Source organism: Anabrus simplex, chromosome 11 (genome assembly GCF_040414725.1).
Source record: "Anabrus simplex isolate iqAnaSimp1 chromosome 11, ASM4041472v1, whole genome shotgun sequence".
NCBI classification, from domain to species: domain Eukaryota; kingdom Metazoa; phylum Arthropoda; class Insecta; order Orthoptera; family Tettigoniidae; genus Anabrus; species Anabrus simplex.
Genome location: NC_090275.1, coordinates 74,603,097 through 74,747,275, shown reverse-complemented (window position 1 = coordinate 74,747,275; position 144,179 = coordinate 74,603,097). Strand labels below are relative to the sequence as shown.

The window sequence follows — 144,179 nt, the reverse complement described above, 5'->3', positions numbered from 1 at the left end:
ATTGGACGTTATATGTCGTACTAAGCGATTATTTTTAAATAGTCTTCATATAGGATTTAGACGGGACCGTCATATTTCGCCGTTATATCCAATATGTCGTTAAAAGCGATGTCGCTATAAACGGTTTCGACTCTAGAGGTCTACTGTAGTGGTAAGCAGCCCGCTCAAGGAAATTAAAAAATCTCCATATTTCTACAGTCCTGACGGGCCTTGGCTTACCAAGCGACCACTGCTCATCCCGAAGACCTGAAGATTACCAGGTGATGCGTGGTCAGCGTAACGAATCCTCTCGGCTTTCTAAACAGGGGTCGCTATCTTACCACCAAATAGTTTCTCCATTCTTCTAACGCAGGATGAGTAAACCTCCAATCATCCCTCGCATCCAGGTAAAAATCCATGACCGAGCGAGTGATTGCGCGGTTTGAGCAACGTAGCTGTCAGTTTGCATTCAGGAGATAGTGGGTTCGATCCCCACTGCCGGCAGCCCTGAAGATGGTTTCTGTAGTTTCCCACTTTCACACCAGGTAAATTCTGCCTTGGGCTGTACCTTCATTAAGTCCACGGTCGCTTCTTACTCACTTCTAGGACTATGGTATTACATCGTCGCAGTGAGAACTATCTGTGTCACTGCGTTGTAAAAAATAATTCGGCGAGTTCTAAAGATGGTCAGATAACTTCTCGCTGCCTCACCCTGTATTTGACAGGTAAGCTTACTGTTAACCTTACGGGTATTACTGCGCCTCGCCAATCCCATACTGTAAAAAAAAATGGAACAGAAATGTTTTTAAAATACGTACGAAGTGGATCGAAAATGTATGCACAACATTTATTTCATGAAATTCGTCATACAAAATGAAAGGGGATGTTACTCTGCGGTCATATGGGATAGCAAAGGATCGTATTCTGAAGACGCACTTGAAAACTATTTTTACTTTTTGGACATACTGTAGATACAGTGGTGATACGCTGTAACACACAGCAGTACTTTCATGTAAGGTAATACAACAGTTAATAACACGCCCCGCTGTACAGTGGCTTGCTTCTGTAAGCTGCGAGTCACTCCAGTAGCAAGGTCAAGCGACCTGTTGTGACAAACACAACACAGTAGTAGAATGAGTCACAACAAGCTCACGAATTGGTTAACAAGCACTCGCCACACGTACGACGTAAAGCAAAATGGAAAACACTGAGAGGACGTTGAGATCTGTACCATATTGTAGCAAATAGACTTCTTAAACAACCATCACGCTTTCGCTATAGCATTCCATTACACTCTGTATTTAATGACTAGGATTATAAAAATACGCACGTAAAGCTACATATGTGTGCCATTCTTTTTCAACATAAGAACCAAATACCTCGAGACATATATCTCCCATCGTGATACCCAGTTGAATATGTTTCATTCAAAGCACTATTTCCCCGGGAGAAAAACCACGAAATTCTTCAATGGTACGAAGAGGTAAAATACAGACCATCCAAGGTCCGAACTTTATGGTGGGTGATTGAGTGATACTCTCAACTTTTACAAGTTCTCTCTATTTTTGTTTTATTTTCACGTCTTCGGGCCACTGAATACATTCTTAGGGGGGCAAAGTTTCGGTCCAGATGAAGTGAGATCTGCCGTGTGCAGGTGACTCTACTACCAGGGAACGAAGTTCCACGAACGAGGCACATCTAGCCTGGGAGAAATCCCTCGATAGACTTAAATCAATATGCTTAAACGTAGGCAAAACGTATAGTTCTCTGTGTATATATTTTTGCATTTCCTATAGTCTAAGTATATTTCATATTTCGTAAAAAAGTATGAGTTCCTTTTTGACTCTCCCGCGTATTATTTTCAAAGAAAGGACAAAGAGTTCTTTTCTTGGTACTTTCCGCAACTTGATATGGTTTTGCCTCTATCTGACTGCCGCATGCCCTTCCTGACGCTGCCCCCATGCGGAGGTATATATTTACTATTATGTGTAACTATCTGTGGAAGAATATCAGTACGAATATGACTACCAGAAGAATGAATTACATGCAATTAAAATCTCCATCCCAGACAGGAATAGAACCCGAGACACCCTGAAACGAAAGCCTGTACGCTGAAAATTCAGCGAAGGAGCCGGACCCTGCTAACAAAGAGTTTAACATTAAAAACATGACGAAATTTGCAAACGATTCAAATTTTGAACACATATGCCTTAACTTTAGAATATTTTATCTGAATTTTGTCTCCCCTATTCGCAACTTTCAACAATCGATGAACGCACGGAATGATGGGGAATGGTGAGAGTAAAATTATTTCTTTGTCTGCTCAGCGACCGTGTGGACATGTATAGCCTGTGAATTATGCAACCCCTTGAAAGCTTTTGCTTGCCTGGTAGCATAGCACTCTCAGGATATCACACACACGTCACATCGGCTATTCTTGACGTACACAACGCAGTGTCGCCTCTTAAATGTCGATTTCCACTTCACGACTTTCACCCGTCAACCTCACCAAGAACTCTTCCTCAGTCATGTGACCTTTTTTACCCTGTTAGTCGTCAAAACTGTAGATTTATTTATTCACTTAGCGTATGGCATTGTACATGAAAAACTGTAGAACTGGTGACGTAAGTGACGTAAGATGCCTACTTAGAAACTAGTATTAGTGCCAACATTCCAAGAAAAGAACTTTTGGAAAGTAATAAGTTGATTTCCTCCTTCACTCAGCTCTTTGCTTATGCATCCTTCTTACTATCTTTTCATTCATTCGTTTTTATCCACTTATTCATAAGTTGTTGTTCTTTCTACCATTCTAGCATGCTATCTCCAGTCTATTATTCTGTTCTTCATTTATATACTCCTTGTTCCTTTCTATTTCTTTCTTCCTTCCTTCCTTCCTTCCTTCCTTCCTTCCTTCCTTCCTTCCTTCCTTGTTACTGTTACGATCTTTCAACATGTCTTCTTTTCTTCTCTTTCTTCCTCTCTGCCAGTGATAGAATACTGTATAAGGAGACACGCTAACAGTACCAGAGAGGCCGTTCCATTTTTCTTCGGAAACTTCAGCAAATGGTTTGGATTATGGAAGGATTTCCGAATACTCTAAGACAGTGGTATTCAAACGATTTCGTTGGCGTACCCACAAAATCCAATTGTTTCACATTCGTACCTCCGATGTACAAGTATATTGCGATTATACCAGAAATAACAAATGATTTCTTTCTGGATGCAAAATAATATTAACTATAATCAACATCAAACCACGGTCGCTGTAGAAAGGAAACCTCATAACTTCTTCGAAGTAAAGTTTACAGAATAAGTCCAAAAAATGAGCGGTCAGCAATGGCCGGGGTAACTGTTCCTGGCATTTTCATTGCTTAATGATAGCCTGATTATTCGACCATTGGATTCTTCTGTGCCCTTCTCAGGCAACGCGGCAAGCCTTCACAAGACACATTGAGATACGTGCTTTCCTCGTATGTGGAATTACTAGGTTATCATTGCCTACCAACGATATATATATAGGAGTATAATTATTAATGCAACAATTATTATTGTACTATACCAGGCGGCTCGCGAGTGCCGTACTTTCTACTCATAAATGCCCCGCATGCATAAATGATGAGTGGGATGTCTACCAACTGATTTTCACAGGGGCACTACTGCCAGAGAGCAGGTTACGTCAGAATATGAAGAGATAACAACCGGACGGTCGCTCGCAGCATATTACTCAGCGCTACCGGTCTAATGCACTCCTTGCATTAGTAAACCTCGTTTTCCACAGCATAGTTCTATTCTGGTGTATGGTACAGTAGCACTACATTTGCTGTCTGCATATCGGCAATGGCTAGTGTGTTCGGCAACGACGAATACACAGACATCATTTTAATCTGGACAACCTGGTCGGAATGCAGCCGAAGCTCCAAAAAGACGTCTGCCTTCTACACACGTGTTTCGCAGAACAGTATTAGTTTTTGTTTCATACAAACAACTCTTTTATAGAGTGGAATGCCTACACGTGTATAAATTAATACGTTACTAAATGTTCTTTTCTGCATCTTTGGCGTATTTACAAACAGTAGCGGCGATTAGCTATTTGTACAAGCCTTGTTGACTTATCTGCTAATTCTTTCCTTTATTTTCTTTAATTATTAACATAATTATTAGCGGACATACGTATAAAATGCCGTTCGTCGCGGCTAACCAGTAGCGCTGAGTAACATGCTGCGAGCGACCGTCCGGTTGTTATCTCTTCGTATTCTGACGTAACCTGCCTGATGGCAGAAGTGTCCCTGTTAAAATTAGTTGGTAGACATCCCACTCATCATTTGTGCATGCGGTACATTTATAAGTAAAAAGCACGGCGCTCGCGAGCAACCTGGTATATATAGGAGTATAATTGTTAATGCAACAATTACTATTGTACTATATACTGCACCCTTGCAATGGCATATGGGTGCAATACACTGCCATTGAAGAAAATAAAGTGATGGATTTCAAAAAAATGAGAAAAGAGGAATACAGCATGAGTAAGCATTTTTTACTTACATAGTCAATGGAATGTACAAACTGACACATATTTTAGAAAGAATAGTTCGGAAAGTGGACTCTGTGTGGTGGTAGACAAAAACACTAAATCAAAACAAGATTATATTGAAAATGAGCAGACTCAACTCTTTTCTGAACTGCTCACTGAAAACAGTTAGACAGATAGATAGATAGATAGATAGATAGATAGATAGATAGATAGATAGATAGATAAATAGATAGATAGATAGATAGATACAATACAATAGATTTATTTTGTCTGGCAAGATTAAGGCCATTAGGCCCCCTCTTCCATCTAACCAGAAAATACAGTTTTTATATGTGCAAAATTGAAATAAGTACACTTACAACTGAACCATCTTGCAACTACTAAACAATACAATATTATGATAAAAAAGGAAAAAATAGGAGAATGATGATGATGATGATGATGATGATGAAGATGATTATTTACACAATTATGACATGATTAGCTAATTTATATTATCCTTGGTAATAACAGTGGGATTATGTAAAGTCTATAGTTTGAGGAAGGCTAAATCTACAATATCTCCATAGCATTACTTAGTAGGTAGCGGTGACAAAGTTGCCTAAAACTAGCAGGTGAGGCTCCTCTGACAGAGACGGGTAATGCATTCCATTGTCGTACCGAAGAAATAACAAATGAGTTTGTGTATCGTGTGGCGCGGTGAGGTGGAATAGATAAGAGTGTATCAGATTTTGACCGTGTTCCAAAACTGTGATTGGATGAGAGGTGGTGAAATTGACTGTACAACTAGGGAGGTGAGCATGAGGAGAGTATTCGACGAAGAAGGCATAAAGCATGAAGATTACGGCGCTGTTTGAATTTTAGCCAACCGAGTTCATCGTAGGCAGGTGTAACATGGTCAAAGTAACGTAGGTCACATATACAGCGAACACAGGCGTTTTGCGCGCGTTGTAGTTTGTCGTTAAGAGTAGTAGTCAGGTCGTTGTACACGGCGTCACAGTAGTCGAAGTGAGGCAATACCAGAGTGCAAATAAGGCGTTCTTTTAATATTCGAGAAAATATGTTGCGGAATCTTCTAAGTGAGTTAAGTGTCGCAAATACTTTCCTGGAGATGATGGTAACCTGCTGCTTCCAAGAAAGATGTTCGTCTATCATAACGCCGAGATCTTTGACAGATTCACTGAAATCAATGGGTGAATTTTGTAGGTAGAGTTTTGGTAAAGTGAATTTGCTTATAGTTTTTGAACAAAGCCGAGGATGTGAAATTATTATAGCTTGAGATTTTACGTTATTTAATCTAAGTCCATGCATGTCAGTCCAGTTACAGATTTCTTGTAAGTCTCTATTGAGTAACATGTTGCGAGCGACCGTCCGGTTGTTATCTCTTCGTATTCTGATAGATAGAAAGGTAGATAGATAGATTTATTAATCACCAACAGGCTATTCCAAATTACAGATAGTGTACTACACCTATAATCCTTTTCCTACAACTAACTTATTATTTACAAATAATCAAAAACTATAATGTTCAAAAATTAACATCTTACAGTACTTCATAGGGATCTATCATTTTGCCATATGTAATACTGCCTTTCTAATTGTCTTTATATCGGAAGAGAAGTTTCCCCAACACTGTCCAGTGTCCGCAGTGACTGTATTAACCACGATCTCCGATGGTGTTCAGTTCCACACTTGATCTCATGAAAGTTGACTCTGTGTCTTTTCGTTCCAGAACATGAAGTGGTAGCTACAGACAATCTATTCTATTTGTTATTAATTTTATTGTGAACACTGCGTTGGCACATTTGCGACGCAACAGTAAATTCTCCATTTGCAGCTGCTGGCAAAAATCGTCGTATAATGAAGACGTCATCTTATTTCCGAAACCCCTGTAACTAACCCACTTCATAAATTTTACCTGCACTCCCTCTAGTGAGTCTATTAAATATTTTTGGGATTGTATCGAGATTTCGGTATCATATTCTAACCATGATCTAATATAGGTAATATATAGAGTTTTCACAATTCGAAGAGAAACAAACCCCAGTAATTTCTCTTAAGAAAATCCAAAAACCTAAGCCATTTCCTCGTTATATAATCAATATGGTACTGGAAGGATAGGCCATTTGTATTGCTTAATATGATACCTAAATCATTGATCATATTTACGCGGTTTAAATATACGTATACCACCGTTGAAAGAATAATTATCCTCGACCGGGAGACTTCTTACGAGTGAAGCTGATTACATTGTACTTCGAATCATTGACTTGCAACATCCACTTCTTACACCACTCACTCATCCGAAGGGCATCTGATTCTGAAGCTACGATAAAATTGCGTATCCCTTGAGACGACCCCGCGTACCGTTAGTGGTACGCGCACCACATTTTGAAACCACTGCTCTAAGGGACTCTATGGGAATACTGAGACGCCACTCCTTTGTGCTGTAATATTATCAATCATACAGTGTGCCGATTACCCAAATAATACGATGGTTTACATCAACTTCTCAGGAAACCTTATTAGACAAACTCTCAAAATAAGAAGAATAAGAAGAAAACGAAGGAAAGGAAGAAAGAAAAAGAAATACAGAAAGAAAGAAAGAAAAGGTCTTGATAAAGGTCTTAGGGCCCGAAAAAGGAAAGGATAGTACATGGAGGAAGAGGAGAAATGAAGATCTGTACAGACAGAAAGAGAAGATCGCGGACACCGTTCGTAAGAGGAGACGGAAGTTTTATGGACACCTCACAATAATGAACGCGAGTCGACTGACAAAGGAAGTCTTTAACTACATCATCAAAGTAAAATCAACTACTAAATTAAAATGGAAATGAAAATCCACAGCCTGTTTCCAGTCATCTGACCGAATCAGGAATGGAATGAATGAAGCCTCCATCTAACGGCGAGGATAGGAAATGTGCCGGCTGCCGAAGCCTGTCGCACTTTTCTGGGGCAATCATAAATGACTGACAGATGAAATGAAATGTTTATGGAGAGTGCTGCTGGAATGAAAGTTGACAGGGAAAACCGGAGTACCCGGAGAAAAACTTGTCCCGCTTCCGCTTTGTCCAGCACAAATCTCACAGTGAGTGACCGGGATTTGGACCACAATGTCCAGCGGTGAGAGGCCGGCGCAGTTCCGCCTGAGCCACGGAGGCTTCAGCTACTAAATGGATAGAGGAAACAAGAAAGGACATGAAGGAAGTTGGCATCAGTCCAAAAGATATCTCTAACAGAGATATGTTTCGAGCTAAAATCTATAAAATCGAGGGATTTCAGGAAAAGCAAAATGAAAAGTGAAAGGACATAATTACGGTCAGAGGAGAGGAAGATGAACCGTAGTGAAATGTTATTGTTTTTTTTTTGCTACTTGCTTTACGTCGCACCGACACAGATAGGTCTTCTGGCGACGATGGGACAAGGAAGGGCTAGAAGTGGGAAGGAAGCGGCCGTGGCCTTAATTAAGGTACAGCCCCAGCATTTGCCTGGTGTGAAAATGGGAAACCACAGTAAACCATTTTCAGGGCTGCCGATAGTGGGGTTCGAACCTACTATCTCCCGAATACTGGATACTGGCCGCACTTAAGCGACTGCAGCTATCGAGCTCGGTCACAGTGAAATGATGAAGAAGTTCTGTGAGAAGGAAAAAAGGACTAACCAGCGAGTTAATTGATTACCGTGGTCCAAAATAGGCCAAAATCGAAGAAGAAAGAAGTAGAAGAAAAATAAGGAAGACAAACGCAATGGTTCAATATCGTGGCTCTTAGTCGGCTTATACAAAATGATAATAATAAATTAGGAGTGCTGAAAAAAAAATTATACGCAAAATACTCGGTCTGCTAAGAACTACAGAACTCTGGAAATCAAGAAGTAATGATGAGACATATTCGAACACAGAAGACACAACAGAAACAATACGGAAGAGGCGATTGACACTTTTTGGACGTTTATATATTACATAATGGATGAAAACAGGTTAACCAAACAGATCTTCACATGTCTTTGGAGGAAGAAATCAACAACAACCTGGATTAATGAAGTGGAGAAAGATTTGGAAACAAACAATATAGGACTTTTTTTCCTATTTGATTTACGTCGCACCGACACAGAGAGGTCTTATGGCGACGATGGGATAGGAAAGGTCTAGCAATGGGAAGGAAGCGGTACAACCCCAGCATTTGCCTGGTATGAAAATCTAAAAACCATCTTCAGGGCTGCCAACACAGGAGTTTAACCCACTATCTCCCGGATGCAAGCGCCCCTAACCGCACGGAAAACTCGCGCGGTGAAACAATATAGGAGAAGAGGAAGAAAATCAAATCAAAATCTCTTTATTTGCAAATGAGGTGTCAACCTCGGTGGTAAATGGTACACTAAAATACATTATTGTCAAGCACTAAATTTTAAATTAACAAGAGAAGAAAATTTTTCTAGAATACAGTATTATACAATTTACGCTAACATTTTTTTCTATTAAACACACACCTCATCCTTAATAAATTTATATTGTTTACAAAATATAGTCTTATAAGCATAGTCAACTCATATACTGTATGTGATACAACTGGTATCAGATTAAAATTTACATTGTATTTATTTATTTATTTTTTACCCATTTTGGAACCTAAGTAACACAACGACGTGCTGCGTCTTAACCAGAGCCCCTTTTGCCACCACTTTTCAGAGTTCCTGAAGGGCCTTCACAGCTACCGTAGCGGTCCCAGGGCCCTCGAAGTCCCCACTGTACTTCACCCCTACAGGCAGTCCCCTACTTTCACTGTCCAAACTCCTTAGACCAGGGGATGGAATTAATTTATTCACACACATTTTTTTATTTACAACAACCTGCACTGGTCGAATGCCCTCTAACATTTGATTTATTTTCTCTGTTGCTGTTTATTCTCCTCTTGAATATCTGTACATATTTTGGAAAAGGATCAAACACTTCCCCTGGTAAACTGTTCCACTCCTTCACGCCCTTCCCAATGAATGAAAATTTACCCCAATCGCTTCTGCTAAAATTCCTTCTAATTTTATACTTGTGGTCAGTCCTGCCGATATAATTATTTTCCAACTGAAGCCTCTCACGGATATCTCCCCAGAGAGAGAGAGAGAGAGAGAGAGAGAGAGAGAGACGTTTACAAAGAAAAAGTGTTAAAAATGGAAGGATTCCAGGGTAGGAATGGAAACAAATCAGGCTCAAAATTGTTCGTGGAGAGGAAAAGGCTACATAGTGAGAAGATGAAAGAGTATTGGAGGAAGAAGAAGGAACGACAATGAATCATTGAAATTGGCACATGATGTCTAGAAGACCTTAACGTACGTACGTTGACTGCTCAGCCCGGAGAATGGCTTGGACCTCAACAGCTTCGCCATCACCCGTCATAGATGGCCCATGCGTCACTGAAGAGACGTGTTAGGGAAATTAATTTGAAGTGATTTTGAAATGTCTTAACGAATCATATGATTCTGGTTAAGAAAATAGTGATTTCGTTGTTGCGAATTACAGCGAATTAAAGCGATAAGGCCGTTTTAGAGCTAAATGTAATTATTTTGCGATAAGTTCGAAACTGCAGAGAAACTGATCGAAACTAATCGAAACTCATAAAAAATAACGAGCTTGAAATTGTGTTCCAACATCACGTGTGTGAAGGGAAACGGAATTTCTCAGTTCGACAGACATACCTATTCGACGTAATATTCTAGGGAACCCATTAATAATAATTTCGTGCGGTTATTGCTTGCCTGATGCAGGCCTTGTGAAGCAGACCCTCCGAAGAGGGTGCGTGGCATCTGCCTTATATACGAATCCGCTAGTTATTGTGATGGAGAACAGTATTGTGTAGTGTATGAGTTTCAGGTAAACAGTACAAACACCCAACTCCGAGCAGAGGAAGTAATTATTATTTAATGCTAAAATCTCCGTTCCGGCCGAGAATCGAACCGGTGCCCTCTGAACCCAACGCTACCAAGCTGACAATTCAGCCAAGGAGCCGGGCAATATCTTAATAGTATGGCTATATAGGGTGAAAGCCATGGCCATATGGGGTGAAAGGGTAGTTTATTAAGTAATCTTGATTAGGCTAGACCAGGACATCTCAGGGTGCATGCACCAGTGCATTGTGCGGCCCAAGATGTATAAGACGACTGCAGAGTGATGATCCCCCACTCCTCGATTTTGAGCAATAGTTCTGTCTCTCTCTTTCCTTACGCCTGTCTCTCTCGCTCCCCTGTTTCCTCCTTCCTTACTTGTTCTGCAACGCTCTACCATCCGAGCAGAGTTGAGCCGACGTAAGCTGAGCTTAGGCGAGTCGCCCCGAGACAAAACGCTGGTCCGAACCGAGCCGAGTCGGACCGATACACGGTGCACAGAACCTCTGCGCCTCGGTTTGCGCGCGTGAGATTTTGAGCGTTTGAGAGGCCCTGGGCTAGACTATATTATAGTCCTAATGAAGATTAGGTAAGGAATGATGAGTGATTATCTATATTGTTTCTATTCATATATCCATCTTTCACATTAAATAATACACAAATCACACGAACGAAACTTTTATACATAATTTTAGCAAATGATTGAAGCGAAATGCAAGCGGCGCGGTAAGACCTATTTCGCGAAATAACGCGAAATGTTGTTCCCTTTTCGCGAAAACGTACATATATTAATGCAAAAAAAAATCATGCCTCTAACTCTCAAATGCGAGGGTTTGTACTTGAATAGTGGCAACTATTTAATTACAACAGATACAAAAGAGACGTGTGTTACCAAGTTTACTGTCCTTCAAAGTAATCACCAGCATTATGTACAACCCGTGGCCAGCGATGTGTAAGTCGTAGGATAACCTTTAGCAGCGCCTGTTGTGTTGATAGTACGAATAGAATGGTCTACTGCCTGACGAATCTCTGGAACAGTTCTGAAGAGAATGCAGCTGAATGTGCCAGAGGTCGTACAGCATGACAGTGTCGTCAAGGTCTTCAAGATACTTGCGGGTAATCCTCACGGTGGGAAAAAAGCCTTCAACGAGGGACGCCAAAATGTGGCGGACATGCGTCGGTCCTAGTGTCAGTGAAGAAGTTACTGCGTAACTGGACAGTGATCTATGGCAAACGATTCATGAGCTGGCCCGGATTAAATCATACGACTATACTTCACATTCTGAAGGAACTCCTGGGCATGAGAAAAATCCTTGAAGTCTTTTACAAACCGCGCCACTGTTCTGTAAGGCAGCTGTAAAACTGAACAAAGTGTGACATTCAGTTTGTGAAGAAGTTTTTTATTTCTTACGAATAAGCGCTGTCTGAAAGTATATGTCTGTCCTTGCAGTTTGTTCATTTGATACGTCATTTTTTGTACAACATTCAGTTGGATAGATTCTAAGACAGTATCATTTGAGGCATTGGCAAGGGAAAAGTAGGAAGTCATAAAATGTGAATTTTACAGGAGAAGAAAAAAATAGTTTTCCCAACATTCTGAAGCAATGTTACTGAAAATAAATCGTTTAAAATCAAGGAGTAATCCATTTATCACTTTAACACACAAAATTATGCTAATTATGATTCAGGCACAAATTGTGCGATAAAATACGTTGTACCGAGCTCGATAGCCGCAGTCGCTTAAGTGCGGCCAGTATTCGGGAGATAGTAGATTCGAATTCCACTGTCGGCAGCCCTGAAGATGGTTTTTCGTGGTTTTCCATTTTCACACCAGGCAAATGCTGGGGCTGTACCTTAATTAAGGCCACGGCCGTTTCCTTCCCAGTCCTAGCCCTTTCCTGTCCCATCGTCTCCATAAGACATATCTGTGTCGGTGCGACGTAAAGCCAATAGCAATATATATATATACGTTGTGAAAAATCACTGTCTAATCAGTTTGTCAGCTGACATGTGTGTTTGCAGCGGAAGTTTCACGATAAAACAAATGATATTCTTCATCCAAGAAATCACCACAGGAAATAAGTCTTCCTTTTTCTGTTCGCTGATGGTAAGTTTCCTTCCAAGTGGTTGTAAGTTCTGTATGGTGTCGATCTCGTGAGGGGACCGTCCTCTTTTGAGGATGCTGTGCTTCTTCCACGGTTCTAAGTCGTTGACTGATTGCCTTGTCTTGACTGAGGGAAGTTCGGCTCTTGAAATCCGTATTCAGCTCACAGTGCTAATATTAAGGCGTTGAATATTTAAATATCTCTTGCTTACCAAAGTGAAGTCACAAAAATCTCCAGGCGTTTTTATGATTGCATGAAACGGTCGAAAATGTTTAGCCTTTCTGATTATTTCCGCATCTTCTTCTGGAAACGTTATTGGCCACACCTAATATCTATTCCTGAAAACAAAGAACTTTTTTGCTAGCGGCTTTACGTTGCACCGACACAGATAGATCTTATGGCGACGATGGGATAGGAAAAGCCTCGAATTTGGAAGGAAGCGGCCGTGGCCTTAAATAAGGTACAGCCCCAGCATTTGCCTGGTGTGAAAATGGGAAACCACGGAAAACCACCTTCAGCGCTGCCGACAGTGGGATTCGAATCCACTATCTCCTGGATGCAAGCTCACAGCCGCGCGCCCGTAACCGCACGGCCAACTCGCTCGGTAAACCAAGAATTAGTATGCACGTCATGTTAAGGTGCTGGCAATAATGACTTACCATTTTGAATGGAATAGGTTTCGGAGGCATTCTGGCAACTGAAATATTAGTATGACGTACTATAATAGGTACAAAAAAAAGTTTAAACGGAGTTGACTGTCAAAAAGTTTATACCTAATTCCACCAGAGGCGAGGGCTGACTTAATTGTGGTATGTGGCAAAAATTCAACCCATGCCGGTAAGAAAAGCCAGCGAGTTGAACTATGTATTAGTTATTATTTAGCAAAGCAAAGTCACCTCCGTACAGGCCATGAAGGCCCTTGGAGGACTGGAAGGCTTTCACCACTGTTAACCTCGGCACGTGATGGGGTAGAGTGGTTAGCTCTACGCCCGGCCGCCTTTGCCCCCAGGAATTAACCTGGTACTCTTTTTTGGTGTGAACCTCAGGGCCATATTAACCTCCGGAAGTGGAAATCTCGTTTCTTAAATTTTACGACTTCCTGACGGGGATTCGAACCCACGTCCTTCCGGGCGAACCGAGCACGCCTTTACCGCCTCAGCCAGGCAGCCTCTATTACTTAGTATTTATGGCGAGGATATATGTTTCGTGTAGCAAGATCACAAGTGAGAAAATCAGTAGAGAAAGGAGGACTGGGTCTCATAGCAGTCGGTGAAAAATGCCAAGCGCTTTTAATGCAGGAGTTAATGATTACTAGAGCCCGGAATTTTACGCATTAATAGGTTAGAATGCAAACTTACTAAAGCGAGAAGCAAGTATAGTCTACCTTCACAAAGATTATGCTATGGGGTTTGCATAAACAGTAGGGGTACGGCCCATCAGACCTCCTATAATTTATGTTACTCTTTCTACATTATGGAAGAGCGGGTGGCCGACATTTCCTACTAACCAAATTAGTTTGCAATCTAACCTATTAGCGCATGAAAATCCGGGCTTTAATGATTACAAAGACGGGAGTAGGAATTGCTCATCGTACTTATTTTTGGAATATAAGTCAGCAAAACCCAAAGTATTCAGTGCCGACACGATGTTTTAGAAGAGCGCTGCAAGCGATAAATACGATAAGAGGGACAGGAAACAACGTACCTCCTGCAAAATAAATATACAATCATCTAGTAGAGAAGAACGAAACACAACCCACAACATACAACGGAGAAGTAGCCAAGCAGCAAAATGGAAAGAAATCTGGAGAAATTTCAAAGATCCTCATATACCAACTGACTGGAAAGTAGCAGCATATAAAGCTATAAACGAAATTATTCCAATGGAAGATAAAAGAAAATTCCTTCACAACATCACCCAGTCCCCACTCTGTAAAAAATATGTGGATGTGGACACCGAGAGGGATGAACTTACTACCTGTGGAAGTGTCAAATTTATCTGGAAATGGTTTTGTTCTGTGCTGAGACAGACGACACGATCAGCTAATCCTAATGCAGCTTGCAGAGGAGATTTAGAGCTAGAGTTTGGTACGCAGCACTTGAAATTCGCGCAAACTTGGCTTGTCATGGGGTATCTCTATTATGTCCAGAACAACGAACAGTGCTCCCTGAACACATTCATCCGGCTTCTAAAAATATCCCAAACAAAAATGATTGAAACGTGTGCGACCGACACAGAAACATCACGTTAAGGAACTCAAGAGTGTTTCATTATAACAGTCGAATGGTCGTGCAGTGTTTTTCACGCAATGTGTTTTGTGCCAATGTTTTTTTTTTCCTTTTTCTATTTTTTTCTCAGTTGAAATGACAATTTTCTAGAACAATAGGATACGAGAAAAAATGTAAATTTTTTGTTTATTTTGTTTTTCAAGGACAGAAGGACATGTGACAAGTGACCATTATACTCTAATAACTGATGGAGTGATTTGCTTGTTGTGTTACTCTTGTATCCTGTCGTAAGAGGCGACTAAAAGGGGCCCCAGTGGCTCTGAACTTTGGAGCGTGGGTTGGCGACCACGGGGCCCTCAGCTGAGTCCTGGCATTGCTTCCACTTACTTGTGCCAGGCTCCTCACTTTCATCTATCCTATCCGACCTCCCTTGGTCAACTCTTGATCCTTTCTGACCCCGACGCTTTTAGGTTTGTGAGGGCTAGGGAGTCTTTCATTTTCACGCCCTTCGTGGCCCTTGTCTTTCTTTGGCCGATATCTTCATTTTTCGAAGTGTCGGATCCCTTCCATTTTTTCCTCTGATTAGTGTTGTATAGAGGATGGTTGCCTAGTTGTACTTCCTCTTAAAACAATAATCACCACCACCACCACCTCATGGACTTAACACAGATTCCGTCTTGCGCCAATTGTAGAAACTAATCTTCTGTATCAGTTGCCTTGCTCCCCTTTCCAGGTCAAGGTATCATTTGTATTCGATAAAATAGATAGACCACATCAGGGGCGTATATAAGGGGGGGGCCCAGGGGGCCTGCCCCTCCCCCCAGAAAGATGTATAAGCCTTGAAGAACCGGACCAAAATGATGGGAATTTTCGATCGTTGTTGAGATACCGAGCCAACAGTTAGCAGTTTATGTGCCAAACCTGGACGATTTTTGTAACTCACTAAAAGAACGCTTTGAATCTCACAAGGAAATAGTTGCATCCTTACAAAACATCCTTCCACAATTGTGTATCGTAACAGATTTCGGTTCACTGGAGGCTGCTTTTAGTTTCTACGAAGGAGATCTGTCACATAAAGAGATTGTGCAAAGTGAGTTTATGTTGTGGAAAGAAAAGTGGAGTCAGGAAAATCCTTCAAATCTTCCCAAAATGGCTGTAAGTTCTCTAGAAAAATGTGACAAGACTTTCTTCCCCAACATTTATACCCTTCTCAAATTACTCGCCGTTCTTCCTGTTTCCATCGCAAACGTAGAAAGAACTTTCTCTAGCCTAAGGAGACTGAAGACTTACTTAAGGAACAGCACATCTGAAAGTAGGCTTAACGGGCTTGCTTTACTCTCTATCCACAGAGACATTATAGTTAGTGATGAAGAAGTTCTTGATAAGTTTGCAAGTGTACCAAGAAACCTGGACTTCGTTTAGTAACCATTAGTATACTGTATGTATGTATGTGTGTATGTATGTATGTATGTATGTATGTATGTATGTATGTATGTATGTATGTATGTATGTATGCATGCATGCATGTATGTATGTATGTATGTATGTATGTATGTATGTATGTATGTATGTATGTATGTATGTATGTATGTATGTATGTATGTATCAGCCCAAATCAATGTTTCCTTTTTCCTTTCTAAAGTGTTTGAAATCAACTGACCTCTTAAAATTACTTAACCTAACCTTACATCAATCTTGCCCCCCCCCCCAAAAAAAAATATATTCTATATTCGCCACTGTATGTATGTATGTATCAGCCCAAATCAATGTTTCCTTTTTCCTTTCTAAAGTGTTTGAAATCGACTGACCTCTTAAAATTACTTAACCTAACCTTACATCAATCTTGCCCCCCCCCCAAAAAAATATATTCTATATTCGCCACTGTATGTATGTATGTATCAGCCCAAATCAATGTTTCCTTTTTCCTTTCTAAAGTGTTTGAAATCGACTGACCTCTTAAAATTACTTAACCTAACCTTACATCAATCTTGCCCCCCCCCCCCAAAAAAAAATATATTCTATATTCGCCACTGGACCACATTGAAATGTTCTTGTCTCGATGTGACCCGCTGTGCTCTCTTGAGTAGGTTATATAATTTGAGTTTGACACCCCTGGGCAGACAAATATAAAACTGACAATTGCTGCAAGTTATTACGAAACATCTCTATTTGCTGTTTGCTTTGAAGTTATAGGAATAAACCAGTAACATACGACGTTCCATTCTCCATTGTATGTTCTATTACAATAAAGTCTCTGAGACGTAGTTCAGGGTATGTTTCTTTTTATTGTCTGTATACGAGCATTTTTGTAGTCTGTGGCTGTGTATGGTAAGATGTGAAATTGGTTGAAGGAGGCCATGACCGGCAAGATGGCCGACTGAGATCGATGTGGGATGTCCCTCCCGCAGGCTGGCAGCAGGGATATTAATGGTCCTGGCTAGGTATCGACCAGACTGAGAGAACGAAGGCTTTACCTCGCGGACAACAGCTCTCAGATTGATTCCACTCCCCCGGCCAATCTCTTCTTCTGCATACTAAAATTACACGTGGAGACAAAAGAAATCGCATTATATGGAGACAGGTGTGGGCGGACGGATTTAGAACAAGAGCATAATGGGTTCATGCCTATTATCACACACGAAGAATAGGAATAATGTTCAATAAGAACATTTTTATTCCGATAAACTGTTATAAGGATATCTTGTAATAATAATAATAATAATACGTAGAACTACAGAAAGCCACCCTCCTGAGCACTTGCCACATTGTGAGAAAGTTCCTAGGAACGACTTTTCCTCTGACTCACGCCAAACAGCATGAAGTTCCAGGCCGCAGTTCCAGTAATACTGAAGAACAGATTCCCAAAACGGGGACATAAGAAGTCTGAAGTTGTTTGTATTTATTGTATAAATGTATATGTTGTAATTATTTCTGTTGTAAATATTTGTAGATATATGTACCTGTAGTTTCATAATTAGAGCACGGAATTTTATGCACTAATAGGTTAGAATGCTAACTTACTGAAGCGAGAAGCAACTATAGTCTACCTTCACAACGATTATGCTATGGGGTTTGCATAAACATTAGGGGTACGTCCCATCAGAACCTCTATAATTTTTGTTACTCTTTCTACATTATGGAAGAGCGGGTGGCCGGCATTTCCTACTAACCAAACTAGTTTGCAATCTAACCTATTACCGCATGAAAATCCGGGCTTTATTCATGATCAAGAGGGTGACCCTTGCTTAGGCCGAGTCAGCCCATTATGTTACCGGCACAAGCCGAGCCTTCCTAAATTGATACAAATAATAATAATAGCGTGCGGCCTCCGAAGAGGCCTGGTGGAGGTGGATGACGCTCTAGCTCAAAACACATGACCATATTTTAAGACAGTTTATATCAGGACATGGAAAATTTGGGTCATATTTTAAGACGTCTAGAATCAATATCCGGAATCCCTACTCTTATAGGCTACCAGTAAAATGCTAACAACTGTTTATCGTCTTACAGTACCGGTCAAAAGTTTAGGACCGCATTAAAAAATCGCGAAGTTCCATCTAGAACCAACAATTGTGCTGCTAGATCTCTATATTTTTTCCCTGAGCTCTTGCATCTAATATGATATACATCGCCTGATTTCAGTGATTTACGCTAAGTTTTGTATAAGTTATACAATTTTAACTGTTGGAAGGTCACATAAGAAAGTCAACATTTTTGGAAATATTATGTACTGTATCCTCTAACTGGTTTCAAGTATCACCACCAAGATTCCTTTATAGACTTAGCAATCGTTAGGGGTCATTTTCGTATAAATATAAAAATTCCGAAAAAATGCGGCACCCATTTTTGTGCTTTTATTTTTGTCAAACCAGCACAAAAAATAATCAATTTTTCCTTGTTCTTGTCATAGGTCTCAGTGTGAGCTATCAGCATCAGAAATGTGTTCGTGGATGACATCCGCAGAGCACAAATGAAACTATCAGGGCAGATAAGTTTGACGCCGATAGCTCTTCCTGATACCTTGGACCATACATGACAAAGGCAAAGAAATATCAACAATTTTGGCAGTGGTCAAACAAAATAAAACACGCAAAAAACCAGTGTCACATATTTTCGGAATTTTTATATTTACACTAAAACGGCCCCCTCCTATTCCTAAGTCTACAAAAAAATCTTGTTGGTGATACTTGCAACCAATTAGAGTATACAGTACATTACATTACCAAAATTTTTGATTTTTTGGTGTAACCTTCCAACAGTTCCAACAGTTAAAAATTCATAACTTCTACAGTATTTGGACTAACTTTGTGAAATCAGGTGACATATATCCTATTAGGTGTGGGAGCTCAGAAAGGAAATTACAGAGGTCTAGTGGCACAATTTTAGGTTCTAGATGACATTTCGTGATTTCTTTATGTGGTCCTAAACTTTTGACCGGTACTGTATATTTAACTGTCTCATTTTTAAAGAAGTAGAACTGAATCATCAATTCACTTAAATAAGTGTGATATACAATATCAAGCGCCTTTTAATACTTTACTTCAGGAACGTAGTAGTAGTTATAATGCGTTTGCTAATTTTGTTTTATTTTGTTTACAAGTCGTACCTTATATGGAAGGAGGTAATCACTGTTGCGTGTTTCTGTGGTGGTTGGTAGTAAAATGTGTTGTCTGAATGTGAAGAGGAAAGTGTTGGAACAAACACAAATCCGAGCCAGAAGAATTAATCAAACAAGATTGAAATCCCCGACCCAGCAGGGAATCGAACCCGGAATTCTCTGAACCGAAGGCCTCAACGCTGACCATTCAGCCAAAGAGTCGGACACTTCTCTATTTATGTCTAAGTATATATTTTTCAAACTTTCAACTAATACCATTTAGTCCTTCACGTTGTTATCTTACCGCGTTCATCCCTTTTTCTTCTTTCTTTCTTAATCTGCTAACCCTCCAGGGTTGGCTTTTCCCTCTGACTCAGCGAAGGATCCCACCTCTACCGCCTCAAGGGCAGTGTCCTGGAGCCTGAGACATTGGGTTGGGGGATACAATTGAGAAGGATGACCAGTTGGCCGCCCAGGCGGCCTCACCTGCTATGCTGAACAAGGGCCTTGGTGGGGGATGGGAAGATTGGAAGGGATAGACAAGGAAGAGGGAAGGAGGCAACCATCCCGACATTTGGCTGGAGAAGTAGGAAACCACGGAAAACCACTGAGGAGGAATCGAACCCCCCTCTACTCAGTTGACCTCACGAGGCTGAGTGGACCCCGTTCCAGCCCTCGTACCACTTTTTCAAATTTCGTGGCAGAGCTTCTGGGGGTGTCAGCTAATCACACTAACCACTACACCACAGAGGCGGACGTTAATCCTTTTTTTAAACTTGAAATTACGAATAAAAACGAATAAAAACCTAATCAATGTCTGAAGCTCACAGAGTACACAACACGTTGGTTCAAAACAGCTGACGTCTCCAACCACTCCCGTTCGTAGTCGAAATTAACTCGTCACATTTCAAACTGGTTGCGAACGGCGCATGCTCATATGGATAATAAATCGAACCATCACGGATTCGTTCTGCGAACAAACTTGTTGTAGACAGGTCGTTTATTTATGTGATGCTTGTGTTTTGAAAAAAGATGAGTGCGTACTTGTTTTGTGTTGAGTGAGTGTTATGTAATTAATTAGCCTTTTACATTAATACAGTGATTTGCTTACTTCATGGATAAATGAAATGGCGTATGGCTTTTAGTGCCGGGAATGTCCGAGGACATGTTCGGTTTGCCAGGTGCAGGTTTTTGATTTGACGCCCGTAGGCGACCTGTGCGTCACGATGGGGATGAAATGATGATGAAGACGACACATACAGCCAGCCCTCGTGCCAGCGAAATTAGCTAATGATGTTTAAAATTCCATACCCTGTCGGGAATCGAACGCGGGACGCCTGTGATCAAAGGCCAGCACGCTAACCATTTATCCATGGAGCCGGTCACTTCATGGATGAAGCTGAGGAAGAAACAAACGTAAACTGTGCTTAATTTGCAACTTATTTTCTTCTCATGTTATCTGAAATTTAAAAACTGAGTTTCACAAATTTATAACCCCACCGTTTTCCCGTTTTTGAATAACCGTATGGCAGTTTGATGGATTGTATGAATACCTGTCGAGTTTTGCAAAAGTCATGCTGTGATGACGCAGTAAGTGTTTTTAAGGTGACTATATTCCGGCTCCATGGCTAAATGGTTAGCGTGTTGGCCTTTGGTAGCAGAGGTTCTGGGTTCGATTCCCGGCAGGGTCGGGATTTTTAACCATAATTGGTTAATTTCTCTGGCACGGGGGCTGGGTGTATGTGTCGTTTTCATCATCATTTCATCCTCATCATGATGCGCAGGTCGCCTAATAGCGTCAAATCGAAAGACTTGCACCTGACAAACCGAAAATGTCCTCGGACACTCCCGGCAGTAAAGGCCATACGCCATTTCAGGTGACTATAACTTGGTGTACGTAAAAGAAGAATCAACCATCACATCACTGACGTTCGTTGGGATGCCTAACAATCGAAAAAGTCAGGCGCAGAGGACTCGCACGGTATTGTACTGGAGGCGGCAGAGGTGGGATCCCTCGCTGACTCCGAGGGTAAAACCAACCCTGGAGGGTAAACGGATTAAGAAAGAAAGAAAAAGAAAATTTTAGAATGGAAAAATTACGAGGAAGAATGACAGGGAAGCCCGGTCTAAAGTGGTCTGAAGAGAGAAGAATAAAGTATAGTGCAATGATGAAGGAATGCTCGAAAGAACGGAAGAGAAAACAACAATGAAGGACGGACTGAAATTTACACGTGATCTCTAGTAGGCCTAATAATAATAATAATAATAATAATAATAATAATAATAATAATAATAATAATAATAATAATAATAATAGGTTTACAAGTTTCCTTGCAGAAGACAGAAGTAATGTCAAATACCAAATATGATACGGCACAACTAAACACCAAATATGGAACGATAAACCGTGTTACTAAATTTAAATACCTTGGGGAATGGATTCAGCAAAATGGACTTGACAAAGAGGCCATAGCAGCAAGAATCAAGAAAATGGAAGGACTCGCAACCGACGCGAAATCGGGAGGTTGTGGGTTCGGATCCCACTGGTGTCCGGTTGGCCATTTTTGTTCTGTACTTAACATCTCTTCAACACGTACTACATGTACGTAACACGACCTAAAACGTTGAAAGTCTGTTTCGAAAATGGAAGTAACTTTCCAAACCACCCGCAAAATATACAACAAAAAAGTGATTTTCCCTGAACACAAAAATTCGTCACTACAACACTGTCATCAAACCAGTATCGCTGTATGCATCTGAATGCCTTATCCTGTCCGAGAAATGTTTGCTTGCGGATTTAGAGAGGAAAGAAAGATCCTACACATCATACTTGGCCCAAACTATAAAAATGGCATCTACATTAGAAAATCCAGGCAATAAGTATACTCTAAGATAGAAGATCACGGACACAATGCGTAAAGGCAGAGTTCGCCTCTATGGTCATATACGACGGATGATCGACTCTCGAAGGACGAAACCGTATCTTCAGTATATTTGACTCTAAACCAAAACCGGCAATGCCATGGTACGTTCAAGAAAGATCTTAAAGAACCGGGCCTACAAGTAGAATATGCACAAGACCGAAATCTTTTCAGAGCAGCCATCAAGACTTTTGGGACTTTCCGGGACGAAAAACGGGCAACTGGTGCTAAATGGACAGAAGAACGTCGTTCTAAACACAGTGAGCTAATGAAGACGATGTGGATCAAGCGAAAAATGAACAAATGCCAGAATGTAAAGTGAGGCTTATCGTGGTCCCTAGTTGGCCGATTAGCGAAGTTGAATGAATGAATGAATGAATGAATGAATGAATGAATGAATGAATAATAATAATAATAATAATAATAATAATAATAACGGTTATACAGAGCTCGATAGCTGCAGTCGCTTAAGTGTGGCCAGTATTCGGGAGATAGTGGGTTCGAACCCCACTGTCGGCAGTCCTGAAGATGGTTTTCCGTGGTTTCCCATTTTCACACCAGGCAAATGATGGGGCTGTACCTTAATTAAGGCCACGGACGCTTCCTTCCCCCTTGTCTATCCCTTCCAATCTTTCCATCCCCCGACAAGGCCCCTGTTCAACATAGCAGGTGTGACCACCTGGGCGAGGGACTAGTCATCCTCTCCAGTTGTATCCCCCGACCCAAAGTCTCACACTCCAGGACACTGCCCTTGAGGCGGTAAAGGTGTGATCCCTCGCTGAGTCCGAGGGAGAAACCAATCCTGGAGGGTAACGAGATAAATAATAAGAAGAAGACGACATTATACTTACTTGGTAGGTTATTTGAGCGACGAATCACGACCGTGAAGTAATTCTCAGGTCAGTTATGAAACGAACATAGATGGCACTGGGTAAGCGCGGTCATATTCTGACTCGTCCAGGATCAGAAACTGTTCCAACGGTTCGCTGATGGTTTCCAACAGTTTGAAAATTTTGTACGAACAACACGTTAGTAGTCAGCAACTCTGATGATCGCTACTACGAACGCGAATTTGTACGTGCGCATGCGTCTGATAGTTTGCAACAGTTTCTGACTGCACTACAAACAAGGCTAACAATAATAAGCTGCCAGGCTTCACAAAGTAACGGATTACGCGTTACATGTACCAGAGTGACACAGAAGGAAAATGAAGAAAGGCGACAAAGTGATGGCTGTTTCTGGCATTGAGCTTCCTCCCTGCGAATGTAGGCTATTTTTGAAACAGAAAAGCTTCAGTAGTTATTTTAATAGCGCACGAGCAGAAAATGCCTCATCCTTTTTCCTTTCTTTCATAATACTATATTAAGTACATTGTAATATTCCTTAATGACGAAGAGTTATGGGTATCTAAGAGGGGGTGCGTTCACTTCTTGTAGGTCCATAAGAGCAAGACTGTTTTCTTAAGATGATCTATAGCGATTACTTTCCGGCAGCCTACATTTGCTCTTCGTTCACAGAGTCTAACGAGGTCTATATGACTACACCATCAAGTTGTAACAATGTGATAGATTGGAAACTTAAAAAATATTCAGAATTAATGGTATATTTTCGTTGAATTATATATCCAGGGATTTGATGGAAAGTGAGCCGAAAGCGAATATTTCAATCCGTTTCGTGTGGTGTAAAATACCGTGTCTGCTTCTCAGTGGACGATACCGTTTTAGTATGAGGCTGTAAAATTAAACATATCACTTACAGAAGTTCTATTCCTTTACATAACCGCAAATACAAGTTAATTTTTCTTAAGTTTAGTTATTTTCTTTCTTCTTTTGTTACGGCCTCCGTAAGACCACATGTAGCTTTGTCATGGTCTGGGCTTTCCTCTTTTCCTCTAAGACCCTCGCGATCCTCTCCCTCTTTCTCTCCCGTTCTTCAGCTGATATTTTCAGCATCCTCTTCTCTTGTCTCCCCCAGTGGTTCTTCTCTATTCTATTCCTGTACCTTTCTCTGTTACTGAGCTCTGGCGTACTGGTTAAGCCCCGCCCCCGCATGGCGCAACATCCCCGCAGGGCCGTGGCCTACCAAGCGACCGCTGCTCAGCCCGAAGACCTGCAGATTACGAAGTGTCGTGTGGTCAGCACGACGGATCCTCTAGGCCGTTATTCTTGGCTTTCGAGACCGGGGCCACCATATCACCGTTAGATAGCTCCTCAATTGTAATCACGTAGGCTGAGTGGACCTCGAACCAGCCTTCAGATGCAGGTAAAAATCCCTGACCTGGCCGGGAATCGAACCCGGGGACTCCGGGTAAGAGGCAGGCACGCTACTCCTACACCGCGGGGCCGGCGGCATGTGGTTGGTGTGTATTTATTTCTCCAGTTCTCTGTTCCATCCACCTTGATCCCCATCTCAGTTCAGTTCTTCCCGAGTTCACTTGGTTCCCGTCTTTCTTCTCATCCTACCCGTTGTCTCCTCTTCTAGTCATTCTATCCAGGTTCATCCTAATCACATGTCCAAAAAATATTTCTCTTTCGAGTCTTGTTTCTTCTGAGAGAATCCTCATGTACGTACAATTATCTACAAATCTATACAAAAATCAGTTTGCAGTGATAAGAATGGAGAGCTTTGGAAAAGGAGCAGCAATCCAGAGACGAGTGAGGCAAGGCTGCACTTTGTCTCCCCTTCATTTCAATGAAAATGAAATGTAATGTCGTATGGCTTTTAGTGCCGGGAGATCCCAGAACGGGTTCGGCTCGCCAGGTGCAGGTCTTTCTATTTGACTCCCGTAGGCGAACTGCGCGTCGTGATGAAGATGAAATGATGATGAAGACAACACATAAACCCAGCCCCCGTGCCAGTGGAATTAACAAATTAAGGTTAAAATCCCCGACCCGGCCGGGAATCGAACCCGGTACCCTCTGAACCGAAGGCCAGTACGTTGACCGTCCAACCAACGAGTCGGACCTCCTTTTCAATGTTTACATAGAACAGGCAGTAAAGGAAATCACAGAAGAATTTAGAAAGAGAATTATAATCCAAGCAGAGGAAATCAAAACCCTCAGAAATGATATTGTTAATTTATCAGCGACTGCAGAAGATCTGGAGAAAGTGCTGAATGGTATGACAAAACGAAAATAACTAAGTCCAAAAAAAAGTAATGGAATGCGGTCGAACGAAGGCAGGTGATGCAGGTAATATTAGATTAGGAAATTAAGTCTTAAAGGAAGTAGATTAATACTGTTACTTCTTCTTCTTCTTCTTCTTCTTCTTCTTCTTCTTCTTCTTCTTCTTCTTCTTCTTCTTCTTCTTAATCTGTTTATCCTCCAGGTTCGGTTTTTCCCTCGGTCTCAGCGAGGGATCCCACCTCTACCGACTCAAGGGCAGTGTCCTGGAGCTGCAGACTTAGGGTCTTGGGATACAACAACGACCAGTACCTCGCCCAGGCGGCCTCACCTGCTATGCTGAGCAGGGGCCTTGTGAAGGGATGGGAAGATTGGATGGGACAAGCAAGCAAGGAAGGGGGAAGGAAGCCGCCGTGACCTTAAGTTAGGTACCATCCCGGCATTTGCCTGGAGGAGAAGTTGGAAACCACGGAAAACCACTTCCAGGATGGCTGAGATGGGAATCGAACCCACCTCTACTCAGTTGACCTCCCGAGGCTGAGTGGACCCCGTTCCAGCCCTCGTACCACTTTTCAAATTTCGTGGCAGAGCTGGGAATCGAACCCGGACCTCCGGGGGTGGCAGCTAATCACGCTAACCACTACACCACAGAGGCGGACTTAATACTGTTACTTCGGTACTAAAATAACCAACGATGGCAGAAGTTAGAAGGACATACAGTAAAATGCAGACTGGCACAAGCAAAGAATGCGTGTCTTAAGAAAATAAATCTGTTCCTTTGGATCATTCGTATAGAAGTACATTTTTGAAGATTTTCGCCTGGAGAATGGCATTGTACGAAGTGAAACACGGACGATAACTAGCTCAGGAAGAAATAGAATAGAAAAGTGTCAAATGTGGTTTTACAGAAGAATGTTGAAGGTGAGATGAATAGATCGAATCATGAATGAAGAGATACTGAATCGATTTGAAGAGAGGAGATCGATTTGGTTAAATTTGACGACAATGATAGGACATTTATTAAGGCACCCAGGACTTGCTCAATTTGTTTTTTATGGAAGCGTAGGCGGTAAGAACGGTAGGGGTAGACCAAGGTATGAACATGACAAGTAGATTAGAGCATATGTAGGATGTAACAGTTACATAGAAATGAAAAGGATATGGTGGCATGGAGAGATGCATCAAACCAGTCTATTGGCTGATGACTCAAACAACAACAATCCTCATGTTTCAGAACAACTCGTCCCTTGATCTTCTTTCCCATCTTTCACCTCTTCCTTTTTGGTCCCAGTATCTTCTTCAGGATTTTTCTCTCTTGTTCTGCTCCATGTTTTCGTAGAGTCATCGTCTCGGTCATGTACAGTACCAATGATTCTTTGTAGCCTTGTAGTGTCTGATCTTCGCGTCCGTTGATATGTTCCTTTTATTGTGCACTTCTCTTGTCACGTGATGAGTCGTACTTGTCTTCTTCACCCTCTCTTTTATCCCTTCACTACTCCTCTTCCTCTCTGATATATATTCTCCAGGATACTTAAACTTGTCTGCTTTCTGCACAGTACCTTCCAGTGTTTTCCAATCCTCGGTGGTGTTGAGAGTCTTTGTCTTGTGGTAGGCGATCTGTAGTCGCACCCCTCTGGCTAAATTATGTTCTCGAGTTGTTTCTTTACGTCTTCTTCCGTCCCGCTTACTACGGCTGTGCTGTCCATCGAGCCCTGTTATTCTTCTTGTCCAAAATTTGTGTGTATTTGGCATCCTAATCTTGTCCTTTGTTACTCTTCATTGTCTGATAACTTCATCCAGTGCTATGTCGAATAGCAACTAAATATATATAGCAATTATAACGGTTTGTTGTCGAAGAAGTGATAATAGAACTAATATATTCGCCTCCCAAGTGTTTATCCCGCATAATTGCAGGGTCCGCTTTTCTGCATTTCGATCTCCATCTCTTCCTTGGCCATCCTTGTGGTCGACGACGCTCAGGGTTCAAATCTAGTGCCACCTTTGCAACTGTTGTACTACTGATGTGCACTGCATGACCGTACCATCTTAGACGAGTCTCCCGCATTTTATCAGTTAAGGCTGCTCGTCCACTGGAAGCGACTAGGCGCGACTATGTGATCAGGCGACTACAGGCGACTTTGATCCCTGCGACTATACGCGACTGGGGTCGTCCACTGCAGGCGACTTCGCGCGACTGTCAGTTGGCGTCTATATGAGTTTCTCTAGTACGCGTTCTCAAGTTATTAAAAGTATTAAAGAAGGTGAACAACAAGCTGAGGCATTATTACATCAACAGTCACAATCAGAAGCTACTGGTGCAACCACCAGATTTACTTCACTAGGCGAAAACAGAAGTGTTACTACCGCTTATGTGATCAGAGACAAATTTGAAGCATACTTCTGTGAACACGAACCGAATAATTGAAAAAGTTTAGGTATTGTTTACACTTAAATGAGTTTCTTCATTTCCTTTTCATTTTATAACAGGAACTGCACATGTTACCTCATTGAAATTATAATAATATATTATTAATAATAATAAAGTCATTTGTTTCATGTCCCGCTAACTACCTTTTATGCTTTTTGGAGACGCCGTGGTACAGGAGTTTTGCCCTTCATTAGTTACTGTATTTTACGTCCCGGTAAACCTACAGATAAGAGGCTGACGTATTGTATTTGAGCCAGGACCGAACCTGTCAAGTTGGACTCAGAAGGGCAGCGCTGTACCGTCTGAGCTACTAATCTCGACATATTATATAAATATATTAATTAATTAATAAGAGTACTTGCCATTATCAACACACATTTTCTCTCCAACTTTCGACCATAGTTTGCGTCGTATATCTCAAGAATGATAGCGTTGATATTTCATAACTGTCAGGGGTATTCTTTCACAAACCGCACTTATCAGCTTTTCAATATCTACATCCATGACAAATGTTGATTGATACTGTAGTAATTATAAAAATAATGTTGCATTTCACGACGACAGACAACCAAATGCTTGCAGGAACCGTGGAGTACAGGCGACTGCAAGCAGCAAATCCCATTCGAGGGGGATCTGTCGCTTGTCGCCTGTTGTCGGCTATAGTCGCGTGAAGTCGGCTGCACGAGGTCGCTTGCAATGGACGCGGTTCCGTTACAATCTTCGCTTTGGGATCAGTCGCGCTAGTGCGCACGTAGTCGCCTCGTCTCGTAATCGCGCCTAGTCACTTCCAGTGGACGAGCAGCCTAATAATTGGAGCCGTTCTGACATCCTGGTTCCTTAAGTAGTCCAATCTACGGAGTCCCAAAGGCCATCGAAATATCCTCATCTCCATGACATAGAGATGTTGTTCATGTCTTTTTGTGACTGGCCAGCATCCCTCCCCGTATATTGCTACAGAACGAATATAATAAACCTTAATTATTTAATCTTACATAAAAAAAGCTGTGGGCTTACACTTAATGTAAGTAATACATGTTTTATGGTAGTATCCCGAATACAACACCAAGAAAGCTTGATGAACAATGGAGAGACAGTACAGCAAGTGACAATATACAAGTGTTTAGGAACAAATGCGAACTACAACATTGATTGTACTGAGGAAATAAAGTCCAGGATCGGACAAGCCAGAAATGCATTCAATAAAATTAGTAGAGTGTTCTGTAGAAGATACCTTAGTTTACATCTAAAAATTGTACTTCTCAGATGTTACGTTTATCCACCTTGTTCTATGGAGTTGAAACCTGAACCATAAAGAATGGACAGATTAGAGGCATTTGACTTATGTACGTACAGAAGGATACTTTGGTTGAAATGGACAGATAAGGTCACAAACGATGAGATAATGAGGCGAATGGGAAAGAGAAGGAAAATGCGTATTAAATACTGTCAAAATAAGAAAGCTCCAGTATCTCGGTCATATGATGCGAAGAGAGAAATATCATCTACTCCAGCTGGTCATTCGAGGGAAGATACAAGGCAAAAAAGACCAGGAAGAAGACGCATTTCTTGGATTGATGATCTGAAAACTTGGTTCAACTGTTCCACTACTGAGCTGTTTCGCGATGAATCATCTAAAGCCAGAATCTCTATGATGGTAACCGACCTTCTGAGAGGAGGTAGCACTTAAAGAAGAAGAAATAAAGATAGCGGAAAATAAACTACAGGGACAGAAGAATACTTTACCACCTTTACAAGAACCAGACAGCAGTGATAGGCAAACAAAGAGTTGAAGCTAAAATTGGAAAGAGCGTGAGACATAGGTGTTATTATCGCCATTATAATTTAACATCTGTATAGAAGAAGCCATAAATGAATTTTAGCTACCAACAATCATGGCATACATGATAATGGCAAACTATAGAGTACTATACGTTGTGCAGATGATATAGCTCTGATAAGTGAAAATGAAAAAGATGTGGAGAAGGCATAAAACCACATGAATGAATTGCTAAAAGAGAGGATCTGCATGAGAATAAACAAAAAGAAGACCAAGGGGTAGTTACCAAATTGCCAATTGCTGATGGATGGAGAAAAACTAGATCAAGTAAAAGAATTTAGACATCTAGGAAGTCTGAGACGAGAGGATTTAAATTAGCAAGGAAAACTTCTGTGTGAATTAATGAATTAATGAGTGAATGAAAGTAATAAAAGAATTAAAAGAGGGCATAAGACGAAGAAAAAAGTAAAAGAGGTAGGGGTGGGGGAATAACAACGATCGACAATGAAAATGGTGTTAGAGAGAAGAGTGAATTATCTTGTAGTCTTGAAAGAAGAAAGAAGGGGGACCAGACGAAAGGTGGTGTTGGAGATTGGGGAAGACATAGCTTCGTTTGCCACTTTGTCCGTCATTCTGACTGGTGCACCAGCCTGTTTGAAGGTAAAGTGGAAGGTAGAAGGACCAAAGGAAGACCTAGAGCGCAATTTATAGAGAACGTTAAATGCAAGCTCACTTATTGCCAATTGAAGCTGGTGGCCAAAGATTGGAAACGCTTGGAAGACTTGCATGTTACCAACTAACCTTACGGTTGAGGCGAATAATAAGAAGTAACAAAACCTTTGTAACCAATATGACTATAGACCATTGCTACAATCTACCTCACTTCATCGCATATTTTTTGTGTATGTCACTCTGCTACTGTACGGGATGCCTTATGTCATGCTTCTTTGGAGCACTGTTTCACAATCCTGGTGTAGGCACTGTGTTTCAACCACTCAGCTTCACTTCTCATCTAGAGCTGACCTTTATTCATAGGTTAAATTTTGTGTTTCGGAATTTACTTCAAACCAATAAGAGTCGGGCTCATGAAGGGGCTGATATGTCCAACAAATGTTAAGGAGATTCTACCGACATTAGATATAAGAAAACACTATTTGAAACTAGATACATCGGCAAGATTCCGTGCTCTCGACTGTATTGTAACGAGTAAAACACTGACTGCTTTATTGAACTAATTTAATCGAGCACGATCCAATTAACACACACACACACTTATACTTGACAATAAATTACAACACTTCATTTTTTGTCTTCACAGCGGGTCTCCAGCTTGCCAGCTTTACCTGTAACACGTGATCCTTCATAGTCTCGACTGATAGGTTTCAACTTTCACTTCGCTTCGCGCGCACCAACACAGCAGTTCCATGTAGCCAGGATCCAATGCACGTGCATTGGCTATCATAACGCACGACGGAGGCACACTTGGCTCGACTCCAGACAAGACCGACAACTCGTACAGTCAACTAATGTGAGTGTTCCACACAATGAACTACTCATCACGAGGGATGAGATTTTGCCTATTTTATTCCGGTATACGGAAACGTAGGCTTTTAAGATATAAATCCATGTTAGGCTCTTTCTAGCAAGAATTTATTGGTTTTATAGTGCCTATAAAAGCCTATTTCATGGGTTCGTGCCTATCTGGAGTATGATTGCTTATTTAATGCCTTTTAACAGTCTTTTAATGCATTATATTCTAGCTGGTGTGGTGAACAGAATTCTTTTCCCATTTCTCAACATCTCTTTACCCCCACTAACAATAAGGAAAATGCTCGGAAGTCTCAGGATTAGCACTTACGGAATTTGCTTCAGAACAAACAAGGGACAAGTTTACTATGAAGCCTTTCACTCTTCTCACCTCCGAAGATGATACGCGAGAACCAATCAACGTCGAACTATGTTGTGCACACCCCTATCCTCTACCTCCTTCTCGCTACAATTTGTTGGACGCTTTGTGTTGAGATCTACTTTGACGAAATGATAATGATTGTTCTTTAAAGGGACCTAACATCTAGGTCACCAGCCTCTTCGAAGAAGTGTGTTTGGCACTGTCCAAATAAAAAACTTCCAAGTCCTACTGACTGAAGCAGTGGATCACTGCAAGTCCCATTACATATATCACAGTGCTTCGGTTGTTCCCAACGTTGCCCAGGGTGCCCCCAGTTGTTTATTGCAATCTTCGGGGAGGATCCTCGTATAAGACGGGACGTAGCAGCGGAAGTTGAACGTCGGAAGCAATCAACCGATTCACGTTACCCCCTTTATAGTCATCAAATGCAGCCCGTTAGACTTATGCCAAGGAAGAGTTTTTTTTTTTGTTTTGTTTTTTTTTTTTTAAAGAACAACCATACCACTTTTCTGATACACCAGAAAATCGAAGGCATGAACTGTGGCAACAACAGGTACATAATCCATCCCTGAGTTTAAAGGAAGAACCTTCTGCAGGTTTTCGCCTCCGTAACCCGTCTGGAAGACCCTCAATCGACTGCGGACAGGTGTTTCAAAATGCAAGTCTAACCTAATTAAGTGGAGATATGTACAAGAAGACATGACCTGTGATTGTGGACTACAACAGAATGAACACCACCTTCTGGTCTGTCAGCATTTATCAGCACCATGCACAAAGGAAGATGTTTTGCAGACCAATGATAAAGCTGTCCTTGTAGCCGAATATTGGAAAAATATTATTTAGCAGTGTATCGGGACACCGAAAATAAATAAATACCGCAAATCCCAACTTCTCTACCAATGGAAGGGTAATCTTTTGCCAAACTTGAAGTAAGAAGGTCACTTTTATCTTTCTGTGGCTGAAAACTACCATCGCCTTTCGTTATAGCATTCATATGCCTGTTAATTTATGTACTGTTTTGTTGCAAAGCTATATAATTTAGGCCAGGGACGATGAGAATGCTGTCTATACAAGAGAAGCCGAGAAATTCATGGCCTGCCCATCAGTTCCATCAGATTTGCTGTTCATGAAGGCACCTGAAGCCATTAGAGAGTTCGAGTGTAATGGCATACCCCTTGTAGAGTCCATTAGGATTCTGGAAGAAGTTAAGTGAACTCTTGAGAAAACATTTGGGAAGGTAGCCGCTATTACGGAAGAGTGTGATAGGGTCCTGCAACGAAATCCAGGGCGGAAAGAGATAGTAACAGTATCACTTCATGTAATGTGATGTTGAGAGATCCTTCACACAATACAGAAACATTCTTGAAAACAACAGAACACAATTATTGTTACTTGAAAAAAATGGAAAAATTTGTTAGCTGTAAATTCCTTCCATAGTCACTGAGTGTACTATTAAATTATAGGAGTAATATTTTCATGCCTATTTGGTTGCCTATTTTACACAATGGTGCCTACTTACAGTAGCGGCGATTAGGAGGGCCGAGGGGAGGAGTCGCCCCTCCACTTTGTGGAGAAAAATAAATGTTTATTCCACTTAATACGCATGAAACTGGGAATTATTTATAAGACAATTTGTATAAACCCTGCTGTCTTTTCAGCTAAATCTTTCCTTTAATTTATTAAATTATTAAGAAAAATACTTAGCAGAAATACGCACAAAATGTCGTTCGTCGCGCCTAACCGAATTGTACAGCGCCACAGCAAGTCGTGGGGAGACCCGCGGGGAAATGTGTTCTAGCGTGTTCTGTGACGAAGAGTAGTAGAGGTATATTTTTGCCACGTGCATTCGTCAGTCTGCTGGCAGTTTCGCTCAGTAAATGCGTCTGTTCAGTTCTATCTAGTGTCTGTTACTTTGTTACTGTGTAGTCAAATACTAAATTACATTTTAATTGTATAATCATGCCATCCTTCTATTCAATTGTAATAAATTACATGCATAACTATTGTTCCTTTTATGAAAGTTGTATTGTATAGTACTATTATTACTGCACATAAGTTGGTAGACTGTCAACCTTTACATCTCAGTCGAAATTCTCTCAGAGATCATCAAAAAACAATTTGTAGCATTTTCTCATTTTTTATGTCTAACCCCCCTCCACCGCTATACCCCTTGGACACGGATCTTTTCGCTGTCCATACTTTTTGTGCCCCCCACCCCCACTTTTAATTTCCAATCGCCGCTACTGCCTACTTACGTGCTTATATTGGATATTTTAACTGTTTTAGTGCATATAAAGCCTGACTAATTATCACATATCACTCGACAACGCAACTCAACACCAACAACTCCTCTTCGAGACGAGTCTACTTTTGTGTACCTGGTGATGAAGTTCTAGTGTTTTCAGAGTGCGGCCAGAATACGAGTGTTCTAAGGTCGTAATACTTCTGACATTTTTTAGTGAGAAGTCCTATTACTGCCTGCCTGGGTGGAGAAAGAAGTGAGGGGGTATGGTTGCCATGGAAACGTGGGTGGGTCCACTGCGGTTGTCATGGAGATGAGCTTGCTGGCCGACTCGTGTTACTTGGAGTTGCCAAACCTCTCACTTCTGAGTTACGTGCAACAGAACACAGCCGTCTGAACGAACGAACAAGTGAGCCGGAAGCGAAGGGAAGGAGAAAGGAATGTAGGAATGTGGCAACACCGTGCAATGCTCATCCCTCCAGCCCTATCTGTAAAAACGCTTCTTTTGATATCACGGGTATACTTTTGCCTCCCAGAAAATTCATGGGGACACCAGACGAAACGGGCAATAGAAGTGAAAGTCGTCAAGTGTCCGCAGACTGACCGGTAGCTTCCTGTCTAACTCACAGATCCATTCCACGAAATACCGAAGGGAGCTTTACGAGGAAACAGTACGTCTTCCGACAATCTTTATCTCATGCCACGTGCCACAAATGATTTCTCCTCCCCCTTTCGCTGTCATATTCCTTGACTAGAAGCAGTAGCTCATCTAATTGCCTTGCAATTATAGTAGTAAGTAATTATTAATGTAAACGGTTTTACGATCTTTTAAAATTCCCCTTTCCCCCCTAACATCCACAATACCAGGGAGAAATGAGATGATTTAAATTAGCAAGAAGAACTTCTGTGTGAATGAATGGGTGAATGAGTGAATGAAAGTGAGAGTAAGAAAAGAGTTAAAAGAGGGCATAAGACGAAGAAAAAAGTAAAAGAGATAGGAGTGGGGGTGGGGGTGGGGGAATAACAACGATCGACAATGAAAATGGTGTGAGAGAGAGGAGTGAATTATCCTGTAGTCTTTAAAGAACTCTCTCTTGTGTCTAGAAAGAAGAAAGAAGGGAGACGTGACGGTGGGTGGTGTTGAAGGTAAGGGAGGGGGAAGTTCTTATTTGACGCCTCATTACTGGGCTGGTAGTAGACAGAGCTGGGTGGAGAGGAGGAGGTTGTGAAAAAGTCTCACTAACGAATGCGTCCCTTTAAGCAGATTAGCGACTTGTTTAAAAACACTTTATGAGCAGACAAATGAGAAGAGGAGAAAGTTATCGTCTTCCTCTGTTCGCTCTGCTTTAAGAAGAGAAAAGAAAACAATACATAATAGAGTTCTCTCTCTCCACTTCATTATTAGCATATTAAGTGTTGAGCGACGTTTGTTTGGTGGCTTGCCTACAGATTAACAAAAGGGTTAAAAGTCTGACAGTTCAGCGCAACCAATCTTCGGAAACACACACATGCACAACTCATTATAGACTACTTTTTCCCATTATTACGTTATGAGGCATTCTTTAATGTAGGTAATATTTCGCACTGAAAGTACATTTTTTATCAGTATATTTTAACTTTTCTAGAAAAGGCACAGCGATCCCATTTTTTACAAATCATATAGATCGAGCCGTTAATTAGTAATTAATTAAATTTACACATTTTGGTTAGTTTAATCCAAACTACCACATAAATGTCCGGTTCCATGGTTAGCACGCTGGCCTTTGGTCACAGGGGTCCCGGGTTCGAATCCCGGCATGGTAGGAAAATTTAACCATCATTGGTTAATTTCTCTGGCACGGGGACTGGGTATATGTGTCGTCTTCATCATCATTTTATCCTCATCATGATGCGCAAGTCACCTACGGAGTCAAATCGAAAGACCTGCACTTGGCGAGCCGAACATGTCTTCAGACACTCCCGGCACTAAAAGCCATACCCCAATTCATTTACCACATAAATAAAAATCAAACTACGACGAAATCCCCTTTTATGTGACTACAGCTGGTAGTAAAATATTTAATAATAATTTAAAATTGCAATACTTTTAGCATGTAGAGTAATAATTTATGCTAATCCTAGAACTGGCAATGTTAAATCTTGTGTTGGCAGCCATATTTGGCAGCTTTTACTTCTCCAAATAAAGTACAAAAAGTCCACAAGGTACCGTATGCAATAAATCTACGAAGTTTTATATATGTACGTAAAGCTGAGGATTGTCGTGTTGACACGAAATAGCATAAATGTTTTCACCAGAAAAATGTACGCTCTGCCCAAAAAGTGTAATTCCTAAATTCAAAATAATAAAATATTTGATCATACTGTACATGAAACTGAAACATGTCACAAGCAAACTGAGATATATAGATAATCAGTCATGTATCTGTAATGCAAGCAAAAGCTCCGTCACTCTGAGAGGTACATTCTTGAAAATATTAGAGAAAATGTATATCATACTTTGATTCGCCACGTCGCTCTATACGTTACGATAGACTGCTGTATTGCAGGCTCGTTATCACTTTCACGTTCCGATATTTGATGCGAAGAAATAGGTTGTACATATTCTGAATCCGATTCGGAATCTGTTGTTTCTTTCTCAATATCCTCCAAGTCAAATCCTTCCAACAAATTTCGCACTACTTCATCACTATTTTTTCTTAATGAAGATGTCATTTTTAGACACTCACTATACTAAAAATGTAATCAGTGAAATAACAAAATACGTATATATACATAAGTAAATAACTCGTGCCGCCTTGGCTAGGTACTGGTCCTCCTCCCCAGTTATAACCCCGACCCAAAGCCTCGCGCTCCAGGACACTGTCCTTAAGGCGGTAGAGGTGGGATCCCTCACCGAGTCCGAGGGAAAAACAGATTAAGAAAGAAAGAAAGAAAATAACTCGAATCGAATATAAAATAACGAAATGACATGAAATGGAATAGGAAAGCGGAGTCCGTGAAGGAACTGATCTACCAAGAGCTACGTGGTGCCAACTAAACCGCGGGTAGGTGCAAAGCAACGTTGCACGAATGAGGATGGCTAGATTCACCTGCTTGCGACCGCGGAGCTCAAGAACAGACGATGAACTACATCATTCGGGAGTGTCCACAGCGCAAATTCACAGGTGTTTTGGGAAGAGTTCATGAAGGCATCAACTCTAGCGCTTTCCCGGCTGAAGGGTCTTGATATTCATTTTTAATTTATTGCGTACATACTTGTGTTAAATAATGTAGATCATTTATTCTATACGATATACATATATAGCAAAATTGCTCAAAACACATGGTCAGAAAACTGCACTCATTTATTTCCGTGAAACTGCACCCAAAGAGGTGTTAACTATGAATGAAACCGAACTCACGACTGCTGTAGACATCGAGAACGAAAAAAATGTCGATGGTCACGACATCTGTTGAAGAATTCCGTGAAGAAATACAAAATGTCGAATTTCGACAGTGCCACTACAGCAGGGACCAGAGTGTTGAATATTCGACATTTGCCAGTTCTAGGGTTAATTCTTAACAAACAAAACTAAAAACTTTTACTACCTGTACTGCAGTATTTATCCATTTTCCATTTTTTTAAAGATATCATGAAGTTCACTTCAAAATTGCAAGAGTTATTTTTTCACTTCGCAGTTTACCATAGTATTTTAATGTCTCGCAAGTAACCTTTTATCGATTAGAATCCTCCATAAACAAACCATACTCTTTTAGAAAGACCATTCGGTTTACAGTATATGTCATAAAAATTCCGTTTTTCAAACTTTTGACTGAATTTTTTTGTTATTTTGCTTTACGTCGCACCGACACAGATAGGTCTTATAGCGACGATGAGGCAGGAAAGGGCTAGGAGTGGCAAGGAAGCGGCCGTGGCCTTAATTAAGGTACAGCCCCAGCATTTGCCTGGTGTGAAAATGGGAAACCACGGAAAACCATCTTCAGGGCTGCCGACAGTGGGGTTCGAACCCACGATCTCCCGAATACTGGATACTGGCAGAAATTAAGCGACTGCAGCTATCGAGCTCGGTATTTTTGACTAAATTCACCATATCGATGGCCTAGCTAGAATACCTCGTATCTCTCAAAATTCTTCCTATCCATTATTTCCCTTAAGACTGGCCACGCCTTCCAGCCACATTTGGGTATGCAGTCCATCAGAAGAATGTTCGTTGGGTTCATTTTCCTATGCTTACGCGTAGAGAAAAATTAACCTTATAAAAATTATACTCTGGGACTTAGTAAATACGTCACTCAAACATACATTCCTATAGTACGGAACGGTAAGGTTCATTTTCCTTCACACAGCGACAAGGGAGAGGGAAGGAAGCGACCGTGGCTTTAGGTTAGGTACCATCGCGGCATTTGCCTAGAGGGGAACCACTTCTATTTTTTTTCTTATTGCTTTACGTTGCACCGACACAGATAGGTCTTATGGCGACGATGGGACAGGAAAGGGCTAGGAGTGGGAAAGAAGCGGCCGTGGCCTTAATGAAGGTACAGCCCCAGCATTTGAATGGTGTGAAAATGGGAAACCACGGAAAACCATTTTCAGGGCTGCCGACAGTGGGGTTCGAACCTACTATCTCCCGAATACTGGATACTGACCGCACTTAAGCGACTGCAGCTATCGAGCTCGGTAGGGGAACCACTTCAAGGATGGCTGAGGTGGGCATCAAAACCCGCTTTACTCAGTTGACCTCTCGATTATCGATTAGAATACTCCATAAAGAAACCATAGCCTACTCTTTTAGAATGATCATTAGATTTACAGTAGTCTATATGTCATAAAAATTTCTTTATTCAAATTTTTGACAAAATTCACCATATGTAGTGTATACGAGTACGTTAATTCGTTGCCCTTGGCAACTTACACAACGGGGTTATCCATAGTGTTCAATTAAGAAAACTAATCAACAGTAAAACACTTCAATTCACTCCTAAAACTACTGCAATCAAAACATTAAAATTCTTCCTGTTCTTCTTTTCCTACCACTTTTCCCACACCTGTGGGGTCGCGGGTGCGAACTGTGTCGCAGTGTGGATTTGGCCCTCATTTACGGCCGAATGCCCTTCCTGACGCCAACCCTATATGGAGCTATGTAATCACTAATGCGTGCTTTCTGTGGTGGTTGGTAGTGTAGTGTGCTGTCTGAATATGTAGAGGAAAGTGTTGGGACAAACACCCAGTTCCCGGGCCAGAAGAATTAATCAGAGGCGACTAAAATCCACGACCAGGCCGGGAATGAAACCCAGGGCCCTCCGAACCGAAGTCTTCAACGCTGACCACTCAGCCAATGAGTCGGACAATCAAAACATTAAAAATGGTGTCAAATTTCCCTTTGGGAACATCAAATGATCATAAACATGTCTTTCAATAAATGAAACTCAAAATTATTTTTTTTAATTTCGTGTGGCTATTTCTAACCGGGTGCAGCCCTTGTAAGGCAGACCCTCCGATGAGGGTGGGCGGCATCTGCCATGCGTAGGTAACTGCGTGTTATTGCGGTGGAGGATAGTATTATGTGTGGTGTGTGAGTTGCAGGGATGTTGGGGACAGCACAAACACCCAGCCCCCGAGCCACTGGAATTAACCAATGAAGGTTAAAATCCCCGACCCGGCCGGGAATCGAACCCGGAACCCTCTGAACCGAAGGCCAATACGCTGACCATTCAGCCAACGAGTCGGACAACTCAAAATGATAACGATTAATTAATTTGCATCCAACGAATCATTTTCGAGAGATATCTATATAGAATGAGGAGTGGACGAGTGTAGGAGTGAGTGCATCGAAACGGGGAAACTGACTCAGGACCTATGAAACTACCACGAATGAAATAATTTCTCTACAATATGATGAGAAGAGGTCTCTATATCTCTCAGTCATGGCCATCAATCAGTTAGGATTCCAGCAAGATATAGCAGATGTCCTGTATTCAGGAGGTCAGTTGGACTGTATTGCGATTGACTTATATAAGGCATTTGATAGGGTAGATCATGGGAAACTACTGGCCAAAATGAGTGCAATTGGACTTGACAAAAGAGTGACTGAATGGGTGGCTCTGTTTCTAGAAAATAGAACTCAGAGAATTAGAGTAGGTGAAGCTTTATCTGTCCCTGTAAACATTAAGAGGGGAATTCCTCAAGGCAGTATTATTGGACCTTTATGTTTTCTTATGTATATCAATGATATGTGTAAACAAGTGGAATCAGAGATAAGGCTTTTCGCAGATGATGTTATTCTGTACAGAGTAATAAATAAGTTAGAAGATTGTGAGCAACTGTAAAATGACCTCGATAATGTTGTGAGATGGTCAGTAGGCAATGGTATGATGATAAACCGGCATAAAAGTCAGGTTGTGAGTTTCACAAATAGGAAAAGTCCTCTCAGTTTTAATTACTACGTTGATGGGGTGAAAGTTCCCTTTGGGGATCATTGTAAATACCTAGGTATAAAAATAAGGAAAGATCTTCACTGGGGTAATCACATAAGTATGATTGTAAATAAAGGGTACAGATCTCTGCACATGGTTATGAGAGTATTTAGGGGTTGGAGTAAGGATGTAAAGGAGAGAGCATATTTGTCTCTGGTGAGACCTCAACTTGAGTATGGTTCCAGTGTATGGGACCCTTACCAGGATTACTTGATTCAGGAACTGGAAAAAATCCCAAGAAAAGCAGCTTGATTTGTTCTGGGCGATTTCCGACAAAAGAGTACCAAAATGTCGCAAAGTTTGGGCTGGGAAGACTTGGGAGAAAGGAGACGAGCTGCTCGACTAAGTGGTATGTTCCGAGCTGTCAGTGGAGAGATGGCGTGGGAGGACATCAGTAGACGAATAAGTTTGGATGGTGTCTTTAAAAGTAGGAAGGATCACAATATGAAGATAAAGTTGGAATTCAAGAGGACAAATTGGAGCAAATATTTATTTATAGGAAGGGGAGTTAGGGATTGGAATAACTTATCAAGGGAGATGTTCAATAAATTTCCAATTTCTTTGCAATCATTTAAGAAATGGCTAGGAAAACAACAGACAGGGAATCTGCCACCTGGGCGACTGCCCTAAATGCAGATCAGTAGTGATTGAATGATCATAACCTGCACGGTTGCTACGTAACATCGCGTTACACATTTTGCATCGCTAATTTTGCGAGGCAGATTTTCAGATTCTTCTTATTGTTCTTCTTGTCAATGGACATATTTATGTTAAAAATTTAAAAACTGTAAAGCGGGAGTTCCCCTGTCTTACAGGAAAGTTAGTAACCTTATTCACATCCACTCACAGTCGGTTTGAACCTGTCAGTAGATTTACCAATGGCTTCAATCCTGGTCTCTCCTAAGATCGGTATTAGTTGAAACAGTGCCAAACACGCAGAATTATTATTATTATTATTATTATTATTATTATTATTATTATTATTATTATTATTATTATTATTATTATTATTATTATTATTATTATAAATTGCTTTAAGTCGCACCGACACAAATAGGATTGAAAAGAGCGAGGAGTGGCAAGGAAGCGACCGTGGCCTTAATTAAGGAACAGTCCCAGCATTTGCCTGGTATGAAAATGGGAGACCACGGAAAACCATCTTCGGAAATGCTGACCGTGGGGTTCGAACCCACTATCTCCCGAATGTAAGCTGATAGCTACGTGAATCAAACCTCGCAGCCACTTGCTTATTATTATTATTATTATTATTATTATTATTATTATTATTATTATTATTATTATTATTATTATTATTAATTTTTCCTTCTTTCCTTCTTTCTTTCTTAATCCGTTTTCCTTCCAGGATTACTTTTTCCCTCGGACTCAGCGAGGGATCCCACCTCTAACGCCTCAAGGGCAATCTCCTGGAGCGTGAGAATTTGGGTAGGGAGATACGACTGGGGAGGAGGACCAGAACCTCGCCCAGGTGCCCTTACCTGCTATGCTGAACAATGGCCTTGTAGGGGGGGGGGGAAGATTGGAAGGGATAGACAAGGAAGAGGGAAGGAAGCGACCGTGGCCTTAACTTAAATACCATCCCGGCATTTGCCTAGAGGAGAAGTGGGAAACCACGGAAAACCACTTCCAGGATGGCTGAGGTGGGAATCGAAAGGCTGAGTGGACCCCGTTCTCGCCCTCGTACCACTTTTAAAAATTCGTGGCAGAGCCGGGGAATCGAACCCGGGCCTCCGGGGATGGCAGCTAATCACACCAACCACCACACCACAGAGGTAGATTATTATTATTATTATTATTATTATTATTATTATTATTATTATTATTATTATTATTATTTGCTTTACGTCGCACCGACACAGATAGATCTTATGGCGACGATGGGACAGGAAAGGCCTAGGAATGGGAAGGAAGCGGCCGTGGCCTTAATTAAGGTACAGCCCCAGCATTTGCCTGGTGTGAAAATGGGAAATCACGGAAAACCATCTTCGGGGCTGCCGACAGTGGGCCTCTAGGCCTCTCCCGGAGGCGCGCTCCTAACCGCACGGTCAACTCGCCCGGTATTATTATATTTATTTTTATTAACCAATCCCTACGTCGGGACATACAGGAGTATTGGATAGACTTCACACGCAATAACTGCACAGAACTAATGACCATAATATCTCGACAGCCTTACAAGAAGCAACACCAAACCAAGCAGAAACCGGGAGAGCGCTGGGCAGAGAGACGCCGCAACAAGGATTCAAGTATTGACTCGAGAAAGCTACCCCGCGCGCCATCTGTGAGAAGATGTGTGAACTACTAGCAGCCTACAGTTGACGCTCACATCCCGGGAACTCAAAATGAATATTTAATTTCTGTAATGGAAAGGATGTGGAGGTAACAATATTACTCTTTACTGTTAACCGTGATTATAAACGGCTAACGGGCGTTAAAGGGAATGGTTATAGTGCATTTACATAATACATTGGAGAACCAAGTACCTACCTACTTTTTCTCCTTCTGCCTTGCTAAGCTGTTTCATCTTTGCCTCCTCTGCACATCCTTAATTTAAGCCCTCTTCAAATGATCCACACTTACTTTCACAACTTTATCTATACTTATATACACTTCATTTAAACCCCACGTACTCAGTAACTTGTGTGACGCCCACGAGGTTTCCAAGGTGAGTCTGGTTGATCGATTCCACCTTACTTCTTAACTTCAGACTTCGACAAATCTTGTGGGATTTAGTGGGATTTAGTGGGATTTATTCTCCGACTGTGAATGGTCTTCTCACTCTTGTATCCAACCCCAATAATAATCATCATCATCATCATCTGTTTACCCTCCAGGTTCGGCTCTTCCCTCGGACTGAGCGAGGGATCCCACCTCTACCGCCTCAAGGGCAGTGTCCTGGAGCTTCAGACTCTTGGTCGGGGGATACAACTGGGGAGTATGACCAGTACCTCGCCCAGGCGGCCTCACCTGCTATAGTGAACAGGGGCCTAGTAGGGGGATGGGATAATTGGAAGGGATAGGCAAGGATGAGGGAAGGAAGCGGCCGTGGCCTTAAGATAGGTACCATCCCGGCATTTGCCTGGAGGTGAAGTGGGAAACCACGGAAAACCACTTCGAGGATGGCTGAGGTGGGAATCGAACCCGCCTCTACTCAGTTGACCTCCCGAGGCTGAGTGGACCCCGTTCCAGCCCTCGTACCACTTTTCAAATTTCGTGGCAGAGCCGGGAATCGAACCCGGACCTCCGGGGGTGGCAGCTAATCACGCTAACCACTACACCACAGAGGCGGCCCCAATAATAATAATAATAATAATAATAATAATAATAATAATAATAATAATAATAATAATAATATTAATAATAATAATAATAATTATTATTATTATTATTATTATTTATTTATTTCTTCTTTCTTTCTTTCTTTCTTTCTTTCTTTCTTTCTTTCTTTCTTTCTTTCTTTCTTTCTTTCCTTCTTTCTTAATTCTTTTACACTCCAGGGTTGATTTTTCCCTCGGACTCAGCGAGATATCTCATCTCTACCGCCCCAAGGACAGTGTCCTGGAACGTGAGAGTATATTCTATGTCGAATAATAATAATAATAATAATAATAATAATAATAATAATAATAATAATAATAATGGCGACGATGGGATAGGAACTGACGGTGGTCTTAATTAAAGTACAGCCCCGGTATTTTCCTGATGTGAAAATGAGAAACCATGGGAAACATCTTCAGGGCTACCGACAGTGGGGTTCGAACTCACCATCTCCCGAATGCAAACACACCCCTACGTGGCCCCAAAACGCGACCAACTGGCTCGGTAAGACCGTTAGAAACCCAGACTGGTGATTTCCTCTATTCTTCTCCAAACAAGAATGTATAATTTATTTTATTTTAATTAATATTATTCACAATTACAATAGTTTAGTCTACATTTCAGTGAATCCCACATAAGGAAGCTTGTGTGTGGGTTTATATACATTACTTACATTAAATATATTGCACCATAAAGTCATTTCAATGATAATTGGATAAAAATTGGATTAATAAACTGTGGTGTTTGGAAGGAGATATTGAATAAGTCAGATGTTCAGGCACCTTTTCAGCTTTGGCCCTTTCCTTATCGTCAATAGTTCTGGGGACAAAGTATTAAAAAATGCGTGGTTCTAGACAAGCTGCATGTCTATGTCCAAGAAGTGTGCTTCGACTTTTTTTCTTTTTAATATTCATGTCGTGACTCGTTAGACTTATCGCCACCTTGATTAAAATTCGATTTTTGTTTCAGGTTGATAAGGCTGATGATAGCCAGTCTACAGGGATGTTTCCTGCGTTGTAGATTATACAATTAAAATACAAAAAATGGTAAGTTTTTTTTTATCCCCACAGTAGTGGGCAGAGGCTACCGTTACTGCTCCCTTAAGTGTGATAGCTGGCAAGTTGACTTTCTCTTAAAGCAATCACCAGTACATTACATAAACAACTTTTAGCATGAAAGTGTAGTTGTATTAAGGAATTGCTGGTTCTAAAGGGTGGTAAAGATGGTGTTTGTTGTTTTAAAATGGTAAAACAGAAAAACTATTAACCGCACATTATCTTTCTTTCTTTCTTTCTTTCTTTCTTTCTTTCTTTCTTTCTTAATCCGCTTTGGGTCCAGAGTTGGTTTCTCCCTCGGACTCGGCGAGAGATATCACCTCTACCGCTTCTAGGGCAGTGTCCTAGAACGTGAGACTTTGGGTCGGGGGATACAACTGGGAAGAGGACCAGTGCCTCGCCCAGGTATGCTAAACGGGGGCCTTGTAGAGGGATGAGAAGATTGGAAGGGATAGACAAGGAAGAGGGAAGGAAGCGGCGGTGTCTTAAGTTAGGTACCATCCCGGCATTTGCATGGAGGAGAAGTGGAAAACAACGGTGGGAATCGAAACCTCCTCTACTCAGTTGACCTCCTGAAGCTGAGTGGAGCCCGTTCCTGCCCTCATACCACTTTTCATATATGGCAAAGCCGGGAGTCGAACCCGGGCTTCTGGGGGATGGGGAGTCGCAGTTAATCGCACTAACCACAGAGGCGGACCTTTCTTTCTTTCTTTCTTTCTTTCTTAGTCCATTTACCCTCCAGGAATGGTACTTCCCTCGGACTCAGCGAGGGATCCCACCTCTGCCGCCTCAAGGGCAGTGTCCTGGAGTGTGAGACTTTGGGTCAGGTGGATCAAACTGGGGATAACGACCAATGCCTCACCTGCTATGCCTTGTGGGGGATGGGAAAATTGGAAGAGATAGGCAAGGAAGGGGGGAAGAAAGCGGCCATGGTCTTAATTTAGGGGCAGAAGTGGGAAACCACGAAAACCACTTCGGGGTTCGATTCCCGGCTCTGCCACGAAATTTGAAAAGTGATGCGAGGGTTAGAACGGGGTCAATTGAGCCTCGGGAGGTCAAGTGAGTAGAGTGTGGTTCGATTCCCTCCTCAGCCATCCTCGAAGTGGTCTTCCGTGGTTTACAACTTCTCCTCCAAGCATATGCCGCGATGGTACCTAATTTAAGACCTCCCCTCTTCCTTGTCTATCCCTTCCAATCTTCCCATCCCCACCACAAGGCCTCTGTTCAGCATAGCAGGTGAGGCCGCCTGGGCGAGGTAAGACCTACTAGTCTTCCTTCCCAGTTGTATCCCCGACCCAAAGTCTCACGCTCCAGGACACTGTCCTTGAGGCGGTAGAGGTGGGATCCCTCACTGAGTCCGAGGGAAAATCCAACCCTGGGGGTAAACGGATTAATAATAATAATAATAATAATAATAATAATAATAATAATAATAATAATAATAATAATAATAATAATATATTACTTCGAATAATTTAGTTTTCTTGGGAATTGTAGAAGCTAATTATTTGTTTAAAATCACCAATATCCTAGTACAAAATGTTAAATTTGAATGAGTAAATCTTAATTAATTCTCGCAGTCCCTCCACCCCTACACTGAAGATCATCTTTATTGGCTGATGACCTTTAAGCCGTGCAAAGTCTTCCAATCCCTGCTTTATAAATATTATCTTTATTTCCTAATGAACTTGATGTCTCGGTAAGTTAATCGGACACTACAATTAATAGTACATTAAATGGTTGATGACCAAGATATAACGTTACCGGTAAGTCATTTATAGTCCTTACATGAAATATATATATATTGTCTGATGGCCTTTATGTTACATTCAATCATTCAATTCCCTTTCTATAAGGATGATATTTATTGGCTGATGATCTTGATGTTACATTCCATCATTCAGTTCCATACTATAAAATATTATCTTTACTGACCGATGACCTAGAGGTTAGGCGAAGTTATTCGGTTTTTACACTAAAATCATACGTATTTAATCATTGGTGACCTTGATGTTATTCTAATTTATTCATACATCCGACATTGCGGCAACAATCATATGTATTGGCTGATGGTTTTAATGTTGCGAAAATTCATTCATATCACGCGCACACGCGCGCGCAAAGTTTATCTTTATCGGCTGACGACCTTGCTCTTAATGCTAAGTTTCTGTGGTGGTGGTGGTGGTGGTGGTGGTGGTGGTGGTGGTATTTGAGCATCCTTAAATAATAATGGACAGCGCCAAAACTAAATTTACTGCACACCTAAGTGCGATAGGCGAACGGCTATCCACATGTGCTACTCTTCTGCTCAAGAAATCTGTCAAGACGTGCCAAGCTCCACGGAAAGAAACACGAGGAATATGCAACAGAATGAGAAGAAAAGAAGAGGCATCATAACGAAAGCTTTAGATGTTTCCTATAAGCAACTATGCATAAAGAATCGAGGTCATTGTGCGGAATCTATTTCCAGATATTAGCACGCCAACAGCTGTGGAAAGAGTTGCGTGGTGAGTCATGAATAGCCTGGAACTGGCTCGCCCACATTGTAACTTCTGTACAGTTGGAGTTCTTTGGTTTGCCTTCAGCAGACAACGCGACAGCCTTGGCGAACAGCATGGATCGCGCGGGCGCAGGCGTGTGTTGTGTAGTTTATAAATCATCTGTTGTGTACTCTACTGTATAACTGTTTGTGAGTAAACTTAGAATATTCTGAGCCGATGAAACTTCGCATAGCAACATCACACGTCAAGAAACAAAGTGTGGAACATCAGATACAGTGTTAATGTTGAAGTGTTTACTAACAGTGATTTTCCCAAAGCGTGCCTTATGGGACTTCACCTGTGATTAAGGAATTTGAAGGTATTCGGTTCATTCCGTTGTCAAGAAACAAAGCGAGACACACCAAATACAGAGTCAATGTTGAAGTGCTTACCAATAGTGATTTTCCTAAAGCGTGTCTTATAAAACTTCACCTGTGATTAAGAAATATAAAGGTATTCGGTTCATTCCTTTGTTACCATTAGTTTTACATGTCAGTCACAGAGAGTGCTGAGTCCAAAATCAGCTGTTAAGCGAGTGCACTCATGAACAAAGGATCACGTTAGTTACCACAAAACAAAGGATTTTTTTATAATAAAAAAAATCTGAATCAATTGGTCGGCCAGTTCATATACAAGAGCAAATCATGGTAAGTTTTCGCAGTAATTTAATCTGGCAACTAAGATACTCTGGCTTTTGTTCCTAATCTTGAAACGATAAAGTTCTTTTTGTTTTATTTATGACTAACATTCTTTCTTTTTTTCCTTTCTTTCTTTCTTTCTTTCTTTCTTTCTTTCTTAATTCGTTTACCTTCCAGGGTTGGTTTTTCCCTGGGACACAGTGAGGAATACCACCTCTGTTGGGGGGAGGGGGGTGGGTGGAAAGATTGGAAGGGTTAGACAAGGAAGAGGCCGTGGCCTTAAGTTAAGTACCACCCCGGCATTTGCCTGGAGGAGAAATGGGAAACCACGGAAAACCACTTCGCGGATGGCTGAGGAGGGAATCGAACCCTCTTCAACTCAGTTGACCACTCGAGGCTGAGTGGACCCCGTTCCAGTCCTCATACCACTTTTCAAATTTCGTGGCAAAACCGGGAATCGAACCTAAGGCCTCCGAGGGTGTCAGCTAATCACACTAACTACTGCACCACAGAGGCGGACGAACTGATACATAGTTTTCTCTTTTTTTATACGGTAAGTGTTATGTTCTTCAGTTTTCCAAAATTAATGTTGATTAATTAATATACAAACTATCTGAAATAGAAAACAGATGGTAACAGAAATATACCTGAAAAGGAAACAACTTAAATAGAATAGAATGCCATTTTTCGTTCTTAAAGAACATCATCAGATTCTATCAAATCACACTGAAATATTTGGAAATGTAAAAACATTTATTTTATGTTATGTGTTTAAATATTTTTTTATATTTCTAAATATATCTGAGAGTGATTTGATAGAATCTGATGATGTTCTTTAAGAACAAAAATGTCATTCTATTCTAATTAAGGTGTTTCCTTTTCAGGTATATTTCTGTTACCATCACAGGCCAGAGCAAAGTGTAGCTTCCACTGAAGTCCCAGTCTCATCCATGGCTGTGACAATATGGAAGCTGCTGGGGTATGGGTGGTACTGATTAATGACATTCAGAGCACAACCAGTGTGTCTGAGTGTCATGAAAGGTGTTGCTCATAGGGTTAGCTGTGCTACAATAGCACTGGCCCAGTGAGGAAAGCAATGGCAAACTACCTCACTCCTCGGCTTGCCTAGTACGCCTCATTTTGGTACCGCCATTGGTTTTTGTGGTATCCCACTAACTGCATAGCCTTTGGTGGTGCTGTTTGAGGATCCAACCAGCCTCTGGGCTGATGACCTAACAGACGGACATGTTTTCTTTTTTCTGACAAAGCCTCCGTAGCTCAGGTGGCAGCGCGCCGGCATCTCACCGCTGGGTTCCGTAGTTCAGATCCCGGTCACACCATGTAAGATTTGTACTGGACGAAGCGGAAGCGGGGCAGGTTTATCTCCGGGTAATCCGGTTTTCCCTGTCATCTTTCATTCCAGCAACACTCTCCAATATCATTTCATTTCATCTGTCAGTCATTAATCATTGCTCCAGAGGAGTGCGACAGGCTTCGGCAGCCGGTACAGTTCCGATCCTCGCCGCTAGATGAGGGTTTCATACATTCCATTCCTGGCCCGATTAAATGAGTGGAAATAGGCTGTGGATTTTCAATAACCTATCACTGTATAGAAGATTAGCACTTGTTTTACTCAGCCAAATATTTGTATCCCAGAGTCCCCCCCCCCCCCCCCTCTTATTGAAACATTTTCGTTAATCCGAACCCCAGGGAAAAATAATTGAAAACTGATATATAGATTTGGGTTAATTGTTTACGTCATTATACATAAATAAAAGAAATCTGTGCTCTTTAATATTGAGGACAGCCTTGCCATTGTTCAGCATCACATTTACTCCATTAAATAATACGCATGTTATTTTATTAATTTAAATAGATTTAAGGAAAGCGTTTAACCGCGTTCATAGGGAAATCGTTTGGACTGCACTGCGGCACCAAAATATCCCAGAGGAGAAGGTGAGGCTGATCTAGGGCATGTATGTCCATCCCACTACAAAGGCGAAGTCTGGGTCTGGTATCTCTAGGAGTTACCCTGTTGAAGTTGGTGTTCAAGGTTTAGCTTTGGGCCCAATCTTATTCAATACTGTCATTAACTATCTCACAGAACAACTGATGACACAACTAACATGGACTCTTCTATACGCAACGACATCGTCCTAGTCGGTGAATCACGTGAAGAGGTCGAGGCAACCTTAGAACGTCGGAGAAAAGCTTTGGAGACAAATGGACTCACAATAAGCCATAAGACGGAGTACTGTATATGTCCTGTACCTTCACCGAGCCAGAAGATCAAGTTTCACCCGATATAATTTTCTTTTTCAGAGAGTTTATATATTTCTCTTTTAATTTTGTACGAGTTACTCTACATCGTACCGACATAAATAGGTCTTATGGCTGAAAAGAGATGGCTTCAAATATCACAAAAAGAAAGACAGTTTTCTTTTCATGACTAACCTATTAAACTGAGATAAAATAAGCTTTTCTTCTTTTGTCTCCTTTCCCGACAGGCAGGAGATACCGTGGATGTATTCTACTACCCCCACCCACAGAGGGTATTCCAATGAAAATAATATTTTTGCTCAATTTTGAAACTACACTAGTGTCCAGAAGTTAAGCATAAGTTACGAGTAAGCAGGGCAACAGGAAATAGACCGCAAATTGCACGACATATGCACCTACCAACCTTACGAGTTCGCTTTGGACAGGAAAGGAGTGTTCCCTGCTTTGACTAGCGGCGTAACCGCAAGGTAAACACAGCCATTGCCTGCGCCGATATTCCCTCAGTCGCGTTTGCCCTTTCATAGTGTGCGGAGTGTAGCCTCGTGGTGAACGTGACAACATAATGGCACAACGACGCCATTTGGACCCCATTTTGCAGGGTAGAATACTCGGCCGCCTGGAAGCAGGCCAGACACAGACCGAAGCCGCCGTATCCTTGAATGTGCCACAGTGTGTCATTTCCAGGTTTTGGAGACGATTTCCCGACGCAGATGTTAGTCGTAGGCCAGTACCAGGACGACTAAGGGTAACCACCCCACAGCAAGTCCGATATCTGGCCTTAACCGTTCGACGAAATCGGAGTGCACCTGCAAGACATTGCCGGCGGAGCTTGCAGCCGTCTCAGGGGTTGCCGTTTCCCGGAAAACTGTGTACCGGAGGCTCAGAACAGCAGGGCTGTTTGCCCGACGTTCAGCAGTGTGCGTGCCGCTCACTCCAGCACAGAGACGGGCCCGTCTACTGTGGAGCCGTCAACATCGAAACTGGACCATGAATGAATGGAGGCATGTGCTCTTCACAGATGCAGCCCGCTTCAGTTTGCAGAACGATTCCCGTCGCACATTAGTCTGGAGAGAACCGGATAGCCGATACAACCACAGGAACATCTTGGAACGGGATCAGTATAGTGGTGGTGGCGTCATGGTGTGGAGCGGTATCATGTTGAATGGCCGCACGGACCTTTATGGGTGGTCCGAAGAACACTGTTAACGCTCGAAGATACAGGGATGAGGTACTGAGACAGCATGTTCGACTCTTCTGAGGTGCGGTTGGTCCAGACTTCCTCTTAATGGACGATAATGCCCGACCGTACCGCGCTGCTCTCGTGGATGTATTTCTGTCTGGGGAAGATATTCATCGCATGAACTGGCCAGCGAGGTCTGCGGATCTGAATCCTATAGAACATGCCTGAGATGCATTGGGGAGGCGAATTGCATCCCGTCAGCCTCCATGCAGGACCCTCCAAGACCTTCGCAATGCCCTGTCGGAGGAATGGCCACTACTAGGACCATTCAGCTAAGGAGCCGAACATTCCCTGGGGTAATAATGATATTTCGTGTGGCTATTTCTAGCCTAGTCCAGCCCTGGTGAGGCAGACCCTCCGATGAGGGTGGGCGCCATCTGGCATGTGTAGGTAACTGCGTGTTATTGCGGTTGAGGATAGTGTTATGTGTGGTGTGTGATTTGCAGACATGTTGGGGGAAAGCACGAACACCCAGCCCCCGACCCATTAGAATTAACCGATGAAGGTTAAAATCTCCGACCCGGCCGGGAATCGAACCCGGGACCCTCTGAACTGAAGGCAAGTACGCTGACCATTCAGCCAACGAGTCGGACATTCCATGGGGTGAAAGCAGAAAAATCCTCACTTTCATCTATCCTATCCGACCTCACTTGGTCAACTCTTGTTTTTCTCCAACCCCGGCGATACTAGGTTTGCGAATTCTAGGGAGTCTTTCAGTTTCACGTCCTTCGTGGCCCTTGTCTTTCTTTGGCCCATACCTTCCATTATTCTTTCTTTCTTTCTTTCTTTCTTTTTTTAATCCTTTTACCCTCCATGGATTTTTTACTCGGACCTCTACCGCCTCAAGGGCAGTGTCCTGGAGCGTGAGACTTTGACTCGGAGGGATACAAGTGATGAGGAGGACCAGGACTTCGCCCGAGCGGCCGCAAATGCTATGCTGAACACGGGCTGTGTAGGGGGATGGGAAGATGTGAAGGGACAGACAAGGAAGAGGGAATGAAACGGCCATGGCCTTAACTTAGGTACCATCCCGGCATTTGCCAGGAGGAGAAGTGGGATGCCACGGAAAACCACTTCAAGAATGGATGAGGTGGGAATCGAACCCCCCTCTACTCAGTTGACCTCCCGAGGCTGAGTGAACCCCCTTCCAGCCCTCGTACCACTTTTCAAATTTCATGGCAGGACAGGGAATCGAACCCCAGCCTCCTGGGGGGAGCACCTGATCACACGAACCACTACACCACAGAGGCGGACTTCCATTGTTTTTTTAGTTAATAGAGGATGGTTGCAAAGATTGTCAAACGTGGTCTATAGAAGGCTGAAAGGATTATTTTTTTTAAGAAGATGGTTGTCTAGTAGTAGGTAATTCCTCTTAAAACAATAACCACCACCACTCTCATCAATAGGTCTATCTGCACTGCTATGACGTCACCTCACGTTAAAATATTTCTTGATTTCGGATGAAATTGGGATTACCGGACCTGATTTCAGGGATGCAGAACAAAAGAGAGCCTCCGTGGCTCAGGCGGCCGCGCGCCGTCCTCTCACCACTGGGTTCCTTGGTTCAAATCCCGGCGACTCCATGTAAGAATTGTGCTGGACAAAGCGGAGGCAGAACAGGTTTTTCTCCGGGTACTCCGGTTTTCCCTATCACCTTTCATTCCAGCAACACTATCCACAACCATTTCATTTCATTTGTCATTCATTAATCTTTGCCCCAGAGGAGTGCGACAGGCTTCGGCAGCTGGCACAGTTCCTATCCTCAACGCTAGATGGGGGCTTCATTCATTCCATTCATTAAATCTCAGTCATAGACGCCCAAGAGAGTTTCGGTTTACTCGGTCTGCCATCTAGTGGGCCTAGAGTAAAACGGAACGTCAGAATTGACGAGCAGACAGCCAGATGGTGTCAAATTGAAATGTCTGCGCACGGTAGCTGAGGCCATACGATTATTATTATTATTATTATTATTATTATTATTATTATTATTATTATTATTATTATTATTATTATATAATTCGCTGAGGCCATCAAGGACCACGTTAATTCTTGTTGCATTTGATACTGAACTTGGCCTTCTTTACAACCCAAATTTCCCTCATTCTTTGTGAGTGGGCCTGCTTACGCTCCTCTGTCCAAGGGGCACCGTGTCTTCTCTTCGGTTGCTCGTCTCGGTTTAGCCCGTTCGTCAATATTTTCTTGCGGAAGAGATCTCTGTTAAGGGCGTCTTCATCTGAGATATGTAGCATTTGCAGGTCTTCTTTGGTATTTCTAAACCAGGGAATTGTGGTCTTGGGGTTTGAATAAAAAAGTGAAAGATTTCTTTAGTTAACTTTCTTCCGTCCATTCTTTTCAGATGACCGTAAAATCGTGCCCGTCTTTTTCTGATTGTGTCGATAATTTTCTCTATTTTGCTGTAGACTTCCTTGTTGGATCTCTTTTGGTGGATTCCATTTCTGTACTTTGATCCCAAGATTCCTCTCACAATTTTGCGTTCTCTTTTCTCCAGTTCTTCAAGGAGTCTTTTGTTGGCATTTAGAGACAGGGTTTCGGCTGCATATAAAACTACTGGCTTCAGAACTGTTTCATAGTGACGTATCTTGGTGTTTTGGGAAAGGCATTTTTTTGTTGTAGACTGTGCGGGATGTTTGGTAGGCTATTTCCAGTTTGCGTACTCGCTCCTGAAGTGCTTCTTTGTCCAGTCCATTTTTCATGATGATCTCACCCAGGTATTTGAATTTGTCTACTCGGGTGATGTCGCCGTATTTTGTATGAAGTTTTGGTGGAGCCTCTTTGATGTTAGTCATTACTTCTGTTTTCTCAAACGATATCTGCAAACCAGTTTGTTCGGCAATTTCCTTTAAAATTTCAACTTGAGCTCTAGCGGTTTCTATGTCGTTTGAGAGAACAGCAATATCATCGGCAAATGCTAAGCAGTCTGTTGCGATCCCCTTGGGTTTGGTTCCTATTCTCAATGGACTGTAGTTGGTTTCCTGTAATCTCACCCGCCAGGTTCTGATGATCTTTTCAAGAACACAGTTGAAGAGTATCGGAGATAGCCCATCACATTGTCGGACTCCTGTTTTGATGTCAAAGGAATGCGAGACACATCCGTGGAACTTCACCTTGGATTTTGTATCGGTCAGGGTGGCTCTAATTAATGCCATCAGTTTCAAATCGACTCCAAATTCATTTAAGATGTTTAGCAGGACTTCCCGGTCAATGGAGTCGTACGCTTTCTTAAAGTCCACAAAGACAGACACATACTGCTTGGACCATAGTGTACAATATCTGATGATCGTTTTGAGATTTTGGATCTGTTCAGCTGTTGAGCGACCTTTTCTGAACCCTCCTCAGTATTCACCTATTTGATGTTCGACTTGTGCTTCCAAACGCTCCAGGATGGCAAGTGATAGAATTTTGTAAGTTACGGGTAGCAAAGATATTCCTCTGTAGTTGTTGATGTTCTTCATGCTGCCTTTTCTGTGTAATGGATGGACCAAAGCTATTTTCCAATCTTCGGGTAGGGTCTCCTTGTTCCAAATTTCTTCTATTTGCTTTTGCAAGATATCAAGTGATTCCTCTGGGGCATATTTCCATAGTTCTGCTACTACTGAGTCTTCCCACGGCGCTTTGTTATTTTTGAGACGGGCAATGTGGCGCTTGATTTCATCTCTGTCGGGTGGTCTGGAATCTGGGTACCTGAGTAAGGGTTCCTTGGTCTCAATGGCGCTTTGCGGGTTAGAGCTATTAAGTAAATTCTTGAAGTAATCTGCCAGAATGCTGCAATTTTCTTCATTTGACATTATTATTATTATTATTATTATTATTATTATTATTATTATTATTATTATTATTATTATTATTATTATTATTATTATTATTATTATTCATGACCCGGTCGAATGACTGGAAACAGGCTGTGGATTTTCAGTACAAAAGAGAAGCAAATTTAAAGGAGTAGTCTCCCTACAGCAGTGACATTGTAGAGAAGAAAAATCAGGTAGATCGAGCAAGATGGTCTTGCGGTTAGGGTCACGCAGCTGTGGGCTTGCATTCGGGAGATGGTGGGTTCGAATCCCACCGTTGGTAGATCTGAAGATGGTTTTCCTTTGGTTTCCCATTCTCACACCAGGTAAATGCTGAGGCTGTACCTTAATTAAGGCCGCTTCTTTCCCAGTCCTAGCCCTTTCCTATCCCATCGTCACTGAAAACCATCGATGTGTTATTACGACGTTAAACCAATAGCAGGTAATAATAATAATAATAATAATAATAATAATAATAATTTATGTATAGTATGGATTTAATAGGGGGAGAGTGAAACCCGGTGCCGGCACGGAACCTACTCCTGTCGAATAACACCAACGGGTTTCCGCAAAGCATTACGTCCCCATCCGACGGGCGAATCACCATCAACAGCGTCATATGTCCTCACTCCGTATGAGCACTGCGGAGAGGTTTTAGAAGTGAATCCAGGCTTTTGGCACGCAATCTACTGGTTAGAAATTGTATACCACCACCTCCCCTACCCTGCTGGCCGACATTCTGTTGGTGAAATTCTTTCCGAACAACGGGACTCGAACCTAACCACGGTGTCAGACTATATAGACTTCAACGCCTTAACGATCATGGCCACCAGACGAGCTATAATAATAATAATAATAATAATAATAATAATAATAATAATAATAATAATAATAATAATAATAATAATAATAATAATAAAACCTGGTTTCAGGACAATAAAATTGCATCATTCATGACCTACCATTATAAAAGATTAAGCGTTAAATACGACTTTTCAGAAAACATGACAACGTTAAGTGGAAGAACAGATAATTTCGACGAGATCTCGAAGAATGAAATTACCAAGAGCACACATTAACGATAAGGAAAGCTCATGGATAGCAAGAAAAGTAATGAGCTCGCAAACCTGACACCGCAGATCAGAAAGAAGCAGGACAGACCAAGGGAATCCCTCTGTTGGTACGGACATTTCTGTACATAATTATACAAGGTATCCCCTTGTTTTAAGAGACGAATTCAAGGGGTTTTTATCATCTGCTTTACCTCGCACCAACACAGGGCTAGGGATGGGAAGGAAGCGACCCTAATTAAGATACAGCCCAAGCATTTTCCTGGTGGGAACGTATGAAACCACGGAAAATCATCTTCACGTCTGCCAACAGTGGGGTTCGAACTCACTGTCTGCCAAATGAAATCTGATAGCTGCGTGACCCAAACCACACCGCCACTTGCTCGGTGACTAAAAGAAGGACCCAGGGCTCTCAACTTGGGAGCGTGGGTTGGCGAACTTAGGGTAAACGTACCCGAATTTCATATTTTGTTCTCGAGGAAACTTGTCCTTGGAATGCCTCTAGTTTCAATCACTTGTTCCCAGACATCCGGGAATTTTCAGTGAAACCTTTGATTTAATAATCAGAGGACCGCTGGAACAACTGGAGAAGAAAGAAAGGAAGATCCTAAAGGAAGATTCTGGGACCTATATATGTTGGTGGACAAAGAAGAATAAGATCTAACAAAGAGGTATACAAAGAGACTGAGGGAATTATAGAGTCGATGAAGAAGAGACGAATACAATTTTATGGACATCTCCTACGTATGAATCAACAAAGGCTGACTCGAAAACTCGTTACACATTTCGAAGGGAAAAAAATTGTTCCCACGTGGTTTATGGAGATACATGCTGATATGGAGAGAATGGGCTTTAGTCATGAAGACATCCAAAACAGGAACCAATCTCGCCAATTAGTTTCAGACATCAGAGGCTTCCGAGAAGAAAGAGAAAAGAAATCTTCAGAAGTGATTTTTCAGAAGAAAGAAGGAAGCGGATAAGACATCCCATTTTGAGGTCAGAGTTTGACAGAGCTGTGAGAGACCTAAATAGGGACAAAGCACCTGGAATTGTCGACATTCCCTCTGAATTATTGATTGCCTTAGGACCAGCATGGCAAGGTTATTCCATTTAGTGTGTAAGATGTATGAGACAGGAGAAGTGTCATCCGATATTCGGCAGAATGTTGTTATACCTATTCCCAAGAAAGCCTGTGCTGACAAGTGTGAAAACTAACGCACCATTAGTTTAGTATCTCATGCCTGCAAAGTTTTAACACGTATTATTTACAGAAGAATGGAAATACAAGTTGAAGTTGAGTTGGGAGAAGATCAATTTGGCTTCAGAAGAAACGTAGGAACACGTGAAGCAATCCTAACTTTACGTCTTATCTTAGAGGATCGAATTAAGAAGGATAAGCCCACATACATGACATTCGTAGATCTAGAAAAGGCATTCGATACTGTTGATTGGACCAAGCTATTTAAGATTCTGAAGGTGACTGGGATCAGATACCGAGAACGAAGAATTATCTACAATCCGTATAAAAATCAATCTGCAGTGATAAGAATCGAGGGCTTTGAAAAAGAAGCAGCAATCCAGAAAGGAGTGAGACATGACTGCAGTTTGTCGCCCCCACCTTTTCAATTTTTACATAGAACAGGCAATAAAGAAAATCAAAGAGGAATTTGGAAAGGGAATGACAATCGAAGGAGAGGAAATCAAAACCTTGAGATTTGCCGATGATATTGTTATTTTATCTGAGACTGAAAAGATCTCGAAAAGTTGCTGAATGGTTTGGACGAAGTCTTGGGTAAGGAGTACAAGATGAAAATAAATAAGTCCAAAATAAAAGTAATGGAGTGCAGTCGAACGAAGGCAGGTGATGCAGGAAATATCAGATTAGGAAATGAAGTCTTAAAGAAAGTAGATGAATATTGTTACTTGGGTAGTAAAATAACTAACGATGGCAGAAATAAGGAGGACATAAAATGCAGACTAGCACAAGCAAAGAAGAGCTTTCTTAAGAAAAGAAATTTGCTCACTGCATGCACTGATACAGGAATTAGACGTTTCTGAAGACTTTCATCTGGATCGTGACATTGTATGGAAGTGAAACATGGACGATAACTAGCTCATAAAGAAAGAGAATAGAAGCTTTTGAAATGTGATGTTACAGAAGAATGCTGAAGGTGAGATGGATAGATTGAATCACCAATGAAGAGATACCGAATCGAATTGGCGAGAGGAGATCGATTTGGCTAAATTTGACGAGAAGAAGAAACAGAATGATAGGACGCATCTTAAGACACCCAGGACCTGTTCAGTTGATTTTTGAAGAAAGTGTAGGTGGTAAGAACGGTAGGAGTAGACCAAAGTATGAATATCATAAGCAGATTAGATCAGATGTAGAATGCAATAGTTACGTAGAAATGAAACGGTTAGCACAGGATAGGGTGGCATGGAGAGGTGCATCACACGTCTATGGACTGATGACTCAAACAACAACAACAACAACAACAACAACAATCGAATAAGCAATTATTTTGTATTCGATTATCCCATCACTAGTCTGTATTCTAACCCCTCTCCCGGCGATGTTCGGTTCTTCGACTGGTGTTCTCATGCCGGTCTTCCGCTACGTACATATTTAGCAACACAGCCTAACAAAGCCCATTTGAATTCGCGCGCGAAGTGATCTGATTGGCTAACTTCAACAACTGATAAATATAAACGGCGCGAAATATCGATTTTTCAAATTATTTATCAGTGTGACCAACCTTCTAACGCTCATAAATTCGGTTCACGTTATTTCCGACCACCCGGTATATAGTTTTAGGTGAACAAGAAAATTCTGACTTTTTAACTCGTCATGTTTAAACATACATGTGTAGTATGTATGGTTTCTCTTCTGTGTGCCCTCTGGTGTACACCTTGCATTCATGTGGAATGTGCTTTTTGGATGCAAGTGAATGTCGATTGGCATGACATGGAGTTTTATTGACACCAAAGTAAAGTACACAAAATGAACAACGGATGGCGCTTCATACGATACACAAGCAATGATTAGCGTAACAATCAAGGTTTAGAAAAGACGATGTTCTTTATAACATGTCGGCCGTCATTCATCAACAATACCTGTAGTTGAGGGACAATGTTGTGTACAGCATATATTTAGGTATGATGAGAAATTGCCGTAGGATGTTGTCTTACAGCATCCCTAACGAGGTCAGACGATCGCGCTAGACTTGCGACTTCAGGTAACCCCACAACCAATAATCACATGGATTGAGATCGGGGGACCGGGGAGGCCAAGCATGACATGCCGCGATTGCAGGTGCATCTGACGCGCTCTCACGATAGCTCATTTCATAACGTACACGGGTTTCATGCGGGATCACTGACGATTTGCTGTCCATCGCCATCTGTTGGCCTGTCTGTGCACCCGTTGTTGGTGTCAATAAAAACTGGCCATTTGTACCTGACGTGTTGCTGTCCAGCGCCATCTGTTGGTCATTTTGTGCACTTTTTTTTGGTGTTAATAAAACCCCATGTCATGCCTATCATGTGTGTCAATTATTACCTCCCTACCTCCAATATTCCATGAAATATTGCCTTTTCAAACGTTAACGAACTTCTGGGTCATCCTGTATCTTATTAGAAATGTCCAACCCTTGTTCCGTTTCTCCACGGTATCGGGTATGAAGTGAGATGTATCTTCGAAGCGAGATTTTACGACCAGATGCCTTTCTTAACGTCAATCTCATCAGAAGAGTTAATGAGATGAAATGAATGACGTGATAAATGATAGTAGGAAGGGAGAGGGTGAAACCCACGACCGGCACATAGCCTACTCCTGTCGAATGCGTGCTCATCCGAAGGACGAATCACTATCAACAGCGTCGTATGCCCTGACTCCATAGGAACATTGCAGAGAGGTCTGGAACTGAATCCATGCTTAGAAATTGATTAGAAATTGTATACCACAACCTCGCCTACCCTGCCGGCTAACATTCTGATGGTGAAATTCTTTTCGACCAACGGGACCCGAACCGACTGACCACGGTGCCAGAGCATATAGACTTGACGCTTTAACGCTCATGGCCACTAGGCGGGCTTCGTCCAATGGTAACATGAAGTAAAGGAAATGGATTTATTTACTAGCAGGTGCCCGCGGCTTCGTCCAATGGTAGCATGAAGTAAAGGAAATGGATTTATTTACTAGCAGGTGCCCGCGGCTTCGTCCAAGTGTAGCATGAAATAAAGGAAATGGATTTATTTACTAGCAGGTGCCCGCGGCTTCGTCCAATGGTAGCATGAAGTAAAGGAAATAGATTTATTTACTAGCAGGTGCCCGCGGCTTCGTCCAAGTGTAGCATGAAGTAAAGGAAATGGATTTATTTACTAGCAGGTGCCCGCGGCTTCGTCCAAGTGTAGCATGAAGTAAAGGAAATGGATTTATTTACTACCAGGTGCCCGCGGCTTCGTCCAAGTGTAGCATGAAGTAAAGGAAATGGATTTATTTACTAGCAGGTGCCCGCGGCTTCGTCCAATGGTAGCATGAAGTAAAGGAAATGGATTTATTTACTAGCGGGTGCCCGCGGCTTCGTCCAAGTGTAGCATGAAGTAAAGGAAATGGATTTATTTACTACCAGGTGCCCGCGGCTTCGTCCAATGGTAGCATGAAGTAAAGGAAATGTATTTATTTACTAGCAGATAGCCCGCGGCTTCGTCCGCGTTTACTAATTCAACCGCGTTAGATTTTTCTAAACCTTTTAATTAAATGCAAAAGAAAAACTATATATATTAACATGCATCGTTTTCATTTTTAATATTGGTCGTTTTCTATTATTTTGATATTTCACCTCCTTTCAACCCCCGCCCGAAGGGGTGTCTTACCCTAAAGTTTTCTTTCCCAAACAGTAAGTCATATGAGTATCATGTTTGGTTGAGAACTATGCTGGAATATACACACGTATTCCATGATCTCGGTCATTTTGGACAGTCCTTTCACCCCTTCTAACTCCCATCCCGATTGGGAATGAACTTTGGCTCAAACCGCATCCAGAGTCTCACTGTTCATCTCAGCTACCCCATTAATATCGGTCATTTTTCGAATTTTTACGTTTCACCCCTTCCTTTAGGGGTGCTAGGGATTTCTTGCCCCTATAGTAATTTTTCCAGATATTAAGTTATATGTGTATCTAGTTCGGTTGAGAGCTATGCTGAAACATACACACACATTCACCCGTAATCCCTGTCATGTTCGACATTTTCTTTCTTCACTCCTTCCCACCTCTATGCCATGGGAATTGAACTTGGACTTTTCATTTGTATATTCTGTTTATAGAAGAAGAAAAAGAAGAAGATAGCATTAGGAAACACGTCATAATCTTCACATACTGTTGGTTAGGCAACCCGCTGATCAGACTTCTCATGCGGTTTAGGCCTACTTACCTTCCCCTATTTTCTTTTTTTCACCCTTCTACTTCCTATGCCTAACTACCATCAGATTTCGTTCAAGCCACGTCCTAAACCCTCCCAGGGGTAATAAGAACAAATTGTGAAATTTTCAGCGAAATCTGTGCAGTAGTTTTTGAGTCCATTCGAGACATACATACACAAAAAAAAAAAAAAAAAAAAACATTCATTTTTATACGCACATATAGATTTATTTACTGTACTTGGTTTCTTTCTTTTTTCTATCCTTCGTTATTTCTTTCTTTCATAATCTGTTTACCCTCCAGGGTTGGTTTTTCTCTCGGACTCAGCGAGGGTCCCATTTCTACCACCTCAAAGGCAGTGTCCTGGAGCGTGGGACTTTGGGTCAGATACAACTAGAAAGAAGGACAAGTACCTCTCCCAGGTGGCGTCACCTGCTATGATAAACAGGGGCCTTGTGGGGGATGGGAAGATCAGAACGGATAGACAAGGAAGAGGGAATGAAGCGGCCGTGACCTTATGTTAGATGCCATCCTAGTATTTGCCTGGAGGAGAAGTGGGAAACACTTCGAGGATGGCTGAGGCGGGAATCGATCTCCCCCTCTACTCAGTTGATCTCCCGAGGCTAAGTGGACGCCGTTGCAGCCGTCGTACCAGTTTTCAAATTTCGTAGCAGAGCCGGTGGGGGCAGCTAATCACACTAAACACTACACTTCTGAGGCGGACTTTGGCTTCTTCCAAGTGGCGAAGTCCTCTCTTACACTTAAACACATTTCCAACATTCTTCTGCAGATATATAATTTATAATTTAGCAAAACTCTCACATGTACAAAATAATTAAAATAATTATCCTCCACCCCCGGGGGGTTCGGGTTCGATTCCTGGCTCTGCCACGAAATTTTAAAAAGTGGTACGAGGGCTGGAACGGGGTCCACTCTGCCTCGGGAGGTTAAATGAGTACAGGTGTGTTCGATTCCCACCTCAGCCATCCTGGAAGTGGTTTTCCGTGGTTTCCCACTTCTCCTTCAGGCAAATGCCGGGATGGTACCTAACTTAAGGCCACGGCCGCTTCCTTCCCTCTTCCTTGCCTATCCCTTCCAATCTTCCCATCCCTCCACAAGGCCCCTGTTCAGCATAGCAGGTGAGGCCGCCTGGGCGAGGGACTGGTCATCCTCCCCACAGTTGTATCCCCGACCCAGAGTCTGAAGCTCCAGGACACTGCCCTTGAGGCGGTAGAGGTGGGATCCCGCGCTAAGTCCCAGGGGAAAACCAACCCTAGAGGGTAAACAGATTAAGAATAAGAAGAAGAAGAAGAATTAAAATAATATAGTGTACCTTAACCAATATGAAATTATATTGCTCAAACGCGCGCGCGCGCGCGCACACACACACACTGTAAATGCACATATTACACAATTATCAACTAGGTCTACATACAGCCTACAAGAGAGTACACACGTCAGTCGGTAGCTTTCAACAAGTAATCTCGACACAATCTCTTGAGATAAGTCAATGAACCACTGACATTGACTGGTAAGGAATTCCACAGTCTGGAACCGGTTACAGTAAAATAATTGTTATACGGAGATGATTGATTGATTGATTGATTGATTGATTGATTGATTGATTGATTGATTGATTGATTGATTGATTGATTGATTGATTGATTGATTGATTGATTGATTGATTGTCAACAACTTATCTTTTTTCTCTTCCTTAATCCGTTTACACTGCAGGGTTGTTTTTTTCCTTCGGACTCGGTGAGGGATCTCACCTCTATCGCCTCAAGGGCAGTGTCCTGGAGCGTGAAACTTTAGGTCGGGTGGATACAACTTTGGAATAGGACAAGTACCTCGCCCAGGTGGCCTCACCTGCCATGCTGAACAGTGGAAGTGTGGGGGAATGGGAAGATCGGAAGGGATAGACAAGGAAGATGGAAGGAAGAGGCCGTGGCCTTAAGTTAGGTACCATCCCGACATTTGCGTGTAGAAGTGAGAAATCACGGAAAACCACTTCGAGGATGGCTGAGGTGGGAATTGACCCCCACCCCCTCTACTCAGTTGACTTTCCGAGGCTGAATGGACCCTGTTATTTTAACCACATACCAGCCCTACTGTCATTCTTAAATTTCTGGCATTACCGGAAATTGAACCCGGACTCCGGAGGACGGCAGCTAATACTGCTAACCGTTATGCTACCCGATTATAGATGATTCAATAAACTTGGTGAAGAGGAATTGCAAGGGTAGAGCCAGCGTGAGTGTTGCAGGACAAGTGAAATGTACTGAGGCGACTTGTTATAGGCTAAAGGAGTTACTGTATTAATACAAGTATGTGATACGTCTTTTGTCCGGTTTATTTATTTATTTATTTATTTATTTATTTATTTATTTATTTATTTATTTATTTATTTATTTATTTATTTATTTATTTATTTTGCTATTGGCTTTACGTCGTACCGACACAGATATGTATTATGGTGACGATGGGACAGGAAAGGGCTAGGACTGAGAAGGAAGCGGCCGTGGCCTTCATTAAGGTACAGCCCCAGCATTTGCCTGGTGTGGAAATGGGAAACCATGGAAAACCATCTTCAGGGCTGCCGCCAGTGGGGTTCGAACCTACTATCTCCCGAATACTGGATACTGGCCGCACTTAAGCGACTGCAGCTATCGAGCTCGGTTTGTTTGGTTTAAACCAGTGAAGTCTCTATACTAAGAAGCTATATGGACATCATATCTTTTTAATGTACGCGAGTTTATCTATGGCCATTGGCTGCAATAAGCGTATTATTATTATATGCACACCATATCTCAAGTTAAAAATGAATCTGAAGCAATAGTTCAAAGTTCGCTGCAGTTTCATCGTTTGTTCCTTAGTTGCGTCAATAAGGATTACGTCACAGTAGTTGAGGATGGGAAGAATATTGAAGTCTGGACTAGTCTTTGTCGCATGTCCGTTGGTAAGACATCTTTGTTTCTTCTCAATGGATGAAGCGAAGCAAAAACCTTCTGACATACATTTGTGATATGTAAGTAGAATATTTTTTAATAGGTAAGTAGTAGAATGAATATTTTAATTTTCTTAATGTGTATGAAACAATGAAACCACATGACAAACTAACACACCGTACAGCTCAGTACAAAACAAAGTTTTAGTTGTGTTGTATCTGGTATCGGAAATTGTGTAAAAAAATGTCTGGTAACCTTACCATGGGGCCCCTGACGCTGTTTCCATTTACATGTACAGTTGATCTGTGTTATAACGACATCGGTTTCAGTGACAACTCGTCTATAACGTCATGTTTTCTGTGGTACGGACATATTCCTCACTAAAAAATCTGTTTTTCAGCATCTTTCTCGCATATAACGTCATTTTCAACCTTTGTTTGAATTAAGATGTTCTTTGTTTATTTTGCAAGTTGCTTTACGTCACACCGACACAAATAGGTCTTATGGCGACGATGGGACAGGAAAGGCAGGAAGGAAGCAGCCGTGGCCTTAATTAAGGTGCAGCCCCAGCATTTGCCTGGTGTGAAAATGGGAAACCACGGAAAACCATCTTCAGGGCTGCCGACAGTGGGGTTCGAACCCACTGTCATCCGAATACTGGATACTGGGCGCACTTAAGCGACTGCAGCTATCGAGCTCGGTGAAGATGTTCTAAGAACCGAAGTATTTTAAGAAATTTTTGTTCAAAACTGACAACCTGGCAAATTATTTCCTGTCCCCTTTTATCATGGACCTCGCGAATGCAGGCAGATTCTCCACCCCATTGTAACCCGTCCGAACTCTTGCGATATCAACGGTACCTGCGTGCGGTCAGTTTTGACTGGAAGTTTCCTCTAAGTGCACGCATTGTAACGCAATATGATTACTAAAATAACAGCTTTAACGTTGTGAAAAAAGTTAAAGTGATTCTCCAAATTGAGAATGGATTTTTTAAAAGTTGACGTGTGTCGTGAGTTTGGCCTTGTTAATTCCACAATCCAAACGATTTGGAAGAGCAAGGATAAAATTGATTGCTGCATTTGAAGAGAATGGTTCGAAAATTAGGCGGCTACGAAAACCTGAACGTAGTGACATGGATGGCTAATTAAGTTTATGTCACTGTATTTTTAATTTTCCACCTCACTAAACTGATATTACGAAACTCCGTTATTACGACACTCGTTATTGCGACACTCGTTTATAACGACACAATTTTTCAGGTCCCTTCGATGTCGTTATAAACGAGTTCTACTGTATTAGCCTCCGCGCTTTCATCTTTTGTATGCAACCTAGCTTGGTCAAACCTAGTTCTCTTTCCACCTCGATGGTACTTGCTTGGTGTAAGAAGTATTTCCATTTCTCGTCCTTCCACTACCAGACAAAGCGAACTCCGATGGTAAATATGAAACTCAGTGAAAACACTGCTGTGCCCGCGAGTTTTGTTGATCGCTACCATTACGAGGACCGAGAAGAATGCCGCTTCAGCATTCATTTCCGCAGTACTGCCAACGAAAGAGAGTGAAACAAATGATGAAAAGTAGTAAATCGAACCCGGAAAATATTTACAGTAGAACTGACGCGGGATTGGCCCTTGTTAATGAACATCACAGAAGATGCTGGAAATGGGCCTCATCTGAAGAAATGAAGAACTGAGGATATAAAAGTTCTGGCTCCACTTCACTCAAACCACCGGCAGAACTCAACACGTGAAGGTTCGTCTGGACGCTGTAGCGCATGCACGACAGTAAATTTGTAAGGATACAGATACAGGTCCTTTTTGGTAATGTTTCGACACGACGGTCTCTAAATTCCCACTTACACAGATAAACGGCGGTGAGATTTCATTCCAGGCTTTCCTTCGCTGGAGGAATGTTTTCTGGTGTTCAAACTCTTTTTATTAGCTACAGAGCCCATTTCACTCCAAATGTACCTCTAAGTTTTGCATTGCAGACTTTGCTGGAGGTTTTGCCAAAACCTTTCCAGTCTTAAACTCTTGCGCAAACAGTTCTGCATTGGTTTCCCACGAATCGTGCTTCCCATAACACTCGACAATGAACATGCTCTGTTTTACCGTGAGCACCATTTTGTATTGCATTCACCAAACCAAACTCCAGGGCGCACAGTCCCGAAGGTCCATGGCCCACCAAGCGACCACTGCTCAGCCCGAAGGCCTGCAGATTACGAGGTGTCGTGCGGTGAGCACGACGAATCCTCTCGGCTTCACTTGGCTTCCTAGATTGGGTCCTCCATCTCACCGTCAGATGGCTCCTCTATTGCAATCATGTAGGCTGAGTGGACCTCGAAACAGCCCTCAGATCCAGGTAAAAATCTCTGACCTAGTCGGGAAACGATGTGTTGTATTCAAGTGGTCAAAAAACACGCTTGCTCCTCTTACTCTCGCTGAGCAGTTAGGGGTGCGCAGCTGTGAGCTTGCATTCGGGAGTTAGTGGATTTGAACCGCACTGTCGGCAGCCCTGAAGTTGGTTTTCCGTGGTTTGCCATTTACACACCAGGAAAATGTTTGGGCTGTACCTTAATTGAGGCCACCACCGCTTCTTCCCCATTCCCCACCCCTAGGCCTTTCGTATTCCATCGTCGCCATAAGACATATCTGTATCCGTGCGACGTAAAGCAGCTTGTAAAAAAAAACCCATCTCACTCACTCGCTCACACGTAATAACCCAGCGACGGATGCAGGAGATGCGCACGCGCAGATACGTGACAGCAACCGATTGGTGCATCGAAATCACGGTTTTCAGTATTTCCTGCGATGGGCAGTTCTCCTGTTCATTAACAAGAGTCAATTCCTCATTAGTCTTATAAATATTTTCCGGACCTGTTTTATTTTGTCCATTCTGTATAAGGCTCACCTAAATGAAACTTCTCTATTGGTTTATTGTCCGGAATACGTGGACATACAGGAAGTAAAGAGTGATCTATGGGTGACATATATGGCTAAATATAGTCGCCTTGTTGGTTCCCTACGGTCCGCTTGATGACGGATACCTCGGGCGAACGACGTATATGGATGACGGTGGAACCATTCTTCAGCGGCGTTTCGGACTCATCATTGCTTGTGAACCGACATCCCTTGATTGTTTTCTTTTTTCTGTTTCTCAGCAGGCTGCCCACTGTGCCTAACATGGTTTTGGGAGGACCTTACTCGTCCATGATTTTAATTTCCAACACCTTCTGAACACCCTATAGTTGCGGTGACTCAAACGTTAAGCAGTACCACCCACTGTCTACACTCGCTTCTGTTGTGCCAACAGCGGACGGCTTTTGACCAATAGAACGCTTGCATTGTCAGTGACAGTCCACGTGGAGTACTTCATAAGCGTGCCGGTCCTGAAGCCGACTTGCTCGTCAGGTCTCCAGTGTTGCACAGCTGCACGCAGTTCTGTCCAGTCTCACTGCTCACTCTCAGAGGCTAAGTAGTTAAAACGGAGAGGTAATAACCCTGTGTCTCTAGTTGAGGAAATCCTAGCACTCCGTGAACAAGGAATATCAACACAGCCGGCCGGCTAGGCTTCAAAAGCGTGCCGGTCGTTAATTAGGAAATTGCAAGAACTATACAGTGTTCAGGTACACACCCATTCCCACACACATTTTTCATCCGGCACCGCCAATACCATCTGCCATCATAGATTGAATAACCGATGAGGGGCAGATTCCAGTACCGCCAATACCATCTGCCATCATTGATTGAATAACCGATGAGGGGCTGATCTGGCCTAATTTCCGCACGTACAAACAACACACTCACACTTTCCGACAATACCAAATTTCTTTCCAAGCCTCCGTGGCTTCAGCGGCAGCGCGCCAGCGTCTCACCACTGGGTTCCGCGGTTCAAATCTCGGTCGCTCCAAGTGAGATTTGTGCTGGACAAAGTGGAGGCGGGACAGGTTTTTCTCCGGGTACTCCGGTTTTCCCCGTCATCTTTTATTCCAGCGACACTCTCCAGTATCATTTAATTTCATCTGTCAGTCATTAATCATTTACCCAGAGGAGTGCGACAGGCTTCGGTAGCCGGCACAATTCCTATCCTCGCCGCTAGATGGGGCTCCATTCATTCCATTCCTGACCCGGTCGAATGACTGGAAACAGGCCGTGGATTTTCACCAGATTTCTTCCTGACATCAATCGACGCATGCGCAATGTTTTCTTTCTTAGAATAATGACGCTTACTAAAATGATGATGATGATGATGATGATGATGATGATGATGATGCTTGTTGTTTAAAGGGCCTAACATATGGGCCATCGGCCCCTCGTACTAAAGTCTCAATTTCATTTGGGCAACCCTCGCATATACGCATGAGAGAAAAAAGAAATAGAAATGAAGAGAAAAACATATAGCTATTTATGGCTGTCTTGCATGAATTTTGCGGCACCGCGAGACGGTTACAGTAACGTACAGTAATGTACGTAGGGAATACAAATTCTGCACTAAAATATTTTATTCCTCATGTTGAATATGAAGTCACTAAAATACAGCAGAATTCCGCTAACTCGACAATTTGATGAGCACTAATTTTTCCTCCTTTGTAATCGCTAAATGATTTTCACTCATCAAGATATAAGAACCATGTTTCTCCGTTCTAACGTGACTTCGGTATGTCAACCAACGGACTGGGCATTTTGGAAGAAGTGATATAGACATAAACTTCTTTCTTCTCTGATCTTAGCCGTAGAGAAAGAGTGTGACATGATAAAGTAAAGGAAATAGACATGTTGGACGTAGTAGGGGTGGATATCTGAATCTTGGAATGAAATCGGGTATATAAGCTTTGTTCGTTCCTGGAGAAAGTTGCTAGACCATTCTGGTAACGAGTTTTAAGAAAGCAGGGAAGAGGCAGAAAATTGTGAAATAGTGGACTCATTGAAAAAAATTCCTGGCTGCGAAGATGCTTCTGGTGGTGATGTTAGAGAATGGATGGGGCAGGATGAAAATTATGCACTGTTAGAATGTGAAGTACCATTAGTGAAAGAGATTGAAGATAGAAATGAAGATACCGAGCTCGATAGCTGCAGTCGCTTAAGTGCGGCCAGTATCCAGTATTCGGGAGATAGTAGGTTCGAACCCCACTGACGGCAGCCCTGAAGATGGTTTTCCGTGGTTTCCCATTTTCACACCAGGCAAATGCTGGGGCTGTACCTTAATTAAGGCCACGGCCTCCTGTCCCATCATCGCCGTAAGACCTATCTGTGTCGGTGCGACGTAAAACAACAAGCAAAAAAAAAAAGAAAAAAAGAAGATAAATCAGAACATGAAGAGTTGAAGAAAATTAATTCTAACAAGGAAATTAAGGATTTCCGTACCTATGTCCGTATAACATATTTTCGTCTTCTACTTGTGAGGAACGTGTCGTGAAAGTTTAACCATACTATATTGCTACATTCTGTATACACAAGTATAGAGACGTTTCACTAAGTCTCTGAATGAAGTCTTTTAGCGTCCAGTCTACAAACCAGTATGAAGAAACTAAGCCTCTCTTAAATACCGTATTATTCCCTATTCGTCCGTCGCCCACATCCCAGCTCTATATGGATTCTAACCTTGGCAGATCAGTGTGGTGATAACGGATCCCCAGCTGAGTCAGACACTGCTTCCGTTAACTCTTCTTGTCTCATTTCCTGCCAAACTCACTTGTTCAGATTTTGTTTTCTTCTAAACCTAACGGTATGATGTTTCGTGTCTCATTTCCTTGCCTTAATGGCTCTTCGCTTTCCTCAGCGGATATCATATTCTTTGTGTGAAGAAATTTTTCATGTCCACTACGCCGGACAGTACGTAGTGCGTGTGAAGTCTGATAACTTGTGCAACTGTGGGTGGTTTTCTTTACAATTTGTTTTACTTCAGTGGTTGTGGTGGTGGTGATTATTGTTTTAAGAGGAAGTACAACTAGGCAACCATCCTCTATATAACACTAACCAGAGAGAGAAAATTAAGGGATCCGACACTTCGAAAAATGAAGGTATCGGCCAAAGGAAGACAAGGGCCACGAAGGGCGTGAAAATGAAAATCTCGCTAGGCCTTCATACGTAACACTGTCGGGGTCAGAAAATGGCAAGAGTTGACAAAGGGAGGTCGGATAGGATAGATGAAAGTGAAGAGCTGGCACAAGTAAATGTAAGCAATGCCAGGACTCAACTAAAGACCTCGTGGTCCGCAACCCACGCTCCTAAGTTAAGAGCCCTTGGGGCCCTTTTAGTCGCCTATTACGACAGGCAGAGATATCGTGGGTGTTATTCTACCACCCCCACCCACACGGGGTTGTTTAACGTCACACCGACGATGGAAAGACCTAGGAGTGGGAAGGAAGCGGCCATGGCCGTAATTAAGGTACAGCACCAGCATTTGCTTGGTGTGAAAACCGTCTTCAGGGCTGCAGACAGTAGGATTCGAACCCACTATCTCCCAGATGCAAGCTCACAGCTGCGCGCCCCTAACCCGCACGGCCAGCTCGCCTGGTGTTTGTGGTGTTTGCACTGATGTATGTACACTACCTGATTAAAAGTATCCGGTCATTCCTGTATACGCGAACACTGAAGCATAGAATAATTACTACGACTGCCGCTGCTGATATAGGAAACACCAAGTGTCCAGTATTTAGAACCACAAGACACCTGCAGAATGGGTGGACCAAGGGAGCTTAGAGACTTCGAAGGTGGATTGTTTATTGGTTGCTACATCAGTAATCAATCAGTCAGTCCTATTTCCACCCTTCTCAAGTTGCCCTTGTCGACTGGCGGAGATGTTAATAACAATGTTATTGACTAACTCATTTTACGGTTTTAAGAAATGCAGAGGTGCCGGAATTTTGTCCCGTAAGAGTTATTTACCGTGCCAGTAAATCTACCGACACGAGTATCATGCATTTGAGCACCTTCAAATACCATCGGACTAACAAGGGGAGGTCGCCAAGTGATTTTCTAGAAAAGTGTTCAAATTTTGAGGATTTGCCCTTCATGAAAAAATACTTTAGCCCTATTCGAGCGCTTTTGGCAATGGGCCTTATGCTGTTCAAAATGTACCCTTTAAAATATATCCTCAAACTTTTGTAGTCTTTTTGCGCAAACGTTTCCGACTACTCTCCGTGGCGTAGTCGCTAGTGCATTCACGTTGGAAACTGGAAGTTTCGAGTTCGAAATTTGAAAAGCGGTACGAGGGCACGAACGTGGTCCACTCAGCCTCGGGAGATCAACTGAGAAGAGGTGGGTTCGATTCCCACCTCAGCCATCCTCGAAGTGGTTTTCCGTGGTTTCCCACTTATCCTCCAGGCAAATGCCGGCCACGGCCGCTTCCTGCCCTCTTCCTTGTCTTCCCTTCCAATCTTCCCATCCCCCAACAAGGCCCCTGTTCAGCATAGCAGGTGAATCCGCCTGGGCGAGATACTGGTCATACCCCCCAGTTGTATCCCCGACCCAATGTCTCACGCTCCAGGACACTGCCCTTGAGGCGGTAGAGGTGTGATCCCTCGCTGAGTCCGAGGGAAAAACCAACCCTGGAGGGTAAGCATATTAAGAGATAATAATAATAATAATAATAATAATAATAATAATAATAATAATAATAATACCGAGCTACGGCTATGGAGCCAAACTCAGCATTCAGAGACAACTGGGTTCGAACCCAACCAATGAGTGTCCTGAAGATGGTTTCCGTTGTTTCCCATTTTCATACCAGGCAAATGCTGTAGCTGAACCTTAATTAAGGCCACGGCCGCTTCCTTCCCATTCCTAGGCCTTTCCTGTCCCATCGTCGCCGTAAGACGTATCTTTGTCGGTGCGACGTAAAGCAAATAGCAAAAATAGCAAAATCGTCTTCACCGTTTCACAAATACCACTAAGTGTATTCAGCTAAAGCAGTCCTGAACTGCTGGAGTACGCAAGGAGCCGCCTCTGCGGTGTAGTGGTTAGTGTTATTAGCTGCCACCCACGGAGGCCCGGGTTCGATTCCCGGCTCTGCCACGAAATTTGAAAAGTGGTACGAGGGATGGAACCGGGTCCACTCAGCCTCGGTAGGTCAACTGACTAGAGAGGTGGGTTCGATTCCCACCTAAGCCATCCTGGAAGTGGTTTTCCTTGGTTTCCCACTTCTCCTCCAGGTAAATGTCGGGATGGTACCTAACTTTATGCCACGGCCGCTTCCCTCCCTCTTCCTTGTTTATCCCTTCCAATCTTGCCATCACCCACCAAGGCCCCTGTTCAGCATAGCAGGTGAGGACGCCTGGGCGAGGTACTGGTCTTCCTCCCCAGTTGTATCCCCGACGCAGAGTCTGAAGCTCCAGTACACTGTCCTTGAGGTAGTAGAGGTGGGATCCCTCGCTGAGTCCGAGGGAAAAACCGACCCTGGAGGGTAAACAGAAGAAGAAGTTCGCAAGGGGCTGAGATCACATAGTCTTGTGTCAGGAAGATGTAGACCTATATTTCTTACAGAACTGTCCGGTTCCATTGGTAAATACTTAGGGTGCAGACCTTTGGTCGCAGGGGTCCCGGGTTCGGCTCCAGGCAGGGTCGGGAATTTTAACCATCATTGGTTAATTTTGCTGGCACGCGGAGTGGGTGTATGTGTCGTCTTCATCATCATTTCATTCTCATCACGACGTGTAGTTCACCTACGGGTGTCAAATCAAAATACCTGCACCCGGCGAGCCGAACATGTCCTCGGACACTCCCAAAAGGTGTCCCAGGAGCTCTTAACTTGGTAGCGTGGGTTGGCGAGCACGGAGCTCTTAGCTGAGTTCTGGCATCGCTTCCACTTACTTGTACCAGGCTCCTCACTTTCATCTGTTACGGGGATACCCGTGGAGCAGAAAGAGGTTAAAGAAGGTGCTGGGATGAATGGGTCTAACTACAATGTCAAGAATTGAATTTAAAACTTAAACTGAAGGTTATATTTTCAGAACTTCAAACTTAACAATTTTTTATGACAATATTACAGGTACAAGTAGCAATCATTAAACAAGATAGGGAAAACACTTTGGGCTTTAAGCCCCTAGTTTTACAATTTTACAAAAGGAAGAGGTGTTATTTAATGAGGGGCAGAAATTTAAGAGCACTTGCTCCCTAAATCACAATATCTAGCCTCCCAGAGGCACACTTTACAGTTACAAAACTTTGAAAAGAGCTAACAGGCTCTCAGTTTCTTACTGCCTACTCAAGGCAACGTGACTTACAGCCCTGGCCTCTCAAGGCACAACTTGCGATATGAAAACTTATTAATACAGGGGTACTTAAAGCCCAAACTACGGGGGCCTTCATAGAAAAGGAACAGGTTAAATAACTGGCCCGAACACAAAGTGAATGGAGGCGTACCCTGCACTCCAAGATAATAAACACTAAAAACCTAAAGGGCTCTAGGCCGATGAAAAAGGGGCTATTCCCAAACTACTTAGGTGACTCGTATAGAAATTACATTACAGTTATGAAACGTAGTCACCTCAAACCAAGATGAAGGTGAGCTCGAGAGGGTACATCACTCTGTATCCCCGTTTTACATTTGAAGATTTTATGAAGGTTTTACATTAGCCAGCAGACAGTTAGATTTTTTTAAAAGTAGGTTACATAGTTAGCGATTCGGACCTTTGCCTCGGGTTAAACTGCGGATTTATCAAGAAAGAAAGATGTTATGTGCCCATTACCTTGTAGCTGTTCACTTGACCGATGAAAGAGGCCGCCCGCCTTCTGCTTTGACACACATAATCAGTAAGATGACGATTAATGGGCCAAGAAACGTGAAAATCCGCAGTTTATAAACCCTCAGGGAAGATTCGAGACCATTCAAGATTAAACTAGCCACACTCTCTCAAGTTTATTGGTTAATTTCAAAGTTACACTCAGAATCGAAGAAGAAGCCGGTGATAGGTGGAAAATTAATTACAGAAATTACGGATTTGCTAGATTCAAAACTGGCAGAAATGAAAAGGAAATATTACTAACCCAAAAATAAATGAACATCATTCAGTTACAAAACCCTAGAAATACAAAACTTCTTTAAATTATAACTTCTTTCTCTTCGCACCAGGGTACATGATCATAGTTTTTAGTGGTGTCATCTGTGGGAGAATGTCCAAACTACTTAATGAATATCAAACAAAACAAGTAGAAATTCGCTCAGGATAGGAAACTGCACAATAACAAAATTACTCAATATTTAGGTGGTGACGTCTTCTGATTAAAGATCCAAGTTGGTGTAGTTTCAGTTTCACTGTTTCACCAATAGAGGAGTTCATTTAGGCGCTAGTTTTAAATGCGCGGCATTGAGGTGTACCTCCCGCTACACATACTGTATATCCTATCCGACCTCCTTTGGTCAACTCTTGTTATTTTCCGACCCCAACGCTGTAAGAACACTCGAGGGCTCGGAAGTCTTTCATTTTCACGCCCTTCGTGGCCCTTGTCTTTCTTTGACGATACCTTCATTTTTCGAAGTGTCGGATCGCTTCCATTTTTCTCTCTGATTAGTGTTAACCACGGTGTAGAATAGACTGGTGTGGAAGCAGACTTTGTGTTTTTGAAATCTTCCAATGTTAGGCCTATATATGGTTTTTCTTAAGAAACTCGTGCTTTACAGTTTTCAAAATTAGGTGGTTTTAGCAGACTACACAGAAAGCATTTTACCGAGCGAATTGACCGCGCGGATAGAGTCACGAAGCTGTGAGCTTGCATTCGGGAGATAGTGCGTTCGAATCCCACTGGCGGTAGCGTTGAAAATGTATTCCGTGGTTTCCCATTTTCACACCAAGCAAATGTTGGGGCTGTACCTTAATTAAGGCCACGGCCGATGCCTTCACACTCCTAGCCCTTTCCTAGCGCATCGTCGCCATAAGCCCTATCTGTGTCGGTGCAGCATAAAGCACCTTGTAAAAATAAAAGCACAAAGCATTTTATATAACTTAATGTTGGCATTGTTGAATGATAATTTTGTTCACCGGCAGCTCTAATGATTCCAAAACCGAGCTCGATAGCTGCAGTCGCTTAAGTGCGGCCAGTATCCAGTAATCGGGAGATAGTGGGTTCGAACCCCACTGTCGGCAGCCCTGAAGATGGTTTTCCGTGGTTTCCCATTTTCACACCAGGCAAATGCTGGGGCTGTACCTTAATTAAGGCCACGGCCGCTTCCTTCCAATACCTAGGCCTTCCCTGTCCAATCGTCGCCATAAGACCTATCTGTGTCAGTGCAACGTAAAGCAACTAGCAAAGAAAGAAAATTCCAAAAAAATTCTTAAATGTATCTCGGTTAAATTTTGCGAAGAGTACATAACCAAAATCACAGAAGTGAAGGGAATATTCTAACAGAGCAATTGTTGACATTACCGGGTAAGTAGACAAATAATTGTATGGGCTCGAGGGGCGGGTGATGTATTTAATTGCATTTAATAAATTTATCCAGACAATAAAAGCTAGAAAACAGACGCAATAAATAAATACTGCAGATGACTTAAAAAGATCACAGTATTTATGTCAAAGAAATAAATCACAGACGTAGGCTTATCGCACAACTCTCACTCAACACAATACATTTACGCACTGATTTAAAGCCTAAAATGCACACGCAATAAATAAATACTGTAGATGACTTCACTACAGAAGTTCAGGGAGGAAACGCGTCTATTGGTTGATATCCGAAGCAAAGTGCTGGCAATACCAATGATGGAAACGGCTAGAAGATTCTTCAGAGAGGCTTCCACTTCTGAAGATATTACTGGAGTAGATATAAACTTAATAAACCATCTACGTGCCATCGTAGAAACTCTTTCGCGTGGGTATGCCATTGATAAAGTGAGATTTGGCATGTACGCAAAGGAAAATATACAATTGTACTTACAAAAATACAAATCGTATTACATGCCTGTAACTTTGCACAAACTCCTGGTTCATGGAGAGGAGGTAATTAGGCACTATATTATACCTATTGGACAACTCTACGAGGAAACCTAGAAGACCAGGAATAAAGATAATAGGAAACCTTCCAGAAAGACACAAATACTGAGCTTTTCCATACGCTGCTTATATCATCGGACCCTTATATTACCAGCTTAGGGAAATCAAGGAGGAGGAAGTTGATTCCGCTTTCACGAGAAGTACTCAACTTACTGTCTGAGCCTCCTGTATCTGGATCTACCGAAGGAGATAATGACAGTGACGATAGCGATTCTGATGTAACTGCATCTAATGAATAAATTGTTTGGCAATTACATGTATTCCTGCATCTCTTCTTAAGCATTCTAAACAGCATGTCCCACTATTAACATCTATTTAATTTCCTAAAGCTATAACGAAAAATGATTGAAATTACAAAGATTACTAATGCTTCCTTCCCTCTTCCTTGTCTATCCCTTCCAATCTTCCCATCCCCCCGCAAGACCTCTGTTCAGCATAGCAGGTGAGGACGCCTGGGAGAGGTACTGGTCATCCTCCCCCTTGTATCCCCCGACTCAGAGTCTGAAGCTCCAGAACACTGCCCTTGATGCGGTAGAGGTGGGATGCCTCGCTGATTTCGAGGGAAAAACCAACCCTGGAGCCTAAACAGATTAAGAAAGAAAGAAAGAAAGAAAGAAAGAAAGAAATGTTAATACTTCTATTCCTGGCGTAGTAATTTGTTCTTTGTACTTGATTGACCACACACTTAATTGTCTCCAATAATATCAGTTACATACTAAGTTTTATGTAAATCGGTCCATTAGTTTCCGAGATACGATTTTTGGCCGGCTAGATTCCTAAAATTACGCACTGTGCAACTCCCAGCCCTTAAGGAGCTAGCTGGAGCGACGCATCATGTCGGCCGTGATTATCGGAACACATCTGCCCGGTGGATGAGGAGGCTTGCTTCCTTACCTGCCCATCTTACACCGTGGTGTTAACAGAGGATGGTTACCTAGTTGTACTTCCTCTTGGAACAATAATCACCACCACCGCCTATTATATAATGTTTAAATTTAATGGATTTGGTATATGTACAAGAACAATCTTAATTCAAATCTATTTTTAAGTTTAATGTTTTATTTAATATTATAGTTTAGTTAGTGTGTTCAAAAACCAGTTCATTATTATATGAAGACGCTACATAAAAGGGCTTTTGAACCTCAGTCGCGTGTAATTTATCAATAAATTAAAATGCTCTCTATCGCTCTCTCTCTGCTCTATGACTTCACTTGTTTTTTTCCTTTGCATTGCTTGGATATGTAATTATATATGACTTAACCTTTCTTGTATTCTATTTTCAGATGGAAAGCAGAAGTGGATGTCATATTCCTCTGTTAAAAACTTGTTGCTTGTTCAACAGTTTACGTGGTGGAGTCTACTACATTGCTATTCTTTGTATGGTAAGCAGTAAAATATATCAGTATTATTTTCAAACTTACTTGTTTCTATGAATCCCTTGCATGCTACTACAAGCAAGCAATATAAACTTAATTTTCATCATCATCATCATCATCATCATCAGTAGCTCTTCAGCCTAGTGAGGGCCTCGGCTTCCCGGAGGACCTTTCTTCAGGCTTCCTTATCCTTGGCAACTATCACCAGTTCTTCACTCCAAGTCTCTTCGCATCCTCTGATTAATAATAATAATAATAATAATAATAATAATAATAATAATAATAATAATCTAGATGACATATATTTCTTTACAATATAGTTTACGTCTCACCGACGACGATGGCGACGATGGGATAGGAAAGGCCTAGGAATGGGAAGAAAGCGGCCGTGGCCCTAATTAACGTACAGCCCCAGCATTTGCCTGGTGTGAAAATGGGATACCACGGAAAACCATATTCAGGGCTGCCGACAGTGGGGCTCGAACCCACTATCTCACGGATGCAAGCTCACAGCTGCGTTCCCCTAACCGCACGGCCAACACGCCCGGTAAACCTAGAGGAAGCGGCCATACAGATCAACCTCCTAGAAAAGATCGCTAGCAAGACGGGACTTAGGATATCGAAAGAGAAGACCTAAGTTCATGATGAATGTAAACATGGACCACAACTCCTTGAAACAGAGACTGGACGGATTCAGAGGGTTAAAATGTTGAAATACCTCGGTGAAATCATGTAAGAGGACGGACTAGGGAAAGCTGCTGTAGACAATCTTATCTCAGAAATAGACTCACAAAAAATATCTACAACAAGAAATCCAGACTGAAACCGGCTGTAAACTTCGGAACAACAGTGAAGTCTAAAAAAAGGTGGAGATAATTTCAGAGACCATGAAAAGGAGGAGCTTATTATTTCTCGGATATTTGTAGAGAATGGACAAAACCAGACTAACAAAAAAATTATTCGACTACCTGTGGAAGAAGAAGACACGTCGGCATGGATTAAGGAAGAGCGTTAAGATCTAGAGAAGTCCAACATCCAGGAGGTTCAGATGTTAGACAGGAAAACGTTTCGGGCCATGATTCAAAATTTGGAAGAGTTTCAAGTCGAAAGAACTGCAGAGACGCGAAGAGCCTGAACGGATGAACAGAAGAAAAAAACACAGCGCCCATATGAAGGAGTAGGCCTACTGGAAGAAGAGGAAACTTCAGACAAAGAAAAAATGAAATTGTTATGTGATCCCAAGAGATCTGTTCGCAAATAAAAATGTAAAATAATAATAATAATAGTCTAATAATAATAATAATAATAATAATAATAATAATAATAATAATAATAATGTCCGCCTCTGTAGTTCAGTGGTTAGTGTAATTAGCTGCCACCCCCCGGAGGCCCGGGTTCGAATCGCGGCTCTGCCACGAAATTTGAAAAGTGGTACGAGGGCTGGAAAGGGGTCCACTCAACCTCGGGATGTCAAATGAGTAGAGGTAGGTTCGATTCCCACCTCAGCCACCCTGGAAGTGGTTTTCCGTGGCTTCCCACTTCTCACGGCAAATGCCGGGATGGTACCTAACCACGGCCGCTTCCTTCCCTCTTCCTTGGTTATCCCTTCCAATCTTCCCATCCCCCACAAGGCCCCTGTTCAGCATAGCCGGTGAGGTCGCCTGAGCGAGGTATTGGTCATTCTCCCCAGTTGTATCCCCCGACCCAATGTCTCATGCTAAAGGACGCTGCCCTTGAGATAGTAGAGGTGGGATCCTTCGCTGAGTCCGAGGAAAAAACCAACCCTAGAGGGTTAACAGATTAATAATAATAATAATAATAATAATAATAATAATAATAATAATTGTATCGTAGTTTAATGTCGCATTAACGCATGGAAGGTTTTCGGCTACGCGAGGATAGGAAAGAAGATGGATGGAAATTGAAGGAAGTGGCCGTGACCTTACTTAAAGGTGCAGCCCCAGTATTTTGCCTGGTGTGAAAATGGGAAACCACGGAAATCCATCTTCAGGGCTGCCGACGATGGTACTCGAACTCACCATCTCCCTAATGCAGGCTCACAGCTACGCGACCCTAACCGCACGACCAGCTCGCTTGGTGGTAAAATGAAATAGCAAAGTCTGGGAATTTCAAGCTCCAGAACGGTGTCCGGCAGGGCTGTGTACTTTCACCCGTGCTCTTCAGTATCTACGGTGAGGTCTGCAAACGACCCTCTTCGTTCACTCACGCTCATTCGAAACTCATACGATCGACTGTATCTCGGTCGACCTTGAGCGGGTTGGCTACCAGCGTGTAGTCTGAGGTAAGGCGGCTTATGCGCTTACGCCCAGTAGACTATCAACGAAGTTACAACGAACAAACTAGTAATAGCCACGTAACGAAATACCCCAGAAAGTAAATATCGCCGCCCGATGCTCTTCTTTTCTCTATTTTGTAATGGCTGATCACTGCTGCCAACCTGCCTGGTTACATATTAAAATCACCAGACATAACCAAACAAACTAACCTCAATGTAAACACCGATAATAAATGTTTCCCTACCCTAGTAAATGATAAAAGTTAAGATGAAATAAATCAAGATATTCATAATTAAGTCGGTTTCCACGCTCAATGAGAAATTTAGGAAATAAACACCCTTTCTCACTCAAATTAATGTTACATATCTGTCTTTATTTTGATATGCAGTAGGCGTACTATAACCATATTCTTGAAAATAGGGGCGTGTTAAACGATGCAATTTGTTTAATAAGTCTTTGCAGTGTGATTTTCGAAAGTCCAATGACTTCCCTTTCTTTTGCGCGAACATTTCCTTCTCTCTTCAATACCGGTAACCTGTAGCCTAAGGAGAGAGATTGGGCATATTTTCAGCCTGCAGGCTGGTTATATCTTCACGGTTATCAGGAAACATATAGGAATACTAATGTGCCAAGCTACGTGAACGGAAATTAGGTCAGCTTCAAGCTCACTGCACAATTGAATATTAGTTCTACTATCTACTTCTATCGTTTTCACATACACCGAGGTGCCAGTATTTCGTCCCGCAAGAGTTCTTTATGTACCAGTAGATCTAGACATGAGGCTGGAGTATTTGAGCACTTTCAAATACCGCCGAACTCGAATCCGCCAACATGAGCTAGTCATACATTCTCTCCTTCACTCGCTTAAAATAATGTTAAACATTTCCTGCCTTTATTCTGATTCTGATGTATGCATTACTATAACTGCATTCTTAAAGAAAGGGGGGAGGGAATATAGATTGAATAATTCATTGCGGTTTCTGCAAGTTCAAGGACTTACCACATAAGACATATGTCCTTCCTTTTAATAATAATGCTAACAGCTTTACATCCCACTAAGAACTTTTACGGTTTTCGGCATTTGGCATTTTAAACATATTTTCAGCTTACAACATTACCAGATTTTTACATATATATTGGCTTAAATCACATGAAGACAGGTTGTGATGCAAGAATTGGATAGGAAAGAGGGCTAGGATTTAAGATGTAAATAAGCGTACAGACACAGCACTAGCCTGAAATGAAAATGACGGGCAAAAAAAAACTTCAGACCTGCCAACTGTGGGGTTCGAATACATCACCATCTCCTGAAACCAAGCTAACAGCAATGTGATCAAACTGCACAGCCAGTTCACTCAGTTTCCTATGACGCGTAATAGGCCTACCACATGGGCGACCCACTTACCTGTATATGGATCTTCAATTCTTCAATTATACATGTATGCAAAAACATTATGCACCTTAGTAAGAGGTACTTCCCTAGTTGGTTCTCTGATTGGTGCACGTATAACAAATATGTTTGGGAAGAAATACTTTTATTTTATATTTATTTATATCATAAAGAAGTCATGTTGTCATAGCAAAACGAATACGCAACGAAGAAATGAATCCGAAGAGATAAGCATTATTTACTGCATTAAATATTAGTTTATTTACATGTTAAGCGATATGTAGTAGTAATAACAATAACAACAACAAACGTGTGCAATAAGGAAAAAGGAAATAAATACAAGTAAATATAAATATAATTTACAACATTTAGAGCCATTCCATGGTCACTGAATTACAAAGCAGGGGTATGAATAAACAAACATAATAAACATGAATACTAATATTTAAAAAGCAAAAAGCAAAGTCATCTCCGTACAAACCATGAAAGCCATTGGAAAGGGGGAAGGTGAAGGCTTCCACTATCCATGACGTTGGCACTTGGTGGGGTGGGGTGGAGTGGTTAGCTCAACGCATGACCGCCTTTGCCCCCAATAGTTAACTGGTACTCATTTATCATACGCAAAACATTCCTTCCAAATTACGTTAAACCTCTGTCACTCATTATTATTATTATTATTATTATTAATAAATTGCAAATGGGAAATACCCCGGTGGCAACGGTCACTTACAGTAATGTGATAATAAAGTTAACATAATTACCCAACTACAACAAAGAAACAAACAAACAAACAAACAACAAGAGTACAAGAAGCAGATATATGGAAGGAAAATATAACAAGAATTACTGCTAGTTTAATATTCTAAATCGAGCAACATCATATACAAATTCACACACAACTTAAGTATTTACAGTGCTTAACAATTTGGCTTACAATATTATAGGTTGACCTTACTACTAGCTTAACATTGTAAGTGATAATAAAGTGAAGTTAAACCGTAATTACCCTACAACAACAACAACAACAACAACATTACAACAAGCAAGAAATACTACTAATTAAACTTTCTAAATCCAGTGTCATTATATACATATTCACACACAACTTAAGTATTTCCAGTACTTAACACTACAAATTACAATACTATAGATTGAACTTACTACTAGCTTAACACTACAAGTGATAATAAAGTTAAATCATACTACCCAACAACTACAACAACTCAAGTACAAAAAGGAATTCCATGGAAAAAAATATTACAAGAAATACTACTAGTCATTCTAAATCCAGCATCATGTACAGTTTCATACACAATTTAATTATTTCCAATACATCCGTATGCTGGTTTCTGGCCCTAATTTTATGCTTATGATAATTTCTCGATAAGTATGAGGGAGGTTAGATAGATAGATAGATAGATAAAGAATGGGTGAACCCTGCCTTTGCAGGGCTCCACACGTAGATCTGTGAAGACCCTTTGTGTCCCTTAAACGGGTTTGCCTAGTCCAGACCTAGTGCTCCTATAAAGGATACCAGTGCCCGGATGTTGGCATTCCTGATGTCTTCCAGGCTCACGAAATGTGAGCCAAGGTATCGATGTCTAGTGCTTGCAAGAGCCTCACACTGACATAACACATGCGCGGAGGTCTCCTCCTCCCTACCGCATCTTCTACACATCGGATCCTGACTGATTTTCATGATGTGTAGGTGTCTCTGTAAGGTATTGTGGCCTGTCAACAGTCCAACTACCATTCGCATTCTGGTCCTATTCAAATTTATCAGGACCTTTTTATAACTTTGGCTAGGCCCTTTGATAAGTTCACGTGCCTGCCTTGCTATAGTTAACCTCTTCCAAATGTCTTAAGTGAGACTGGTTTGTCCACTGGGATATTACCAGTTTCACGCTTCGGAGTGACACTCCCAGGAAGGGCTCTGGTCCTATAAAAGGACCTTTTGAGCCTTGTTTCGCTAGTTTGTCAGCTTCTTCATTTCCACTGATACCTGTGTGCCCAGGGACCCGTAATAGGGTAACTGAGCTAAATTCACACAGCTGATCTAACATCCTTTGGCATTCCCATACCATTTTTGATGTTGTTTTAACTGCACATAGTGCTTTTAACGCTTCCTGGCTATCGCTGCAAATAGTGATACAATGAGGGAGGTTATAACCTATTCCTAATACAACTCCAAGCAGCCCTTCCCGTATAGCTCTTATAAAGACCACACAGGCGAGCTCTAGTTCTTCTAGATTCAAGACTTTCCCAATTAATGGTATTCCTTCTATTCCCAGTTACGAAACGCATCGCTCTTCTTTGAACTTTCTCTAGGGAATTTATTAAACCAACATGCAGATCCATATTCGAGAATGGGTCTTACAACGTATTTATAAGGTTTATTTAAACCTACTAGGGTGGTGAGCACATAAATAAGAATTCAATGAAAGTATTTTCCTTCTGGACCTTCATGCCAGACAGATTTTTTTTTTTAAACAAATTTTTTTTCACTATAATATGATTTATCTATAGAGCAAAACCGCTATGCAGTGTGCGTATCATAGCAATCGAGATGGAATTGGTAATGTACTATGTATCTGTAGAGCCTATATACGACTTTTTACAATTACTTCTAAAGTGAATTTCAGCTGTGTGACAACGCTGAAAAGACTATGGACTTAGAGATTGGCATTCCTGAAGAGGGTTTTCTACACTTTCCCATTTTCACACATTGATTCAAGAGTCTGTATTGACTTGTGACAAAACCACTGTATTCTTCCAAAAACCACTGATAGGGACAGGTTTGGTTGTGATCCACCGAAAACAAATTATAATGACCGGTTAGGTAGTGATCCATCGAAAACCACTGATTGTCGCAGGGTTAGGTTAGGTTTGACAGGATTTGTAATTGAGCGACTGTTGTCATTGAAAAAACTGTCGTGACGACTGAAGGCAATAAACATAAAACTGAATCCATTGGTCTACAAAGTTTTCATTCAGTAGATACGCTAGGAACTGGCGAACCAAAACCGTACATACAAAGTTTACAGGAATCAACAAAACAGGATATTAATTCGTGGTACTCATTGTTCTTTAAAGAGAAGAAATATCCTGTCAACAATAGCTGCAGTGAACATGCTTTTTCACTATTATTGTCTGGCCCCATGGCTAAATGGTTAGCGTGCTGGCCTTTGGTCACAGGGTGTGGGTTTGATTCTCGACAGGGTGGGGAATTTGAACCACCGTTGGTTAATTTCTCTGGCACGGGGGCTGGGTGTATGTCGTCTTCATCAACATTTCACTATTATTGTGTAAAATAGAAACTTACTAGTTTTGACAAGTACAGTATGTTCAACAGCGACTCCTGAATGATGACGCGCAGGATGTCCAACCTCACTAATCTATGTTCCAGACTATTTCTACTTAAAAAATTGTATTTGTCCTTTAATGTGATTTTGCAATTTTTGCTGAATATTTATGTGGCTGAAATGAAGGTGGATAAGCTACATGGTCTCCTTTATATAGGAAGAATGTATCGTGGAAATTAACTCAATTTCGGTTTCATGTACATTACAGTTTCTCTAAGATATATTGATAGTAATTCAGTCATGTACGACGACGATGTATTTCATGGTAAAGACAGCTGCCTCTGTGGATCAGTGGTAGAGTGACGGCCTCCGAATCCCAATATAGCGGGTTCAAACCCGGCAGAGGTAGTCGGATTTTTGAAGGGCAGAAAAAAGTCCATTCGACACTTCATGTCGTACGATGTCGGCATGTAAAAGATCTCTGGTGACGCATTTGGTGTTTACCCGACAAAATTCATTAAATCTCAGCCACAGACGCCCAAGAGAGTTTCGGTTTACTCGGTCTGCCATCTAGTGGGCCTAGAGTATAACGGAACGTCAAAATTGACGAGCAGACAGCCAGATGGCGTCAACTTGAAATGTCTGCACATGGTAGCTGAGTCCATACGATTATTATTATTATTATTATTGTTATTATGGTAAAGACAAATTACTTTGCAATGCTATCTATCTTAATGGTAATGTACTATGTACCTCTACTAGTGTAGGCTACTGAGTGCTTGATTCGAAGCAGTGTATCGATTCATTCAGTGTCCGAGTGAATCGATTCACAGGAACGGCAAGCTCATGGCACACAAATCATGCACAATCACGGCTCAGTGAGCCACACGACACACACGGCTCCTTATAGGCACACTGGACACTGGCGGGGAGTCGAGCTTTCGCTGCAGTGAGCCACAGTGAATCATGGCACACTGAAAGAATCGTACGCAGTCATGGATCAGTGAGACACAACACACACATGGTTCATTATCGGTACACTGGACATTGGCGGGGAGCCGAACTTCCTCTGAAGCAATACATACAGAGTCATGGTACACTGAAAAAATCGTATGCTATAATGGACTCTCGAGCTCAGCTCATTTGAAAATAATACCTATTCGCATCCACTGTCCTCTTCTTACAGGGAGTTTTAAACAATACATGGATTTATTTGCAGTGTTAAAAAGATAGAACACAATTCCAAAGTACCTAGGTTGTAAGTAGGTAGTCAATTAGGTTATTCTAATTACTGTATTAGTTTAATCAATCAGTATCTTTATAAGTAGTTGACGTTCGACAATTACTTAAACTCAGCTCTCTAGCCTCCACACCTGGCTGAGTGGCTCAAACGGTCGAGGCGCTGGCCTTCTGAACCCAACTTGGCAGGGCCGAGCTCAGTGCGGTGGTATTTGAAGGTGCTCAGCCTCATGTCAGTAGATTTACTGACACATAAAAGAGCTCCTGCAGGACTAAATTCCAGCACGTCTCAAAAAAAACCTAAAAGTTGATAGTGGGACATAAAGCCAATAACATTATTATTTAGCCTACCCTATGACTATGAGTCATGCTCATGACCACTCGAAATTGTCTGTTTTATATTTGGAAGAACCACTCGGTATTCTCTTAGTTTGTATGTCGCATCATTGCACAATACTTCAATAATCGAATCACGAGGTTACCGATGTACGTGGACAGTGAGTATGTAAGTAGACTGATGCAATAGATTAAATAAATGATGTTTAATCAGAAAACCAGTGGGCTACTGTACATCTCCTGTAGCCTATACAAAATATGACGATTTTAAAAAAGCCTCTGCTGATAGAAAAAGACATTTTCAAAGATGACCGAGTTAGCTGGCCGTGCGTTTAGGGTCGCGTAGCTATGAGCTTGCATTCGGGGAATGGTGGGTTCAAATCCTACCGTCGGCAGCCGTTAAAATGGTTTTCGGTGGTTTCCCATTTTCACACCAGACACATGCTTGTGCTGTACCTTAATTAAGACCACGGCCGCTTCCTTCCCACTTCTAGCCCTTTCCTATCTCTTCTATCCTCTTTGTCGCCATAAGACCTATCTGTGTTGGTGCGACATAAAGCAAATTGATTTATATTTAATATGTGGGCTACTTATTGTGTACACAGGTATTTTTATATGTAATTCTCTCTATATATATACAGTATACGTGAGTTGTGACTTTCAGAGAACTGTGGAAAACCATTAGATAGTGTATAAAATTTAAGTTATGTCAGTATTTTAACAGGCGTACAATGTTTACATCGTGTATTGGTGACAGAGTGCTGTCTCCCTCTCTCTCTCCCCCCCTTGCCCGCTCCTCATCACATTGCGCCACAGCAGTTCTAGATAATTCCACTCCGATTGGACACTGATCCCCACCTGCACATCTATACCGCCCTGTAACTTGTAGATACACAATTCCCACAATTTTGAAATGTAACTTCGTTATATCAGAAAGGACGGGGCAATCAGAAATGTATTATTTCCCAGCAAAGTTATAACATTCTTAATCTCATGGAATGGCTCTTACAATGGTACAGCTAACTCCTCGGCTTCTCTTCTTTCTTCTTCTTCTTCTTCATCTTCTTCATCTTCCTCCTCCGATTCACTGCTTCCATGATGAATGACTAGTTCCTCCACTTCAGGAAGACCTCTCACCTCATTATTGTAGAACTCGACAATCTTCTTCTCAGTGTGTTTTACTTCATTTCTCCACATCTCTGCTGTCGCCTATAGGATATATTGAAGTATCACAACCTGACAAGTATATTATAAACTCCACTTGCATATATCCAATAAATAACATTTCCACTTGGCCTACCTGATCAAGAGATTCTTTCCACACAGCTGTAGCTCTGTCCAATCCGTGACCAGGTCTTGAAGCCACTGTTTTGTTATAATACTGTTTTGCCACAGACCATACAAATTCGATGGCATTGAAAAATGAGTGGTATGGAGGAAGTCGTAAGACAGTATGGCCTTCACTGTGCAGCATCTCGTCAACAATGTACCTGGTTTTAAAGAAACAGAGAAATATTGTTATGCATACATGAAAGTCAAATACACGAGTGTAAACAACATTATCTAAACTTATGTTTACGTGCTTCTGTACCTCTTTAAGTGACTTCGATTCATATTACACAACCTTTGCAGCTCATCTTTTGTGGCATTTTCTGGTGGAGAAACTCCATTCTGCCTTAACCATGACTGTAAATTAAAGGAAAAATAAAAATTAATTTCTGTAACATCATTAAACATCATTCAGTAGAAGGAAATATTCAATTAAGTATAATTACCACTAATTGATCCTTCCTCCATTTCGTTGTTGGTTGATGCTCAACAAGCTTACAGTGATATGGTGCATTATCCATTACAATAACACAGGGTCCTATATTTCTTAATCCTACGATTAATTGCGTCTTCACCCACATCTGAAATTTCTCGCTGTTCATAGCACCATGGTAATCCTGATTTCTCTTCAAGTTTGTAGCAAATATCAAATCAGCACCTGTAAGAATTTTAAGTTTTAGTATGAAGTTATTTGTTCTAAAAAAAGTATAGGCCTATTAATAAAAAATGTGATTTCTGTTGAATGATACAAAAAGCTGTCTGATTTTAAGTAAAACCAACTACTGTGTAGCAAAGTCACCTGATGATGAAGTCAATTAATTACTACTTACACTACTTTATCGTAACATCTCTCATGAATGTATCTCCATTAGTAGGCCTATATCTGGATTAGAAGTCCACGATCACTTGCATAAAAGATATAAGTATAAACACCCATTTCAATACCTTAGAACAAATGTAATTGCTGCGAACACTGAACCTATATCAGGCAGTAAGAAATAAGAAGCTTGGAAGGTGTTCAACAGTCAGGTATCAAGCACTGATTCAGGTGGAGATTGTCGAATGCAGAATAAACATAATAAATAGGCCTACAATACAAGTAATTTACTGATACAAATATCCAGTAATATTATATGAAAATACACTGAGTAAGTTTTGATTGAAATACCTCTCTAAGGTTAATCATTGGCCTAAAGTGAATACCTGCAAGTCTTTTTAATAACAGTGGAGAAGTCAAAATCAAAAACCACGTACAGAGCTCAATGAGCGGTAAGTTATAATGCCACTTCCGACCTAGTGCCAGTCAATTTCAATCAATCAGTCACCACTGATCTGCACTTAGGACAGAAGATGTAGTTTCAGGGATAGGCCTAGTATTTTCTTCAATAATTGCAAAGAATTTGGAAATTTATTGAACATCTCCCTTGGTAAATTATTCCAATCCCTAACTCCCTTCTTAAAAAAAAACAAATATTTGCCCCACTTTTCATCAATTTTAGCACTGTACTGTGATCTTGCCTACTTTTAAAATACCACTGAAACGTATTCGTCTACCAATGTCATTCCACACCACCTATCCACCGACAGCTCGGAATATACCACTTAGTCCAGCAACTTGTCTCCTTTCACCCAAGTCTTCCCAGCCCAAACCCGACAAAATTTTTGTAACGCTACTCTTTTGTCAGAAATCACCCACAACAAATCGTGCTTCTGTCTTTTGAACTTTTCCAATTCTCAAACCAAGTAATCCCAGTGAGGGTCTCATACACAGGAACTGTACTTAAGTTGGGGTCTTATCAGAGACTTATGTGCCCCCCCCTGCATCCGTACTACAAACCCTAAATACCCTCATAACTATGTAAAGAGAGATCACCTCACTACAATAAAATGAAGTAAAATAAATTAAGAACATACCAGGTACAAAGCCATCCTTCGTTCCAGCATGAACAATAACCAGTCTTCCTCCCTCAGACACAGGTCGACGAATTACTCCTTGAACATCATGTCCAGATTTGTGTGGTTTATTCCAGGAGTATGTGGGTGACCCTGAAAGACAAATGCACAATTGAAACCAAAGACACCTGATGAAGATAAATTATTCCAAGATTTTTTAAATATAAAATGTAATATATAACATATATATTCACCATTCATAAAACTCCAAGTCTCATCCAAGAAAACAACAGGTTTTGGTTTCTCACTGTCCTTATTACGCATGTATTCCCTCAGAAAACAGGATCTCTTAAAACAAATGTCTTCATTTTCTCTAACATACGCATAGGGATCACCTTTACTCCACACAAACCCCATGGCCTTCAAAATTCTTCTTAATGATGTTTCGGAGCCCTTGTACAAATAAGTGTCATAATTTGCTTTCATGTGGTCGAAAACCTTTCTTACAGTTACGACTTCTCCTGTGGGAAGAAAAAAGAGAGTTACAAGGGACTCAAAAGAGCTGTATGACAATACATGCACAAAACATTTCTGGGAGCTTATCTCACCTGCGTGCCAATTTCTATAAATAATGTTGCAATAGATTCCTTATGAAGTCACCTTACCTTTATGTAATTTATCATAAATAAACCTTGCTATCGCTTCCTTAGAAAAACTGTCTATGCCGGTCACTGGATGTTCACGCTTTCGGCGTTTACCTGGTGTAGAAAATTCAACTCCCTTCTTGAAATTTCCTATTACTTTTCGGACTAAACCGAAACTACACTGTAAGAATACACACACAGAAATATATTACATACACATATACCATAAGTCAACATGAATACACAAAGGTTAAGTCTACGAACCGTATCGAAGTCGACACAAGACATGGTACCGGTATAGGCCTAGGCCTACATGATCAGGTTAGGTTAGGTTAGGTTCAGAATGAAATACTGCTCCTTTTCAACTGATTGTCATTATGCCAGAAACTTATCATAGAAACAAGATAAAAACGAACACTTACCCCAGTTAATAATGAAACTCTTGCCATTAGCTTCGTATCACTACGACTGATACCTTCTTCGTCGTCTTCCTGTTTCAATTGCTCGTAGCAATGTACAAGCATTTCTTGACCTGAAGCTTGTAAAGGACGTAACCTTGGTTTCCTTTTCGGAGGAGTTTTTGCAGATTTTTCTTCCTTCTTAGACATCCCAATCGAATTCTGTTCGTATAAGTATGGGACGAAATAGGAACGTAATTAATAAAATGATGTGCTCATCATTTCACACAAACTATGTTATTAAATGCATTATCCGAACATGCCACAATTCTACTTACCTGGTATTAGCCAAATAGATTTACAATCCCACAGAAAAAGAAAATATGCTTTAAATATTCTCGCAAATGTATCGCTAGTGACTTTAGAGGCAATGCGGTGGCAACACACAATTCACGCTAGAACAGTGACTGAACGTTGCCAACGTGCCAGATTAACGGTAACAGTAAGACGTCGTATCGGCAAGTAGGGTCCCTAAACTGTATGGTTACCGACACTGAAAAAGACCCAACATCAAGAAAAGTCACTATAAACCAATACCTTAATATTACAGGGGAGAAAGGGTAAGGTTGCACCCTTAGTGTACGTCCTTACACGGAGAGGAGCGAGGAACAACTTATCTCGTTAGTAGACACGGAACATTAACTTGTACTGTCTCTCAGATCGTCATGAACATTCATCATTATTGTGTTGTCTGTTTTGGTACAGAATGAATCAAGAGAGCGTCATTTTATGTCTTGGTTAAGCGAGCTCCTTTTGTCACTAAGAAAGTTACCATTTGAACTGAAATTTCTTTTACTTGCCTCATTGGAGGCTGGAATGAAAATATTGTCTTCGCTAGCAGAGCAAGTCGTGGATATTCTGTGCTGTAATTTCTCCACTATGCAAGGGGGTCGTCATCGAAAAGGCGATCTTTTAATAAATAAACTGTTTTAGTAAGAATATCGGCAACGTTTATTCCTCTATACAGGGTGAAGCGTAATTCGCGCACTCGGGCGTCGCAGCGCGACTCCTCACATGCCAGCAATAAAAAAATGTCTCTTATAAATTTTCGTCTTGCGAGTATATCCGGTAGAAAACGGACGTTGAAGAGTAACAATCTGGCAACACTGTAACTATATGTAGGGCAACTACCGCTGTCAGCACGTTCCAGCCGTGCTGTACAGTTGGTGCAGTGGGTAGAGTTTTTGGTTGGCATGCAGGAGGTCGATGGTTCGATCCTGGGTTGAGGCGCATTTTTTATTTGCTAATTTCCATCTGACATTCATCATCATCATCATCTGCTTACCCTCCAGGTTCGGCTTTTCCCTCGGACTGAGCGAGGGATCCCACCTCTACCGCCTCAAGGGCAGTGTCCTGGAGCTTCAGACTCTTGGTCGGGGGATACAACTGGGGAGTATGACCAGTACCTCGCCCAGGCGGCCTCACCTGCTGCTATAGTGAACAGGGGCCTAGTAGGGAGATGGGAAGATTGGAAGGGATAGGCAGGGATGAGGGAAGGAAGCGGCCGTGGCCTTAAGATAGGTACCATCCCGGCATTTGCCTGGGGGTGAAGTGGGAAACCACGGAAAACCACTTCGAGGATGGCTGAGGTGGGAACCGAACCCGCCTCTACTCACTTGACCTCCAGAGGCTGAGTGGACCCCGTTCCAGCCCTCGTACCACTTTTCAAATTTCGTGGCAAACATTTTGTAACGCTGAAACAACGTAACGTAACGTAAGGCCCTAACGAAATGTAATGGACCTGAACGAGGCAAGAATAATAGTTGGTACTAATCTATGGGACCACTGGAGGAGGGTACAAAGAAGGGTGCAAAGAAAACAGGTTTCACATCTAGTAGATGAAATGGTGCGAATAAATTCACGCCCACGACGTGGAAAGGGCGCCTTTCAAAGCTGACAAAAGAAAACGATTGTTCGTCCATTTCTAGGATCGTAGTATGTAAGTGCAAATGGTTTCTAGAGGACCCGCTGTAATCGCTGTTGACGATTAAGATGCCAGATACCATACCACCTGGACTACATTTACGAAATAAAAAACATACGCCTCAACCCAGGATCGACCACTCGACCTCCTGCATGCTAACCCAAAACTCTATCCACTGCACCAACTGTACAGGAACTGCTGCTGAACAGAGGTAGTTACCCTACACATGGTTACAGTGTTGCCAGATTGCTACTCTTCAACGTCGTTTTTCTGCCGGATATACTCGCAAGACGAAATTTTATAAGAGACATTTTTTTATTGCTGGCATGTGAGGAGCTCATTTCTCATGTCAAAAATGCCAGATTTTCGTCACACGCACCAGGAGTCACTAGCGATTTTTAAAAAATCGCACTTTGTTTATCAAGAAATGTTTCTTCAATACAATATAGTCTTTAAAACATTGCGGTTAGGGTCGCGTAGCTGTGAGCCTGCATTAGGGAGATGGTGAGTTCGAGTACCATAGGTTAATGCTATTAAAATTATTAATCCTAAAGGCTACTTTCGTTGATATTTGCCATAATAAATTCGTAAAATGAAACTGCGAAGAAATGGAGTAGCCCAGCTGACATTTCTTAACTGTTAGTAATCATTGTAATCACTTTTCTTATCCATAGCATTTAGATACATAGCAGAACTTACCACAAGGATATTGTTCAACACTTTTGTCTTCTGAGATTAAGCGTTATTGTTCAATTAGAGCTTTAAAATTACCGGGAGAGTTCGCCGTGAGGTTAGGGGCGCGCAGCTGTGAGCTTGCATCCTGGAAATAGTGAGTTCGAACCTCACTGTCGGCAGCCCTGAAGATGGTTTTCCGTGTTTTCCCATTTTCACGCCAGGCAAATGCTGCGGCTTACCTTAATTAAGGCCACAGCCACTTCCTTTCCACTCCTAAGCCTTTCTAAGACTTATCTGTGTCGGTACGACGTAAAACAAGTATTGTCAAACAAAATTGTAAACAAGTTTTAAAATCCTTCAAGTGCCGCTGTCAGGACGTGAACGTGATGAAAATATAAAATTTTCATTTCTTCTACTAAAATATTCAGTAGAGCTTTCTGAACAAAATGGCGTGTGGATAACATAAATATGTCAAATCAAACCTGTTTACATTTTAATTTCAATATATAGTTCCGGATTACATTTCATTCATACGTTACACTAGAGTTTTACATAAAAATTAATTGAGAGAAAAGTATTTTGAGTAAAAGCTTGGTGAGCTGTTCATTGCACAGCTACTAACTACACAGGTTTTCGTTCCGTCCCTGAAAGGGACAGCGGGACTCTTAGACGGTAACACCGTCTCTCAGGCCAGGGAGACTTAATACGATGAAGGAAATTTTCGGATAAGGTGAGGGGATTGGCGGCCGTGGCCTATACTAGGAACTATCCCAGTAAAACATGGCAAACCATTCTCAGGACAGCCGATGGTGGGGACCAGCCCCTCTCCGTCTCCCGAATACAAAGGTGAAGAGCCAAGGTAGAGCCGTCGCCACCCCTCCTCTGGTCGTGCAAAGGATCGCTTGGCAAGAATCTTCGGCAGAGCTGTCGGACCACGAACCAGCCGTGGCCCCTTATACAGAGTGTATCCGCGATAATGTTACAAACTTTTAGGGATGATGGATCAATTTGAGATAAGGAATCATATTCCGGAAATGATCGAGTGAAAAGTTAAGTAGAATTCTATTCATTTAAGTCCGTTTACCTGCACAATTTTCACAAGCTGCTCCATTTATAACAAATGTTCGAAATGGCGTCCGCCTTGCGTCAATGTAGGCATGACATCGTCGCACAAAGTTCTGTCGTACCCGTTCGAATATCCCCGATGTCGTTTGAACAGCGTTGCAAGCAGCGAGAATTATTCTTGTCTAGAGATCCTCTTCAGTCTCGACAGGTGTCTCATACACAAGGCTTTTCACATGGCCCCACAAGAAGAAATCAAACGGGGTGAGATCAGGTGAACGAGTGGGTAAGAAGCACTCCGGCGTCTGTTAAGAACGGACGGACGTTAAACAACTTGGATTATTAATAACTTTAGACTCGAACCTTTCCGGACTACGGTTTCTTATCTCAAATGGATCCATTTGCCGTCCTCCATCATCCCTGTTTGTAACATCATCATGGATACACCCAGTAGGTAGAACTCCGCGAAGTTAGTGTCTGGGCGAATACAAACTGTATGGCAGTGCGGATAATTTTGCTGATATTTTCTAAATAATTATGTTTATTGATTTTCATTCAGGTATAGTTTTGCTTGTGATGAGACGACCCTTGATATTGGTGTGGGAAAATCGTGATATATAAAGAGCCTTGAGTCCATAAGGCCGTAAATCCGACTTAAACCTAATTGCCTCCCGCCTGCAATTAGTTGAAGGAAGGAACGAAGGTTCCGAAAGGGAACCGCTCACTCAGTACCGGTATGTCGGTGATTGTCGCAAGAGGAAATCCTCAAAAAACGAGTCACTGTAGGGGGCTGCTGCCAGATATCAGGCCTAATGTATTATGTTAACAGATCTATCCGTTTCAATACCTTAGGTGTAATATAGTCAAATAGCTGCAATATCCGCGGATAACCAGCGGAGCGGATAACGTTGTTTATATCTGCATAGGGCTCTACTTATAGGCTGAAGCCTACTATGCAACCGCCGACGCATTGCACAAGTAACACTTACTTTCATACGCTGGCCTTCCTGTCATAACAGTAATGGTTACTATTTGTCTGTATTTAAATATTGAAGTTCAGGTTATCTATACCAATATATAAAGAGGTAAAGTTCGTTTGTATGTAAGGGCTTATCTCAGGAACTACTGGACCGATTCTAAAAATGATTTCACTAATACGAAAATACATTATCCCTGAGTGCTATAGGCTATATTTTATTTTCAAAACAATTCGAGGGGGGGGGGAGGGGCGACGTGGGGAGATATAAAAATACTAGGCTAATATACGCGAAATATCGAATTTGTCGTACAAGGACGAGACAAAGCTCATTTTAAGCCCCTATGACGCAAAGAACAAGACTCGGCAAGCCCTGCGGGTCCGAAAACCATGTTTTAAGGCCCTAAAACCAACCGTTATTGAGATATTGGCACCACACTAGCCCTACTCTAAGAATCGGACAACCGAGCTCGATAGCTGCAGTCGCTTAAGTGCGGCCAGTATCCAGTATTCGGGAGATAGTAGGTTCGAACCCCACTGTCGGCAGCCCTGAATATGGTTTTCCGTGGTTTCCCATTTTCACACCAGGCAAATGCTGGGGCTGTACTTTAATTAAGGCCACGGCCGCTTCCTTCCCACTCCCAAGCCGTTCCCTGTTCCATCGTCGCCATAATACCTATCTGTGTCGGTGCGACGTAAAGCAACTAGAAAAAAAATCGGACAAAGAAATGAACTGCCGTAACCATGGCAACATCAGCTCCAGTATGCTTACAGCAGCGAGATTATCTACAATATATCACAAAAGCCGAACATGTTACAGACATAAAATTTGGTATTTGGAATGTCCTTTAAAATAAAAGAACACACATTTTTGTTTTCAGAAAATCCACTTAAGGGATGAGGATTGAAAAGAAGTGAGGAAGGAGTTGAATTCTTTATATGAGGATACATATACTGTATCTCAGAAACCGAAGATGTTACAGACGTTAAAATTGGTAGGCCGTACTTGGAATCTCTTTTAAAAATAAATGAACTCACTTTTTCTGAAAAATCCACTTAAGGGGGTGAATTTATTTTTAAGCGGGTGATATTTTAAAATGACTATCTTCTTCTCTTGCGTATTCCTGTTGTGGTTGGTAATGTAGCGTGTTGAGTAAACATGAAGAGGAGAGTGTTGAGACAAACACAAACAACCTGTCCTCGAGCCAGAAGAATTAATCACACGCGATTAAAATATCAGACCCAGCCCGAAATCGAAACCGGAACTCTGTGAATCGAAGGCCTCAAAGATGAACTCTCAGCCAAGGAGTGGGGCAGTTTTTAAAATTAGTGTATCTACAGTATATCTCATAAACTTAACATGTTAAAGGCGTGAAAATTGGTATTTGTAATCTCCTTTAGAAATAAAGAAACCCCTTTTCTTGACTTCATCTTATCCCCAAAGGGCAATGCCACAAATGTGGTTTACAAAGAGGTTCTGGCTTAAATGAAATGCAATTTTTCGGCGAGTTTTTATACTTTAGGGATTTTCAGATAATGTCTTAGTGCAGAACCGAGGAACAATTAATTTTTATCAACTTACGAAATCCTCGCGAGCGAAGCCGTGGGTAACAGCTAGTCTTGGATAAAGATATGTTATATCCCTACTATGCGGCAAATATGACTCCACATATCTTCAATTTGTTCTACAGTGAAACTGGCATATGCAAATTAAGGCTGCATACAACAGAATAAAGACTACAGAATACAAAAGAAGCAGAATTAGTGTTAGGGGCAAAGTTATCCCGAGAAATCGCTCGGAGCCACTCCTCAGTTTTGTACTGGTCTATAGGAAATTCGTGAAATGGTATTGTCTCTTTTTTTTTCTTTTTTTTTTTTTTCAGTCGATTGATACAGAAAAGCACTTAAAAATATGGCATGTTCGAATATTTGCAAACACAGTTCCAGAAAACCAAATCACTACGCTACACAATTTTAAAGATAACGAATTAGTGCATAAAGAAGAAGTCTTGTTTAGGACGAAGTTATGGCGAGATATCGGTTTGAGCCAATCACTGTGTTTGTCTTTGTCTGCATGTAATTCGTGAAGCGATATCTACCGTCGGGTCATGATGTCATGTTCCAAGATGTTCACACAAGACACTACAGGTCCAGGATTATACGGGAAGTTGTGGAAATACGTAGAAATCTTAACAATTTCAACAGGGACACTGGCTATCAATTAAGTAATACCTGGTTGCCAGCTATTAAGGATTCACGGTACGTAGGTAGTTCCCTTCTCTGTCCCTTCACTATTGTTATTTCGTTTCGGTGTTTTCCAAATTCGTAAGTTCCTCATCGCCAGATGTTTCATTCCAGACTTGTGCCAATGCCATACCTTCATATGTGCGTACGCCTGTTGTGTTATGTGACCCTCTCAGACTGATTCTGATGGTTCCGTCAGCTTCCGCCTCGAACGCTAGCGGTGTAGGCCTACCGTGTCCGAGGAGCCATCTGGTGACGAATGAACGTACCATTTCCACTTCTATTGGGTAACGTCTTTTAGAAGCCTTTCTCGAGGACAGTCGACATTTTCTTCTGATGACGCAGAACATAGTTCTCTGCGAAACGTAAAGAATTTCACCTCATTTTCTTGACACCGCATAAGCCTAAAAGCCTATATCATGTCCAAAAAAAAAAAAAAATACACTACACTACACAATAAAACATAAACGAATTAGCGCATAGCTATAAATTTTCAGCAACAAACAACATATGATTATGAACCCTAGGCTACATCTATGCCCAACCCTTGTCCCGTTTCTCTACGGGGCCGGGTATGAAGTGAGATGTATCTTCGTGGTGATATTTTTACGACCGGATGCCTTTCCCGTCGTCAACCTCATCAGAGGAGTTAATGAGATTGAATGACGTGTCCTGTCGATTAGAACCATTGGGTCTGCTCAAGGCTTATCGTCATCCGATGGACGAATCACCATCAACAGCGTCATATGCCCTCACTCTGTATGACACTGCGGAGAGGTCTAGAATTTAATTCAAGCTTTTGGCCAACAGTCTGAAGTGAAAGTTGTTTCGATCAACGGGCCCCAAATCGGCCAACCACGGTGTCAGACCACTTAGACTTCACACCTTAACAATTATGACCACCAGGCGGGCTTGCAAATCAATACACTATGAAGCTGGAAATACGATAATTACAGCTTCAATTACAGCTTCCTGTCAGTGTCATAGGTGACCAGCGCCCCAGTGGAATTGTGGAGAAACTTTCCGATTACAGCTGTGTGCTGGGATCTGGCTGGGATTGCTGGGCTTCACAAGCGATTGTCAAGGCCGGTGAGTGTACCGTACAGTAATATATTTGTGTTCATGTATTACAATGTATGGCAGGAGAGACGATTACAAACCGCTTCATAGGTTATGTTTACAACTTGTAAATAAAATACATAAAATTATGCGGCTGAATACTTCGTAGGTGCGTAGGCCTATTCTGAGCTCTAACTATTACAGTACTGGTACTTATTCCTGTTAGGCCTAGTTTACTTTTGAACGATAGAGATGCCTTAGTTCGTTCTTAATATTAAATATCGTCTTACTGGTGGCCCTTTCCTATACTTAATCACTTATATTATTTAATTCCGTAACGGACATTTCCTTCTCGCATTTGTGGTGATCTGTGTTTATTTTCATTTAACTTAGACAGGAAAAAGTGGAAATTAAAGTTCTTCTGCGATTTACCGGGTACCACAAGCAAGACAGTTTTTATTGGTAGTTCTTGTAGCTTATGGGCCTACTTCCATATAGGCTAATTTAAAACTACGGGAACCTAATTTGCATTGTAATAATGGCAAATTGACATGACATGCTGTCCTAGTTCATAGAGCCACATGATTTTGACCAGTATTGTTTGCTAGTTTATTAAAGCTTCATTAAATCAATTATTGGCATCTTCTTCGATCTGTGCGATCGCGGGTGCGAACTGTGTCGCACATGTGGATTCGGTCATGTTTTACGGTTGGATGCCCTTCCTGACGCCAGCCCTGTGTGGAGGGATGTAATCACTATTGCATGTTTCTGTGATGGTTGGTAGTATGGTGCGTCGTTCTGAATATGAAGAGGAGACTGTTGGGACAAACACACATATACGCCGTCCCCGAGCCAGAAGAATTAATTAGACGCTATTAAAATTTCCGACCCGGCCGGGAATCGAACTTGGGACCCTCTGAACCGTAAGCCTCGTCGCTGGCAGCCAAGGAGTAAGACCTCAGCTACTGCCATCTGTTATAGCCTTAGATACATTCAGTGTGTACCGGTAGCAGATCATGGTGAAGTAATCCTTAAAACAAGACTCATTGAAAATCTTAGCAATCAGGAGTACAGTTTTATCCTTCAGTGGTTGTTCTAGAATATTATTATCTGTACCAAAATATTTTCAAATTGTTCTAGCATATTCTGGCCTTTGGACTAAAAGGTTCCGGGTTTGATTCCCAGCCAGGTCAGGAATTTTAACCTAATTGGTTAATTCCGATAGCTCGGGGTCTGGGTGTGTGTTGTTTTCAATATTATAATTCATTACAGCTAGGGCCTCATCCTCATTGACACGCAGGTTGCCTAAAGGCATTAACATGAAAGACCTGTACCAGGAAGGCCATATGCCTTTATTATTATTATTATTATTATTATTATTATTATTATTATTATTATTATTATTATTAATCGATACGGCCACCTGTGGGCCACGTTTACACAATCTTCCTTCTGTCACGCAGACTGATACCCTTCTCTTTACACTCTCGCCAAAGATTCTTGAGTCTTTGACTTCTTCTTGCTCGTTCTTCCACCGAGATGTTCCGTGGCTTCGCATGTTGCTCTTCAGACGCATCCTTCAATCCCGCAACCTTCTTCCTAAATGATGTCCTTTCTTTTATATCCTCCTCCTTGATACCTATTTCTGCCAAGTCATTGTGCACGTGTGTAAGCCATCCCGGTTGTTTTTTCCACCTTTCCTGCAGAAGAAGTATCCTGTTGGCCAATCCCTCAGGGTTCATTCTTTTGATATGTCCATAAAATGTCAGTCTCCTTTTTCTCATCACAGTCGTGATTCTTTCTACTGTCTTGTAGAGCTCCAAATTCGATCTTAATCGGAATGTGTTTGGGTCACTCGTCGACTTTCTAGGGCCTAAGATTTTTCGCAAGAATCTTCTTTCTCTTTTTTCAAGGACTGGGTCAGCCATCCTCATCAAGGTTTCTGCTCCATAAAGGCACTCTGTTCTAACCACTGTGCAGTAATGTTTTAACTTGGCCTGAATTGAGAGAGACTTGGACTTATAGGTGTCATGACATAGTCTGAATGCCAGCTCCATCCTTCTCACCCTCTCCTTTAATCCCTCCTTTTCATCTCCATTTGGGGTGAGTATTTCTCCCAGGTATTTAAATTTTTGCACACGCTGGATATCCCCATACAATGTAACAAGTCTGTCCGTGTCACGTTTTTTTTTATAGAATCCATGAATGCTGTTTTCTCGAAAGAGATTCTTAACCCTGTTTTGACTGCAACATTTTGTAGTTCTTCGACTGATGATATTCACCTGGAAGCAAGTGAAATGTTTATAGGCCTACTTACATATCTGTACTTCAAGATCGTGAATATAATCTAGATAAATTTCCTGAATACAAGATTAAATGGACTGGCGCATAGCCATTGACAATGTAGCCTGTGCACTGTTTCTGAGTTCTTTCTTCCATTACTTTCAACACTTGAATAACGGTGCTATGGTAATAGGAGTATTAAGTACTACTACTACTACTACTACTACTACTACTACTACTACTACTACTACTAAAATGTTTTCATTACTCCCCTAAAGGATGGGGTGGCGGGCCTCTTAGACAGTGACTCCATCTCTCAGGCCAGGAGATTTGTTACGGTGAAGGAGATGCTTGGAGAAGATGAGGGGGTTGGCGACCGTGGCCTATACTAGAAACTGTCCGGCATTCTCCTTAGTGCAGGAGAATGGAAAGCCATGGAAAAACCATTCTCAGGACAGCCGACGTTTGGGGCCAGCCCTAACCCATCTCCCAAATGCAGAGGCATAGAGCCGTGCCCAACCCTCCTCTGCTCGGTTGGCCGGTCAGAGTGCAGAATTGTTAGACCATGGACCAGCCGTGGCCACATACGTGCTGAGACCCACTCTACATCTACCAACCGAGTAAAATGGAAATTAAAACCTACAACCTGTTTTCCAGTCAGTGACTGGATCAGGGATGGAATGAATGAAGCCCCCATCTTGTGGCAAGGATAGGAAATGTGCTGGCTGCCGAAGCCAGTTGCACTACTTTGGGGCAATGATAAATGACCAACAGACGGGATGTTAATGGAGAGTGTTGCTGGAATGAAAGATGACAGGGAAAACGGGAGTACCCAGAGACAATCTTGTCCCGCCTCTGCTTTATTCAGCACAAATCTCACATGAAATGACCGGAATTTGAACCATAGTATCCAGCTGTGAGAGGCCGGTGTTGTACCGCCTGAGCCACGGAGGTTCACCAACCGAGTATTAAATAATAATATTTGGAAGTTAATATGTTCATGTTGTCAAGGGCATAGAGGTGCAAAGGAGACAGGTTAAATTAGGGGGCAGAGCTTTATTATGTACTGCGGAATATTAGTACGATCAGTCACCGTTTGCAGCACAGACATCTAAGCGTGATTTGACTGACTTTTTTTAAATTTTTTTTTTAAGAAGGAAGCCATGCTTTCTGGTGTCGACTTAGTTAAATGTAACTTAAAAGCTTTTCAGTCTGTCAAACACACAGGTTAAATATAAATATTACACTATAATACATGTGTGGAGATAGGCCGTGGAGCGGCTGTTAGTATAGGTTGTGTTTAGTTGTGTTTTTATTGTGCAGGGGTTGGTAAAGGAATTTATTTGTCTTCATTGTTGGGAATAACATCATATCCAATTATATCTCGGCTAGTTCGTGCTTGAACAATGGAGAATGGCGCATGCAACATTTCATTAGGTTATTAAAGTAACTGTACTTCTAGGGGCTGGGATCGACAGCTGCAGAGTAGGCTTCAGCCTATAAGTAGCCATGACTGGTCCGTTGTCGGACAACTCTGCACTCTGACTGATCAGACGAGCAGAGAAGGGGTGGCCGCGGCTCTATGCCTATGTATTTGGAAAATGGGGAGGGATTGGTCCCCACCATCGGCCGTCCTGAGAATGGTTTTCCATTCTCCTGCATTAAGTCAAATGCTGGGACAGTTCCTAGTACAGGCCAAGGCCATATACCCCATCACCTCTGATCATCTCCTTCACCGTACCAAATCTCCCTGGTCTGAGAGACGGCATTACCATCTAGGAGGACCATCACCTGCTTCAGGGACAGAATGAAAACTTTTCCTAGTAATAATAGTAGGGGTTGGCGGATGAGTCCCTGGCCCTCATACTGAACACATATCTCCCATAGGACCTTGAAGATGATTTTCCGTCATTTCCCATTTCACACCAAGCAAATGCTGCGGCTACACCTTAATAAAGGCCACGGTCACATCCTTTCTAGTCCTATCGCATCATCACCATAAGACCTATCCATGTTGCTGGACATAAAACAAATTGTAAAAAAAAAACACTAAATGTGGGAATCAGATTTACATCTAACTGAAAGCAGTTCAAAACTTCTCCTGAAGCTTGAAATTAGTGTAATGATAATGTGCTTGATATCTTAAGTTTTCATAAAGTTACACTGATAATTTGGAAATAATTTGGACTGGTTGTTGAAACACATTTTTCTCTGCTCTCTTCTGGAAAGAATTGTAATTCTCTATAGTACAGTCATTACATACTGTCTGTTCTCAAACTGTATATAGCACTGTATGTTTTCTACGCTAAAATATGAATATTTTTTCACAAAGAAATGGGTCTATGCATACCCACATTGGTTGTGAATGTGGGCATTGTTTTATCTGCTGTAAAATGTCAGTGCAGAAATAACTTTACTCAGTGAACCTCACCTTAGGAGACGAAGGCCCTACTTGTTACCTACAGTCAGAGTTTCAAGATTTGGTACGGATCCCATAGCCATTTTTATAATAGTTAAGACCTAACACTGGCATTTGTTAGGGCTCATTTTTGTCTGAAATTATTATTATTATTATTATTATTATTATTATTATTATTATTATTATTATTATTATTATTATTATTATTATTATTATTATTATTATTATTATTATTATTATGGAGTTTCCGTGGAGGAAAAAAAGGTGAAAGAAGGCGTGGGCCTGAATGGGTCTATCTACGATATCAAAAATTAAATTAAACTTTAAAACAATGGTTATATTTCTTTTCAAAAAACAAATTTAACAACTTTTCACTTAGTGAAATAACAAGGTTACAGGTACAATGACAATTTCAAGAATTGGAAAACCCAAGAATAGGGAATTTAACAATTTTTGGGCTTAAAGCCTCTAGTTTACAAATTTACAATTCTGCAAATGTGGTATTATTTAGACAAGGACAGAAATCTCCCAATTCAAGAGCACTTTGCCTCACAGGTTACAAATCTATAGCCTTCCAGAGGCACCCCTCAATATTACAGAAATCTCAGAAAAGAGCTTGTATGCTCTCCAGTATTAATCAAAGAGACGGCGCTTCCAATTTCTTACAGCCTACTCAAGGCAACATTACACAAAATCATACAGTTTCCAGCCTCTCTAGGCTAAACCTACAAGTTACAATTTTACACAGGGGTATCTATTACCCAAACTACTGGGCCTCGTGGAAAGAACAGGTTAAATTACTGGCCCGAACACAATATGAATGGAGGCGTACGCTTGCACTCCTAGAACATTAAAAACCCTAACTGGGCTCTCGGCCCGATGATGCAGAGGCTAATCCCAACCTGCTAAGGTGACTAGAATGGAGGTTACTCTAACACTTTACAGAAAAGAGAAAAGGTTACAAAATCATAGTCACCTCAAATTAAATTGAAGGGGAACTCAAGAGGGAAACACACTCTCTATCCCCGATTTACAGTGTAATTATTTATGAAATTTTATATTAGCCAAAAGAAAGTTTACATTTTAGAAAACAGGAGATTACATAGTTAGAAATTAGAACCTTCCCTTCGTGTAAGTTTGCGGAGGTAGCTACAGAGAGATATGACTGGTGGCCATTACCTGGGGTGATGAACTGCCTGGCGAACTTCATTCAACTTCGCTAATTGGCCAACTAGGGACCACGATAAGCCTCACTTTACATTCTGGCATTTGTTCATCTTTCGCTTGATCCACATCGTCTTCATTAGCCTCCTGTCTTAACACACACTCTCTCAGAAATTCGGTGATCCAAAGACAAGGTAGTCTGAAAGACCGCAGCTTATATACACGAGGGGACGGTTCGAGAGGGTTCTGGACTAATCTGGACACACCCTCTCAATTTTATTGGGTTAACCAAAAACCTACATAAGGCTGAAAAATAATTACAGAAAATTCATGATTGGCCAGATTAAAAAACTGGCGGAATGAGAAAGAGGCGTTGCAAACCTTGAAATAACAAAATAAATTAACATTAATTTAGTTGGAAAACATGAGAACAAAAATCATCCTTAATTCATTAATTCCTTTACCTTGCACCAGAGTGCATTACCTCAGTTTTTTGTAATGACATCTATGGAGAAAAGTCTAAACTTCTTGATGTAAACCAAAACAAAACAAATAAGTCCAGTCAGTTTAGGCAACTTCAAAATAACACATTTATTCAATACTTCAATGGTACATCTTCTGGTCAATGTCCCCACTTCATGCCATAGGTGTTTCACGTTTTGTTAAGAGAGATAGCATTCCTTAAGGCGCTTCTTTTATATGAGCAGAGTTGAGGTGTACCTCCTGATATTATTATTATTATTATTATTATTATTATTATTATTATTATTATTATTATTATTATTATTATTATTATTATTATTATTATTATTATTATTATTATTATTATTTGAGTACTTAAAAGTAGGAAATAATATTAAATAATGAATTAGTTCTGACTTGGGTCTATAAAAGGTATACAAATTAATACATTTCTGAACAAGGTATGAATTTTTTCATTTTTTTTTTTTTTTGGTAAATTTTTTTCACATTTCTTAAAATATATTTTTTAAAGGTCTCGCAGGCCACAGAATATGGCTTAGTGGGCTGCTATTTGGAAACCCCTGCTTTAGGAGATACAATTAAATGGTTAGGTAGACCAGTCCCGACTTAAACCTAACTCTAAAAGTGCAGGAGCCAGTAGTTGAGACACAAGGCAATTCAGTAAGAAATTTGAAAATGCATGAAACTGGATTTGTGGTTGTGATGTTAAAACTTCTCTCTGAAACAGATGAGAGCTATTATTATTTTTGTTACTATAGTTGTAGCACAAAGATTTAAAAAGTCACAAGGCACGACTGGAGAAGGGGATTAGACTTAATCTGCGCATGTGTGTATCGCTTTAGGATAAGTCTGTTTCTAGTCTTTTACCATCTGTATTGATTTTTATCTTTTTGCCTTCTCCCTTTCCTTGTCCCTGTCTGGTTTTCTTCTTATACTACACTTCACATATCAAGACCGATGATTTGTCAAGATGCCCCCTCAGTGAGTGTTGAAGCCTGCCTGCAAAGCAGAAATGACCTTATTAGTTGCTGAAAAGAACAGATGTAGAACTGGGATTGATGATATAGAGATTGTCCTTGTCTTCTCTTTCTGTTGTGTCTTCTTTCCTCACTATCTCTCACTTTGTTTTATCTTGTGTGTTCCTAACATTGCTTTATTGTTACAGGTTGGCTCAGTTAATAATTTTATCATCTTCTGCACTCAATACGACCGCATTGCAAAGTACGTACCTTTGCTAAAGATGATGGATGTTTCCATGGAAGGTAGGGAGAAATATTTACTTCCTGAACAAACTGACAGGTCAGGTCATACAGTATGTAGAAAGACATGAGTAGGGGCCAGATTCTTTTGTATAAGGGGCAGTTAAATGAAAAATGAACACATGCCGTAACACACATTCTGCGTGAAAGGTGGCAACACTGTTGTTATGTATTGATACTGCCGTTGCTGTGGTAGGAGAACTGCATAGTGACAACTAACAGGTGCATGCAGTAGTTGGGTTATGTCGCTGTTGGTGCGCGGACTGGTCTAGTGTGTTCGTCTGCCTGCAGAAATGGAGGCAAGCAAAGAAGAGCAGAGAAATGTGGTTTGTTTTCTGGTGAGTGTCTGGAGTACGCGAAACTCATAGTCACATGTCTGCTGCATAAGGTGAACACTGCATGTCCATGTCGAGTGTGCACAACTAGCATAGGAGATTCCGAGAAGAGTGCACATCACTGCAAGACGATGCGCATCCAGGACAGGCCTTTCAATTCATTACTCCTGATGTTACAAGGCGGATTGTTGGCATTATACAGGAAAACAGGCGAATCACGGAGAAAGAAATTCTTGTTCAGATCGGCATTAGCCATGGCTTCGTGCATGCCACTATCAAAGAACACTTGCATTTCCGCAAAATTTGCGCGCAGTGGGTCCCACATTAACTGACAGAGGGACAAAAGATTGACAGAATGGTGTGTCATCTGCAGTGGTACCATGAGGAAGAGTATGCGTTTTTGTCCTGTATCGTGGTGCCACCATTTCTAGCCCAAGAGCAAATGGCAAAGCCTATAATGGAAACATCGCAATTGTCCCCCACCAAAGATATCCAAAGCTGTTCACACAAGTTTTGGTAATGTCATGATGACTTCCTTCTTTGACTGCAGGGTCTTCTGCTTGTGGACTTCCTCGAGCGTGGAACCACAATCAATGCACAGCGCTATGGAGACACTTTGCAGAAACTGCGATGCGCCATAAAGTCAAAAATGCCCTGGAATTCTGTTGGACAGAGTTATCCTGTTGGACAATAATGCTCGTCCTTGTACTTCCAATCTGGCAAAGGCTACGCTTGAGTGATATGGTTGGGAAACACTTCAACATTCTCCAAACAACCCGGATCTTTCACCTTGTGATTTTTCACTTTTTTGGCGACCTGAATAAAGACATTCATGGACATCGGTTGTATTTGGACGAGGAAGTGCAAGAGTGGGTGCAGTTGCGGATCCGTCAGCGACCTACCTCTTTGTACAAAACTGGAATGGATCGTTTCGTCCCCCAGTGGGATAAATGTTTTAATGCTTTTGGTAATTATTTTTGAATAAAACCATTCCTTGGTCATGTTGTAGCAGATGTTCAGTTTTCATTTGACTGCCCCTTATAATTACTGTACATACTCCATTCCTTTACTTGTAGACAACTGAAAATGTTGGCAAGTTGTGGTACTGATATGGTTATACTTATGTGTCATTTTACATATTTTTGCATATTCTTAGTAATATTACATATTAGGTGAAGAATGTATCATTTTTGTACATATCTAGGTAATTATTAAAAAAAATTAAACATTGTGTCAGCTCATTTAATTGTCAGACTGTAGTAAAATAATTAGTGAATTTCATCTCTCAAATAGAATATATTTCAGTTGCTTGAGTTAACTTTAACATGCCTTTAAAATTGGGAAAACTCAGTCTGTTGATTGGTAAAGCACAGCAAATAATGAAAATACTTTCAGACATCTTAAAATACAATTTCATCCAAATATCTTATCCAAGAGTCTAATTCAAACTAATGGTGTTCCACAAGGAGATCCAATTAGCCCATTACTGTTCAATATCATGACAGCAGACATTACAAATATCATTAAGGACAGTTCAGCAATACTTCTGCTCTATGCAGATGATATGGTAATAGGTTCAGAAGATAGAGAAGAGCTCCAGAAGGTACTAATCGGACTCGCTTCACGGGCCCTAGAACGCGACTTACAAATAAATCATGACAAAACTAAACAAATGACTTTCAGAAGAGGTGGTAAACTCTCCAAAAGATACATTGACCCTTAAAAATAAAAACATCTAGAAGTAGTACCGAAATTCAAATATCTCAGAGTTACTCTTCATACAACATTGGCATCTTTTGACAATCATGTCAAAGAAAGAACAACATCAGCAATAAAAGCAATTTACAACATTCAAGAACCACAAAAACTTTCAACAAGAACAGCAATGATACTTTTTAAATCAGCTATAGCTCCAATAGCAACTTATGGGATCCATATAATCTGCGATAAACTTAAAATTAACGACTTGATAATGCCAGAGAAAGTAAAAGCTCATTATATGAATCTAATCCTGGGTATCACGAAGACAGCACCATCAGACTGACCTATGTCTTACTATATAATAATAATAATAATGACATGTGGCCTCCGGAGAGGCTTGGTGCAGGTCTTTCGATTTGATGCCCGTTATGTCTTACTAAAAGAAACCTCCTTTATAGAAGACATCAGAATGCAGATACACCTGCCAAACACTAAGACCTGCAAGAACACATTCCAAATTCTCATAGAAAAACGCACTATATCTGTAACGATTTTTATTCAACAGGTGCTATAATGACGGATGATTGGAAACAAGGAAATTATGAGCTTCGACATGTAATAACACGTTATGCAACACATGGTTTTCATCACAAGTTCAGTCAATATAAAAGTTTTCGTCACCCAAATGAAAATTGTGTGTGTGAATTGTGGAATGAACACTGTGAATGATATCATGCAAATATTCGCAGTAAAAGACAAATATCTATATCAAAACTAGGACCAAAGTAATGTAATATAGTGTTTGTATTTTGCACATTGTGCAATAATAAAATTGGGATTTCTAACCCTTTGTCTGTGAAATACAGTAGGTCCAAGTTTCTCAACTGTATACAGCAGCACTAATCCTTGGTCAGAGTTTCTAACAAACTCCATGCAGTCTTGAAACAAAATCTAGGTTATTCATGTTCTCTATTTGTTTGCAAGATCATTAGTGGAGAACAAGAAGAGCCCCACCCCCCTCCAAAGATATTTCATCCAACTAGTTTTATCTTTTAAATTAAATAGCGTTTAGTGCCAGGAGTGTCCGATGATGAAGACGATACCCCCAGTCCCCGTGCCAGTGAAATTAATCAATGATTATTAAAATTCCCCACCCTGCCGGAAATCGAACCCGGGACCCTGTGACCTAAGGTCTGCACACTAACCATTCAGCCATGGAGCCAGATTTATCTTTTGAAATATGCACCGGTGACTTTCTGCGATGATGAACGGTCTCTTTCAGCCTACAGAGAATTTTATCAGATTAGCACCAAAACATCACAGTGGAAAACTTGGAAAAGTACTGTACTTGGTGACACAATGCACATAACGATAACAAAGTTACCATACTACTTGTGTTACTTCATAGGAGTTTAAAGACAGATTTTATATTAACTTTATTTAGTAATATTCTTTTCCTTTTCAGGACATGAAGGCAACAGGATATTAGCTACAACAATACATTGTGTAATATATTCTGGGATTTACAGTGCATAACATTATTTTTTAATATCTGAAGTATTTTGATTATACCTTTAATTTGATTATTTAATACTGTCAAAATTAAAAATAATAATAATAATGTTATTTGATTTACGTCCCACCGACTACTTTACGGCTTTTGGAGATGCCAAGGTGCCAGAATTTTGTCCCGCAGGAGTTCTTTTACGTGTCAGTAAATCCGTTGACACGAGGCTGACATATTTGAGCACCTTCAAATACCACTGAACTGAGCCAGGATTGAACCAGCCAAGTTGGGGTCAGAAGGCCAGCACCTCAACTGTCTGAACCACTCAGCCCAGCTGTCAAAATTAGAGAACAATCGAGCAATACACAGCCCCATTGTTTAAAAACCTTCTGAGGTAGCTACAAGAGTGAGATGTTGTGAGTGATATCTTGCATCATTGAATGATCATTTATTTAACCCACAGCTTGTGTTCTTTTCGGATGAGACCTAGTTTCATCTTAATGGTCGTGTGAACAGTTAACTCTAGCTGTAAATCCTAATGGTGTTTATTATGAAGTCTCTCATGATGAAGGATGACACTTCCAGTACATTACATATATGATTGTATACACGCTTAAAGCAGAGCGGCTGTGCACGCCGTAAGTTGCGCTGAGGCAGCTGCTGTAGCACAGTTTACAAACACCGTGTGTTCGGTCTGGATTGTCTTCACCCTAAATCATAACAAAAAGAATGTACTATCATTTTTTTTTAAAATTTAATGCATATTTTATGAATAGTACATATTAAATTTCATATTTCACTGATATTTATTACATGTTTATGTACATATTTTTCACTTTGATATTGCATACAAATATGGGCCATAGACATGAGCACCAAAAGAAACGCATAATAGGATAAACGTGGTGACAGGTGAGTGTGATAACAGGGAGAAATAGAAAGAAAACACAAAAGGAAAAGGAAAATCTCCCCATCTTCATACACTCCCATCATCAAACAAGCCGCATTTCTTGGCCAGATAGAGGGTGTACCCGTCTAGGTGGCCCACCCCACCCCTTCAGGGTAGGGAATGAAAAGTTTTGATGTAAGTCATCAAATAGCTTGGCACACTCTTCATCAAACCCAGTTCTTCTAAAACCATTTCTTCTCAGCCCATGTCTCTTCCCTTTTCCTGTGTTTATCCAGCTTTCTTCTCGTCCTACAGTTCCCACATCTAAATTGAAGATCTGTCAAGATTGTCCCTCAATGAGTGTTGAAGCCTACGCTCCTGATAGCACTGGGAAGCAGAAATGAGATTATCTGGGTCAGTGCTGACAACAGAATGTTGGTTCATGCATATTTTCAAGGTTTGTGTATATTTCTATGTTAAGAGCATATTTAGTGCATATTTATAATTTCTTGTGGCTGCTAGCAGTTTAAGAAACAACAAAAGAAAGCAACAAATGAAGTTTTCATAGTCTGTGCATAGCGTCAAGCAACTGGAAACATAGGGTTTTCTGGAAATTTGATGCTGTTATCAAAGTGTAGATGCAGCTAGTAGAAAATATAGGAATGATGTGAAGCAGAAAATGGCAGAAACAACCTTGCAAAAATTAATGGACTTAAGAAACTAAGGAAAATTCATAAGGTCCTTCAAGATTCTGATGGTGATATGGACATTAACCATAGCTTAGTGCCCGATTTTAAGTTTTGTCCCTTCACTTCTTATAATATTAAGAAAACATTTTCTGTCAATAAACCAGATGAGTTGGCTGTGCGGTTAGGGGCGCGCAGCTGTGAGCTTGCATCAGGGAGATAGTGGGTTTGAACCCCACTGTGTCGGCAGCCCTGAAGATAGTTCTTTGTGGTTTCCTATTTTCATACCAGCCAAATGCTGGGGCAGTGTCTTAATTAAGGCCGCAGCTGCTTCCTTCCCATTCCTAGACCTTTCCTGTCACATTGCCACCATAAGACCGATCTGAATCGGTGCAATGTAAAGCAAATTTCTTTGGACACACTATGTAATATGGGAAAAAAATGAAATGACGTATGGCTTTTAGTGCCGGGAGTGTCTGAGGACATATTCGGCTCGCCAGGTGCAGGTCTTTTGATTTGACAACCGTAGGTGACCTGCGCATCACAATGAAGATGAAATGATGATGAAGACGACACATACACCCAGCCCCTATGCCAGCAAAATTAACCAATGATGGTTAAAATTCCCGACCCTGCTGAGAATCGAACCCGGGACCCCTGTGATCAAAGGCCAGCACGCTAACCATTTAGCCATGGAGCCGGACTCTGACATGGAAATGACAGCATAGAAAAACTGATCATTCTTGGAAGTGTTCCCTGCAAGAGTCTTGGACGAGTATAACACGATTGAACATCTTCGGTGCAACATGTCTGGCCGAGGATCGCAAGAAACGAAGGCAACTGAACAACAGCCTTCTTGCAGATCACAATCCTCAGAATTGAGGGAACAGTAAGAGAAAGAGTGTTCTACTGCTCGTTCATAATCCTGTAACACTGGGTCACCACTCGACTGCTGCAGAGTGCCATACGGATTTGTGACATCATGCGGAATCGAGTGCTTGCACGCGTTTCCGTGCTAATTCAGGCACCGCTCGCACAAGACACTAGGTGATAGTCAAGCTAAACATTTAAACTCCAATGGAATTAATGCAATTATGCTGACAATAATGATTTATCATTTAAACAGACAGTTTTACAGTTTAAAAATACTGATTTGGAACACCCATTGACTCGAATAATATGTACTAATATTATGTAAAAACCAAACCAAAGCAAACTCCATGGTGCAACAGCCCCGAAGGGCCATGGTCTACCAAGTGACTGCTGCTCAGCCCGAAGGCCTGCAGATTATGAGGTGTCGTGTGGTCAGCACGACGAATCCTCTTGGCCATTATTTTTGGGCTCCTTGACCGAGCCCGCCATCTCACCATCAGATAGCTCCTCAATTGTAATCACGTAGGTTGAGTGGACCTCGAACCAGCCCTCAGATCCAGGTAAAATTTCCTGACCTGGCCGGGAATCGAACCCGGGGCCTCCGGGAATGAAGGCAGGCATGCTACCCCTACCCCGTGGGGCCGGCTTAATATTATGTAACTAGCAAATAATATGTAGGTTATGTTAGCTGAATGGTCTCTAAAATCGGCAGGGCAGTGTGGCCATTAAAGAGGTCCTAGGAAGAACACCGCACCGAGAGGACATCAATGAGTAGGATTGCTTCCCATAAGTAGAATCAGACAACTGGATCCTTGGTTTGGTAGGGTGAGTATGAACTCTGCTGGACATTGATGGTGTGCCCATGTTTCTGACTGAAATGTCTCACAGAGGGATAAAACGTCACTCATTGTTTAACAAGCCAAAATTATTTCTGTAATAGTTGTGCAATGTTCTTTCCAGACATGAACAAGTTCTTGATCAAGTACTCTATTTTTTAATAATTTGTCCCATAATCCCTAGTCACGAGTCAAGATGAACAACCATTATGCAAAACATTTTTTGATGATTATAGTAACAACTAGCCTTTGAAATCCTAATATGTTTTCTTTCTTTCCCCTCCAGACCGAGACCAGCTGAAAATAATTGCTTTGATCATGCTGGGAACACTGGCAACAGTGTGGTTCATGGTCAGTGCTCTACTCTTTTATGGTGCTTTTAAGGTAAGATATCCATGCTTATTTCTTCACTAGCTGCCATATTTATTGTGGATGGATTAGATTTTTCATTCATTCAGGTATTCTGCCTTTCGGCAGATCTTGTCATGTGATAAACCTCTTCCACTTTTGCCTCTCCATAGCCAAGTTTTTCATGTCCGAATATTTATTTCCTTTGATGTTGTTCAGCATTTGATATATTTTTCTTCCTCTTCTTCTTTTGCCTTTCACCATTCCTTCTTTTAGTAAACAGTCCCTCCTCAAACATTGTCCAATCCAGTTCATTTTTCTCCTAATGATTTGTAACATAGTTCGTTCTTCTCTAACTCTTCATTTCTTTCTTACCCGGTCTTCCCGTTTCCCATTTCCTCCATATCCATATCTCTAGTACCTCCAATCTTCTTTCGTCTTTCTTTCGTACCATCCAAGTCTCCACACTATACAGCGCAATACTCCAGATCTACACTTGGTAAGTCTTTTCTCCAAATCTTTGTTTAGTGGCCCACAAAGTAATTTCAATTTTCTCTTGAAACCTTCTTTTGCCATGGCAATTCTTTTCTTACTTTCTGCTGTGTAATACATATCTTCCCTGATCATACTTCCCAAATATAAGTTATTTGTAGCACTATGTAAGTCATGTTTTATTCTCTTACATAAGATGAAACAGTAAGGGTTCACAGTTTAGTACAGTATGCTATGTAAAGTACAAAATCAATGCATAAATGAAAATTCTGCTTGAAAATTGTTTGATATTTTTCAATAAAATGATATAATAATGAGTCATGATGTTTGACTTATTTTGTCACATATGTGATAAAGAACTCGTAATCTACTGTAATATTTTCATGAAAATGAGGTGGTACATTATTGTACCATGCCCACTTAAGATTTTACATGACCTTTATAAGGCAGTGGTACAATAATGTACCACCCATTTTGACTGATCAAATGGTCATAAATAATTGTAAAATCAAAGTCTAACAGCAGCATGCATTGTATTATGTCATGAAAACACACACAAAAAAAATTATAAGTTGCCAGAGGACCTTACGCCCTATAAAGGGTTAAGAAGAATTGCAGAAGAAAAATGTATGCTCAGAAATGAGTAGCAGCTGACGATTATTTATTTATTTATTTATTTATTTATTTATTTATTTATTTATTTATTTATTTATTACTGTTATGTTCCTCAGTCTGTCAAAACTAATTTATGAATAAATCAATTTAGAACTACCTGAAAAAGAAAAACTTAATAAAATTACAAAAGTTCTTTTTCAGGTATAATTCTGTTATTGTATGTTTTCTTTTTTAGGTATTTTCTAAATATATTATTCAGAATTAGTTTTGACAGAGTTAAGAACATGACAGTTATAAATTAACTGAGTCAAAATTGAAAATAATTGGCTTCAAATATCACTTCTTAGTTCGTTAAGCTGTCCATATTATCTGAGTTTTCATTTATTCAAGTTGGCATCATCCTCTTTACTTTGGATAATCAGGGTTCCACTGTATTCACTTTGTGAAGCTCACAATATTTCATTTCCTATCTTTCATGGCCTTTCGCTTTCCTTTGCTGATACTTTTATTATTCAAATAATTGGATCTCTCCTTTATTTCCCTTATGAAACCCTAATAATCCTATTGTTTTTCCCCTTAATATGACCATTTATAGCATCAAACTCTTGCTTAGTTTAGGCTATTCTGTAATTATTTCTGCTATACATAATATTAATATGCTCATTAAATCTTTCCAGGACAGGAGCAAGTGCATGGTACCATGGATGGTTCTCTGCGGTGCCTCTCTGCCGTTATGTCTGGGAGTAGTTATTACAGTGGCAACATTATTCTTCATCTATATGTCGCCTCTTTATGGAGCCCTCAGCATAGTGTTTGGGTTGTTGATGATAGGTAAGTAAAATGATATGTAGTGAAATAAAGTGAAATCACGTAAGCGCTTCGAAAAGAAGGTAACAAGAGCTCTCAGGGAGAATCTTTATTTTAGGGTACAGAATATAAGTAGTATTACGCATTACTACTCAGCGTAGTTATCATTCTTGTCCTAACACTTGCTCCAACAGTACGCTACGAAGGCATGAATGCCAGTGTGCAAGAAATTTGTGTCCAGTCCCTGAAGCCATACCATGACGGCATTCTGAACAGCCATATTATCATTGAATTGCTTGATACCCAGGTGCTTCTTCTTCAGCAGTCTGAAGAGATGGAAATCACTGGGTGCCAGGTTGGGACTTTGGGAAAGATCGTTGAGGTGGATGATTTCCTCACCAGGGGAGTGACAGTGGATGCTGCCAATTACTGTGACACACTGGAGCATTTACTGTTGTTTGTATATATGATTTTTTGCTTGTCCAACCTCTGTCCCATTTCTCTACGGGGTCGGGTATGAGGTGAGATGAATCTGTCGTGCCTGGTTTTTATGTCTGGATGCCCTTCCTGATGTCAGCCTTATCAGAGGAGTTATGAGATGAAATAAATGACATGATATATGATAGTAGGGAGAGGGTAAAACCTGGTGTCGGCACATAGCCTACTCCTGTCAAATAGCCCCAAGGGGTCTGCTCAAGACTTAACGTCCCTATCTACCGGATGAATCAGCATCAACTGTCATATGCCCTCACTCCATCTGAGCTCTTGGGAGAGGTTTGGAATTTAATCCAGGCTTTTGGCACGCAATCTAGTGATTATAAATTGTATACCACCACCTCCCCTACCCTGCCGGCCAATATTCTGATGGTGAAATGTTGTTGACCAACAGAACTCGAACCGGCTAACCATGCTGTCTGACAGTTTTAGACTTCAACGCCTTAATGATCATGGTCACCAGGCGGGCTTGTTGTTTGTATATGTATATGATACAAGTAAAGAACTGGAATCATAGATAAGGCTTTTTTTAGATGATATTACACTATGTAGAGTAATAATTAAGATACAAGACTGAAAGGGACTTCAAAAAGACCCCGACAATGTTGTGAGATGTACATCCTCTCAGTTTTAATTACTGTATTGATGGGGCAATCCCTCATGGGGATCACTGTAAGTACCAAGATGCTGATATAAGGAGAGATCTTCATTGGGGTAATCACATAAACGGAATTGTAAATAAATGTTACAGATCTCTTCATATGGTTATGGGAGTATGGCAAGGATGTAAAGGAGAGGACATACAAGTCTCTGGTAAGATCACAGTTAGAATACGATTCCATTGTATGTTACCCTCACCAAGATTACTTGATTCGAGGACTGGAAAGAATACAAAGAAAAGCAGTTTGATTTGTTCTGGGCGATTTCCAACAAAAGAGTAGCATTCCCAAAATGTTGGAGAATTTGTGCTGGGAAGACTTGGGAGAGAGAGAGAGAGAGAGAGAGAGAGAGATATGAACTGCTCGACTAAGTTGTATCTAACTTCAATGGGGAGGAAATGACAGTTCGATAATGATCAATATGTATCATGAATATGAAGTTTATAACTTGCAGTAAGTTGTATATTCCAAGCTGTCAGTGGAGAGATAGTATGGGATGGCATTAAGTCTACTTATAAGTTTGAGTGGTATTTTTAAAAGGAGGAAAGATCACAATGTGAAGTTGGAATTCAAGAGGATAAATTGGGCAAATATTTAAATCATGTCAGTGTTTTCTGGGCTTGGAGGCCGTGATCCAAGAGCATGTGATGATCCCGACATTTCACCGAAGACTGCGTTCAGCATTATCAAGAGTTCCAACTGACTTCGATAGCAGCGAAGCTCACAGTGGAATGAAGTGGTTTTGTATTCCACCTCACTATATAGTGCAGGCTATGGCGTGCTGCTCGCCTATTGGTCTCCCATGCTGGAGGGACGGCCCTGATTGGCTGTTCGAGAGTCAACAGTTGGAAGTATCGAGGAGCCCGATGTATGTTGACCTGCCTTTACGGAGACAGGCAACTGATCACCCGTTCCTTTTTCTGTTCTGCCTCAGCCGTCGTGTCCTTCAGGATTTCAGTGGCTTCCCTTTTTAGCTGGGCATGATAAGACACAGTAGCTGACTGTATTTTGGTGTCGCTGTACTGTATGACATGGCCTGCTAGCAGTGAGTGTTCAGCGAGTGGTGATCTATCTGCTTGTCCCAGCCAGGTATGTCTGTTGAGCTCCTTCAGTTGTGTGGGGATGCTGTGTTTTGTAGTGCCAATGTACACCTGGCCGCAGCTGCACGGGATCTTGTAGACACCTGTTGTGGAGAGAGGATGGCGCTCATCTTTGGCAGACCTAACTAGTTCCTGGATTTTCTTCGTTGGCCTATATATGGTTTTCAGCCCATGAGACTACTGCAGCCTCCCTATTCTGTCAGTTGTTTTCCCAACATAAGGCAGAGAGGCTTTAGCTGCCAGCCACTCCTTGATAATGCTGAGCGCAGTCTTTTGTGAAACAGCAGGACTGTCACATGCTCCTAGACCATGGCCTACAAGCCCGGAAAACACTGGCATGATTTGTAACGTCGGCCGTGAAAGCCTCAATTGCTATATGGGCAAATTTAGGAAGAGGGCTTAGGGATTGATATAATTTACTGAAGGAGGTGTTCAATAAATTTCCAAATTCTCTGAAATTATTTAAGAAAAGACTCAACTAATAGGGAATTTGCCCAGGCGACTGCCCTAAATTGATTGATTGATTGATTGATTGATTGATTGATTGATTGATTGATTGATTGATTGATTGATTGATTTTCCAACTTGTTTATCTCCTGTGTTCATTCCTACCCTCCATTTGATCCTCCATTTGTTTTTCTATTTCATAACTGCATTAAGATTTCTGTTAACTGAAATAAAGGGGGCGGTCACCATTTTGGATAAGTGAAATTTAGGATAGTAAATGTATAACCATTTTTAGAGTAAAAATTTAGAAACTATCTGATAAGTTACTGGTAGCCTACATGAAAACATTACTTGTGTATAAATATATATATTTTTTTAAGCTGTTGATATAATGCATATCATAGTTACAGTACAGTAGTACCATATCTCATGTCTGCCTCCATAATATAACTTTTAGCACTATTAGTTGCCGTTCTCAGGGGCCTGGGTTCAGTTCACAATACTGGCAGAAATTTTAGAATAGCGGGAGGGCTGCTATGTTAACTAATATTCTTTAAATCACTATAACAATGATTTATTATTGAACAGTGTCCTCCTTATTCAATACGTTATGGTTAATGTGAATTTTAAAAACTTACATTTCACATTTATCACATCTATTCATGTTTCAGTCCTAATTGGATCGATCTCTTCAGTAGATAGCTAAAAATTGACATGTACATATTGTAGTTGAGTATGAACTTTTCCTAAATAAGAACATTTTAATATTTATAACATAATTCTTATGCCTTTGCTGGCAAGATGTAGTGTTTACAGTGCACTATGTCTTCTGGTATGGGCTAGAATAAAATTGTTACTTTCATTAACCTGTCTCAGTCTCTTCCTTGGCTTTGACAATATGAAAGTGGCTGAGGTATGAGTTATGCTAGTAATGCCACTCCTTATGCAGCCAGTCCCTGCTATGAATGGTGTGAAAATGTTGCTCATAGGGTCAGTTGGTGCAGGCATTTCAGTGGGCTTGGCAGACTGATGTGCAATAGCAACTTCTGGCTCAGTGAGGAAAGCAACGGGAAACTACCTCACTTCTCATTTCCCTAGTATGCCTCTTCAGTGACACCTAGGTCATCTATGACAGCTAATGGTGAACCTGTTGAGGATCCAACCAGCCTTCGGGCTGAATACCCAACAAACAAACAAACAAACAAACAAACAAACAAACAAACAAACAAACAAACAAACAAACAACAACAACATAATTCTTGCTTCAGTTTTAAATTTCTGGACAGACAACAATGGTGGAAGCTCATTCAACACCACCCTACCTCGTATGCTGGAGGGATTCTAATATGATGATGATTTTGCCTATTAAGTGTTGAAATTAAAAACAAGTTATAATGTGAGCGTACATATATTTTGTATTTCATAAACACGGTATGTAGTATGACTTTAAAATTTCTTTGTAAAACTTCAGTGAAATGTATCAGTTAAACCGATTTTTGGTTGACAGAGTTTCAGTTAACAGATTTTGCGCTTTTAAGTATAGTCATCTTTCAAGCATTCATGTAAACCATTAAAAGAATAAATGCCTTCGAGATGTGGGTGTTCCAAAGGATGTTATGGATCTCATGGAATGACCCCGTCTCCAATGCTGCCATACTCAAATTGCATGAGGAGGGAACGAATGTTGATTTGTACAATCAAGAAAAGAAAGTCAGTCAGCCTACCTTAGGCATATTATGAGGAATAAAAAGTATATCTTGCTAAAATTGATCATGCAGGGTAAAATTGATGGACGTAGAGGTCGTGCTGGAAGGAAACACTCTTGGTTGAGGAGCTTACAGGATTGGACAGGATTAGATTCTAGTAGACTGATGAAGACAGCCGAACATCGTACAGACTTTGCTGTGATTGTGGCCAACCTTCAGTAATGGAGAAGGCACTACAAGAAGAAGACGGGATATTCAGATGGGGTTATTCATGAATCCTCGAAGAAATACATTAAAAAATAATTGCATTGGACTCTGTATATTTTATTCCTTCAGTAATGGAGAAGGCACTACAAGAAGAAGACGGGATATTCAGATGGGGTTATTCATGAATCCTCGAAGAAATACGTTAAAAAATAATTGCATTGGACTCTGTATATTTTATTTCCTGTATATTTTATTTCCTGGTTTTAAGTAGGCTTTCTCTAATCTGAGTTATCTTCTTTACAATTTGTTTTATGTCTTATGACGACAATGGGATGGGAGAGATCTAGGAGTGGAAAGGAAGTGGCCGTGGCCCTAATTAAGGTACAACCCCAGTCTTTGCCTGGTGTGAAAATGGGAAACCACGGAAAACAGTGTTCAGGACTGCCGGCAGTGGGGTCGAACCCATTATCTCCCGAATGCAAGCGCACGCTGTGCGATCCTAACTGCACGGCGAACTCGCCCGGTATTTTGAAGTTCATGAATATCTCTGTCATCGTAGCTGGTACCGGTATGGTAAAAATGTATAAGAAATAAATGGTTGGAAATTTAATTCTGTATAACTTTAGTTATGTAGTATTTATCAATAGGACCATTAATACCATAAATTATTGAGAATTAAATTTTAGGCCTTCCCCTAAACTACCATTTCAGTCAATGTGAACAAAATTATTTATAGCCTAGATTGTAGTGCCTCGTTCCTTGACTTTACATGCCAGTTTTCATTACATTCTATTCAGCCATTTTCTCGTGATGCCTGTACGTACATACATACATACATACATACATACATACATACATACATACATACATACATACATACATACATACATACATACATACATACATACATACATACATACATACATACCAGGTGTAAGCATAATTCTTTTCCGGTTTCACTAAGAGCCAGCGAACAGTACGCAGCGTATGAATTTTACACATACATCAGTTTGTTCGTCTGACATTAACCTACCAACATGCACAAGTTGAGTCCGCCAAACTCTAGTGTCTGTGTTGTATCATTCTGTGATCATGTCGACGTTTGTGCCTGAAAAAGAACATTTGTGGCACGCATTGCTTTTCTTATTTAATCAAAATAAAGAGGCTGTGGAAAATCATCGTTTGCTGGTAGAAACATATGGTGAAAACGTTCCATCAGTTAGAACGTGCAAGACATGGTTTTGACAATTTAAACGTGGTAATTTCAATATGAAAGACAGTGCACGCTCTGGGAGGGGTATTGTGTATTATGAACTCTTGAAGCCCGGCAAAACCGTTAATGCACAATGCTGTCACCAACAAATGATTAATTTAAATCACACATTGATCGAAAGACAACAAGAATGGGCCAGAAGACATGGTAAAGTTATTTTGTTACACGACATTGCGCCATCTCACACAGCAAAACCAGTGAAAGACACCTTGAAATTGCTTAGATGGGACATCCTTCCGCACCTGCTGTACTGCCTCGACCTGGCATCATCTGACTATCACCTCTTTGCATCAAAAGGGCTCATGTTCGCAGAGCAGCACTTCAGCAATTTAGAGGAAGTTGGAAAATGGCTTGACAAATGGTTTGCTGCAAAAAATAAGCAGTTTTTCTGGCATGTTATTCATAACTTACCTGAAAGATGGGTGAAGTGTGTAGAAGCCGATGCCCAATATTTTGAATAAACAAAAAATGAATTTCCCTTGAGAATTACGTGTTTTCTTTACCACAAAAATTGGGAAAAACTTATGCATACACCTGGTACATAGACAGAGACAACGGAAAATTAAGAAGTGTATCTCCTTATTACGGTGGATACAAAAGATACAGAAATACCATTCTTTTAAAAATCTGAGCAATGTACAGACAAAATTTATAAGCATAGATTTCCATTGTTTATTAATCTGTATTGCCTTCATTCTTATCTTGTTGTAGCAGAAAAAATTGTAAAATGTCACGTAAATAAGTAAAAATAGGATATTAAAAAAATTTGGGAGAGTAGGCTGCTAAGTTGGTGTCAATTTAAAAAAAGAAAAGTTGAATGATTTTGTGTGGAACAGGGATAGTGGTGGACCTTCAAAATGTAAAACTTTTTAAAAAGTCTACTTATGAAGAATTAGATTTCACACATCTACAGTGGTTCAGACAAAAATGGGTGGAAGAAGTTATCACTGATACAGTGTGTACAGATAAAGTCAAGTTATTCCATGAATACTCATTGAATTGGACTATCAGTGTTTTTCATTTTATCATACATATTCTTGTCTTCATTAGCCTGAATAACCAGGCATTTACTGCACACTATTTTATCATTGTTATGATCTTTGGGTGGCGTATAGCTTCTATGGAAAGTTTGAAGATCTAATTGTGTATATTGCAATTTTTTTGTACAGTAAGTTGAGATGACATACAAATATGATAACTTTGTAAGGTAGTCCTTTATTACTTGCAGGTGTTCCCACTTATTTCCTCTGGGTGGTGTACAGCTTCTACAGAGAGTTAGAAGATTTAAGTGACGATCGAGAGAAGGGACCCTTCATCGTACATCCACATAACTACTTTAATTGAGCCAAATGCTGAGTAAACCTGCAAGTGGATACCAGCCAAGTGATAATATATAAGGGCTATCCAAGAAAGACTTACTAATGTAGATTTTAAGGTACTTGTATCTGACCTAGCAGAGGCCAAACTTTTCATTCTGATGTATAGAATGACAAACTTTTCAGTAGAAAGAGAAGCTATCAGAATTTTCAAATACAGTTGAAACTGGTTTATACATAGTTGTATTCAGTTCTGAATCAAGCACAGGTTTTCACAAATCCCAATGAAACACCTCTGTATTACAATATTTTTCTGAGTTATAATGGGTTGGCCCGTAAGTCATGACATTTTTCTTAAGTGAAAATTTTGCATGTAAAACAAAATGTTTTGGCAATGTGTTTTATGTTATGTGATAGAAAATTATGTACTTTACAAGATATTGTATTTAGTTTTTATGCCAATATAAGTTTTGTTTGTTTCAGGTCCTTAAAATAGAGTGTCAAGTTGACAAAAAAGAGCATTTTTGACACCTTCTACTTTTTGCGTGTAATCTAGTTGTCACAGCCATAGAAGCTGCTTGAGAGATTTGTGAAGCATATGGCGAAGAAGCAATGCCTCTTGGGATGGCTCAAAATCAATTTAAGAGATTCAAAGGCAGCAATTTCAACCTCAGAGACATGTATCGCACAGCTCGCTCCATTCAGTTTGATGAGAAGCGACTGAATCACCTTAAACAATTAAAAATAGGAAAGAATTTCCACCAATCAATACTTGTTTTTTTATTGCTTATATTAAGCTACAGGACCGGTTTCGTCCCCATATACAAGGTCATCTTCAGCTGAACCATGAATACATATTTATATGATGAAGCTTTGATTAAATTGCATTGTCAAAGGAATGTTATATGATGTGCATTTAGTCACATACAAATGGGGCATGTCTTATCGTGAATTGGCATATATGTCAGTATGTACAATATTGCAACTGTATGTCTAAAATATTATGGTGAGGTCTTAAAATTAGTGTATAAAACATATCTTCACTTAAACTAACTTATATATATATATATGTACAGGATAAAATACAATATAATAACAGGGTGATTTCTACCGTCGAGGCATTGAGAAGCTTGTTGAACGTTGGGAAGATGTTGCAAACAATGGAGAATTGTATTTTATCCTGTACATATATATATAAGTTAGTTTAAGTGAAGATATGTTTTATACACTAATTTTAAGACCTCAACATAATATTTTAGACATACAGTTGCAATATTGTACATACTGACATATATGCCAATTCACGATAAGACATGCCCCATTTGTATGTGACTAAATGCACATCATATAACATTCCTTTGACAATGCAATTTAATCAAAGCTTCATCATATAAATATGTATTCATGGTTCAGCTGAAGATGACCTTGTATATGGGGTCGAAACCGGTCCTGTAGCTTAATATAAGCAATAAAAAAACAAGTATTGATTGGTGGAAATTCTTTCCTATTTTTAATTGTGTAATTCGTCAATACGGAAATGAAGATTATAGATTACGATGAATCACCTTAATCATGAAGATCCACAAGCTACGACTTTTTAATACAAATGTTAATTCCATTCTGCTTTATGGCTGTGAAACGTAGAAAGTTACCCAGAAGACGACTAAGCCACTGCATGTCTTTGTGAATCGCTGTCTAAGACACGTCATCAACAGAAGATGGCCGGACGCTATTTCAAATGAAGACTTATGAGAAGAAACTAATCAGCGGGCAATTGAAATACAGATAAGGGAGATCCACACCAAATAACGAGGGAATTGGCAGAGATAATAGAACACTACCACAGTACCAGTGGTGGACGTGGGTTCCGCAGGCCTTGAACAACAACAACTAAAATCAGTGAGTCACGATTGCTGCTGGGTTTGCTTACCCATTATCGGTCAACTCATGGAAACAAGGAGCGATTCCTCTACTGAATTGTTACTGGCGATGAAAATTTGTGCCTTTGGGCCAATATGAAGCAGGGCAAAGAATGCCTTAGCCCTAGCAAACGGGCGACACCACGATCAAAACAAGGTCTTCACCCGCGTAAAACGATGTTATGCATTTCTTGGGACTGGGAAGGCATGATCCACTTAAAAATTGCCTGATCAGAACTTGACATCCAATGAGTCAATAATGCTGTCCAGCAGAAACATCCTGATCAAAGACATGGCATTCTTCTGCAACATGACAACGCTCTCCCTAACATTGCCAATATGACCAAAGAAGCCATTCAAATGCTTGGCTGGGAAGTGCTGCCACATCCTCTGTATTCTCCCGACTTGGTGCCTTCATATTTCCATCTGTTCCAATCCCTCTCTAATGCAATGTGTGGCATTTCATGGAGTTGAAGGCTTGGTTGGACGATTTCTGTGAGTCGAAACAGGGTGATTTCTACCGTCGAGGCATTGAGAAGCTTGTTGAACATTGGGAAGATGTTGCAAACAACCATGGAGAATACATTATTGTATGATTGATGTACATATCTTGTTTATTAAAATAAACACCAAGATTTTCGGGCCAACCCAATACATGTAATTTACATGTACTTCTCATTTATGTGTAACATATTTTTTTATATCAAGGTTGAGTTATACTTTTTGTTACACCATTCTTACTCTCAGAACACAGCACATGTTACTGTGCGGTAGAATGGAACTACCTCAACAGTCATAGTACTGCTCTAACTGTGCTGGTATACAAAGGGAGAGACATACTGAGGAGTGACTTTTTACTGCAGTCCACCTATGTCATACATACACTTCATAACACAGGAATAATAATGTGACCGGGCAAGTTGGCCATGCGGTTAGGAGCACGCAGCTGTGAGCTTGCATCCGGCAGATGGTTTTCCGTGTGGTTTCCCATTTTCACACCAGGCAAATTCTGGGGCTGTACTTTAATTAAGGCCACGGTTGCTTCCTTTCCATTCCTAGGCCTTTCCTATCCCATCAGTGCCATAAGACCTATCTGTGTCGGTGCGACGTAAAGCAACTTGTAAAACAAAATAAAAAATAAATAATAATGTGTTCTTATTTCTCAAAATTATCAAAACTAAGGATACCCTCAGTAAGGAAAATAAAAGTGGTGTAGATAAATAACAGTGCAGTGACAACAACTCTGTTCACGTAGGTCAGACAGGACAAAACTTTAAAATCAGGACGAAAGAACATAAGATCATGGAAAATGACAGAAACACACTGAGTTACAGTTCTCCAAACACCTCTTAACGAGCAATCATTCCTTCAGTCCAGATCAGCATCTCAAAATTCTTCAGATTGAAACCAAGAGCTCCATATTAAACTCTTTAGAAATTTTAGAAATAGAAAATTGAGTCAAAAATAACCAAGAGCCATGTGTAAAAGAACAAACTTTCTTCTCTGAACACACTGTGGTTAATACATTGTACAGTTCCATCCCATAACATATTTCCACTACCCGATTCACATTTGTCTGTAACTTGTGTTGACATCTACCATTCACAATACAGATGGTTTGTCCAGTGATTTTTTAAAATACTTTTATATGCACCTTTGTTTGTAAGACTAATCTATAAAGTTTGCATTTACATAACAAAACATGATTTTTGTTCTACTGTATTTATAGGCTGAAATAGACTTTCAATAAAGTCAAAACTTTTTTTTTTTTTTTTTTTTTTTTTTTTTTACAATCTGCTTTACGTTGCACCGACACAGGCAGGTCTTCTGGCGGCAATGGGATAGGAAAGGGCTAGGAGTGGGAAGGAAGCGGCTGTGGCCTTAATTGAGGTACAGCCCCAGAATTTGCCTGGTGTGAAAATGGGAAACCACGGAAAACCATCTTCAGGGCTGCCAACAGTTGGGTTCAAACACATTATTTCCCTAATGCAAGCTGATAGCTACATGAGCCAAACTGCACAGCCACTTGCTTGGTCAAGTTGAAACTTGAGTACCTGAAATGGAATATTCGTGGTAGAGAGAGAGATTTATTAAAGAAATAAATTATCTGTCCTCCAATGAGGGTAACTATTTGGATGTGGAATACAGTTTCAGTTTCAATGGAGTTTAAAAATATTTTTTAAAAAATTTAATCATTAATGCTGTTATCTTCTTTTTCCAATCATTATAAGAAGGAAAAAAAAACCCATCAAATTCTATACTTTCCATGCTTTACTTGTTCCATCAGATAATAGGAACTGATAGGAGTAAATACTAACTATTGATGAACTTAATGTATTATTGTATAATTGTAATTAAGATATTTATTATGTTTTATTATCCAGGAAACAATAATATTAATAAGACTGTGACTTCAGGTTTTGTTACATGATAACAGAGTAGACAGCTGAAGATAACTTAATTAATAATATTGTGCAAGGGTAACACTGTGGTGCCAAAGAATGTCTTTTTAGCTCAAACAGTAAAGGTGAGCAACATAGCAAGTGCAACATTGTCACTCGTAAGTGGACTATAGTAGAATATTGCACTTAACTATAGTTGAATGTTGCAGCTTAAGGGTTAAAAATTGTGTCCATAAGTGAGAGTTCTCAGGCATAAGAAGTGGACTAAAGCAAATTGCTGAGATACCAGAATTAGAGAATGACACTTTCTTTCAATTACATGCAAAGTAAACTACACAAAAGATATGAAATATAATAATCAAGTCATATATTTGGAGGAAGATTATCTAATACCAAATTCAACAATAACAATAATAATTTTAATGGTAAATTATTTAAGAACATTCATCGGATAGAATCATGATGCTAGAGGAACTAATGCTATTTTAACCATATACTCCTGTTATTTTTAGTTTATTAACATGTAAAAATAGTTTTTGCCATTGGAAAAACTTGCTATGTGACTCATTCTACTTCCCATACATCACTGAGCAAAAGCTCTTCTATGTTTGAGAATTTTTAAAATATGAAATACAAAGTGTTGAAACCTCCCATGAGTCATCAGATTTTTCAACCACTCTAAAAGCTCCTATGTGCATTAGTTCAGAACATTCATGCACTTAAGAGTTGTTGCACAGTATTAAAAGGACTTAAACTCACACCAAAACCTCATGTGAACCTGTTCAGATGAGCCACACACATAGGATTCAAAATGTTTTTTATTTTCTTAAGTAAAATGTTCCCTTCCAATCATAGGAGAATTTTCAGTGGCAATGACAGTATGCTTTGTGAATATTATATAGAAATGAGCAAATTCCTGTATGATTTTATATTTGTTGCTAGTCTAATATAGAATTTTTACTATCTGAGAGTTTTCTTTTAATACCCTTTATCATACCAATTGTATTACAAACAATAAACTTCATGATACTTCTGTATTGACCAATAAATCAGAAATATCGTCTCTTAAGAGAATTTGTATTATAGGTACACCTTTCAATATTGTGTAAGGTTTAGATTATATTGTAAGTTGAATTCAGTCATGTGAAAGTGTTTTCTTCCAGTACACATTTCAGCCCTCATTGAGCCATCCTCAGTTGGTTTGAACAATTGACAAAGATATCTTAAATACTATGAGAACGGTGTAAAATCATGGTACAGAAATGATTGATGATGAGTTATGAATACTTAAAAAATTCTTTAAAATGCACTTTTAGTGTGTCTATCTTAACCCCTTAAATGGGTATTACATCTTTAGATGTTTCTGCACTAGGCTTCTATGGTGGGTATGACGGCATAAGTTGATCATACAATTTTTCGCTGATTTTCTTGGGGGTGGCGGTATGTGCCGTCGCCATCAAGTCTACCATGTTTGTTGATACATTTTCCATGATACCACGCTGTGTATTCTATTGTACAACTAACACAGCCTTCTAAAATGAATTTGTTCTGGTGCCTTGCACGATGCTCACATGGAGCTGTTTATGTTGAGGAGCATGGCTTCCAAGCGTAAAGTAGATCAGCTTGATAGTACTGTACTAGTATTTTGACAATTCTAGAAGTGGAGGGTGAAGAAGTGATATTTTTTTAACAAGTGATGATGCGTCGATATAGCCTATATTGAAGAAGAGGACAGTGAAAGCAATCCTGAAAATAAAAGTGAAGTGGATGCAGATGAACCAAATGACGTTAAAATATATACTGTACTCTTGTTTCAATCTTGGTAATAAGTTAACAAGAACTTTTTAACTATTCATGACTCATCATCAGTCATTTCTGTATCATGTTCTTGTACTGTTCTTTTAGATTTTAAGATACCTTTGTCAATTGTTCAAACCAGCTGAGGATGGCCCAGTAAGGGCCTGAATTCAATATTCAGTTGTAGTGTAAGGTTTAAATTGTGGACACGTAATAAAAATTCTACCAATTGCAGTTGTTCATGTATAGTTTTGTCCAACTCGTTGGTTGAATGGTCAGCGAACTGGCCTTCAGTTCAGAGAGTTGTGGGTTCGATTCCCGGCTGGGTCGGGGACTTTTAACCTTAATTGGTTAATTCCAATGGCTCGGGGGCTGTGTGTGTGGCATTTTCAACATTAAAAATCATCCTAGGTACGGCCCTCATATTCACAGACATGCAGGTCGCCTAATAGCCGTCTACTAGAAAAAGACCTGCACCAGGCCTCTCCAGAGGCCATACACCATTATTATTATGTATAGTTTTGCCTAGTTTCTAGTAAAACTAGCTCACTCCGTAGATCAGTGGCAGAGTGTCGGCCTCCAAATTTTAGAATCACAGTTTAAAATCTTGCAGAGGTAGTTGGATTTTTGAAGGACAGAAAAAACTTCATTCTGCACTCAGCATTGTACAATAACACCACAGAAAAGATCTCTGATCAGGGATGAGAAACAAGAGTGCATGTCTCAAGAAACTGATGAGCCACATCCCTTGAGACTCTTGAGAAGAGGGGCCAATGACCTAGCTGTTAGGCCCCTTTGAACAACATACATCATAAACTTGAGAAGAGAAGCACACTTCTCACATCACGCAGAATACTGACAGCAGTAACACGCTATGACATCTCGGTCAACCAGACAATTTATGGTGAATGGGAAAGATCTGCACCTTTTTGTTCATAATTTATAGAAAGTAGTTTTTAACACACATTTATGATTATAAAGAGAAATCCACAGAATGTAAGGATGGGATGTTACCACCTAACCGATACACTACACATATAAAGAATATATATTTATTATAATAATAATGGACAAGATCATAAAGTCTATCAAGAAAATGAACAGCAGACCAAATCCCTGGTATTTGCAGATGATGTACTGTTATGGGAAGAAACAGAAGCTGAACTACAGAAAAAACTGAGTGGAACAATAGTTTCAATAAATTTGAGATGAAGATAAGTAAAACAAAGACTGTAGAAATGACCATCAACAGGAAAGAAACAAAACTAGAATCAGTTTCCCACTTCAAGTACCTTGGAAGCACAATCTCCAAAGATACCACTGTCAAGCAGGAAATACTCAGCAGGACACAGAAAGCATCAAACTTTTACTATCAAGTCAAAAATCTACTCTGGGACTACAAAATACCACAAAAAGCAAAAACGACTCTGTACCACACCTATTTCGTACCGATTCTTACATATGGTCTAGAGGCATGTACTCTTCTAAACAATGACTACAGCAGAATTCAGGCAACAGAAATGAGATTCGTTAGAACTATGAATCAAACTACTCGAAAGGACAAAATCAGGAATGAAGTAAACAGGAAGGACGTTGGCACTGAGTATAATAAAGAAGCGTAAACTTCAGTGATATGGGCACATTACGAGAATGAAGAGTGAGAGACCTGTCAGACAATACTTCAACCTCACCGTCCAAGGAAAGAGACCAAGGGGAAGGCCAAGGAAAAGCTGAATAGATAAAGTGAAATCAGAAGTGGAAGAGAGTGGTCTCAAATGGGAAGATGTCCTGGAACAGAAGATGTATGCAGACATAAAGAGATGGTAAGTGCTTGTTCTCCACACCCAGGAAACTGGAGTTGGAAAATGATGATGATGATAGTTATATTTCAAGTCACAATGTTAGTTTCAGCCTTTATATAGGCCATTTTCAGCTGAATATAATTATAATCCTAAATTCTAAAATAGCACAATTCACTTGTTGATTAATACCACTAATATTGTCTTAAAATATTTTAGTTGTAGTAAAATGGGGTTGTTTAAAAGACTTGCTGTTCACCAGTTATTTACGTGTAAAATATAAGTATGTGCTGGAAGTAAAAGCTTTCACTTGACTGAATTCAACATTCAATTGTATAAGATTTAATTAACAATTCTCCAATTCACAATTCTACAAGTCACAAACAACCATTATAAAGACCAAGGACATTCCCTCATGATCATTATAGTACTACAATAACACTTAACAAGTGGATTATCAAACACGATATTATCCTATGTATTATCCAAAATAAAGTATTTTTAATTTACTAAGCTTCTGAATCTAGTTATCAATCTTCAAACCAGCAACATTACACAGGTTGCATCTCTGGGACATAAGACTAATTCAATTATACTGGCCAGAGGGGTAATGCAGGGGTCACCCTTATCCCCAACACTGTTTAACCTCTCTGTACACCATATCATGAATGACCTTAGCGAGCACAACATAGCCTCCAACTACGGCTTCCTGTTCCTTCCTGATCAAGACCCGATAACTATAATGGGTTTCGCTGACGACATTGTCATTGTTGTAAAAAATGAGGGATTGACTTTACTACTTGCCAGCAGAGCCATAGCGCAGAAAGAAATTGGTCTTGAAATTAACATGGAAAATAGAAGTGGAATTAGTGTAAAACAAGACCATTTGATTGATAAACACTTCACAGTGTCTCCTGGTAATATAATAACCTGTCCAAAATGAGGAGAAACAGTCCGTTACCTGGGTGTTAACTTTTTGGATGAAATCATCTTGAATTCTGCTACCACACTCAGTGCTCTAAAAGATAATCTTGAACTACTGATTTTATCACCCCTACTTCAAGCCGATCAGAAATTTGTCATCATGAACTCCTCAGTACGCCCTAGTCTACCCATTCCCATTCCAGACAATACCACCAAATAAAAGTCCAAGTAAGTTTGTTAGTGATGCTGATATGATGGTCAAAGGTGCTCTTAAGAAATTGTTACAGCTACCTGCAGATATCCAAAATGACATGATATATGCAGATACAAATTTCAAGGGCTTGGGTCTATTGGATCAGATTGGTTTGAAACCAAAAGAGGAGTCCAGCAGGGAAGTGCCTTGTCACCACTCCTTTCATCAATGTCATGGATCGGATCATAAAATCCATCAAAGAACATTGCAAAGAGCCTAACACTCTAATATTTGCAGATGATGTTCTGATATGTGGAGAAAACGAAGCAGAAGTACAGGAGAAACAAAATCTTTGGAATGGCAAGAATATGGAATAAACATCAGTTTAACAAAAACTGTTGAAATGACTATCAACAGGAAAAGCTCAGTTTCAAACATTTACTTGGAGAGAACTCTGTTACAATCTGTTTCTAACTTAAAATGATAACACAATAAAGCAAGAAATACTTAATAGGACTCAGAAAAGTTTCTCAATTTTCTTTCAAGTGAGAAATCTACTCTTGGGATGATAAAATATCCCAGAAAGCAAAAGTGAACATGTTTCATATCTACTTCATTCCAATTCTCACTTATGGACTCAAAAAATGTACCCTACATAACAAGTCAACAGAAAGGAAATTCATCAGAACAATGAACCAAAAGACCAGGAAAGACAAGATTAGAAATGAAACAAACAGGAAAGAGGCTGGCATCAAAATACCTGTTACCGAGCTTTTAGGAAGATGCAGGCTACAGTGGTTTGTACATGCTATAAGGATGGACACAACGAGAACATTAAGGAATTACTTTGACCAAGTAGTGAAAAGGGAGAGGCCAATAAGCAGGCCAAGGAATCGATGGATAGACACAGTGAAATCAAAGGTCAGCAAGAGGAATGTCAAGTGGGAGGACATAGATGAACAGAAACTATACTTAGACAGGAAGAAGTGACGAGCACTTGTACAACACACACGATAAACTGGAGCTGGAAAATGATGATGATGATGATGATGATGACTGGTCTATTTTGTTCTAAGTTGGAGGCGCAGTTACAACATATCAGCTGTTGAAAGATTTTACTGTTATCAAATAACCCTTTTCTAAATTCAGCAAGGAAGCTTTCTGGAGAAATATCATCCAGTCTTATAACATTAAATGTAAAAGAAAGGTTCTGTGACCAACAAAACCTGTTAGACACTCGCAAGGTGAGGGAATTCCTGAGACTTAAAGCTTTCGAGAAGTGAGCTATGAAGGAACACAAAGGTAAAGGCATGCTCCTCTATAAGCAATTTACATCAGCAAACTCATGGATCCAGGGTCAAAAAAGTCAATCATGCAGTGAAGAGAGGGAGGTTATCAAGATGACTGCTAATATATCAGCTGTACGAAGTATACCAGGCAGGTCTCAGGACGGCACTTGCTCATGTCCTGGGAACCTGTCCTCATGGTGAACTCTTATGTAACTCATGTCATCGTGCTGCCAGATCAGCCATCACTGATGCTCTGAAGAATAAGGGATTCAATGTACACCAAGAAGTTCATGGTCTCTCCTGTGATGGCAGCAGTCGGCAAATAGACACTATTGACTTCAAGCCAAATTCTTCACAAGGACACATCATAGATCCTACCATAAGGTTTGAGACTCACGTCAATCAACCCGAAGGAGTCATTGCAGAGAAGAACATCTATCAATCTACTGTTGAATATTTCAAAGTAAAGTATCAGCTCACAGATATATCAGTCACTGGTTTGATGACTGGAGTGAGAGGCACCATTCAAAAGCTTTTTTTCAGACTTCTGTAGGCAGTTTGGACTTCTAAAAAACCTCCAATACTACCATACCAATTAATGCATTTTAAGGATCTGTCTCTACTTTTAGTATCCGCACATATGTAGGGTGACCAACCATCTGGCATTTGCTGGATGTGTCCTCCTTTTATAATGCTTGTACTCTATTATAATAATAATAATAATAATAATAATAATAATAATAATAATAATAATAATAATAATAATAATAATAATAATAATAATAATAATAATAATAATAATAATAATAATAATAATAATAATAATAATAATAATAATAATAATAATAATAATAATAATAATAATAATAATAATAATAATAATAATAATAATAATAATAATAATAATAATAATAATAATAATAATAATAATAATAATAATAATAATAATAATAATAATAATAATAATAATAATAATAATAATAATAATAATAATAATAATAATAATAATAATAATAATAATAATAATAATAATAATAATAATAATAATAATAATAATAATAATAATAATAATAATAATAATAATAATAATAATAATAATTGTACCGGGCGGTACACCTCCACGTCGCTAGTTCAAATATTGCGCCAATTTAAACTCCTCTACAGAAGAAGTTTGGAACATTGGAAACTGAACTAATTCTACTATTTCTTAAAAGATGTCACTACGGTAAATGGTGTAATTTTGAAATTTTCTGAACTGTGTCTATTCCGATGTGTTTTTGTTTACTATCTAGCAAGAAGTATGGACGTCCTCTTCTAGATGTCACTGCCTAAGAACTATAATTACGCACCCTAGTGCGAAGTGAAGGAACTGTTTTTTGAAGAAATTTGGTATTCATAAGTTTGTTCTTTGTTAAATTTCTTTCATTCATTTTTTGGGTTGGCAGCATAACCCTTCTCTTTCCGCCAGTTTTGAATTTAACCAATCAGTAATTTCTGTAATTAATTTTCCTCCAATCATAGCTTTCTTCCTCAGGTTTCCATGTGTAATTCCTAGTCTACCAATAAAGTTGAAGGGGTGTGTCTATTCATTCTTGAAAGGTCTCGAATTTTCCACGAGGGTATAAAAACTGCTAATTTTCTTGTCTCCGGGCCACTTTATCGACAACTTGCTTAGTGTGTGATTATGTAGCAGGGGGTGAGAAGCGCCTCTTTCTTCAAGCGGCAGTTCATCTACAAGGTAATGGCCTGTTAACATCTTTATTTCTTGCTAGCTCAGCAGTTTTAACCCGCGGGGGAAGGTTGGAATCCTTTTCAATGTAAACCTTACTACATTCATGTAAATTTACCGCAATTTGGGATAGAGAGTGCTTAACCCTCTCGAGCTCCCACTCATGTTGTTTTGAGGTGACTACGTTTTCAGACCCCATTTTCTTCTCTTCTTAGTGTAATAAATTATTCTTCTATGAGTCACCTCCCTAGTATGGGATTAGCCCCTGTATAACTGGCCGAGTGCCACCTAGGTTTTAAGAAGTTTCATGTAGGAGTGCAGGCTACGCCTCCAGTCAATTTGGTTTTTTGGGCCATTTAATTAACCCAGAGTTTGTTTTCTTCATGTGAAGGCCCTGTAGGTTGGGTACAAGATACCCCTGTTTCACTGTATGTGTGCCTTGAGGGCAGTTAGTAATGAAGTTTGTTGTAGCCTTTGATAGGCTTGTAAAATTGAGAGCGGGTCTGCTCTTTTTCTCTTAACATTGTAATTAGGAGCAAGTGCTCCTCGTACTTAGGGGTTTTCTGCCCTTCAGCTATGGTGGTTGTGAGCTGAGAGCTCAGGAATTAAACTTCGGGCTCGAAGCCCAAATCTTGTAACGACTGTAATCTGTAAATTCTTAAATTGTTGATCTGCTACTTGGTACCTGTTACACTTTTGTTTTTTGTTGTCATTTGTTGATTTTGGAAAAGAAAATATAACCTTTGTTAAAGTTTTAAATTAACTTTAATTCTGTAGTTGAGACCTATTCCCGCCCGCACGTTCTTTCACGTCTGCTGTTCCACAGATACCTCGGAACAATAATAATAATAATAATAATAATAATAATAATAATAATAATAATAATAATAATAATAATAATAATAATAATAATTTGTTTTACGAGGGATTGTGGAAAATCTTCAAAAGACACTTGTGAAGGGTCCGCACTCCACAAGTGTGTGGGATTCTTACCCACTAAAAACCACACACCCTTTTCCCACGATGTGTATCATCACCCTGGAACCGCTCTCGCATTACTTCAGGGTGATATCGTGCTTTGTCTTTCAGACGTCTTCTTTCTTCATTTCTCCTTTACGAACGTTCGTATGCTTCCAAATCCTTCTTCTTGTGACGAAGGACGTTCTCCACGTACACTGCCACGCGATCCCAGGATTCCTGGTTTCGCAGCATCACCGAAATAATATTATCTGCTGTCAATTCTCCTAGTTCAGTTTCCATACATCTTCTCTGAATCGTCCAATGGCCGCATATAAAAAAAGTGTGAAATACGTCGTCAATGTCATCACAGTATATGCATGCTGCGTCATTCACTCTGCCCACTTTATGCAGGAATTCCCTGTCAGAAGCTGCGTGAGGTAGTAATTTACTTCACCATGGGCCCTTTCAACCCAGATATCCAAGCGTGGTATCAGTCGCTTGGTCCATTTGCCTCGAGGGTCACTTTCCCATCTGAGTTGCCATCGCCTCATCCGTTGACTGAAGGCACGCTTCTTTGCACATTTCTTTCCCAGCTCTCCTTGAGTACGCCAGATTTCATGTCGCTCCATGGCTATTGCTGCCACCGTGAGGATTGCAGGTTTGGAAACCGTGCGGTATGTGCATGCAATACGTAAAGCCGCTCTCCGTTGTACGGCAGCTATCCTTCTCCGATACCAAACGAATCTCAAGGATTCAGCCCAGATTTCAGAGCCATATAGGAGCACTGACTGAACCATCGACATGAGAAGACGTCGTTTGCTGGATTTCGGACCTTTAATATTTCCCATTAGTCTGCTAAGTGCAGTCATGTATTTTACTGCCTTGTCTGTCGCTCTCTGAATATGATTCCAGAATGTGAGCTTGGAGTCAAGTGTCACTCCTAGATATTTTGTACTCGCAGATGTTTCAAACACCAACTCTCCAACAGTCATTGGTACAAGAGTTTCGATCCTTTTCCTCATCAGAAGAACTATCTCCGTTTTGTGTTCGGCTAATGTTAGACTGTGGTTCATCATCCATTCTTTTATGCACCGCGTTACCTGGTTCAGTTTGATTTGAGCCATTTCAACATTACGAGCTACTATCAAGGCGGCCACATCATCAGCGTAGCCCACAAGATTCGTGTCCTCTGGCATCTCCAAACGTAACAAGCCATCATCCATTATGTTCCAAAGATCTGGACCAAAGATCGATCCCTGCGCTGCACCAGCCGTCAGGCGTTTTGTCTTTTCTCCATCTTCCGTATCATACAACAGAGTGCGATCTTTGAAGTAATCTCTCATTATGCGCATAAGATATTGTGGTAGCTTGAAAGTTTCCTCAAGAGCTACCAACATGTCGCTCCATCTTGCCGAATTGAAGGCATTCTTCACATCCAGGGTCACAAGAAGTGTCAATTTACGGGAATGATGGTTGCCCATTTGTGCCCTTTCTGCTGTATTCACCACCTCCCACACTGCATCTAGCATTGAGTGTCCTCTCCGAAATCCATGTTGGCGAATAGATAGATCCCCTGCTAGTTGAACTGCTGAGAGGATTCTGGGCTGCAGAAGTTTCTCCAGGCCTTTTCCGGCTGTGTCCAGCATACATAAAGGTCTATAACCGCCAAGTTTTCCTTTGCTGATCAGCACCAAACGAGCCATTTTCCATCGGGGACTAAAAACACCCGTTTGCAGGCAATGATTGTACATATTCAGCAATAGTTCTGGACATAGTTCTGCTATTATTTTTAACACTTCTGTAGGTATACCATCTGGTCCTGGAGTTTTCTTGTTTCTAAGAGAGCTAATAGCTCTATTCAGCTCTTCTACAGTGAAGAGGGGTATATCATCCAGTTCTTTTTCGTCATCACAGTCAATCCTCTCTGGATGGTCTGGGAATAGTGTATCCACAATTTGTTTAATTGTTTGCGGATCCGCACTCGGGGTTGAAAATGTCCCGAGTTTCTTCATTACAATCTTATAACCTTGTCCCCATGGATCATCTTCTACTTCTTTAGCCAGTGCCCACCATTTATCGGTTTTACTTTTTCTGATTGCATTACAGAGTTCCTTCTTCGCTGCCTTGTACTCCGCTGTGACTGAGGTATTCTCTTGACCGCCTCTCATCCTCTGAGCCCTGCGTTGAAGTCGCAGACAATTCTTTCTCAGTTCAGCAATCTCTTTGGTCCACCAGTACGCTGGGCGCTTGCTATTTCGCGGTCTCCTTCGGGGCATTGAGGCGTTGCATGCTTGATGGATTAGCTGCGTAGTGAGTTCAACATATACACCAGCTGCTTCTTTCCCTCTACGAGTAGAACATTTTTTCAGTTATGTTCTCCATCCCATTCCGTATTACATCAATGAACGTTTCCTTGTCAATACCGGCTACGTTCCACCGTGCTGGTCTGCGCAAGATGTTTCTTTCTTGAGGAGATTCTTGGAGCAGTCGAAAGATGATATATTGGTGATCACTCCCTGTGTACTTCTCAATCACTTGCCATTCAGAAATCTTAGGCGTAATATCCTCTGATGAAAAGGTTACATCCGGTATTGTTCCCTGGCATCCTGGCCGTCGGAATGTTGGCACATTTCCAATGTTGTTGACCACCAAACCCGTACTGGCTGCTATCTCCATTATACGACGTCCTCTGGAGTCTGTTTGTGGCATGCCCCATTCCAACGCTTGAGCATTTATGTCACCAGCGACCACTAGTTTTTTTTCCATTCTACGTATTACATCCTCAAGACCATCAATTTTTATCTGAAAGTTGAAAACAGATTCATTTGGCGTAAAATAACAGCTTACAATAGAGATTCCCCCAGTCTGTACCCAAACAAAACCGTCATCGCATCCATGCTGTGTTACTGGGACTTTTTCTAGATCTGGTATCCAAATTGCAGCTGTTCCGAGGTTATCCACAAACCACCCTGGATGGTCCCTCTCTTGATATGGTTCGCTAATAATAACGATGTCTACTTCCATCTCGTAAATTAGCTGTGTCATAAGATTGTTAGCTGTTTGACTCCTGTGCATGTTTGCTTGAAGTATTCGCATCATTTACTGTGATTTTTTGCCTTCTCCAGAGCTTCACGAAATATTGCACATGCTCCCGATCCAGGAATAATAATAATAATAATAATAATAATAATAATAATAATAATAATAATAATAATAATAATAATACCGAGCTCGATAGCTGCAGTCACTTAATTGCGGCCAGTGTCCAGTATTCGGGAGATAGTAGGTTCGAACCCCACTATCGGCAGCCCTGAAAATGGTTTTCCATGGTTTCCCATTTTCACACCAGGCAAATCCTGGGGCTGTACCTTAATTAAGGCCACGGCCGATTCCTTCCCACTCCTAGCCTTTTCCTGTCCCATCGTCGCCATAAGACCTATCTGAGTCGGTGCGACGTAAAGCAACTAGCAAAAAAAAAAAAATAAAATAAAATAAAATAATAATAATAATAATAATAATAATAATAATGGCATATGGCCTCCGGAGAGGCCTGGTGCAGGTCTTTTTCTTGTAGACGGCCTATTAGGCAACCTGCATGTTTGTGAAGATGAGGGCCCATGCTAGGATGATTTCTCATGCTGAATACGCCACACACACCCAGCTCCCGATTAACCAATTAAGGTCAAAATTCCCGACCCGGCCAGGAATCGAACCCGGGACCCTCTGGACCAAAGGCCAGCACGCTAATAATTTAGCCATGGAGCCGGACTACTTGTACTCTGTCTGGCAGACATTTATTTTTTGCTATTAAATGTCCGGCTTTTTGTATAGCGTGTTCTGAGTTATTCAGTTTCCTGTTGTTTTCTCTGTTGCAGAGCTAGTTTTATTGAATTTCCTCCATTTCAATCCATATTCTGGATACCCCTGTCAGAATACATCATTTACTCACTTGGTTATTTGATATGCATATTCTCTGATTTTGTCAGTGATGAAATCTTGCAAAACAATTGCAAACTGCACCAATCCATTCATGTTCTCCCTCCCTAGCCTGGCTTTAAGATAAACTAAGACAAGTATTCACCAAAGTAAGGATTTATGATAGGATGGAAAATAAATGTATGCCTCTTAAAACCAAACTGTTTCTGAAATCTCTCCCTGAAAATGGCGTTGAAAGAGAATGCATTGCATTTATAGAACATGTTGGTTTTTATGAAATGTGCATTCAATATCTATTAAAGTGGAGTAACCCTATGATGGAAGAATTTAAATATTTCCAATGGATGAAGCTTCATAGTATGAAAAACACTAAATTTGAAGATGTTCTTCCTTGTCTCAAGTATATGCAATCTAAAGGTTTGGAAATAGATGATTCTACTGTGCAGGAGGGATACTGACTGGAGGGTGATGGGTATTTAAATGAGACTATGGAGTGGGTATGTGGGAAACTGGGAGTGAGATTTCTAGATCCTAATGGGTGCGTAGGAGATAGGGATCTATGCTCAGATGACCTTCACTTGAACTGCAGTGGTACATATAAGTTAGGAAATTTGTTTAGAAGGGTTATAGGGAGGTACATTCAGGGAAACGGGGTGGTCTAGGGAGCAGTGATAAGGGTACAGGGATCTGGAAGTAAGGTAGGGATGCCATAAAAATGTTGGTGTTGAACTGTAGAAGTATTGTAAGGAAAAGAATAGAATTAAGTAATTTAATAGATATATACAAAGGGCGTAAAACAGATCCGGCCAACAGCTGGAAACTGCAGATGATGATGATGATGATGATGATACAAAGGACGTACTATATTGTTTTACACTCTCTTTTTTGTATGTCCGTGTATGGTTCACTTTTCACTTTTGAAGGTGGTGACATGTAACTAGTGTCTTGTTCCACCGTTTGGTAGCAGCACATGCACAGGAGCCAACGAATGCACTCGTTATAGCCATTTCATAACAACACTGTCAGCAAAGGAGCAGACAACATGGAAAACAACCATCAGGGACAGCACCATATGACTTGGTTCCTATGGAAAGAAGGCGTGATGACTGCAGAAATTCATCGGCGCTTGGTGGCAGTCTCTGGAGAGCATGTGCCATCACGGAAAACAGTTTACAACTGGTTGGAAGGCTGGACAAGGGAACCAGTTCTGGAAGAAATGTGACATTGTCAACACCAGCCAATATTGCCTGGGTCGAACAGGCCATTAGAGGAAACAAATGCATCACATTTATGGAAATGGAGGCAGCCATAGGAATTAGCCGAAACACCCTGCAGCGGATCGTGCACGGCCACTTACAGTTGGAGAAGTGCCATCCATGGGGGTGCCTAGACTCTTGTCTGCAGACGAAAAGCAGAGGCATGTGGACATGTGCAGAGAACTTTTGCAACACCACGATCAAGATCCAGCCGACTGCATGGCTAGGCTTGTTTTTCAACCTTCCACCCAGTTGTAAACTGTTTTCCGTGATGGCGCATGTTCTCCACAGACTGTCACCAAGCACCAATGTACTTCAGCAGTGGTCACGCCTTCTTTCCATAGGAACCAAGTTGTATAGCACTGTCCCTGATAGTTGCTTTCCATGTTGTCCTCTCCTACGGTGACAGTGTTATTATGGAATCTCTATGACAAGTGCATTCGTTGGCCCCTGTGTGTGTGCTGCTACCAAGCAGTGGAACAAGATACTAGTTATATGTCACATCCTTCAAAAGTGAAATGTGAACCATACCCGGACGTACAAAAAAAGTGTAAAACAATATAGTATGCCCCTCGTACTTACCAGATATTGTAATAGGTGTTGAATCATGGCTGAGAAATGATATAATGGATGCAGAAATATTCTCACAGAACTGCAGTGTGTATCGTAGAGATAGGATAGAAATGGTAGGAGGGGGAGTATTCATTCTGGTGAAAGAAGAATTTGTAAGCTACAAAAAAGTTAAAAATGACAAACTTGAAATTCTAGGTATAAGGCTCATCTCTAAAAATAATAGGCAACTTGATGTGTTTGGAGTGTACAGACCATAAAAGGTTAGTGCTGGTGCTGATTCAGAATTATTTGATGAGATAATCAACTATATGGAAAATGATATGGAAAGGAACGTGATTGTAACGGGTGATCTCAATTTACCAAATGTCAATTGGAAAGGTAATGCAAACGACAGGAAGCATGACTAACAAATGGCTAATAAGTTGATATGGGAAGGGCAGCTGATTCAGAAAGTGATGTAACCAACTAGAGGGAATAATATTCTGGACATGGTGCTGGTAAACCAGATGAGCTCTACAGAGAAACCAAAGTACAGATGGTATTAGTGATCATGAAGCTGTTTTTGTCATAGTTAAAAATAAATGTAATAGGAAAGAAGGTCTTAAAATTAGGACTATTAGACAGTACTATATGGCTGATAAAACAGGCATGAGGGAGCTTTTAAAAATAACTATGATCAGTGGAAAACGGTAAATAAAAATGTACACTGACACTGGGATGGGTTTAAAGGAATTGTTGAGGAATGTGAAAACAGGTTTGTACCTTTAAAGGTAGTAAGGAATGGTAAAGATCCACTATATTATAACAGAGAAGTAAAGAAACTAAGAAGGAGGTGCAGGTTGGAAAGAAATAGAGTTAAAAATGGCTGTGTAAGTAAGGAGAAATTGAAGGAACTTACTATAGCAAAGAAGCCAGCTAAGGATAACATGATGGTAAGTAATTGGCGGTCATACAAATTTTAGTGAAAAATGGAAGCGTATGTATAGGTACTTTAAGGCAGAAAAAGGTTCCAAGAAGGATATGCCAGGAAGCATTAATGAACAAGGGGAGTGTGTGTGCGAGGATCTTCAAAAGGCTGAAGAATTCAGTCAGCAGTATGTAAAGATTGTTGGTTTCAAGGATAATGTCCAGATAGAGAAGATGAGTAATACTAAAGAAGTATTAGAATTTACCCATGACAAAAATTACTTTTACAGTAAGTTACAAAAATTGAGAACTAGAAAAGCAGCTGGAATTGATAAGGTTTCGGGGGATATACTAAAGACAATGGGTTGGGATGTAGTACCATATCTGAAGTACTTATTTGATTATTGTTTGCATGGAAGAGCTATACCAAATGAATGAGGAGTTGCTATTGTAGTCCCTGTGTATAAAGGAAAGGGTGATAGACATAAACTGAAAATTACAGGCCAGTCAGTTTGACATGCATTGCTTTGGGAGAGCATTCTTTCTGATTATATTAGACATGTTTGCAAAATTCATAACTAGTTCAATAGAAGGCAGTTTGTGTTTAGGAAAGGTTATTCCACTGAAGCTCAAGTTGTAGGATTCCAGCAAGCTATAGCAGATATATTGGATTCAGGAGGTCAAATGGACTGTATCGCTATTGACCTATCTAAGGCATTTGACAGGATAGATCATGGGAGACTACTGAAAAAAAATGAGTGCAATTGGATTAGACAAAAGAGTAGTTGAATGGGTAGCTATATTTCTAGAAAATAAATCTCAGAGAATTATAGTAGATGAATCTTCATCTGACCCTGTAAGAATTAAGAGGGGGAATTCCTCAAGGCAGTTTTATTGGACCTTTATGTTTTCTTATATATACAAGTAATATGAGTAAAGAAGTGGAATCAGAGATAAGGTTTTTTGCAGATGATGTTATTCTGTCTTCTTCTTCTTCATCCATTCCCTTTTCCAGATTCTCTCTGGGTAGGGTAGTGTACCAAAGCCATCCACCTTACTCGATTGTTCCACCACTTCTCTTCTAGTACTTTATTGCTATCGACTCCTCTATTTGCATTACAGTCCACAACAGAGCTCCTCCATCTCATTCTAGGCCATCCCCTGGGCCTCTTTGCAGTCTCTGTATCCATGAATATTCTCTTTGGTATTCTCTCTCTTGGCATTCTCATCATGTGTCCAAACCATTTTAGCTTTGCTATATCAATCTCATCTTGAAATTCACACACTCCCATGCTTCTCCTTATTTCCTCATTTCGTATTCTATCTCATCTTTTCTTTCTCTGTATGCTCCTCAAGAACCTCATTTCAGCTGCTTGTATCTTACTTTGGTTCTGCTTAGTCAACGTCCAGGCTGCTGAAGTATAGGTCAGTATAGATTTATAATAAGACGAGTATAAAACCTTCTTGTACTTCATTGGCATATCTTTGTTCTATACATTGTCTCTCACACACTGGTAGAAACTTGCAGACTGCTGTATTCTTAAATCAATTTCTCAATCCAAATTTCCATCTTGTGACATCATGTTGCCCAAATATTTGAAATATTTCATTACTTCAAGAGGTTCATTTCTTATTTTTATCACTCCCCTGGATTTTCTGTTACCTCTTGTCATGATCAAAGTCTTGCTTTTCACAGTACTAATATTCATTCCAAAATTTCTTATCTCCTCATTCCATAAATCAACTTGTGTCTGTACTTCCTCTTCATTATCTCCCCAAACTAGAATGTCATTAGCAAAGAGCATAGACTTTACTTGCTCGCCCATCATCTTCTCCTTGATATTATGTAGAATTTTATCCATGATGATAATGAAGAG

At 40.8% G+C, this 144,179-nt stretch overlaps 2 protein-coding genes across 4 annotated transcripts; one reads left to right on the top strand and one right to left on the bottom strand.

Moving 5' to 3' along the window:
• The first annotated feature begins 47,190 nt into the window (after positions 1-47,190).
• Positions 47,191-123,404, top strand: LOC136883054 (uncharacterized). Of its 3 annotated transcripts, none has more exons than XM_067155197.2 (6): positions 47,191-47,765; positions 77,799-77,897; positions 106,234-106,330; positions 113,441-113,538; positions 115,287-115,440; positions 122,532-123,404. In XM_067155197.2, the coding sequence occupies exons 1-6, from the start codon at positions 47,763-47,765 to the stop codon at positions 122,645-122,647; spliced, it is 567 nt and encodes a 188-aa protein (XP_067011298.1). In that variant the 5' UTR covers positions 47,191-47,762; the 3' UTR covers positions 122,648-123,404. The 3 variants fall into 3 exon arrangements, with proteins under 3 accessions (XP_067011298.1, XP_067011299.1, XP_068085685.1); XM_067155198.2 differs by lacking the exon at positions 47,191-47,765 and adding an exon at positions 64,496-64,606; XM_068229584.1 differs by lacking the exon at positions 47,191-47,765 and adding an exon at positions 64,530-64,629.
• Positions 86,801-88,100, bottom strand: LOC137502703 (uncharacterized). Its single transcript, XM_068229688.1, has 3 exons — positions 88,047-88,100; positions 87,756-87,945; positions 86,801-87,664 (listed from the first exon to the last, which is right to left on the bottom strand). Exons 1-3 carry the CDS (start codon positions 88,067-88,069, stop codon positions 87,461-87,463), a joined length of 417 nt encoding a protein of 138 aa, XP_068085789.1. The 5' UTR covers positions 88,070-88,100; the 3' UTR covers positions 86,801-87,460.
• Positions 123,405-144,179: the final 20,775 nt, after the last annotated feature.

Bases quoted from the DNA above. Each gene is read 5' to 3' on its own strand.
- LOC137502703 (XM_068229688.1), bottom strand. From the start codon at position 88,069: ATGAATCGAAGTCACTTAAAGAG. The intron at 87,946-88,046 runs GTACAGAAGCAC...CTTTAAAACCAG, and splicing joins AATCGAAGTCACTTAAAGAG to GTACATTGTTGACGAGATGC. The intron at 87,665-87,755 runs GTAGGCCAAGTG...TATATCCTATAG, and splicing joins GGAAAGAATCTCTTGATCAG to GCGACAGCAGAGATGTGGAG.
- LOC136883054 (XM_067155197.2), top strand. The intron at 77,898-106,233 runs GTAAGCAGTAAA...TTATTGTTACAG, and splicing joins ACATTGCTATTCTTTGTATG to GTTGGCTCAGTTAATAATTT. The intron at 106,331-113,440 runs GTAGGGAGAAAT...TTTCCCCTCCAG, and splicing joins GATGGATGTTTCCATGGAAG to ACCGAGACCAGCTGAAAATA.